The sequence below is a fragment of the Glycine max genome, chromosome 13 (genome assembly GCF_000004515.6).
Source record: "Glycine max cultivar Williams 82 chromosome 13, Glycine_max_v4.0, whole genome shotgun sequence".
Classification (NCBI taxonomy): domain Eukaryota; kingdom Viridiplantae; phylum Streptophyta; class Magnoliopsida; order Fabales; family Fabaceae; genus Glycine; species Glycine max.
The window spans coordinates 39,841,892-39,944,600 of record NC_038249.2 but is presented as its reverse complement, the minus strand read 5'-3'; the positions used below and the strand labels follow the sequence as shown (position 1 = coordinate 39,944,600).

Sequence of the window (102,709 nt, the reverse complement as noted above, 5' to 3'; positions counted from 1 at the left end):
TGGATGAATAAAAATAAGTTATTTGAAATAATTATTTATATAAAACTAGTTATAGTTTTATAATTATAATTATTTTTTAAAAAAATTAATTTTTTTAGTATCTCTATCAATGTAGTTTCAACAATGGCCAAAAGTTTTTTTTTAATGAAGTCAAGATAAATTTTTACTTTAAAAATGGATTGATTGCGTGAACTGTGCCCGATAGAGAAATTTGAGTAAGTTTGGATACAAAGCAGAATTATAAGAAGATGATTTTAAAAAGTATATCTTATTCTGTAATTCATTTATAACACTTTCATGATATTACTTGTACGGATTTCACATACAGTTTTTATTTGTATTTTTCTTTTTATGATAAAAAAAACTACACATATATATAATTTGTCTTAAAATGCATTTTAGCTAAATTAATAAGATAATCTTTTATCTTAAATAAGGAATAAACAGTGTTAGATGAGAAATATTCAATTTGTCGGCAAAAACTATTTCATTCCAGTACTATAATCAAAACAGAAAAAAGAGTCTTCCAAAAATTGTTTACGTTAACTTAACTCAAAAAATAAATGCTTAAATGAATTAAATTTAAAGACTAATAACGTTAGCTAGTTAATATAAATTTTTAAATATTAAATGCTACTTCCTTCAAAAACAAAAATATTGAGATGCTACTCATAAGAGACAGAAAGTGAGGAGACCCTCGTCTTGTATTGACTAGAAAGATAAAAGAACTGGATGTGAATTGAATCTGGTTTTTCTTCTAAAAACCTACAACTTTCCATGCAAAAATCATATTCACATGGAACATGATCACCTACTCCTTTTTTGTTTACCAATTTGCTGCCCACTGTATACACGCAACTTAATTTCTAAATTAGATTTTGCATCTCTTTAACTTTGGATTTGCTCTTGCACCATAGGGCCACCGTTTTATTTGAAGGAAAAATTATTACATGGTTGTAAACCCAAATTATGTGATTCATGTAATTAATATTGACATAACATTATATATATATATATATATATATATATATATATATGCGCGCGCGCACTAATTTATATTAAACTAAAGTCATTTTTCTCTCTTACCCGCCTATTTCTTCTTCTTTTCTTTCTCTATTCATAGTGACTAAGTAATTTTGTGTATGTACATTAGCTTGTTATAGACTATATTCTTAAGATGTTTTGAAAATTTAATATTAATAAATTTGAAATAAGTATTCATTATAGAATTTAAACGGAATAGATTTACTATGGGAAGGTTTTTTTTTATATTGCTATTCAATTTAAATTGTTATATAATTAAAAAAATATTAAATTTTGCAATAATTACTTTACGAATTATATTTATAGTACTTTTTAATTAGTTGACAGTATAAAATCTTTACATTAATAGTGATTTAAAATTAATTAAACTCTTTTTTATGTAAAAAAATAAATTTGTTTTCCCTTGTAAATAATCATACAGATAATCCAAATTAAAATTTTGAGATTTCATTTATTTAAACAATTAAATTAATTATCTAACACTTAGTGAAGTCACGCATAACCATATTATCATTCGAGTTTTCCCTCAAAAATCATTAGAGTTTAATTTTCAAACATAGTCAATAAAAATATTTTTACTACTAATCAATAAAAAAAAATCATCTTAAGTATGACTTTTAAAATTGGACTATAAAAGTCCACTTTACTATATAATTTAGAATTTGATGTGAGGGAAATTTTTATTATTATTATTGGTATATGAATTAGTTATTCTTCTACATTGCTGCATGTAATTATGTTCTGCTAGATGCCTAGATGTTCATTTTGATATTATTTATTTGAATATTTAATTTAATTTTACCTTAAAATACCAGTTAAATAGCTCATTGACATTTTATGAAGTTTAACTGATTTTAAAAATTATTTATAATTAAAATTTTATAAAATTCCCTAAAAAATGATACACGTGTCTAATAAATATCAAATAAAGTGGAGGTGAATTACTCATGGGGACACAAGGAGAATCAAGAAACGCTATGTATTGTGCCCTTGGGGACCTGCTCTTGAAGCTTCAAATAATGCGGCCCACGTTACTTTCTAATAAATCTTGTTCACATCATCTATCAATAGTTCAATATACACTATCGTTTATTTGTTTTTTCTTTGAACACTCAAGTTTTTTTTTTCTTTCTTTTTCTCTTTGTGATGAAGCAAATTAAGAAAGACACCACTAAGGACGGGTAACAAATAATTAAAGAGTTTGATACCTAATAAAAATAATTTTTAATTAGATTGTACTTATTTTTTTTTTTATCAAATTTCAAATTAAGCAAGATTCATTTTTTTTATGAACTAAAGAGTTAAAGAAAAAACATAAACTTCCACATAACAGTCAAGTTATAATATAATTTCCATATGTGTATATTTTGTTCTTCATTTATTCTTTAGGTGGATTTAAATAAATAATTTAATTAAGTATTTATTTAATAATTTCTTATCACATTATACTATAAATTTGATTCTAAAATATATTTATATTATTAATTGAAAATTTAATTTAATAGTGAATTTTATTAAAATATTCATCATAAAAAAATGAAAATTTATTTTTGTAAGTTCAAATAAACTATTTTTTTAACATCTCTTTAATTAGTTTGTCCCATATATAGATAATCATTTCATTTGCATGTTTACTCTTAAGCACTTTGCCACTTCCCATTATTGCACGCATTTACGCTCTTGGTATTAATTTATGCTACCTTTATGCTTCATCTATGAGTATTTCCTTTGACCATGAAATCATATACATGACAAAAAAGCAATGTTGATGGTGAAATAAATAAAACCTACTATTCCAAGTCAGAGACTCAGTCTTGGGCCAGCGTTGCACCTTGTAATTAGTTTTTTTATAGGCACCTTAAATTAGTACGTGAAAAAATTCTAGTCTGATCGATTTAATAAAGGAATATGACTTTTTTTAATTACAAAACTTATATCAAAATTTTCATTTATTATTGTTACTATTACAACTTGTTAAAGGGTTCAGTTGATACTAAAAGTATAAGGGAATATTATATATATATAGAGAGAGAGAGCATAATTATAATATATATATATATATATATATATATATATATATATATATATATATATATATATAATTAGATTTTGATATTCAATGATTAATATTGAAAGTAGAAGAAGATATAACACATGCATGTTGAAAGAGTGAAGTACATCATTATTTCATGAGAGAAAAATAATAAAATGAGAGTGGATGTGAGACAAAGTGAGAAGAGTGAAATAATAATAAAAAAAAAGATAAACTTATATGTTTATATTATATAAGGAGATTTCTCGATTCTTCTTTAACCGTTTTTAATTATTTGATGGAGTGTGTGTTTGAAGCGGTGGTGCATCAAACCATTAAGTTTTCATGTCAAATCTGAAATAACAATATATCATTGTCAATTTTTTTTTTCTTCATATTTTATGCGATTTTACCACCAAACCAAACATACTATTAATATGTTTGATCGATGCATCTAAGCTATGATTGTTTCAAGGATTGTTGTATAATATTTTGACTAGTGGTTATTGTTACAAAGCAATATTCACTGATATCTATTTATATATTTATCAAAATTCATAAAATAAAAATATAATTGATGTTAACGATTTCTTCAAAAGTTGTAAATATTTCCCGGTTGCAGCCTCGAAATTTATTTAAGGTGTTGGAAAAAGTTCAGTGCGATGTGGAAAAGAGAAAGCGAAAGAAAGGTCACAAGAGAAAAGATATATACAAAGGAAAATGGGTGTGTACGTGTAACTAAACAGTAAATACTACTTAGAAGATAATTACAACAACTTAACAAATTTGAATAAAGCAAGAAAGAGATCCACTTCACTAGGGTCGACTGGGTCAATAATAATATATTCCTCTTGATCCGATTCTCACTATGTACGTGTCTAAGAGGATCCCACCGATCAGTTCCAACAACTCAGTCAAAGCCATTGACCCATATCTCACTTTTGAACTAGCTAGGTTCAGGCTACAACCCAAAAAGGCCAATAAATTTTTGGATCTCATATATATATATAGAAATAATAGAATAGTTTATAATTGCTTCAGAGTATGAAAATTTCACAGTATACAAATTAAACTCTCTAATGTTGCTTTTGCTTCGATATCTTTCTTAATACCTTTTTTACATCTTCATAATTCTGATTATTCAATGCCAATCAGATTAGAATACATTTTTATATTTTCAACGCAAGACTTTTATATATTAATATTTGATTATATTATTAAATTCGTAAATGTTTTGAAACGATTGAATGTTTCGGAACCTTGATAAAAATTCTTCCAAGTTCCATTTGACAAAACTTAAAAGTGACGCACAAGTACGCGCTTTCTCAGCGGCGCACGAAAGACTTGTTACTCCCGTCTGATATGTTAAACAAAAAACTAAACTTTAATTTGCAATAACCATGTATGTGAAATTTAAGTTTATAAAGTTACGTGAATATAAATATAAATCATAATTTTTTCGGCAACTATCTTATTAAGATCTTTGGTTATCTGGTGAAATTCTAACATATATTTTCATAATTTTTAATGACTTTACATGTTATGAGACTAATTCGACAAGATTTAATCATATTTAAAATTTATTATCCTTGCTCAATGATATTTTTACAAGAGTGAATTCATGTTCTTTCTTACTAGCTCAGAATGTGTTATGAATTAAATTATAATCATCAAATAATTATAAATTATAAATAAAGCTCCACAAAATGTACTTTATATATGAAGTTCTTAAATGATGTATAAAAAAATACAAGCTTCTTAAATGATACAAAATAAAAGGAAGAAAAAACACCTGTTTTTGAGTTTTTTCCTACAATAATCTGCCAAAAATTGTGAGGAAGCCGTTATTTTTTATTTATTTTCAGAATCATTAGCGAGGTCGAGAGTAGTTTATACCCATATATTACGTGATCAACTCGTATCAATATGGGGTAATAGGTTTCTCACTTTATCACTTAAGATTTGTTTTCACAGCTCTGCTATATTTCTGGAATGTTTTCTACAAAATAACAGCTGCATTCTCTGATTTACCTTCTCTTATTTGTTAACAAAAAAGTATAACACACAGTCAGTCACCCACACAAAAAAGTATTTGACAAACATCTCGGACTCATTCGCAGTCAGTTTCGCATAAAGAAACTGTTTCATGAGAATCGGTATTTATTTTTTCTTTTAGAGTCCTTTTGTTGTATTTTTACTATTTTATTAAATAATATATTCACCAATGAAGAACGTTGCAAGCACAGCACGAGTCAGAGGCCAAACTTACTCTCATTAATAATCCCATCACCATTTTACTTTCAAATTTATATATAAAAAGTATTCATGGTTCTTATTAATTACACATAACAGGTGGTGACATTGTACAGTATTATTTATCTTTCTATATAAGACTGTGCATTAAAATCCAATGGAATGCTACAATAATATTCAAGAAAAAATATAAAGGACACTTGTATTGTATTTCACTTTTGGTCTTGTTGTGAAGGCTCAACTCCCCTCTTTTATTGCCGAGTCCAATTGCATCATTTACTATGACTTGTATCTCTCTCTCCCTCCCTAGTCTCCATATCTTTCTCTCTCTCTCATTCCATTGAAATTGATGGCAAGAGGGGGTGGACTCTCCATTGATTCAGATCCAATTGGGAGCTTCCTCCCCCACGAGCCAATAGTCTTAAACTCCTTCCCTGAAGACAACAAAGACAACAACAACAGTCGCCAACAACACAAGTGGAAACTTGGTACAAACATGGATGCCACTGTTAGCAGAAAGAGTTCTCCATCATCCACTTCTAACACTAACACCACCATCCCCTTCCAAGACCACCTTACCTCTGATGACAAGATGCCTCACCTCGACGAGATGAACTTCTTCCCCAACAAAAGCAACAAGGATGATGACGATGACAACAACCTTGCCTCTGCCTCCACCTCTGCACCTCCCTCCCTTGACCACCTTCATCACACACATGATCATTCCTCCGCTATCTTGGGATTGAAAGTAAACGTGAGTCACCCTTTATCCTAGAACAACAACACATATCTTTTGATGATCACCATTCATTGTTATGTATCTATCTATGTATTTAAATTATGATCTTGATCCTGTGCTGGTTAATGAATCTGTGAATATTCTCTTAATAGACTGGTTTGAATCTTCTTACTACCAATGCAAGCAGTGATCAATCTATGGTGGTGGACGATGACATATCCCCTAATTCAGGAGACAAACGAGCTAAGAGTGAGGTAAATAGATTTGTATGTAACACCATGAATTGGGAGTTAAATCATTTGTTGTGTGTTTGATATGTGACATGCAATTTTTTTTCAGATGGTTGTTCTTCAAGTTGAGCTTGAGAGAATGAAGGTGGAGAATCATAGGCTGAAGAACATGCTTGATCAGGTTAACAACAATTACAATGCCTTGCAGACGCATTTGGTGAGTTTGATGAAGGACCAGATGGACAAGGAGGATGATAAACAACAACCGCATCAAGTGTTTGATGGAAAACTAGAAGAGAAGCAAGCTGGGAATGGTGGTGGAGCCTTGGTGCCAAGACAGTTTATGGATCTTGGATTGGCCACTAATGCTGACACCAATGAAACTTCGCATTCCCATTCTTCGTCCGTGATAAGAAGTCAGGATTCACCACCAACAAATAATACAGAGGTGGCATCCAAGAAGAATGGGGGTGCTAGTGATGAAGGACTAGTGTTTGATCAAGACAAGAAGGAATTTGGTAGGGGAATTGAGAGAGAGGATAGTCCCTCGGATCAAGGGGTAGCTGCTAATAACAATGTTCCAAAGTTTAGTCCTCCAAGAAATGTTGATCAAGCTGAGGCCACCATGAGGAAGGCTAGAGTTTCTGTTAGAGCTCGATCAGAGGCACCTATGGTAAGTTTTTCAATTTGTTAAGTTCAATTTTTGTTTTGTTTTTTTTTCTTTCAACTAATACAAGATTGTTTATCGTCTTAGATAACTGATGGGTGTCAATGGCGAAAGTATGGGCAGAAGATGGCCAAAGGAAACCCATGTCCTCGTGCATATTATAGATGTACCATGGCAGCAGGTTGCCCAGTGAGAAAACAGGTATGTCATGTCGCTTCTCAACCTTAATTTCTTGCAAATTAATTAAGTTGAACATCTCAACAAATAGGATCTAGTGGAAGAGACTAGTTGTCGGAAAACTAGGTTCGAATGATCACCAAGAGAGCTAGTCACATTTAGTGTTAGGATTGTCTTGGGAGGAGGATACCCGTGTGTAACAAAAACAAAAAAGTTGCATGTCTCATGTTCTTCTACTAAAAAATATGTTGAGTTTGAGATTAATTTAACAAGAGTGATAACTAACAAGTATGAAATAAAATTGAATTATGGCTCATGGATAATTCTTCAACACTTCAACAATAGGACAAAGTTAGCAAGTTATTTGCATTGTTTGATATTTGTAACTAAAATATCTGCCATTATTTATGTGCAAACAGGTGCAAAGGTGTGCTGAAGACAGAACAATACTGATCACAACATATGAAGGGAATCACAACCACCCTTTGCCTCCAGCAGCTATGGCAATGGCACAAACCACTTCCTCGGCAGCAAGAATGCTGCTTTCAGGATCAATGTCAAGTGCTGATGGCCTAATGAATGCAAGCTTCCTCACAAGGACACTCCTCCCTTGCTCTTCTAGCATGGCAACTATCTCAGCCTCAGCTCCATTCCCAACTGTTACATTGGACTTGACTCAGTCTCCAAATCCATTGCAGTTCCCAAAGCAACCAAGCCAATTCCAAATCCCCTTCCCTGGTGTCCCTCAGAACTTTGCCAATTCACAAGCCTCATTGCTGCCTCAGATATTTGGTCAGGCACTTTATAACCAATCCAAGTTTTCTGGCCTTCAAATGTCTCAAGATTCAGACCCTTCCCAATTGAGTAATCAATCTCAAAGGCCACCACCACACCTTGCTGACACAGTTAGTGCTGCCATTGCAGCTGATCCAAACTTCACTGCAGCTTTGGCAGCAGCCATCACTTCCATTATTGGGGGTGCACAGCCAAACAACAATAGTACTACCAGTACTAATTATAATGGCACCACATCGACCAACACCAGCAATGGCAATATTACATCAAGCAACAACAAATAAAATCAACAATTATTCCAATTTCTCATGGAAATTGAACTAGTCATAGTTTTGTTTTATTGTTCACATGTTACTCTATTCCAATTTTTCTTCCCTTTAATCTTTTGCTAGATTAATTTGATTTTTCCCCCTGTCAATTGAGCTCAAAATTTAAGTTGAGCTGAATACTGTTTTTCTCTTTTACATTTGTTCGACTCAGGATATATTATTATAAGAAGGATAGTTGATATTCTTTTTTTTATATATATGTCTCTTTAATATGCTCAAAAATTGTATGTCATACATAAGGTTGAAAATAACGTTACATGTTTCATATAAGAGAAATTAGTAGATTAGTTTCCCATATTTTGTACGGATATGGAAATGAATCCAAAAGGGTTGGTTTCTCTTGAATGAATCTTTTAATGATGATGTTGATGCCCTTTTGTATTTTTGTTGGCTATGGAAGAGGCTAAATCCTAAAGAGAAAAGAACAAGGAATAGAAGATAAAAGAAGGGGAGGGCAGTAGGTGTTGTATGTATGTTTTGTGTACCAAATGGCAAGAACTAGTAGGGAAGGAAAAATGGGGGGTCAAGAAAACCGTCTGAGAGTGGTTGAAAGAGGATGTCATTCCTGGGACATGTGAAGAAGAAATTAAGATTGTATGGGAAAAGGATAAGAGACAAGGGGACATCTTCAATTTGTCTTTTGCCATCCATAGCCCACTTGGCATGCACCTTATATAAGACCAAATGGATCATCTCATTCATCTAATGATCTCCATTTCCATTTTACTTTATTCTATTCTATACAATAACATAGCATAACCTGATATTAAGTTTTTTCTTTTTATTTTATATAAGATTATAAATAAAATAGATTATTTTTCAATTTAAAGTATGAAATGAAATCATTTTTTTTTCATGAAATATTCAAATAATAAAATTAATTATTTTTTTCGAACTAAAATCCATTGTACTGTTAAACTTATCATTCAAGACGTGTTCAACTTCAAGGACAAAATTGTAAAGTCAATGTTAACCAAAACAGATAATATCTTATAGACCGTTAGCCTAACAATACAATGGACCTGAAGTCGGAACAATTTTATTACATTTCATTTTGTTTTATTTTATTTTTATTTCTATTATGATTTAGTTTGAGCAAACATTATTTAATTATGTTTCTTATTTTAACAAATAATTACAAATATGCGCCTTATTTTTATTTTACCTTCTCTATTCAAAAATTTGTATAAGAAAGTAAAAACAACAAAATCTTGATTTAACTATTTTATCAACTATTTTTTAAAATATAAAATAAAATAAAAATAAGATAATACTTTATAATCATTTGTAAAATAAAAGAAAGTAAACTATATTTATATTTCCTAGGATTATGTTTAAATTGGCAGAAGGGGATGAAACGAAAAGGGACAAAAGTCAATAAGTTTTATACTTTGAGATGCAAAATAAATATGGAATATATATAATAAAAGCTCATAAAGTCCATTCCGTCTAATCTCATCATTTTCAGAAATAGAATTGATCCAATTACCAAACTTCGCAGTTCTTTTTTATAATAAAACGGTTTAAAAAAATTATCAACAAAATAACAACAAAACCACATTTCAAATATGAATTGATCAATTTTTATTTTTTATTTTTGGGTAGTAGAGAAAGCGAAATGGTCAATTTTTATTTAACAATTTCAAAGTTGCAATCATATAAATTGAAATTGTTGAATAAAAATTTACCAATTCATGTTTTAAGTGTTTTTTTTTGTTGCTTTGTTATTGATAATATAATTTGAACCGTCCGATGTTAATATAAAGATTTCAATATTGGTGACTGCATGAATTAATACATGATTTTCTGAATCTAACAAATTAAAATTCATAATTTTTTGGGCACTTTTCTTCTTCCTCTGGGTCTCAAATTATTAATATGTGATGAATGATAATGTGAAGGATCGTGTATTTTACTTTTGTTTAATTTTAATATAAGCAATGACATTTATACAATAAAACTTTATAATTTATACACACACAAGAGAGATAAAGATAAGAAAAAGAAATGAAATAAAATAACGAAGAAAGAATTAAAAATTGTTGTGAAAATGTTACCACCTTAGTCGGTCTAGACAGGCTCCAGTTTTCTCTTGTGGTTGCGTCTTCTATGATTATACTTAAATTAAAATCTGCGTTGAAATTGGGAGCATGGATTAGAAAAAGAAACGTATGACAAAGGCCAAGTGAGGGTGGATAGGGGCTCAAAGCTCCATATGTGCTTCATGTTCATCCCTTCTTTATAACTAACTATATAAATATCTTCTAATAACTCTATACTATAATTCCTAACACAACCTTGTTATTTTAATCAAATAGGCTTTTATAAAAATTTGTTTCTTAGAGAATGTTTGGCCTAGTCTAAGCTTAATGTAGGTTAAATAATCATGATTCTACGAAATAACAAATAAGATGAAGGAACGTTGGTATGGTAATCTTTAATCCGTCCTGAGTCCTGACCTAGTGACCATGTTAAAAGTCTAAACAATGCGAACTTAATTAATTCTTATAATCAAACCTTCTGTAGTTCTGTTGGCGGCGAATGCATGCCAAGGAGAACTTTTCCGATTGTTCACGTTTAATCAATACTCTTCAAGTTTCATCACTGATAGCTAGCTAGTAGCTTTAAAATTTAATGAACTGTATCCACCTAAATAAAACACAACTCCTTGAAGGTTTTTTAGTTTTTTCTTGACCAGTAATCAACGTCTGGTGATTTGACATTTCTTTTTATCATAACGGCCTGTGCCGCCTCAATTATAATACTACATACCAAATAATAATTATAATTTATAAACATATATTCATCTCATTTTTTTTCAAGCACGTCGTTTATTAAATTTATATTATTTTTCTAACTATAAGGCTTTGGTAAAACTAATATTATTGAAGCATATTTTTGCATACTTGTGTTGATTGATAAGTACTTTTTCCTTTCCTTTGGTCACTCTTGAAACTCAATTTTAATGCCTTATTGTATCTTAAGGCCAACGCCTAACAGTAGCAACGTACTCCACCCACGGCAGTAAAGTAAAAAGGTAGCTGAAATGTGTAGCTTTTGAGTTGAGTTTGTAACTGATATGTTAGCACTTGTGTGGGGAAGTTCTGATGGTTTTGGCCGTAGCCTTGTGGGCTTCATCATTTATTTTCTGCATGCCTTCACTGCCAATTTAAAAGCTCAAGTAAGTAATATATTAGCTATGATTCATGAATACTCAGCCTAATTGACTATTCCCGTGCTTCTGACTCATATGTTACCCAGCAAAAAAAGCAGAATCATATTGCTCTACAAAATTTTCTGTAATCATCATGAGTGACCAAAGATTATAATTCTCTGCTGCACGAGCCCTCCATGATCGTTCAATTAAAGTTTTATTTTTCACGCTAACTGCATGAAACATTGTTGCTTTTGCTTCATCAAGTAAGGAATTCAATTAATTGTATAGGGTCTGTGAACTTCCAATTGGATTGTTAATTTGGATTATATTAACCTTCTAATCCGGTACGTTTTCGGAGTTGGAGAATGCATTTTATATATATTTTTTCGTTTTTATATCAGTTTCTTCATAAATAATGATTTTTGTTGAGGATCACACACTTTGGTAGTTAGATTTTTTATGAGATTTAGTCTGATTTTTAAAATAATTTATTACGATCTTACTTTGTTTCAGAAAGAAGAAACATTTCAAACTGTTGGCTACTCCGTTGATAAAATACAATCAACAACATTATGAAACCAGAAATATAAAAACAACCAAACTGAATCCATGGTTAGTACCAAAAACCATTATTATGCGTTTACATTTATTACTTTTTGTACATTGCTTACTTTTTATTTGGCCGCCAATTGGAATACTGATTACTGAATATCGGTGCATGCGTTTCAATTTTATTTCATTATGCAATATGAAAAACATGTTAGGTAACAAATATTTTTTTAAAAAATATTTAAAACATGACATTTAATATTAATATGTTGATAATTTTGAAAAACGTGACTTGTTATTACTCGCTAATTTATCATTTAATATACTATATAAATTGTTTTATAATATATTCGTGTTACTATCAAGTTTACTATAAAATTCAGGAAAAAAAAAATCAAGTTTACTATAACGCATGCATTCACCGTGGCTAATGGCTGTAATGTTACATGTACGATTGGTGGGGCCAGTTTTACTATTTTAGGCCGTTACTTTCTCCATTCCAAGTATGCTTCCTACACCAACCAAAATATAAAATTACATTTAGATTAGCCTTTTTAAGTGGAAGAAACAGAGCTATCAATTTGCCCCGACCCACAGTGCTTGGATTAGGTCCACTTGGGTCCAAGGCCCACAAAGCCTTGTGGGCTACATAAGCCTTAAGTTTTAATAGTTTCACATATTAGGCGGAGGTCGACATCGGATAAAAATAATCGCAATTAAGATAGCTAAAAAATAATCTTAACTAACATCAATTGAAAATAGTGCCAACTGAGGACTATTGAAAATAGACCCAAACAAAGTCAACTAAAAATAGTATTTGGTCAAGATTAGTTGAAAATAGCATTGGTTGAGATCAACTAAAAATAACTCCTACCAAGGTCAACTGGAGATTGTCTTGGTCTCGATTGACCAAAAATGTCACAACCCAAGTTGACTAAATGTTTGGGATAAGGTCAATCGACAATGTCCTCATTGATATTTGCAAAAAATAACCATTACTCAGACCACTAGAAAATTCCTTTGACTAAATCACTAATAAAATTTCATATCTATAAGCCCATTTGCTCAGAAATTTAGACAAAAATGGAATTGTGATCCTTAGGTCGTGGATAGAAACAGGTCATATTTTAGTGGGTAAATTAACACCTCAAATGGTAAAAGAATCCTCGTATTCCCCAGAAGATAGATTATTACGAGTTATACTTGGCATTCAGGTATTCACCTTAAAGGAAACTTGTCTACTACCTACAAGTGGTAGGGGTAGAGTTATTGAAGTGAGATGGATCCAAAAAAAGGGGGGTCCAGTTATGATCCAGAAACAATTCGTATATATATTTTACAAAAATGTGAAATTAAAGTAGGAGATAAAGTGGTTAGGAGACACCGAAATAGAGGTATCGTTTCAAAAATTTTGTCTAGACAAGATATGCCTTATTTGCAAGATGGAAGACCCATTGATATGGTCTTCAATCCACTAGGGGTACCTTCACGAATGAATGTAGGGCAAATATTTGAATGCTTGCTCGGATTAGCAGGAAGTATGCTAGAAAGACATTATCAAATAACACCTTTTAATGAGACATATGAACAAGAAGCTTCAAGAAAACTAGTGCTTTCTGAATTATATGAAGCCAGTAAACAAACACGTCAATCAAAAATGCTCTAACTAAAGCTGGCCAAAAATAGACCATGACCAAGTTAAAACTATATCTTTTTATAGTTGAAAAAAATATTTTTAAAATAACATGATCCATGGGTTAATCCTAGACCTGATCTCATATTAAGTGGGATTAAGTGAGACTATGTGGGTTGGGGACTTTTAGGCCCTTTCATTAGGTGGGCTAAAACTCGTTAGTACTAAGGATTTTCTTCTTGGATCAATCATTTTCCTTTTACACCCAACATATTTTTTATAGTTTCAACATTATCCTTACGTATAGCTTATACAGATTGTCAATTTGTATGGACTCATACGGATTGACAATCCGTTGGTCTATGCGAGTCTCAAACTTGTGACTTTCGTGTTATTAGCATGACATTCTAACCAACTGAGTTAATATGTCAATTATGTTAAAAAAAAATAATGTCGTTATATATAACAATAAAATTTGTAATGTATATTTAATACACATATAAGTTTACATAATAAATTTTATAAGGGTATTTGTAAATGCAGGGTAAGGATATTTTTGGTTTTTTCCTCTCATGGCTAGGTGTATTGGAAAAATGATGGATGCAGGAAGAAAATCCCCTAGGACCATTATGGCGGACCAAATGGACTGCCCTATGACTAAAGTGAGGAGGGCATTGCTACGTGCACCCAGCAATTTTACCATTTTCCCATTTTACCCTTTCGTAAAAAGGATACGGATCAACTAATCTGTAAGCCTCATGTGTAAGTTTTTTTAATTTTTCTTTCAAAAATATGTTTTACGAATTAATTTAAAATTAATGGTCCAAGCAGGAGTCGAACCTGTGACTTTCGAGTAGGGGTGGGTAAGCAGGCCGGTCCGCCCCGCATAAGGCCCACCCACATAAGCTCGCATTGGCAGCAGATCGGGCCAGCCCGCCTCGCATTCTTACACGGACCAAATAAATTGGTTCGCCCCCACCCCGCGGGTCAAACGGATCGATCCGCGAACCTAATTTTAAAAGAATTTCAATTTCAATAAAAATGCAACTCAATCAAATTAAGTTCAATATAAATGTAAATAAAATCTTAACAATTAGTCAATTACATCGATAAAATAAATAATGTCTTAACAAAAGAAAATCCAAGCAATAAATCTAAAATCTGAAACTTAAACATCTCTAACAACAAATGATTTCATATTTAAAGCAATAAAATCCTAATGCGGGCAACCCGCGGACCCCGTAGGCCAAATCTGCATAGTTCATGGGTTAAGCGGGACGAACCCAAAAATATGACATAACCATGGACCGTTTATAAAAATTGGTCCGTTACCCACGCGGACTGCGGTTCCCACGAGTCAGTCCGTGGACCTAGACTCGTTTACCCACCCCTACTTTCAAGCTATTAGCACAACACTCCAACAAACTGAGCTAATAGCTCAATTATGTTATAAAATAAACAATGTTGTTATATATAACACTAAAATTTTCTAATGTATATTTAAGGCGCATGTATATTTAAATAATAAATTTTGTGACAATTAATTTGGATATAACTCATACGAATTATTTAATTTGTATATCTTTTATAAATAAAAAATATTTTCTATTAAAAAAATTAATTTATTAAAAAATTAAAAAAACACTTACGGATCATGTTATCCATAACTCATATGGATTATGTGATTCGTATGAGTCATACGAATTACATAATCCGTATGACTTATACAGATTACGTAATCTGTATGACTCATACTGATTACGTAATCTGTATGAGTTAATTTGTATGACTCATGTAATTCGTATGAGTTATATGAATTATGTAATCTATAAAAATAAAAAACACTTAAGGGTATTTTTGGAATTTTGTTTTAATGCTGGGTGCACAAGCAATATGCAGGTGCACCTAGCAAAGCCCTCAGGTGATCAGTGACCTGACCAGGCCGCAACTTATAGAAGGCCTAGATTGATGGACCTAAAAAAGGCCTTGAGTTGAAAAGTAGAAAGAGTGTCCGAGGCATCCATGAGCATTCACACTGAAAGCAAGGCTAAATGGTAGTTGGGCCTGTAACTCCACATGTGAATTTGAATGGTAGTTGATGGTGGGAAGAAGGAAGATAGAATATGAACGTATTTTCTGGTTGTGTGAATGTATGTTACGTGCTATTCTTTCCACATTACTCTGTTTACTCTCGTCGCTGTGACACTGTTCAGCTCAGGTGGGTGACTCAACTTCTTCTTCCTTTCATTTTATTGTAATTATATATCACGAAACTAACTACATGTAATGAAATAATTACGTCCCGTTGCAGTGGCTTCACCTAAAAGTAGAGGAAGGAAGTTGAAATACATAAGTTGATGTAAGTGTTTAGATTGTTGTTTATTAAGTGAAGGCTTAAGTATAATGAGAATCTTTTCTCATCGGACAAAATTATCAGTCCAAAGGATTTTGGACTTGGGGATAAGATTAAGATTAAATTCTGAAATTTATTTGTCCAAATATTATCAACATATACTAAGTTTTTTAAAAGACTTGTTTAACTCTTCTAAAAAAAAAGACTTATTTAACTAAATATGTTGACCTTTTGAGAAATTTTTCAATTTTTATGTTATTTTAACAAATTTATTTAGTTACTAGGAATTGTGAAATACTCGAATTTTCTTACATGTCTTGTGGTTTCTATCTAATAGCCAAGAGTTTTGAATTCAGGGGAATGAGAATGGGATAGTTATTTATTTAACAATATTGTTTGGCCGCGCTTCTCCTGTTACTTCTCCTCCATGTGGTTCTCTCGGGGCCTAGTAATGGGATAATTAGAGTTGGGTTGGAAAAGAACAAATTTGATCAAAGAAAAACGCTCAAAAGAAATATTGATTCAGAAGAAGCAACATTGAGAGGCCAGGCCTTTTGGTGGCTATGAAAATTCTGATGACACAAGTATTATTCGGTTAAAGAACTACATGAATGCTCAGTATTTTGGGGGAGATTGGTATTGGTACTCCTCAGAAATTTACTGTAATATTTGACACTGGAAGTTCCAATCTTTGGGTGCCTTCCTCCAAGTGTTACTTTTCAGTAAGTCTTCAAAATTTTCTCCTTGTTTATATATATTTGCTGAAAGCTTTCCACAAAATTTGTTAGTTTTTCATTAAAATGGGTGAAAAGAATAAAAACTATGATTCCATGTTGTGTGCAGGTTGCTTGCTATTTGCACTCAAGATACAAGTCAAGCCAATCTAGCACTCAGAATAAAAATGGCACAATTCCTCATTCTTGGTAGTTGGTCCATGGAACTTACTTCTCCGAAATTTCCTCTTCAAAATTTACCCCATGCCTTTTTTCTTGCTTATCCTTTGTTCATTTTATTTAATTATTAAACAAAGACTAAAAGTTATCAAGAGGATTACTAATCATTAATTAATGGTCTTCTTAAATGCGGTCAAATTTAGACTTCATAATAAATGATCATATTTATCTAAGAAATAGAAAGAAAGAAAAGAAAATACAAACTTTAGACATCCATTCATTTTTGTACTACTAGGTTCATATACTCTTCTTTACCATAGAGGGCACATTTAGTGTCCAACCATATCTTTAGCAGGATTGTCTTCTAATACATCTGGGAAATTAAAAGAAAATCATACTCTTTTATTTTTCAGCATCAAGGTACATTATTAATTGCAATGAAAATTTGTGGAGAAATAACAATGTACATTTACAAATATAAAAAGTTACTAGCTACCTGTGAATTTCTTTTGCATGTAATGGCAAAAGATATTAGATAAAATATCAATTTTACTTTAACTAAGCAAAACCTGATGCTTACCATGGTTCAATCCGTATTTTCTTCCAAATAGATTTTGACATACTACTGCTCATCAAATTCTTAGATCGGTTATTGATCTGTTTACTTCGCATGTCCGCATGATGATGTTTTGAAACATTTCTTTTAATTTTTTTTTTTGCAGGGTCATCAGCTGAAATCCGTTATGGAACTGGGCAAATTTCAGGTTTCTTTAGCCAGGACTATGTCAAGGTTGGAGACTTGATTGTCTTGACCAGGTAAATTTTGCTAAATGAACACTTCTGTGTTATTCTTCAATTTAGTACTGTTTCATGAGTCTCTTTATTTTAATCTACTTGGCTGTAGGATTTTATTGAAGCAACTAGAGAGCATATCTGTTGGGAAGGTTTCTCCTATCTGGTAATTTCATGGATGCTTTCTGTTATGTGATGGAGAATTTAACTAAAATTTGAAGCATACATATGAAATTTTCAACTATCATATTCAACAACTCAATTGCAACACCTTATCATCTAAGTAGACTCATTATTATCTCTATTTCTAAATTGAAAAATTGCTTTGTTTTTTTTATTGATGGTTGTCATAGGTATAATATGCTCAATCAACATCTTCTTGCACAACCGGTTTCTAAATTGAAAAAATTGCTTTGTTTTTTTATTGCTGGTTGTCATAGGTATAATATGCTCAATCAACATCTTCTTGCACAACCGGTATTTTCATTCTGGTTAAACCGCAATACTGACGAGAAGCAAGGCGGACAAATTGTATTTGGCGGAGTTGATTCAGATCATTACTAGGGTGAGCACACATATGTTCCAGTTACTCATAAAGGCTATTGGCAGGTAATCCATAATGAAACTTCAATAATGTTTTGCAGTGACATATGTTACAGGTATTTTTTTTTTACTAACTATTTTCCCTTTCAAATTGCAGACTGAAATAGGAGATGTACTAATTGATCGCAAAACAACCGGTATCCATGACATATGAACATATATAGTTAATAATATTCTTGAAAGTGGGGACATTTCAATTTATACTAGTTTTTCATTTTTGAGAATGAAAACTATTCTTTGCTAATTACTGGTTTAGCCTTAATTATTGATAAATCATATAAGATGTATGCTTTCATTTTTCAGAATTTTGTGCTTCCAAGTGCTCCGCGATTGATGATTCTGGAACCTCTTTGTTAGCTGGCCCAACGGTATGAAAAGAAATTCCTTTTAATGCATTAATCAAAATCAAACGTAATTTTTTGGAATAAATAGTTATCTCATTGATATATATATATATATATATATATATCCAGCAACTGATGTAATGAGATGTGAAATTAATTCAACTTTAAACCGTTGCATATTTTAGGGTGCCATTGCTCAAATCAATCATGCAATTGGAGCTGTTGGTGTAGTGAACCAAGAATGCAAAGCAGTGGTTGCTCAATATGGAAAAACCATATTGGATAAGCTGATAAATGAGGTATTATTATTAAGTTTTATATCCATTCCATCCACATATTTTCTACTTTCAACAACTTCTAATTTTCCTACTATTTCACAGGCTTTGCCACAACAGGTCTGCTCTCAAATTATGTACTTTTGATGGTACAAAAGGTGTAAGGTATGATTTGATCAATCTGTTGTGTTCTGATAAATGTACTTGGATGATCAATTGTGTTGTGTTAAAATAAAATAGTCATAAACTCTCGTATAATTTTTAGTATGGGCATCCAGAGTGTGGTTGATAAAACCATAGAGAAGACATCTTATAGTTGGAATGATGCCGGATGCACAGCTTGTGAGATGGCTGTGGTATGGATAAAAAATCCTCTACGATTAAATGAGACAGAAGATCAAATCTTAGACTATGCCAATGCGGTAAATCATTCATCGTATTCATGTTTCTGGAAAATAATCAATGTCCTTTCAAGAATCTCATATTGTGTAATCTCTATTGCATTTACAGCTCTGTGATATGCTTCCCAGTCCAAATGGAGAATCAGTTGTTGAATGCAGTACTTTATCTGAAATGCCTAATGTTTCATTCACCATAGGGGGAAAAGTGTTTGAGCTTTCCCCAGAGCAGGAATAATCACTTCCAAGGTGTAGCATGTGGCATCTAATTGAAATTTTATTTCCTGGTTCGCCGTAGTGTCTCAATTAGTTTTTATCGAGAGATACTAGTAACTTGCTAACAAGGCATGTTGTATTTAATTTATCTTTCCCTAGCCTCCAAAAATCACACCCTCCATATTCAAGTCTTTTCTACTGTCCTATCTTAACTTCCTAGTGTTAAGCCTTACTTATGTAGCACAATTTTTTTTTAATGAATGCTTGTTACATGAACCAGTATATTCTTAAAGTGGGAAAAGGAGCCACAGCACAATGCATTAGGGGATTTATAGCTTTAGACATTGCTCCTCCTCGTGGACCTTTATGGTACGGTTTTCTGTTTTAGCTTTTACTTGTAATATCTTCTGGCTACTATCTGATTTAATGACTTATTGTAGTTTTACCCCTTAACTAGTCTGTCATCTTAATAACAATTTGAAGAATCTCGTCTTTATGACTGTTCTAGTCTCACAAGACATGCATGTTACATACACTGAAAAGGGCCAACTTTTTGGTAGTAGTTTTGAGATAGAAATATAGTTTTTATGGGATGCACCAATGTTCCTTCAAATTTTTTACATATTTATGCCTATATTAATCTGTCACCTTATGAATGTTGCTTCTAAAATACAGGATTTTGGGGGATATTTTCATGGGTCGCTATCATACAGTGTTCTTTTATGGCAATAAGAAAGTTGGATTTGCTGAATCAGCATAAGACTGTTATATGCATTTTAAATTAGTTGCTTGCTTGGGAAGAGACGGTTGGTGATTTATTTCCCTAAAATATGATAAATAGCAAAGTGGGGGTAATGTATTATTTACATTATAAAGTACAGTCTTGTCCAATACATTGGGGCATATTGTGCCTTAGCCAGACACTATAACAAACTTTAAACTTGTGATAAACGTTTGTAAATTCACTTGCTATTGTCGTATATATTATGTAATCAAGACATTATAAAATAAAAGCTTGTTGCTTCAATGGTATTTATTCTGTTCATGTGCTAGAGATCATGGTTGGTGACTTTAGCTAGAAAGGTTGTTTTAATCGGATTGAAATAATCTGATTTTGAGATTTTTTTTCATGTAGGGGAGTTAGGGTAAAAAGATAGCCTTATTCTTAGATAACCGAAGAAATTAAAAGAGAAAATGGGAGAGGGTGATAAGAACTCAATAGATGGTTATAAGTTGTAACTAAACTAAACTCCATTTTGTGGAAACTGTATCTCTAATAACTGCACAACAAATAACTTCCTAACATTTACACAAATTGCAACCTGAATATAATCAAGTTATCACTTAAGCTTGGACAATAGATAATGCTTATCATGCGTCATTGTTTTTTTTTTTTTCATGGAGGTTTTCCACTTTGTCACACTAGGTGACCGAATATTTTACGATCGCGAGGCTCAAGGACAACGCTCTTTCGTTGTGTAGACAAAAATCGTTCAACTTTCGAAAAGCAATGAGAACATGTAATTAGAGATCGAATATAATTGGCTAGTCACACTTGGACATCAAATAACTTAAGAGTGTCTACGATAATTTTCTATGTTGTTGGATCCCAGAAAGATGCTGAACTATTGGAAGGACAGAGAGAAGATGAAAGTAGAGATCTGAGTGAGGAAAAAGTTGAGGTGAAGGAAATAATACATTAAGACAACATTAGTTGTGTGGAATAACATAATTGGTTATAGACTTGCACACATATTGCTTTTATAATATAGTTTTTTTGTAATAAATATTGTTTTCATATAAGCTACCTGTTTATGCAAATCTGCTGGAGAACCAGTAAAGTTTAGGTGAGCCAATGTCTTTTAAAGATTTAAAGCACTTAAACTTTTTTTTTTCCTAAAAAAAGTATTGATTTTTTTCTAAAGTTAAATATGACTATTATTATAGTGATAATTTTTTCTCCAAATATTTAAAGAAATTATGTATCTAAAACTTAAATTCGAAATCATTTAAGCTAAAACAATCCTACATTAATTCATTCATGCGTTCCGTAGTAAGATGATTATTCAAATTTACAATTTTAAATATTTTTTATTAAAAAAATAGATAAAGCTAATATTGCTTGATTCTAGAATTTCCAATGTCCTCATGCTAATATATGAGAGAAGAGTGACGTGGTAACAAACTTGCAACAAGTGACGTTATGCTTCAGGTGCCGCATAGTTTGCAAAGGCCCATTTTCTCTTTAAAAGGAATAGAGAAAGCAATGAAGGCAGGGTGATATATTATTATTCATACTCATTTGAATCATTCCACTTTACTTTGTGAGAAAGAGAGAGACAGAATTACCACTTTGAAGCAATTTAAGGTCCATGGTCATCGAAGAAGGGACAAAAGGATAAACCTTTTTTCCTTTGGTTTCGATCGATCGATCTTGTTTAATAACAGCACTTGGCACCACCACACATATCATAACGGAACGTCAAAGCAAACATATATGAAACGTCATTCTATTCTTCTCCTACACATTTATTTATATTTTTGTTGGCTAACCAAGTCCATCATTGGATGAGAGCAAAGTGCCACACTTTTTCTTCTTCTTTTTGGCCTTTTTTGAGTCTCACAAACAAAGCAACAATGTTCAAACTTCAAATCAAAACAATGCCCCCATTATCTACATTTCTCTTCAGTTTTTGTATATTTGAATCACTCTTTTCTTTTTTCCAGTTAAAGTTATGTAATGGGATTTAAGTGAAAAGGAGTTTGGTTTTTTTTTTTTTTTATAAATGTTTTGGATTTGAAGAAGTTTTGTCTTTTTGGTGATATTTGGTACAAAAGTCTTTTATAAGAAAAGTGAATGGAAATAAAATTTTCTCATTCTTTAATAGAATTTTTTTTAAGTATAAAAGATTTGAAAAATGTTAGTTTATAAAGAAAAATGAATAATTTTTCTCATTATGTAAGAGTGAAACTTTTCCCTAATAATTAAATGTAAAATTATTAAACTATTTTATGTGATAATAATTGGTTGTAAAGATAATATTCTTATGAAAGTTGAATATCAATAAAAAAAATTAGAAATTCTTAAGATTTTATTCCTGAAAATATTGTTCCCGAAAAGTTATTTAATTCAAAATGAATGATTGTTTGTATCAAAAGCTATTTCAAATGAGTTTGCTCAAATCGACTTAAACTAAGGTCCATGGTGACTTTTGAAAGGCTAGAAGATGTTTCTTCCTTTTATTTTATTCTCCTTTTTTCTTATTAATGTGAAATATAAATTTAACTTCTTTTAAATTATTTTTTATTCAAGCTTCTTAATTATACAATTTCCGTTTTGAAATAATTATCATTTTAAATAGTGTTATTTTAGTCTAATATTTTGAAAACTCAGAAGATAATATTACTTTGAATTCAATTTTATTTTTGATATTTATATTTCCATATGAAATATAAATTACAAAGAAGAATTATTATGAAACTAAAAAGGAGTATATAGAGAGTAGATTATCGGCGTTGCAGCAAAGACATGGGACGTTGGTGTCCTCATATATAAAACGTGTTGTTCTAATTCACACGTGTTCAGAAATGGCCCTACGCCAAAACCCTTTTCATACAAACCAAAAAGAAAATAGGACCACGTGACTTGCGTGTGATCCAAGCATCTTTCCACACTAAAACCATTCTTCATTTCTTCTCAACCACGTCATTCGCATTTCATTCTTTCTTGTGTTTTTTTTAAGATGTCAAAATTATTAAAGTGAATTTTATTTCTCATAGTTTTTTTATAGAGCTGTGAAAAATGCACGAGCCAAAGCCTGGAAAGTGGTCCAGCTTCGGCAAATTTTGTTTGGACAAAATTAGCGCATCTTCTTTTTTTCATTATTTTAACTTATTTGAATTTTAAGACCAACATTGTACAAACTAGCCTAAATATTGACCTGGTTCTAATCGGTTCACTAATTTTAACAACTCTAATTTTTTTTATATAAATAACATATCCTTTTACGTGATAATATTATTTGAGTCAAGTAAATTATTTGATTAAAATAAATATGAGTAATAAAGTTTTACTTCTAAGTATTCAACTTAATTGTTTATCCAAGAGTTAAATTTGAAATTATTAGTTAAATTAAAACGATCCCACATCATTTAATTTATATGTTGGATGGTTATTTTTTCATAATTAAGAAGTAAAAACTTTTATTTTATTATTTAGTTTAAATCATTAGGCCAAATTGTTATAGTTGCAAAATATTTATCATTTTTGCTGATAAATTATCTTTAAAAAAAATTGGTCGAACACTTTAATTGGTGTTCTTCTTTTTAATTATTTTTTTAATATAAGAATCGAACTTAAAATTTTAATTAAGATATTTGAATATAATTTTACTTGGATGAATCTAATGCTGGTATTGAGACGCGTTTTAACATTAGTTTTTTTACTCCTATACTAGTTTAGGAATATTAATGATAAAAATGCATAAATAGAATTTCATATAATTTTTTGATTGAAGAACTGTTCACCTTATAAATAGTCCATTTAAGAAAGTTGCACGGTTCCAAGTAGCTGATGCTATTTGACAGAAAAATCCACTCTGTGGACAGTTATTGGGTAACTGTAGCGAATTTAATTGGCTTTATGCTTTTGCTTGCTGCGTAAATAAGTAACACAAAAATCCATACTTCTCACTCCTAACCCCTCTTCCAACCTCCTATCCCCACCTGCTTAGTTTCTCTGATTTGCACTTTCAACCTCTAAGCACTTTTTAAGTACTCTCTCCCCCTTTAGCTTCTATCTCACACCACCCCCCCAACTTTAATAATACTGCCTGCTTAATTAAACTCTCATATTAATATATCTAATAATAAAATAAATATCCTATTAACGTCGCTCGTAATCAATTTTGTGAAATTGAAACAAGTTTAATGAATGTCAATGCCACACCCACCTTGCAATGATTTTTTATTGCTTTTGAAATGACACTTTTTTACCATAATTGATTAGTAAAGCGAAATCAGATACATTCATCCAATTATCTCATGCCATATGATGATTCTTAGCTTCAAACTGAAAAACAAAAACAAAATTGATGGTATTTAGGGGTGGAACCTGAAAAGGAAAACTGATTGTACTTCATTTTATTACTATGTGTCACTCTGAAAATTATCATGATTGCTTTACTTGGGAGATAATAACCACCCATTACAAGGGTTGTTTCTGGATTAACCAATCCACATTGCTTCTAGAAGTAAGCGTGGAGTAAGGTGACAGTTGGTACTTTGGGGGATAAATATTTTGGGAACGGCCAATAAAGCTTGAAAATTCATAAAAGTTTTCAACAACTTATTAAAGTACGTTGCACTTTTTCATGAATAAATTATCATGACAAATGATTGAAATGCAAAAGGTGTTGTTCATAAAAAAGAAAAAAGAAAAAATGGAAATGTTGTTAATTTCACAATGTATTGGCCAATCCAAATTCTTCAAGTACTCAGCTTTCAATGAGTTTCGTATATGTTGAACCCTTTAGTTTTTAAAGCTGCCAAATATCCACCGGAAATATCATCCCCAATCCAACATCAATTCATAGGCACTTTTGCAGGACCATGTTGTGAAGTTTCTTAATTATAGATTTGCAATATAGGAATATAAAAATAAAACATTTATAGATAGAGATCAATTTATTCCTATGGTCAAATAATCACCTACTCTCTAACTGATTATTAACGGAAATCAACCACGACAGTATATGTATTTGTAACTCTAACTATGTCGGTATCAACAAAAGACTTATGGAAAAAAATAGCAATATAACTTAGGATAAGGCAAGCAAACCAATAACTTACTTGGCATCGAACAGGGCAAAACTATGAATCTTTATATCCGACTTTTGACTTCTAACGAAACCCCACACTTGTTGACCAATACTTTTTCCTCAGGCTATATAATTGTAATTTGTCAACCTTAAATGTTTATATTACCATTATAAAAACAAAACACCTTCCATAAAAAACTGATGAAAAAAAAAAACGAGAGATACTAAACTTGAACCACATTGGTGGTTGAACCCACCCCATTCACCTTGCCCCTAAAACCTCCCATGTTCACTTTTTCAAAGTCTAGCAAAGTATGATACAAAACAATGAATCCCTTCTTGAATGCCCCTCTTATCCACCTAACCCAAACTCTTAACCTCTCTCCTCCTTCCCTTACACCAAAATAATTCCAAATCCAAGTATTAATTCAGGCCAGCGCACTCAAAGACTTCATGCCAACATCTTGTCCTCACCAAGTCATCACCACTATAAAAGTCACAGCCACCCAAATTAGGCCACGTCTGTATACTCCCGTTGAAGGGATACTTACCTTTACAAGAGAGAGAAAAATAGCATTCAACCAATTAAGTAAACCTACCAATAAAATAATAATAAATCATATATGTAGTTATAATATAAATATTTAGTCATACGTCATGCGTCAGTGTTATAAATTTTTTAATATCATTTTTAATTTTTATCAAATTAACATAATATTCTTCTTTTAACTTAACTAAACTAGTAATATTAAACTCAAGATAATTGATATGTCATTATATTAAATATTAATGTTGTCACTTATAACACTTTTATTTTAGTTCAATATAATTTATCTTCCGTTAAATAGACCGAAGTCTTTTAAACAACATATAATAATTTTGTTTTGATACATATATAATAATTTGGCTGACTATAATTTCAGATTAATTGAATATGTAAAATTTTGACACACGTACCAAATAAAATGATAAAATAAACCCTTTAACAAAAACTCAGAAGTGTGTGTCCTTGTATTATATAAAGGCCGCGATTACAAACCGAAGATTCTGTACTCTGTGACAAAGCCATAACACAAAAAAATGGAGTGGACTAGAGGCTTCATTATAGGACGTGGCTCATCGGCCACCGTTTACACCGTCACCTCCTCTCACTCCTCCACCGTCGCGGCCGTCAAGTCGGCAGAGCTAACACTATCAAATTCAGAGCAGCTGCAGAGAGAACAGAGGATTCTGTCTTGTCTGTTTTCTCCTCACATAGTTACCTACAAAGGCTGTAACATTACAGAGGACAAGAACAACACCCTTTGGTTCAACCTCTTCATGGAGTACATGCCCTTTGGCACTCTCTCACAGGAAATTCACCGGCGCGGTGGTGGCCGCCTCAGCGAGCCAGCCACCGTGCACTACACGCGACAAGTCCTGCAGGGCTTAGAGTACTTGCACAATAATGGTGTTGTGCATTGCGATATTAAAGGTGGCAACATTTTGATTGGTGAAGATGGGGCCAAGATTGGGGACTTTGGATGTGCCAAGTTTGCGAATGATTCCTCGGCGGTGATCGGTGGCACGCCTATGTTCATGGCTCCGGAGGTGGCGCGTGGGGAGGAGCAGGGTTACCCTGCTGATGTGTGGGCACTTGGGTGCACTGTGCTTGAAATGGCCACTGGGTTTGCACCATGGCCTAATGTGGAAGACCCTGTGACAGTGTTGTACCATGTTGCATATTCCGATGATGTTCCTGAGATTCCTTGTTTTCTGTCTGAGGAAGCAAAGGATTTCTTGGGGAAGTGTTTTAGGAGGAATCCTAAGGAGAGGTGGAGTTGCAGTCAGCTTCTGAAGCATCCATTTCTTGGGGAATTCAGTTCCAATGATAAGGAAATTCAAGAATCTAATTCATGTTCTCCAACAAGTATTCTTGAGCAGCGCTTTTGGAATTCTGTGGAAGAGGCAGAGGCAGAGTGTGTCTCTGTCTCTGGCAATGTGGTTCAGATTAAAAGTTTTGAGGATTCTCCCATGGACAGGGTCAGAAGTCTTGCTTTGAGCTCAGGGGATCCATTTTGGGAACTGGATGATGAAAATTGGATCACAACAAGAGGCAGTGAAGCAGGGGCTTCGAGTTGTGATGGGTTGAATTTGGATGTTAATAGTAGAATTAGTGGTTATTTATGTGATGATTATTATAAATGTAGGGATGTTAGTGTTGTAGTTGATAATTTCAATTTTGAGAGAGGCAATTCTGAGATGCTTCTCCCTTTAAAATTGGAATTTTTTTTATAATTCAATTATTGGAGAACCTTCTTTTCTTCCCATCAGTGTGGAGAAACATTACATGTCAGTGTTGCAGTTAATGTCCAATGGCCTTTCTCGGCCACTGGCCTAACTCGATTTATTGTTTTGTGGGAACGTTTCACGTTTGGTTCAATTCCCAAAATCCTTTGCAAAATTGAACCCTTTTTTTTCATTTGGTGAAATAGGTGAATTCAAAAATAAATTAATAAATAAAGGCAGAGAAATAGAACATGCAAGGCATGGCAGGCCCCAGGTGGTGGTTCTGTGTTTTAAGTTTTAACTCTCAACCCCTGTATGTTCTTTATTTGTGTTGGTTGAATGAGTGAAATAAAAATGAAGCATGGGAACTAAAGTTAGTGACTGTCCTCTCTCTCTCTCTCTGTGTTGGTGGCTATGCCATCTATTTTGCCAACTATTTATCTGTCAATGGTATTTGGTAGGTCCAGAAATAAAATTCCAAAGCCTTCCAATTAGTTAGAAGGTTAAACTACTGATCAAATTCTACTCTACCGTACCGAACCTATATAATAAAACAGGTCGTAGTTTTAAAAGCAAAGCGAATATGCAACAAATATTACGTTAGGTGGGTGAGGGTTAATGTCAAAACCAGTACATCATGATAAATACTAATTCATCAAATACAAATAGTTATAGCACACACATGACAAGTTGAAATATATTTGGAGTCGCAAAATTTAGTCAATGCCCTCTAGGTTGATTTATCTTGTATGAATGAATATTCAGTGCCGATAGCCTAGTCACCCCAAATATTCAAACTTTAATCTTTTATTGTTAGAGAATATATACAGAAGTAGGGCCCTCCCTAAATTGTACTACTAAAGTAAATTTAGTCAATCAAGGGACTGGCTTCGTTCAAAATTCGAATTGATTAGTTTATTACCAAAAAAGTTGCACTGTTGTCAAAGCCCCATCCATCCACACTTTCCCCCCTATAGGATTCTAATGGCATCATTGTGAATTTGTGATGCCCTCCTTCTGAAGCATCTATGCTACTTAGGCCTCAAGAGTTGTTCAGAATTATGATTTGTCTTTGCCGTTTTCTCTTTTAAACCCATCCGCACAAATCATCTTGAGCTTAATTGTTTTGTAAATTGCTTTAGTATTGGTTCTAAAAAAAAAAATTCTCCATTATGGTTAATTTGATATGGATATGGGAATTATAGGCCTAGGTGCCTGATATGGCTAGGTTCTTGATTCTTGAAAGGTTACGCAATAGAAAATGTACAAGAAAAGAGAACAACTTTGAACCACTAGTAGAAAGAGATGGGGGAAGAACAGGTGGAATATGATTTAAGTATTGTCGAACATTGTGGGTTTTTCTAGCCATAAAAAAAATACTTACCGTGTATAACAGTAAATAGTTCATTAAAGAAAAAGTCTATGATGAAGTCTCATGTATTATATAGTTTACATGGTAAAAAAATCTAAAAATGTGGCAGTAATTCCATTGAATTGGGTTGGCTTTTGAAGGGTTAGTGTTGAGAAAAGTGAGAGACACCAAGACAATCTTCACATTTTCCTTTTTAAGTCTTTCTCTTTTAGTTATATTCATTGATTGATCTTAAATAAGGGAAATTAACAGGAACATGCAGAGGAAGAACAGCATCGGGGACGCGCTACAATACGAACTAGCTGAAATTTTATACACTATCTACGTCGTTGTTTGCTGTCAGGAGCTACTAAAAAACTAGAATGACCATATGAACAAACTTGTTTATGCAATCGCCATAAACAGAAGAAACTTCTGCCATTAATTAAATATAGTAACCCTTTTGGTATTTCACTCAATTGCATCCATTCATTTGATAGCACATCAAGCATGAATGTTAACCTTTGTGTCCCAAGTTCACTGATTAAGGCCTGTGCAATAATGCAACGATGAAATTAATCTTCAATCCATCTTAAGCTATATAAACCCATTCTGAGTGTGTTACTTGGCATAACTCCCGTTTGTCTGGTCCATGGCGCAATGCCCCCTGCCCTCCCCAAAACATAAAACAAAAGAACACCGATCAGAATTTAAGTTGACAGAAACTTTACAATGTGAGAGAATCAAGAGAGCAAAAACCATGGGAGATTTTTATTTGTATACTTTACTCAACTTTTTACATAAAGGGATAACTTCATAAAATTTATATTTGTATACACAAAAAGTCTATACGTTAATAACACCAAACATTTGATAGTATAATTTTTACACTATTAGCCCATTCTATTATCTTATCCTTATCATATATGCTGCAAACATGGCCTAATAACATTCATATATGTCTAAATCAGGGCTTTAAGAATAATCAACTCACTCAATCCGCATAACATCTCTCTCCTCTTTCTATTGTGACCTGGTTAACTTATTCAAACACACACCACCCAAGCAGAAACATCTGAATCAAAGGAGAAAATTGCTCTGCATATCTGAACCTTCACATGCTCTTTTTGTTAACAGAATGGGGAGAGCTGTGGTCAATAGCCTGCACCTGACTCCGAAGATTCTGATTGTCTGCCAAGAGGCGATCATATTCCATAAGAAACCCCTCAGATTGCTTTCTAAGAGCCTCCACCTCAGTTTCCAAAGCCTTAGCCTTGCTTGCTTCCATCTCACACTCAGATTCTAGTTTCTCAATTTTGGGCTTCAACATGGCGATTTCTTCCACCAATGCCTTGTGCTCCGCTGCACTGACACTTTTGCCACCCTCAAAACTTCGACTCTGTTTCTTAGCAGCCTCCATGGCCTTCCTCAGTAACCGAAGCTCTCTTATGTAATGGTGCAATCTATCTATCATCAGAGACAAGAACAGCACAAACCCTGCTCACATCTTCATATGTCAACAAATCAAATGCCACAACTATTATACAAGAAAGAAACCCTTCAAATCAAACAAATTGGTCCATATATTTAGCGTGCATTTCAGCATTTGGTTCAATTTTATCGTAGATAAAAATTATTTTCTCCTTAAAAATGAAGAATTTAATTAAAATGCATTGACAGAGTAACAGTTTTTACTTTTTACCCTGCCATCTAATCATATATTTGCTAAAGAAAAATTATTGGCTTTTATATTCCAAAAATAATTTTTTATATACATTGATAGTGTATGATAATTAAACTAAAAAAATGATATTATTTTGCAGATAAAAAAATGACAGTCAAACTAAAAAGTGAATATATGTTTAATGGTAGTTTGATTTGAGTAAAAAAATTATTCTTTGAATTTAATTTTCGTACACTGTAATAAATTTTACACAATCAAGCAGTCAGAAATCTATCTATTGGTATGAATTTCAAAATAGTTAGTTATGAGAAAAAGTCAAACAAACATTTGTAAATAATGGTTTATTACTGGATTTAGAAACTCTTTACACGCATACACTTATCTCTATTTTTCTTTTTCATGTTTAGTTGTTTACTAATAATATAAAAGACGACTATTTCAAAAATAAACTAAACTTATAGCTTAGACGATTTTTTATTATATAATTTTTTTAAGAGATTTTTTTTACTATTAATAAGTAGGTAATACACAAGTAAATAATAAATATCTGAAATATGATATCACAAAGCTCTAGCCCTAGGGTATCACAGTCACCATCAATTCATTCTTCAGATATACACTTGGAATTCGAAATCATTGCTTAGTGCATAGTTTGAGAGCATCGAATATCCCCCGAAGTAACAGATAAACGAGAGAGAAACTAGATTTACCCATAAGAGAAGCTTCGAGCATGTGCTTGTACACGAGGACTTGGTCGGTGGGGTTAGCGACGGGAGCATCGAGGTTCCGATGCCGGATTTTTGCGATGCTGTAGAGGGAGGAAGCGAGCACCACCAGCAGCGTGGCGGCGACGGTCTTGACGACAACGGGGCCGCGACCGCGCTTGAGCCGATCCAATGTGACGATCACCAGCTTCCTCGCCGGAGTTTTGAAGAGGAAGCTCACGATCACGAACATTTCCGCAAATATCACCGCGTACAGAAGCTGCAACATTTTGTTTTTCTATTTGTTCGTTAACAAAAACCCTAGAATGGAGTGAGGGGTATTAAGAGGGTGAGATTTGAGATTTGATTTGAGCGCGTGGCTTCAGTGTGAGAGTGCGTGTAGAGCACAACTCGGAGGAGTCGACATAATGCCGGTAGAAGAAGGATATAGCCGTCATTTCAATACTGCGTTTTCATTATTTCCCTCCCTTTGCCTAACGGTCAACACTCATCTTCCCACCTTCCTCCTTTCTTATTCTACATCCATAATCCATTTACTTGCTATGTATTATGCTTCATAAATCATGCATTTTTCTTTTCTCAATTTCACATTCTACTTTATTTTATTTTATTTTATTACGTGCATCAAATTGGAAGGATTATGAAATTAAACATGTAAATGGTAATGTTTACAAAGAAACAAAGTGGAGTGAATATTTTCCACTTAAATTAAACAAGTGTAACTTTAAAAAATGAAAATTAACAAGAGGCATGAAAATTAAATAGTAACTTTTAACAAAAAAATAAATAAAGAAAAGAATAGAAAATCGGTACAGTAATTTAACTATTTTTCTAATGCATTCTTTAAGTGGTTAAAATATTCATGTAAGAAATTAATAATTTAAAAATAAAATCTTCAAAAAGATATAATTGCTAGCATTTCCCATGAAACAACAAAATAAAAACCTGAAAATATTAACCTACATATGCATTTTAGAAATAAAAATACACCACTCTAAAATATATTTAATACAACTCTTGTTCCTCATTCAATAAAAATACACCACTATCATTTCCAACTATTTCAATGCAAAATTCACCAAAAACTAATGTTGCATAGAGTACTTTGTAAAAACTTCACTAAATAATCTTAATTATACATGTAAGGGTATAAGATGCAATTACATAGAAATTCTAAAGTAATTATAACCAAGTTCAGAATAATGATAAAATGCTAAACCAACTAAATGAAGGAGCGCTTAAATAAAAGGAATGAAGGAAATAAAAAAATTGCTGAAGGTTGTTGCAAATGAATACAAAGACCAAATTCGACCAACACCTTTCCTCTCCGTAACTACTAATGTAACATGTTCTGCATTCTCACTTATCAGCATGAATGAGTCATTTATTCGAACTTCAAAAAGTTTCTCCAATAAACCATAAAACGAAAAAAAAAAAAGTAAGCTACATCATCTGGCATCTTTATATCTCGCATGAAGTTTACTATAAATTTTCTAAAAATTCCACGATTGAAATAGAAAACCTGAAGCTGAAAATCCACTTTTCAACAGTACAGTGCTGTGTTTCTTGGGCTGTGGCAACTAGGGTGGGCCAATAATTTACAGCTAATGCAATTTTTCTATATAAATAAAAAATATTGTTCTGCAAAATGAATGACCAGAAGCATCGAGAAATTTCTGGTCGAGATAACAAGCCTGCTTAGGTAACAAATAAAAATCTCAAGTCTGCCTCTGTCAATTTCCCAAGAGCATCAGAAGAGCCACCTATAGTCCTGTTAAGGGAAAAGATTAAAAAAAAAAAAAGTCAACATAACACAAGATGCTCAGCATCTTTCAACCCTGTTCTACATCAGTGATCGCACTTACCCTTCAAACACTAGTTCCTTCTTCTCTTGCAGTTTCAGAATTCTCTCCTCGATTGTGTTTTCAATGACAAACCTCACAATTCTGTGCATAAGAGAAGGGTTAGATCATGAAGAAAGGACCAATCTGTATTTTTTACTCTACTTTTCCATTTCTTAATTGTTCAAATTTGAAAGTGCTAGAGAAAAAGAACTAAAACCTTATAGGCTTGTATTGCCCTATTCGGTGAATTCTGTCTTGAGCCTGGCGCTCCACAGCCGGGTTCCACCAAGGGTCCATAAGGAAGACCTGACCATGACCAAGAAACAAGGCCGCAATTAACCGACTAAAGCTTAACAATGTTGAGAGATGAGTAAAAATATGTTTGCCACAAAAACATTAAGAATATAATTAAGTCAAATACCTTAATTGCAAGCAAATTTAAGTACAACTATTTTCATTTTCAAATAAAAGTAGCTCCTATGAAGATTGGAGGTTAACCTCTTGAAAATTGAACAAAAGACGTAAATAACCAGCGTATTTGTCAATTTAAAATTCCAAACAGAAGAATACCAAAAGACTGACAAAATTAAAATAGGATTGCTTACATGTGAAGCTACTGTCAAATTGAGTGCAACACCCCCAGCCTTCAAGCTCATGAGAAAAATTTTGCAGTCTGGATCTTCAGTGAATCTCTTAATGGCAGCATCCCGAGCAGCCAATGACATGCTTCCATTCAACTGAACACAAGAAACTCCAGACTGCAACAAGCACAAAACATATCATCCCAATGCAATTTGGTGTATTAATCAAACAAGCTGACAATTAAATTACCTTGTGCAAAGAGTAGTTTATAAGATCCAGGAATGATGTGAATTGGCTAAAAACAATCCCTTTGGCAGAGCCGTCCCTTTCAACCATGAATCTTATTTCTTCCCTCTACAACCATTCAGGTAGAAGTCAAGCAAGATAGTAAAAGGTAAGCATAGAACAGAAGATATTGAAGTAAAGAACTAATTAATAGCATTATTTTTATTCACGGCTATAGCATTTTTTTCCAGCTTACTATTTAGCCTAATGCTAGTTTCTCACACCTTCCCTTTGCCTCCCAAGCAACAACAAAATTCTCATTGTTCACCTTCCTATCAATTGCTGGATCTTTCAGTAAATAAGCTAGTTATGGGAATTTTTAAGAAGCTAGAAATCATATTTACTAACTATTTTTATCCTCCTACCAAGCCATCTTCATTTGAAATTCCAAGAATGCATAATACATTTCAACCTTTACAGATTGTCAACCCCATTTATCAACATTTTTTAATATTTGTCCTCAAACAAATTTGGCATGCCTGTATAATTCTCAATTCGTCATCCATCACATTGTCCCCATTATCACTCCAAAACCAAAGCTTTAGAAAACTAAAGGAAAAGCATTGACTAAAGAAACCAAAAGCTAGCTGAAGTACTCATACTTTTAAACCCATGGAAAAAACAGAAAACATGTCACTAACTACTTTGTGATACATACCAGAGCCTCTATTTTAGTGCTTGTCTGAAAGTTCTCAAGGCGAATTCTATTCAAAATGCTTGAGGATCTAAAACCCTTAATTGTTGTTTTATTAGCCTGATCCCCAACATCCTTGTTGGATGTTAAATCAACAGTAAGTAACTTAGAGCATGTGGGGCATGAAACTCGTCCCAAGGAAGAAGAGAAGTCTATCAAGCATGCCTTGCAAAATGCATGTTCACAGGAGGTAACCTGAAACAATAATGACTTGATACTTAACACAATAAAATTAGGTAAAAAAAAAACAGTTTTGGGAAACATATAACTAGATAGAAATCAAAGAAAATAAAATGAAACAATTCAATCAGAAAAATTGTTTTAACAAAAAATAAAAAATAAAAAATAAAAACTTACCACAACATCTTCAACTGGCTCATGGCAAATGCCACAAACTTGTTCAACAGTAACATTATTAGACAGAACTCCACTTCTTGATGCTGCACTTTGAGAATATACCACAAGGTATGGATGATCAACTGCCTGTACATTTAGGCATGAGGAAAATACAAATCTGGAATGTTTTAGCAAATAAGGGAAACTTCCCAGTTCTTACATCAAAGGCAAGGGCTGCACTATACATAAAATATCTAATAAGAAGCTTCAAACAAATTATTTGGTTTTAAAAGAAAAGTATTCCACAACAACTTTTTAGCTGGTCATTATTATGTGCACAAAAATTTACTAATAGCAGTAATATATAAGTTTTTTTTCACAAGATTTGAAAGTTATGTTATTTGAGTTTGAGATGATTACAGATAAGGCCAATATTTTCAACATGTCCATGATCATAAAGAAGATCTTCATCAACATTTATCCAAACTTGAAAGAGAAAAGAAGATGGATTGCAGAAAAAATGTTTTATTTCCAATAGAACAATTACCTGACGCAGTCGTGTGAGGAGGTCAAATATATGAGCATAATTATTCATCAGAGTATTTGCTTCAATATATCTGTAAATAATAAAAGATATCAATGAAACTAAGCCAGGATAAATGTAATCATTAAATAATAAAAGTCTTAGCACACAACTTTTGAAATTGTACAAAGGCCAAATCAGAATAGATGGATGGCAATGTCAACAACTCTTCTACTGCCTCCTCCTTCGAAATGAAAAGTGGGGGAAAAATTCTGAAACAATTTTTCATACAATGAATAGTTCTGCAATGTCCACACAACCATATGAATGCACATCATTTTGGCAATGATCCATTGAGTCAAGGCAAGGTAAAACAAATACAACTAGCCACATGTTAGGCTAAAATTTTCAGATGGAACACTATGGTCTACAAAGTTTTGACTCATCAGATTACCTATGTTAACAAAAAGGAATGACTACGGATGATTAATTTTACTTTCATGATCTTTTCATGAATAACGTGATTAAGTCCTGGAATTCATACCTACCAATAGCTTTTTTCTATGAAGAATATGCTTGACAATATTTTCATTGTATGTAAGAAAAAGAATGTGACATACGTATTAAATTGTGCCTGACTTTCATTGTATAATGATTCATAATAATCTTGCTCTTTAATATCCAAGCAATCCCTTCTCAATGAAACCTGCAAGAATGTATACAAGATAAGCATGCATTCTTTCAATATTTGAAATTGAACACAACCAAAAAGAAAACAACTTACAATTCTAGGTGGAAGTGCAAGATCAGCAGCCCTGCCTATTTTAGTGCGCCTTAATACTATGTTCTTCAAAACTTTGTGTTTGAGCAATATCATGGCTCTTTTCCCAGCATCCCCATTTCCATAAGATTGAATTGGTGTGGCAACATACTAATCAAGATTAAAAAAATAGTAAAAAATGTAAACATATCAGCTGAAACACTTTCCACAAAGTTGCAGTATGCAGATTTGGTTCCTCTTTGTATATCCCCTTTAACATGATGAACACAAAAAAGCACTAACAAACTGCGGAACTTACTTTATTCCACCAACAGAAATGCCGCACAGAACTGTGGGTGCAAACTGAACATTCTTTAGTGCTGAACAAAGGAATCAACATAAGCAAATAATTAAAAATTCAAGAAGAACACAACCATTTTGGAAATGTATGACAACATGTGCGTGTATGCTCAAGTCCATGTATGTTATTACAATGATAACTCCTATACTATATAATATGTTACTAACCAGTAGCCACCTCATCCATATCTAGAATCTTCTTTTATTAACTTACCAAGAGAAATCAGAAAGAAATGGGCATACCAAAAACTACACCCTATTATACTATAACACACATGCAAACAACACACAGCATGATTATACAATATTGGAAATAAGCCAAAAGAAGAATCCAATGTTATGTAAACCACAAAAATGCTTATAGGTATAACAATATCTTCCAAAAAAAATAGCAAATGGTCTGTTCCAAATGAGTGGCAGTCACTAGAGAATAGGCTCTGCATGAAATCACTGAAACAGTTTTCTAATTGACATAAATAACATGAGGAAAGAATGAAATATTCCATGCATTCTAGATGGGTAAAAGATAATAAAAAAATTAATGATTGATTTATATATCAATCATCAAGTTCATATGCACAACTAGTGCCTACTAATCCACACAGCTTCATTGATATAATAAATTATCATACCTATGATCAAGAATCCTGCAGTCACAGTCCTTGCACAAGTAATAGGAATAAGGAGTTATTTGCAGGAACCGTATCTGCATACAAAGAATTGCAATTAAAATATTTTAAAATACAAACCTGATACATTACAAATTTTCAGCAAAAAGTGGGGTCGTGGGGGGGACTGCAAAATTACCAGAGAATACAGCTCTCCAACTCGGTTCTGAAGGGGGGTGCCACTTAGCGCCCATTTGTAGGTAGACTCTAAAGCAAGAACTGCTTTAGCAGTGTTACAATGTCTAGATTTTATATAGTGTGCCTGACAAAGAAAAACTGGTCAATAGAATAGAAGCATGAACAAATTTTAGTAAATTACAAATTTACAACCATTACTTCATAAACTCATATGGTCATACCCTCAATAAAGTAAACAATATCAGTCATAAGATAAGTACTAGCTATAGTCAAACAAGAAAGGAAACTTGTGTTTATAGAAATACAGAAAGTGATACTGATAAAAACAATGGAAAGATACAAAACATCTATTTATTACAACTGACCTCATCCAATATGATCCGCTGCCATTTCACAGCATGAAGAATTGACCTATCGCTACGCACAGGTGCATCTAAATCTTCTTCATCCATCCACATTTCCTCTTCCTTTTTCGTGTTAGAACTCTTTGATATCTTACTGTCAGATTTCTTGGTCTTCCCCTTGGTAACTTCTCTTTTCTTTTTCTTAGCTTGCTTTGATTGTTTTTCTGTTCTAACAGCATCAGGACCACAAAAATAAATCTGATGATACATCAACTTATTCGGCAAAAATAATTTTCCACAATATGGGCATCTCTCTTTTGGAGGCAACATATGCTTCCTGTACTCACTCTCAACAACAGAGTACGTAGTTATCACAAAATCATAATCTGCAAACCGATTCCCACTCCTCCCTCTATTTGCCCCATGATAAATCAGCACCTTGGTGCTTCCTTTTAAAGTAAAGCGATCAACCTCACTAACCCACTGAGTGACAGCAACCACAGGACATATGACAAGCGTTCCTTTGATCGCAGGCTTCAGGCTGGATGAACATGGTATGGATTGATCTGGTTCACAACCTAGTTCAAATTCACGTTTGGCGAGGACAAGAGCAATTGCTTGAACAGTCTTCCCCATTCCCATTTCATCTGCAAGTATTCCACCTTTACTTGCAGAACTTTCCTGTTTCAAAGCCCAGGCTAACCATTCCTTTTGATATCTAAGTAAAGGCATTGTCAGATCAGAGGGTATGTCAGCAGTTTCATTCATTACCTCACTATGATTATCCAAGTCAACATCTTCTAACATATGCCTATCAATCCATTTCTCTTGCTCCTCTTCCCACGCATTCCACAACAACACAGACTTTGAATCTCCTTTTCTTCCTTTTCTTGAATATTTCCTCCTCTTAGTACCCTTAGAAACAGACGGAACTGATAGTTCCTGAAAGATTGCAAATTGAGCATCATCATCTTTGTACTCCGCTACTCTAACCACGTCACTCGGTTCTCCATATTCAGTGTTGAAACTTTTTCTTTTCCCTCTGGACAGCAGCGCCTTTCCTCTTTTGTACAAAGACTTGCCACCATCAGATGAATCGGAAGCATAATCTTCTCCACTAGAAAAACTAATGCTTGAAGGATCTTGATTCAAGTCAGGTAAGGAGCCAACACCAAATTCTTCATCTGTAAGGAATTTTATTTAATTTTCAGACATACCACCAGGACAAAATCCGAAGTGAAAATTAGGTTTCTAAGTTCTTCCAAAGATGAAAGATAAAAAAAAGATCTCCAGGCTATTTTACTCTACAACTTTCTTCCAACCCCTATTCCAATAACAAAGGTTAAACTAAAATCATACATATCAACACACACTAGCTCTTAAAATTTCCTCAAGTCAGATACTCGAGCATTTCAAGAAACATCCTTTTGCTTCAAAATACAGGATGCAAGGAAGCATAAATCCAAAATCTTGCAACCAAGCCACATAGAATGCCATAAATCGAAAACATTCACCGAGTGTAAAACCATAGACTAGAAAATTTACCTTCGTAATCAGAATCTGAATCAGGACCAGAAACTATATCTGAATTTGATGATATAACAGCAACACCTTTATCTTTATTGTTACTGCCCTTGCCAGTAGTAGTTTCATCTTCCCCAACAGCATCATCCCCAGGTGGTTGCTCCTTCCCTGTTTTTCCAATTCACACTCACAATGTTTACACCTAGTTTGGTAAAATAAATATTTTTTTTTAAAAAAACGAAACGTAACCGATAAACCACGACATTCAGTGGCTTCATCAACACAATTAACCGTTAACATCGCACGCCACTCTTCTTGTTTTCAAATCTTCCACCGCTCAAACTATTCACACACATATTTCGCGTAAAAAAAAAAAGCGCAATAAAAAGACAAAATAGATTCAAGAATCTAACAAGAAAAAGACTTCAACGTGTCAGGACCCAAAAGATAGAGTAAAGAAGAACAAGAAAAAAATTATGAAACTGACAAAAAAAGAAAAGAAAAAGACAATCGGAAAGATTACGAGTACCGGAAACTGAAGGATTGGAGAGGCGTCGACGAGAACGAAGCTCCATTGACGGACGTAAGTGAAAGTTAGGGTTTCCGATCGAAGCACCGTTTGGAAGAATCGAGAGAGAGACGAAGATAATTGGTCAGTGAAAACAGTGTTTTCCCCTTTCTTTCTCTTTCTCTATTTATGAAGAGTGAAATGGATTTTGTGCCTGGGTTCGGTTTTGTGACTGAAACGGCGGGAAGTGAGTGCCCTTTTGTACACAGTGGAAGCGCCACGCACGAAGTTCAACGTCAGGGGCTTCTAATCCTCTACGGTGCTGATCATCATACACTAGAAAATAAAGTAATAAACCAACGGATAAAAGATGGCCAAATATTTTAATGACACGAGTATATACCATCAACGGTGTAAATATCTTGATGTCAACGATGGGTTGCTCTTTTAACTTTTCTCTCGCGACGCGTCGTTTTGGATACATAAGCAATTTTTTCTCAACACCAACTTTTCCTGATTGAAATTTGAATACCGGCATTCAAATAGCGTGACTACTTGTGTCCTGTATTCACAGTATTTTATGAATACAGTAGTAAAGATTGTTATGTAAGTTTCACTTTTTAAAATTTATAAATTCATTATCTTCCAAAAAAACTAAAACTTTTTTAAATTAATTTCACCTAGCAAAAACTTTGAAAGGATTTTCAGGAAATAAATAATTACTATTCTTAAAATGTAAACAGTTTTAGATTTTTTTTTCCTTTTTATGGAAAAATGTTTGTTATCAGTTATAGAAAATTGTTTATCGTAAGCCGTTGATGACCCTTTCTCTTTACAGATAAATAGTTAATTATTTAATTTGATATACATATTTATCATTCTCAATTTATCTTCAACTATTTTTTCATTATTACCTACCCGAAAAAATAAAGCAAAAATAAATATTATCACACTCTCAAAATGTGAACAACATATTTGACTATCTCATTATTATATGAATCTCAATTATTTTATAATTAGTGAGACACTAAATGCCTCGTTGGATCCTAGTATTAATAAGAATTTTGGTACGATTAGTTTTTGATTTTGAATCTCCCTTGCTTTGGATCATCATCCGAGGCTTGCTTCCCATTTTAGATCTCACTTCAGGATTAAATGGGATTTTTTAAAAGAAAAAATGGCAACCAAATCAAAATAACTCATTCACATTGGAGCTTGGGTTATCGATTCGCACAAAGCCACTTACATATGAGCTCAAAATCAAATAGTGATTTTTTTTATTAACAAATATTAATTTATTCAAATGTTAGTTTTATTAGTAAAACAATTAAATTTATGACTTTTTCTTTTCTTCTCTCTTAATTATTCAATCCACTATATATCTCCAAATTGAATAGTCAGGTTGTGAATTTGATTCATTTTTTGTCTATTAAAAAAATTAAGCAAGTTAAATATAAGAAGTTGACTCATTAGAATTGAAGTCACTCATTTTGGGATATAAATTTATTTTTTATCAACTAAATCAACCATTGATTCATTTTTTGTCATTAAAGTATACTTTTTGGGTTTATAACCCTCACAATAATATCTATTTTGAACGCTAAACATGAAATATTTCCAAATTAGAGAAAAGAAATATAAGACAATAAATTTTTTGAGAACTAAAATAGAATCAAATTTAGAATTTTTTACAAAAATAAGAAAAAACATATTTTACCTTTAATTATTTTTAAAGAATTGGTAGGTTTTGAATGGACAATACAACACATTATGTCATGGGAACTAATCATCTTTTTTTTTTTGAAAACTGCCTTTCCTCTATATAAGAAAATAAAACTATTTTATGTACATAATATATTTAATAATACTAGTTTTTTTTAAAAAATCAAAATAAAAGAGAAAATAAAGAATATACGCATAGGGAAAGATACTTTTACACTATTATACAATTATAAAATCACTATGTTAAGTTTTTTATTTTTATAGTTATCTTAAATAACATAATAAAATTAATTTACACTAACAATATATCATCGTTAAACTCAAAATATATAAACAAAAAAAAAAAGAGATATTGCCTTTATTATTGTTATAAGTTTAAATGATAATATATCATTGAGTGTGTGGGTTAAGAATCTGTTTGTATAATTTTAAAAAATTAGTCTTTTTACCTTTTAAAGTACTTTGAAAGTTATTTTATGAAATAAAAATAATCAAAATAAAGAACTAAAAAAATCAAAGATAATAGTAAAACAATAGTATAACAGTCAAAATCAAAGAATATATTAAAGCAATACTTTAACAGTTAAACTAATATAAAAAACATATTTAATATAATAGAAGTAGCAAAACTGGAATTTAAAATTTTTTTAAATCCATGATGCAACACAAAAATAAAAAATAGACAATATTTTAATCAATAAATAATTTAAAGGAGATAACAATTAAAATTGACAATATTTTTATGAAAACAGGAAATAGTAAATTGAAACTTTATAAATATTAAATTACTTTAATTTAATGGAATTAAAAAATTAAAATAAGTTCAGATAAAAAGGAAATTCAATCATTATATAATAATGATGTACAATTATTATAGATTAAATTATAGTAAATAGCTGCATAAATATTTTTTGCTACTTCTAAAATAGCTGCATAAATTATAATGGACACATCCTTATTATTCAGTAAAAAGTCATTAATATTACAACAAAAATTTTAGCCATGCTAAAAAAACCAAGTAATACTCCAACAGTGAAGTAAATAAACCCAACAACAATATTATTTTAATGTCGTTGTCCCATCTTGCTTGCCTGACAACAAATTCAAAGTCGTTGCTTTGAATAGTAAAACAAGAAAACAGACAACCTTTAGTTAAATTCTAATGCTCAAGAAGAGGAATTTTTTTATTGTTCATAGTAGTCATATTACTTTGTTCTAAACTTGAAAATCTAAGTAATAGACTGGTGCAAACGAAATTGGTTCGAGTGAAGCCTTTTGAGTGGAAATGAATGACTCTTGTTGAACAAAGATCTCAATTTTCGTGGCTTTATGAAGACCGAATTCAATGGCCTATAGCCCCGGCCACAAAACAAAGCATTACTTGGTTTTGGGTACTCATCTCTCCATGAATTGTTGCCCTAAATACTGACGAACCCAGTTCTCTGATCTCACAATCCACATTCCTAAATTGTCCAAAGCCATGTACACTGCAGTCCATCACTTGGGATACACCTCTGAATCAAAACACAAGACAAATGCATATTTTTTCACTCACAATTTCACCACATGACAAAAGTTTAATTAATTGTTTAGTCCTTATGTAAACTTTTTATTTTAGTTTTTTTATATAAAAATTCTACGTTTTAATCCTATACAAGTAATTTTTTAAGTTTTATTAGGTCCTATTAATAGTTTTATATTGGTATAAAACTGGCCACAAAATAGTGACAGAAGAACTACAACGTAATAAAAAAGAAATGTTCATACAGAAACTAAAACATAGAATATTTAGGAATAGGGACTAAAAAAAAGCACAATTATAGGAATCAAATGATTAACTAAACCACAGTATTTATTTATTTATTTATTTATCAATATGCATATACCTGAACAGTGCAACGAGAGATTGTGTCTTGCAAATTGTAATTTGACCTGCTTGCAGCTGACCATTGGCCTCCATCCATTCTGAAAATATAGATAGATATCATAAAAAAGTGACAGAACTCTTCATTAGCACCACACTACTACACATACAGGTGACACATTTTATTGTGAAGGGAAAATTAATGAATTCTATACTTTCCTGCGGAATTAGATGAACTTACCCAACAACATAGAAGTGGTGGCCATCAACTTGCCATGACTGGACAGTGTCTTGAGGATTCTCCGCCAAGACAGAAGTCTGGAGGTAACCGCCACTGCCAGTAGGGTTGTCGGGGATGCTTCCAAGGTTGAACTTAAGGGGTGTATCAGCGGGGATGAAGGAAACACCATTGACAGCATATTTCTGCTTGCCATTGATAATTGGTGCAGAATTTTGAAGCCTAACTGTACGAGCCATAGTGGTATGATCCTTGGGGATTAGGCCTTGGTCCACTGGCTGTCAGATTCCTCCTGATTTAATTTGTTACATGCTATAGTAAGTATGAGATATTTGAGGTTTTTTAAAATAATATGAACTTAACTTAAATAATTTTTACACTGTCATCCAATTATAGATTATGTATGATAAGATAGTTGATTTTTATAATAACCACTTTACAAGTTATATTTAAGATGATTTCTAATTGATTGAGGGTATACAAATCTTTACACCGGCAGCGTATAGATAAATTTTGCTTCACAACCACATAATCTTGTCATCTTATTATAGGTCTTTGCCATTGAATTAAACGATTAGATTTCAAATACAATATCTATATAATTTGGTTGTGAAGCTAGAGAGATATCTTGTCAAATGACTACCACATGAATATGAATCAAAGTAGTACTTGTTCGATAGACCAGAAACACTTGTAGCTGAGTTACTGTAATGAAGAATGGAGGTAGCAGTCAACACTTGGGTGGTGAGTCGTGGGGTGGTTGATCAGCAGTTACCAACACAGAGTAACTCTGCCCCAAATGAATCATAAGTGTTTTGGAGAGTATGGATTCCTTCCACCTCAACTAGCAGCATCTTTTAAATTTTACAAAACTCAACTATAATGAGTTATGAATAGTTTGTTTACTTAAATTGATGATGAGAGTTTTGCTGATATTTGTTATTCATATATGCATTGTGAAAGTATACAGAATTTTATTGAGAGTGTTAAAATTACTTTTGAATTTCATTTTTGTAGTAATAAAAAACTCATGATTTTTTTATTTAGTGAAAGCTTAAATATGATTTTAATTCTTATAAAATAAAATAATTTTTTATTTTGGCCTATAAAATTTATTTGTTTTTTTATTCTTTTAAATTTTAAATCATTATGTATAGTCCCTATAAAATCAATGAATTTTGATTTTGGTCCTACATTTTTTTTATCCGTCTAAAATAAAAAATACATATGTTTTGTCTATTCACCTCCCAAAAAAGAATTGGTCTCTACTATTCCTATTAAGGTAGATAAATACATTCAATTTAATTTAGGGATATCAATTTTTTTTTATAGGTGTCATATGTTGACATGGTAACAAAAATGTTAGTATATATCACCTAGAATGGTCACTTAACCTTTCATTTTCTTTTTGAGAGGTTGACCTTTCGTTAAAAAAAATAAATAGTTAACGAATGTAACATGCAAACAAAAAATAATGATTTTATATTTTTGAAGGATGAAAACCAAAGATGTTATATGGATCAAAATTAAAATTCTTTCATTGCAGAAAAATTAAATATATATTTAAGCTTTTATTTAACTGCGAAAATTTAATAATTTAGAATTTTTGAATTTTGTATACCACATATTGATAGGTAAGTCACATCATTAAGGAACTGACAGAACATTAACATATAACACTTTTGTTAAATTATATTTTTAAATTTTCATTTATTTAAAATAATTGATCACTTCATACTTCTTGTTTTTAAAAATATAATTAGACACAATTTTTTCAACTCAAATTTTTAGAAGTATCTTCAGGACGTGGTCCTCGTCATATGCACCCCTTATTGGTGAGTTGAACCCAATTTTCACTGGTGTCATTAGTGATTTAGTGGCCACTTTTTTTGTTTATAATTAGTGGCCACTTTGATTGACCTAATGACTCGTATTAAATTAAAAAGGTCAAGGAAAATGTAGGTTCTTGTCCATTCATTGCCGATAACAAATCCATATGACAATGACCGTACAGATTGGTACATTTATTATTCCTTGGATATATACTAGTTTTTTGTTTTCACCCGTGTAATGCACGGATTATATTTAAAAAGTAAATTTTATAATTATAATTAATTATTATAAAAGATGTATAAAAAAAAATTAGTGAAATGCATACTTAACAGTAAAGAATTATATGTGTTTTAAACAAAACATACAAGTAACCCGTGCAATGCATGGATTATATTTAAAACGTCAATTTTATAATTGTAATTAATTACTATAAAAGATGTATAAAAAATTAATGAAATGAATAATTAACAATAAAGAGTCATAAGTGTTATGAATGAAATGCAATCTTCTTAGATAGAAATGCATACCAACAAATGAAATGAAATTTCATGTAAACAATTAATCGCAATTACTTTTAAACAAAACATACCAGTAAATACAAACAAAAGTCAAATACAATTTTCTTAATAAAAATTAGCTATCATTATCATCTTTTAAATTCAAGTCTTTATCATTTTCATTATTATTACATATATAGATTTCACTTTTGGAAATTAAAATCCCAAAAATAACCCTCCTAAACCCATATATATACCTAATAATAATATCTTCCGCAAATGCTTTCTTTTATATCAACCCCCACTCCACCTGTACATTTGGTATTTTCATTGAGCATTCTGAAATATTTTATAATAATTAAATCATTAAATTTATTAAATATCAGTTTTTTTTTATCTCATCGGTGGCAAGTCAAAACTAATATTTTTCAAGACGTAAAAATCATTCAGATAAACCTTATCTTTTGTTAACAGTTTTTTTCATACAATATTTTTTTTTTATTAAAGTTCTAAACTTTATATCTTTCAAAATGTATAAATCATTTAAATAAACTTTATTTTTGTTAATAATTTTCTTAATAAACACTTATTGAATTAAGTATTGCTAGTTGATTAAGAGTATCCATAATGATGAGAGTTAGTTAATGGGTTGCTGGTAAAATATATTATTTTAATATGTTATATGCGATTTTAAATTGTTTAAAATTAAGAAAAAAAAGGCTCGCATAAGAAGTTATAACTCATGAATTTCTTAATTTTATATTAAAAATAGGAAAGAAAAAAAATATACTTGTGAGTTAAACAAATTATTATTAAAAAGAAAATTAATTATAAATTGAATTACTACTAATTAAATCAAGACTATTGGAGTGCTTAAGTGCCATTTATATTGTTACGTAAAACATCTTAATTACTTTAATATTGGAAATGGGGTTTCTCATTTCTGTGCCTCAAGCCCTCAACGCTGAGGATTCTCTCTGCTAAGCTAGCTGTTTATCTTGGTCTTGTAGATGTCTCACTTACTCTTATATATTCGTCACATCACCATCATCAGCTTCATTGGCATGACCTTTGGGTTTAGACTTTAGAATGGAGGCAGCCATTCAGAGGCCAAAAACAATTAATGGAGATGAATAGATCTTCCAGCACCTCCTCAAAGGAATCAATTATCTGCTATTCTATCTGAAAGAGGGTTATTGGAGGACAGTTTCCAGTATTAAATTCAATGTGAACCTTCTTTGAAATAAGTGTTTATGATAAAAACCTAGTAAGGGTGAAAATGAAACTAATAATGTCAATAAAGTTATAATATATATTTTTTTTATATACAATGCATATTGTCTTGCTTATGTCCATGAAAATAGTCCAATGGGCTATCCCTTATCTCAACAAATATTACATGTTTTGTACGTGAAAATTAAACTAGATAATCTTCCCCAAATATCTAGGAATAATTTTCACTATACAAATCCAATATCCCCCCACTTAAAGAGTTTGTAAGAAATGATAAATAGTTACTTCTCACTTTACAAGAGATTCTCCGCTACGCTCAAATAACCTCTCACACTTGTGTATTCCTCATTTCCTCACTATGCTTAAATGCACCAACTCTTCACGAGACCTCTTTTATATAATCATAAAATGAGGCTTTTTCTAAAAACAGATAGAGTAAGTGCATATTGGTGCATGGCTTCTCACCCTTGATTGTGAGCTCGTCCATAAGTCAAAAAGTAATCAATAGCCTAACAATTGCCCGTGCATTGAAAGTATGAACATGAATTATCCTTCTTTATTTTGAAAATTTAAATTGATCGTCCCTACAGATCTATTGATGTGTGCGAGTGAAAGAAAAACAGAAAGCAATAAAATAACATTGAATCATGTTTGAAGTGAACAATACAGAAATTACATGACTCATAATATTATATAACTAAAACACAAGCAAGAATTTCAACGTTCATCAAACTTTCTCACAACATCTTAATAATCTCTCACATTACAAGCACATAAACTTCAATTTATAACATTCTTCTGCAAAGCTAAAACTCATCGATCGGCATTAGTACATTGATGGAATGCAATAAAGAGACATAAGCTGTAATCAGTAAATTAAATGATTAAAATAGTGTCAAATTTTTGAAGTTGCCAAGGGGAACTCTCTTCAGCAGTACAAGAACTCAGATCTTATACGCTATAACAGGAAATGATCAAAATAGTGGTGAAATTTTGAAGTATCCAAGGGGAACTCTCTTCAGTAATACAATAACTCAGGATCTCATACTTATGCCATAACAGCATTTGCTTAAAATAGTGTAAATTTTGAAGTATCAAAGGGGAACTCTCTTCAGCAGTGTACAAGAACTCAGGACCTCACTGAAGTACATTTTTGTAGGAAGCAGCAACAAGTCACTTGATGGTTCAAGATCCTTGTCCCTGACAAAGAGGGTGCATTAATTTGATTATATATATGACCATCATCTTTGAGGAGCTTAAAGCCATGCATCAATGAGGTCTGTGCTGTGTCAAAGTAACATATCTGTGAAAATAACAGTTTTGTGCAACAAGGGTGCTCCCATTTTCTGGTGTTCAGCTCCTTATTCATTTCAACTGTGGCTTTCCCTGCCATGACCAAACTATCCATCAGCTTCACAACTTGTTCAGCATAAGACAGTGCCCTCAGCCTGTGTATAAAGCAAAATTGTAAAATAAAGTTAGGTTGTCCACAAAAGATGAATCACCAGAAAACTAAGAGCTCATATATATATAGTTGGTTTAAATATGTGTGTTCGTGTACATTTTATGATTTTAGTCCTTATAACTTCTTTTGTTGGCTTTGATCTCTATAAAATTCTACGTAAAAATTTAATATAGGCCATTAAAAGATGAATTTAATACTTCCTAATAATGTAAAATAATTTTATATTATTATTTAATCATAAATTATCATTTAAATTATTTAAAATAATTATTTTAAAAATTAATAAACTTATGGTACATGATAAATTATAATTAAATAATTGTGTAAAATTTTTATAATTTCAACATATAATCTTTTTTCTCTTAAATGATATTTATTTTAGTTCTATTATTTAAGAAACATAATACTTGTTATTCAATACAGGATTATCATGTCAACCAACAATAAGCTAAACTAAAACAATAAAATAAAGTTTTAAAGAAACAAAAATAGACAATTTTTTTTTTTATAAAGACTAACTAAAACCATAAAACATATACATTATAGGATAAAACCATATTTAAATCAAACATATTACACCGCAACAAAGTTATTTACCTGGAAGAAGCAATGCCAAGATGAATAAGAAGTGAAACACTAGTTGATAATTGCATTACATGCAGCTCCATAGTTTTGAGCATGAACAAGATGCATCTTCAATGCAGCTTAATATGGCCTTTGTGAGTGGCAGGTCCTCATCATTGAAATACTTGGTGCTTTGTGGATCTTTAAGTCGTCTGAAATGTCTAGTATTAGGACAGCATTCAATTGTAACATTTTTGCTACTCAAATTCTTGAGAAACGGCATTAATGCTGATTTCTATTTTTTTTTTCTGAAGCACTGCTAAATTATGCCAGTGCACAACACATTTTCTTCTTTAAGAAGCAAACATCCCTTTCATAGTTGAAAACAGTTCAAATTATAAACTATTATATTATTGCCACCGGTTAGGTATGTTTTGTTACTACTAGATTATATAAAAAGACCAATTATTAATTGGAGGTAACGTGTCACCGCCAATAAAGCTGCCACTGCCAGCATTAGAAATTTTGAAGATTCACGTATAACATATATTTACTAAAAAAAAACATATAACATATATTATATATACACTTGGCACTTGGAAAGGGGGGTTTTCAGTTTCCATCTATTGAAGTTGAGAGCTTCTAATTTCAACATGTTATATTCAACTATACATGTTCTGCTCAGTTTACATTGGCTAATTTATGATAATAAATCAGTCTTGGAGACTTTAAACCTGAAAAGCATTAGTCAATATAGTTTCCGTACGCAAAATCTACAACCCACCATGGTGATTGTTGATGGATCTTTTAATTAAAAACTACCATTTAAATTATGGGACCATCTCTTGGTTTATTTACTGCTTTATTTCATTATTTCCGACATAGATTATATATCTAGTGTAACTAGCCGCAGATCATAACAAATAAAGTAATGAAAGGTAATAATATTCTTTAAAAGGAATACCTGGTGTATGATTTTGAACCAAAAAAACAATATGAAAAACGTTTTTCATTGGCAAGCACACGCAGACGAAGGAACAGAAAAGACCTTCCTTGAGGTCCATTTAATATATACTAACACACCATCCAATTGCATGGATTTAGTATATGAAAAAGAATATTCATAGAATCATAGAAAAAGTATCATATAAAAGTACCTGGAAAGCAACGGATATTAGGTTGTCTACTTTGTAATGGATTGAGATCAAAATATAATGGACCAAAAAGAGAACCTATCCAACAAGCCGTACCAACAGATCAATCAAGATTATTTTTTCATCAAAACATGCACTTCCCAAGAACAATAACTAAATTACACCCATCAGCACCAACAGATAAAGTTTGAAACTTTGGAGTTCTAATACGTCTAATAAAGTGTGGTGAGGAAAAGATCTGTCATTTTTTCTCCAAGCTATGAAAAGAAAGCGGAAAACAGCTTAAAACATAGTATTTCAGTTAAACACAAACTTAATTAATTAGTACCTTGCACAAGATAGATAATAAGAACCAAAAAAGGAAAGTTCCTTTAAGTTTAAAGGATGAAGCTACCATATGTGCACATGAATGATCATAGATTATAGAATAGTGAAGAAGAAGAGAGAAGCATACCAATGAACTGGAATTGATGAGAATGAGGGAAGTGGGTGGAAGGAAAAGCCACAGCCAAAGTTTATGAGCAGGGAAATAAAGTGGTCGTTGGCACTTGTCAGTTGTCACATCGAGATCTATTGCATTGTTCCCCTCACTCTTATAAAAGAGACTTAGGACTTAAATAATCATAATGTCGGAAAATGAAATAAAGAAAAATAAAATATATAGGGAAAGGTGCTAGTGTATTACGCTCACTGAACCTGGACGAATAAACGGGAACATTACAAGCAGTAAAAAAGGTTCGGTATAGGCACGCCGCATCTATAGGAAAAGAACAAAGCAAAAAAAGTAGAGAGCATCACCATCATTCACAATGCATCTTTCTTCTGTAATGTTTCCTTTTTAATTTCCCCTTACCATAGTTCACGATGCATTTTTTTTTTTTTTAACTAGGAAGTATATATACACGACTTTTATTCTGTTCATTTTAGAGTAAAATAATATTTTTCAATTTTGACATTATTCTCAAACAGGAGATCCAACCCTAAATTTTGATCAAGAATTCAAGTGTCAACTACTTTTGGTAATGTTTACCCTTTAGTAAGGTTTGTTTTTTTTATTTATTATTTTCCTAGTAAAAGAATACTATAATATATAAACTTTACATTAGTCGATATTTCAATGGTTGCGCCTTTTCTGTTTTCCTATTCTTTGGATGACACCAAGGGTTCAAGTAATAAAGTATACTTGCATATGTATTTTTTGGGGGGCTCCATAAAGATATAGGAATATTTATAAAACATTATGGGAATATTTCAAGGGTGAAATGAAAGTTAATTGCAAATCAATTATTCTACCAAAATAATATGTTATTAGCTTTTCTCAGTATATTAACGAGCTATTATTAGTTGCTTTACATCAGTAAGGATAGTATTAAGTTATGTGTTGCTAGAGCGTCAGAGTCATGTACGGATTTCATAAAAATATCACGATTGATTCCCTCGTAGTACATACTGTAAGATGAATGAATAAATAAATAACGTATACAGTATTCATTTTATTTGTTGAAGAACCATAAAGTCTTACACTGACAAATATATAAAAATTAAAGCGTATAAAATATAGAAAGGTTAAGTGTAATTGGTTTGAATCTCCTTTGAATGAAACATTTCTTATACATACAATACACATTTAACCGAATCCACACTCCTATTGGACTTGTGTTAAAAACATGTACCGATAAAAAAGAAATGCCTCTTAAAACTAAAGAAGCACAAGCTTAGATGGCAATAAATAAATAAAATACAATCTTAGCCTTATGCACCTGAGAATAATTACTTGAGTAAAAACCCAAGAAGAAGTAGAAATAACTTGGACAAAGGGAAACAAAAACTTGTGACCCACTGGATCGATGATGGTACGCAAGTCACTACGAGACCAATCCGGTTGAACTTGAGAGTGTGTCAAAGATTTTTTTTTTTTTTAAAGAATGCGTTAAATAATGTGTTAAAGAATTATGAAATCTTAGATTGGGCAAATAAATAAGTTAAAATGTATATAAACATTGAAAAATACGAAGTTCAATTAGTTTGAATATTTTGGATGATAATGTACTTAAGTACACATTCAGCTCAATTCACAATCTCCTATTAAACTCGCGCTACATATTCTGATATTGTTTCCTTATTTTATTTTAGGTTAAATTAGTTTTTTTTTTCTTCTAATTAACGTAGGTTTGATTTGGTTTTTAATTTTTTTATATTTAATTTGGTTCTCTAATTTTTAAAATTAATTCAATTTTGTCCTTTAATTTTTGTTGTTCAATTTAATCCTTTAATTTTTTAGAGCCGATTCATTTATTTAAAAGATGTAAACATGATTTAAAATCACTTAGTGACGGTTTCAAATTGTCAGAGAATGTATTTTTTTTTTTTTACAATTTAGACTAAAAGATCAAATTGAGTCGATTTAAAAATTAAAGAATCAAATTGAATTAAAAAAATTAAAAAATTAAATTAAATCTAAAAAAATTAAAGGACTAAAAAATTAATTTAACCTTTATTTTATTTTGTAAATGTGAATTTATTTGAAATTGGGTAGAGTGGTGACTTGTGCTTGATTGTATGAAATAAGGCATAATTTTCGAATGCATATAATGTTGAAAATATCATATTAGTTATAAACGTTCAAATTTGTTCTGATTAGTGGATATTCCCTGATTTTAGCCATCATTGATGTCATTTTTGACACTTTCTGTGAAGTAAGCCACAGAATATTCTTTCATTCACCTACTTCTTTCTTTTTCCCTATAAAATCATGTACTTCACAACAAAATAATAGATAAATAAGAGGAATGATAAAGGTGATGAATAATTGAATGTTGATGCATCTAGACATATCTATAGTGCATGTACATCATCAATTAGTTATGATGAGTCTTATTCTCAAATCAGTGAAACTCATAAATTTTAATATATAAGAGAGAGTTTTAGAGAGTGTTAAAAATGTGTGTGACTAGTAAAACAAAAGAAAAAAAAGTTATGTTACTAATACTTATCTTTTATCTAACAGGGAAATTTGAGGTGACATTGTTGAGAAGAATGTTGTTCTTTTAACTAAAAATAAAATTTATAGTCGGCTTAAAGCGTCTGAAATCGTCGAACATGGATTTTGAAAATTTGTATTCAAGACGCACATAGTAAGATTCAAATGAAGTAAGACATTGCCGCACCCATCCAGCAAGCCATGTTTGAAATTCAAGTAAAAAGTTAGATTTGATAAAGAGCTGGTCAACACTAACCCCATATTTGAGCATATCTTTAATATATCAAATAAATGCTTTCATTAGATAGTACAATTTTTATATAAAACTTATTTGGAATTATACTAACAGAAAAAAGTTGAAGTTATGCAGTGACACCGGCAAGTGTATAATTTTTTTAACATAATTATCTGATCACACTTATGATAAGTTTGTTGACTTTTAAAATAATTGATTATTTTAAAATAATTTAATTAGAGATTTATGGTTGAATGATAATGCATAACTGTTTTATAGACCTTAAACTATGCTACTAATTTAATTCATTCCTAAATAAAACAACATTGAAATACAAGTCATCATTTTGTTTATTTATTATGAAATATTTTACACTAAATAATACAAATAATTTAATTCAAATCTAGTATATATTTGTGTTGGCTTACTTTTTGGATAACAATGTTATTAGTGTAAAAAATTTATTAGCTTTATTGATGACTCCAAAAAATCTGACTCTGAAGACAAAAAAAAGAAGTTAATTTTGCCTCCCATCTCTCACTAAGTTGAGCATAACCGAGTTTACAACTTCATGGGCTGGTTGGGGAAGCTTTGGTGGATTTATTCAATATCTTATGGGCGACTTGGTTTAGTCGCTGGTGGTCTTGAGCACGATAAGGTGGGTGACCGTCCAAAGTTTCATACTTAGAGGGCACCGATTTTTGTTATTTAGTTTATATAAGTATTATTTTTTTTTATAGTTTAAAAATTTGACAATGTTAAGGTGAGTCTGAATTTTTTTTTCCCAATCGGATTGCAAAATGTAAAAAGGATAAATTATGAACATAGAAGAAGAAACTAAAAATAAAAATTTCTCTAAAACATTATAATTATTATTATCTTGACGATAGAATTTTATTTAAAGAATTAAAAGTCATTAGATAGATTTCAACACTTGAATCAAAATCAAAATTTAATTATTTTTCTATTCATGTATAACTTACATAATAATATTAATTATTCATGTTATCACTCCATCTACTAAAAAAATTTATTAAAATTAAAAATATTAAGATTCTATTTGTGATATACTATGTTACAATACAAAGTAGATTAAATAATTTTATTTTATTTTAAATAATAATTGTGTATGAATTATTAACTATTCATATGGTTAGTAATAATTTATAGAATAATACTAATTATTTATGTTATCGTTGTTTTAAAGAATTTTCATTATGAACAAAATATTAATGTTTTTTGCAATAAAAAAATTATAAGACAAACAATATTTAATAAAAAGGTCCCAAAAATCTTAGAGCCGATACTAGATTCAGCAGAAACCGTATGCTTCATGAAGCCAAACAACTTTCCAGCATGTCTTAGCAAAGGCCTCCATTCAGAAATTGGAAAGGCAACAAGAAGAACATGTGCCAATGGAAACAATACCAAGAAACAGATTAGGAACAATACCAATGTTGTACATACGCTTCAGTTTATCAAAAGAGCATGCAATAGAGTGTGACTCATGAATCATGATTTGACTTATCTAGCTTTTGTAGTAGGAGAAAAATATTGGATGGATGAGGTCCCTTACCATTTGGACCTTCTAACTGCTTCTGATGTACACCAATCCTTTTCCAATATTGAATAAACAATTATCATTCTCCTAAAAAAAAAAAAAAGAAATCCACCCCCATCCCCAAACCAAAATCGTTAAGATAAACAAAAAAGAATGTATATTATGTCATAAGCTATATTACACATTCAAATAAACTTCCCATATACTCTAACACTCTAGTCTATATGTTAGTTTTAACAATGAGTATAATTGTTCTAAATCAGGCTTGAGACTCAATATGTGTAGTGAGTCACTTCGGTCTAAACGCTGAATCAACATAGATAAACACTAAGGCTTTTAAGATGAGATCATGAACAAAAGATCACATTTCAAGCTAGAATAAAGTCACCCTATTGCTACATCAAGACAATGAATTGAAATATTGCTCTTAGAGGCCCTAAGCCCTCATGCCAGATAGTCCAGCTCATCTCATACCAAATATCACTAGAATAGGTAGACATTTGACCACTCTAGTGGAGTATTTATTGACAAGTGATGAGCTAGCTTTTAATGTTACTTCTCCATTTTTCACATAGTTTCTCAGCCTTATTGAAGAGTTCACTGTGACTAGAAGACCTCATACCTCAGACACGTTGAAAGCACTTCGGTCAACATTATCCAAAGCTAAGTTCATATTAACATTTAACCACAAACATGTTAGGTTGGTCCACCTCAAACACTTCAACTTGGTCCATCTCAAATAGATCAACAATGTTAGCCTATGTTTCAAATCTTTAAAATTTAATAATTGCTTTTATTTATAAACCCATTTTGTACAATATTTGTTTGCAGGCCAATGCTAGGGTGGTCCAGTTTTTTTCGTGACTTTGGTGGACTAGTAAATATGACCCTGTAGTGTAGATATATATGAATTTTGATTAAATAATTTATTTAAATAAATTATGTTGTGATGACTTTTATGTCCTTATTATTGCATAAAGACAAATATGTCTCATCTAAGTGTTTTACTTTTGCGTCTCTTTTTTGGATCTCCGGGTGAAGGTTGTAACTGTTCGAAAATTATATATCAGAGGAATAAAATTAAAAATATATTGTCCTCGTTGAAGGTTTGTTTGGTACAATAAAGCATTTAGTTGTGACACAAGTTCTTGGTCGACGACTTGAAAACTGTCGTATCCAACAACACAAGACCTCAACAACATTTCGGTCAAATCACAACAACATATGTCGTCATTACAATACTTCAAAACAAGCACTGCAATTAACCTTGTGGTCAATAAGTATGGTGAAAGAATCAAACCATTTTGAGTTGAAAAATATTATGATAAAAAAAGCTACAATATCACAGCAGGGATCACAGCTACTATTCAAATTCTTTTATTGAATGGAAGAGAATGTAGAAAGAAATAGAAGAAAAGAACTGACTTCTAAACACAAAAATTCAGTTTAAATTTAAGATTTTTATTTGCTTGCATTTTCCCTTCAATCTAAACTTCTAATTTTTTTCTCCACAATAAGTTTCCATGAATCCTCCTCCCCTTGAGTTTCCATGAATTCAAAGAAGAGATTTGTTGAAGACATGTTCAATTGCCTACTTTGTCAGGTTTCTGCGGTATTCAATGATGACATGTCACAAGTTTTTAATATTTTATTCATTCGGTGCACATGAACAGAACACCCAATGGAACTAATAGTAATATTTTTTTGTACTTGTTATACTTTTACGTCACAAGTCACAACCCTTCCATTTAATCTTCGAAAAATTCGGGATTAGAATAATTTTAATTTCGTTATGTGAATCGAATATAGCAAGAACACGTGCCAACCTTGGGCCTTGGAACATGTCACAATAAGAATTTAAAGACATGACATTACATGAGATGATATACGAACCAATTATGTTCTCATTCGATATGGTGATTTCACAGTGCAACAATGCATCAGCAGCTTTTTCTTGTTTCTTCTGTTTGGTTTGACTTGTAATGGAATGAAAACTACAGATCTGGCTAAAAGGCACTTAGAATAAGAATATTTTCAATATGTGAACAGAACATAATTGCGTGACGGATTTAGAAATTTTTTTCAATAATGGGAAAAAAAATACTCTAATATTTTATCAAACAAAAAATTATATAAGTTTTATTCAAAATGATTATAAGAAATTCAAAATAATAAAATTTAAAAGGATAAAATGAATAAAATTAATATCAATTTATTCCCTTTTTTATCTTTTACAAGTATTTACATTCATCTTATTAAAAAAATATCCTGTGGGGATAAGATCTATTTTTTTATTGGAGAAAAAATATTCATTCAATATATTTAAATAAAAAATTTACTTTTGTGGAAACAATTACCCCTATTATTATCCTCCATATAGATCCACCACTGAATATAACTAATTAACTTGGTGGGTGGAAGATGATAAAAATCAAGACATGAGATGCGAACCAAACATGTTCTTAATGATTACGATACAGTGACAGAATACATTAGCCGATTCTTTTCGTTTTTTTGCCAGGTTTGACAATTTAATAGAAAGAAAGCTCAGAACTACATATTTGGCTAAAACCTCATACCTTGTTAATTGTTATCCTTCATGAATATCTTCTTCAATGGCCATCAAACTTCGTTTGATGAATTGAAGTTTAGATGAACTAATGGCACTGTCTAAAGGTCAAGATCAACTATTGTTAGCATAAATTCAAACTATTCAAGAAACGAAGAGAGGATAAAGTTCTGAATATTGATTGAATGAAAAATTACAATACAAGTCTCTATTTAAATTCTTATTAAGACAGGTAGTATAGCACACGTGTCAATCTATAAAACTGACTAACAAAATGAATAAAAGGCTAACTAACTATTGTGTAATGTAAATTACATTTTTTACCATACCCGAAGAAATGTGGCAAATTCCTGTAGGGACATAAAATGGTTTTTGGTATGTGGTTAGATACTCATGACATGAAAGTTGAAGGGTTAATTAATTATATTATTACAGCTGCCCAAAAAGGAAAAAGTTACTGCACCGCACAGAAAATTTGAGGAAGAAAGTTTCCTAGAGTTATATGCATTTTAGATTAGTATTTGTTGTAGTAATGAAAAATATTGAGTTAAATAGTGATTGGACCCTAATAGAACAGCACCATTGGAGACAAACCTCAGAAACTTTTGGAACAGCACCATTCATGGCTTGCAGGAAGTGCTTCTGCCAATTGTCATTGCTATTTTTGTATGCAAATTTGTCCCATTTTATCATATGCTATACCAACAATGATGTGGTTAAGGAGATGCAGAGGGGTTAAATTGAGCTGTGATAACATACTCAAGCATCCAAATCAAGGACATAAAACTCAAGAATGAAAACTCTTGAGCACAGTAGAAGTCCAAACCAAAGCTTGCTCTCCTTGATATTAATTGTTGGCAAATTTTTATTAAGTTAGCATGCTAGAATCTAAAAATATGAGAGGACTACTCTGCACAGGCTTGCTGGACTCCTAAAACAACTGAACAAAATTTTCTACTATTTTTCCATGGGTTATTGTAAAAGTTTAGGAGGAGATAAAATAAGAGAAGAATCAAAATACATAATTCAAATCATAAAATAAAAAAATTAAGAAGTCAAACCTGAAGATGTCCTAAGGCAGTTTGTGCTCGGGGTTCAGTCATAGACGCCTCAAAATCAATATAGAAAAGGTAATCGAAATACCTAAATCAAAAAATACTACAGGTTAATTTAATGTTTGTGTTGGGAAAAACCCAAGTCCCACATCAGCTAAAAATAAAGCCAAATTAGAATATATAAGTGAGGGGCAACCCTCACCTCTTGAGTTACCTTTTGGGATTGAGTTAAACCTACATTGGCTTGTAAGAATCTTGAGTTACCTTTTGGGATTGAATTAAACATGTCTGAACACTGCAGCAAGTAGCAATTAAAGACAAACTAGCATGAAAAAGACAAGGTATGAAGGACAATGGCCAATTGTGGTGCTCCGTTGGGAAAAGGCAAAAAGCTAACTCACTTGGCAGTTGGAGTGTTTGAGTCATCAACAACTCTTAATGGCCGATTTCTTTGTGGTCGGCTTTCAATCTGATTTCAAAATGCATATTGTTACTTTTCACCTAATCATCATATATAGGGCTAGACTAACAAGAAAAAAAAAGAAGTTTTTCCACAGATAACCTTGGTTAAATTTATGTCTCTCAATGCAAATGCATTGCAGTTGATTCATGTCACTTTTTAGTAAATATTTTCACCTTATTAATTTAAACCCATTTTTGAAAAAAAAAATCAACTTCAAGAGAAATTTATACACCATAAGAGTATATTGATGTAGCTCATCAGTAAAAAAATAAAAAAATCAAGGGTTTAAAGAGCATATTAGTGGGAACCATTGATTATAAATAAAAGGTTAGAAATGGGATCAGTTGGCAGATATTCAAAAGTGGATTTAAGCATCCCATCATCCACATTATTCCTGGACAGAAGGGAAGCAAATGAGAAAGAGAGAGAATAAGGAATGTTAGATAGCCTTAGAAAGAATGTTCTGAACGTCTAAAGAACAAGTGAGGTCTAAGCTAAATAGTAAATACCACAATCATGGAAATTTAAGATATTTCTGTCTTGCATCTATTACTGTTAGAGACAAAAGTCATTCTTGGGGTTCCTCCTAACAGCATAACATTTAGGGGAATTGTTCTTCTACATGTTGAAAAATTAGAGAAAATAAAGAGTCTGAATTATCTGTAGGAAAGGTAGAGAAGGAGACAATGTAGAAAAGCCATAGGTTGAAGCACATATTGCCTCTAGTCAACAACTATATTTACACTAGAAGAAAGAGTATATGCAATATCACTCTTGAATTCAGGGTCAACGCTTATTTCCTGATAGTTTCCCTAATACTTTGTGAGAAATTCGTAGCTTTGTCTTATAGAATGTTACTCAGCTATATGACCATCACTTCTCCTACTTTAACTACATTTTTAAGTTATAAATGAGGCAGTACAAGATGGTACATAGCAAGAGATTTTCATGCTCTGGGAGCTCCTAGAATTTCCCATATTTACTATATTTATACTGTTAAACATGATAACAACTGCTTTATAATTATCACCGATTGCACCAAAAAGCTAAAATTCTTATTTGCAAATCTCTGGTACCAGCCTAGTTTCTTTGCTTTCAAAGTAACATAACATGTACACACTAAGCTCTCAAATGCATACTTGTTGACAATCAAATCAAGGGTAGTGAGTAACAAGTTAATTGACAATTTCTTGCAAATAATGATTCGTAAGGGATTTTACTTGAATTCATTCTGCAAGTACATTAAGCCCGCAGATTTCCGCAGCTCGAATGCTGGCAATCGCACCGGCATCATACAGACCATTTGAAGCTATAATCTAATCTCAAAGACACATTAAGAAAAACAGAAAAAAATTATTCTCTACTTTAGAGAAAGTCTGAAGTCACATAGGAATGATAGGATGTATAGATAGATTACCTGAGCAGCACCAGCTGTGTCATCAACGTTTTCTCTGGCAACACCTAATTTAGTCAGGAAATCATCACTCAATTCAAATGCCTGCAAGCAAAAACCTTAAAATTTTTCATGGCTCTAATGTGACTAGTAGTCTAGTACACAATCAGGTATTCTACAACATTTGGTATATTATATACAATACAACTCATAGTTTCAGTTATATATAAGGAAGGTGCCCAGACTTAAACAAACAAAACCCAAATGCGTGTTGAAAACTAAATGATCTACACTCTGCAGTCTACTTGCTCCAAATTAGTCAATGAATCAATGCCAAACAAAGTAGGCAATGAGAAATACTTGTTATATGTCTCTCATTGTTTAACTAAAGGGCAGAGCAACTATTACACAGCTTTCACGAGAACAATTCAACCAAATTGAAACTTTAAAATTCAATATTACCTTTGAAAATTAATTGATTTAACCCAGTTCCATTCATGCATGGACCAATGGTATATAAATTTTAAAACAAGAATAAAGTAATTGATTTCTTTCTTTTGTTGCATAGGATTAGATGTCACACAACAATTGGTTGTCAAAAAAAAAAATCATGTCTACACTACCACGTCTAAAAAAGTGCCAGCAACATGAAGCTTTGCCTGAGAATGACTTAGAACCCGTTTTAGGTACTCAGTTCTGATGCCAGGCAGAGCTAGAAGGGAGAGGTTAGTAGCCAACTGCACCTCACCAACAATGTGAAGCCTATGGCAAAGAAGTAAATCATAGTTCCGTTGAATGCTTCCCCCAGATGTATTTTCTATTGGAAGGATAACTTTGTCAGCCCACCATATCTCAACTGCCTGTCAAACATTTTTTTTCAATATAAGGACTATTACAGTTTTATCCAAATACTAGCTTCAAGAATATTACAGATTATGTCAAATCAAACCTTAAAAGCTTCTTCAAAGTCATTGCATGAAACTGTTTCACAATTAGGGTAAGCTTTGAGTGCAGCATCCTCGCTGTATGATCCTGGTATCCCCTAATTCAGTAATCCAAGCAAATAATGACCCATTGATAGCAGATCACACAGAGGCAGACATCACATTCATCATGATCATACCTTATATGATATCTGTACTTTAGCACCATCATCCAAAGCAGCCACAATATCAGATATGGATAATGGCTCTACAATTAGTGACAAACAGAAGTTTCAAAATCTGGCATCTTCCAGTAAAACTCATAACAAAATACAAAAATGGGAATGCATAAATTCAAATGATAATGTTTATAACTAGTCTGAACATGACACTATAGTTCTTCAAATGAATAGGACCCTTAACTTTCTAAATGGTTACAACTAGTCTGAGCATGACACTATAGCTCTTCAAATGAGTACATAACTTTTCTCCAAGATGCATACTAAATTCTGAACAATACTTCCCACCATTCAAGAACATGAATATAGTGAGAAATATAAGAGTAAGTTAATGGAAGACCAAAAATCTAAACATCAGAATGGTTGTATCAAAAACTATTTTTAATAAGTATACAGATTCTTTATCTGTATTTGATAATAACATTTTCCCATCAAGAAGTTCCTTCCTCAAATTAGCAAAAAGTATAATAAAATAAAAGTTCCCTCATAATTTTCTAATTCTCCAGGGGAGATAATATCCAAAATTCCAAATCTTTCATGATACTGACCGTGGCTAGTTCTTTCACCCTGTAACTACATAAAATTGCCTGCATTTCATCATCTTATTTTTGGCTTGAACAACAAATGCTAAAAGAAACAAAAGGGGTTTTTTTCCTTCTTCTTTATCCACACTTTAGCTAAACAATGTAAGAAAGTTCCTAATTTGAAATCAGAAGTTCACTTGCATTAAGGTACACAACTCCAAATCAAATCAAGTGTACACTATACTCCTGGCTAAAGTGGCAATGCTTATATTTTCTCACCCTGGCCCAGTACCGATAACAAAATAGCATTATTAGCCACAATTACATCAAGTTCAAGAACTAGTATGTACCCAACCATGGCTCAAAAGTTGTCACAAAAAGTGCGCAAGCCCAATTAACCATTTGAGATAAAAAAAAAAAAACCAATAAAGAAAGCAACAATGGAATATATTAAATCCAACATGGATATTCAATTCCCACAAACTTATAATAAGGTTCCTTAAACACTACACTAGAATTAATCATCTTGAAGAAAGTGAAAGGTAGAAAAGCTAACACCCACTTGGAAGGGAGACCGAATCCTTATGCACTCCACGGGAGACATAATCATCCATTTGAGGATGATCAACCACACGCATCACTATCTTCACTGCCTTCCATGGATTCTCGTCCCCACCACATTTCTGTGCTCTCGTCAGCTGCTTTTTTTCCCCAACTCAGTGTAAGAGCACTGTGTCTGATTCTCAAATTGTGACACCAAAGTTGAGAACTTGCGAGTCCACCTACTGTCACAGCCATGGAGGTCAACGGTTCTCAATAGTTGAAGTGTGCTCTCTCACTCTCACACCCAAAACCATTACAAAAAAAAAAATGTGAAGTGCAAGAAAGACCAAAAGCAACCGCTTGGACCAAAAGTACAAAACTAACTATGCTGGTTTTGAGGGACACTTCACTTGTTCAGAATGCATGCTGCATTAAAATAAACAGATATTTACAGAGACAAAACCATGTCCATAATAATAATAATAATAATTTTGTCTTTGAAAATAAAAATAAAAATCAATCCTATTCATTTTGTCTTATAGTGCCATCCTTTCCTGCCTCCTTCCTTGTTTTATTTTATCTTTTTATTTTATCATTAAGAATTAACAATAATACAATTTTTTTTACAACATTCACCCTTGTTCAAAAGTCGGATCCCCTTTCATGCTTCCTTGTGGTTTTCAAACTTATTTTCCATATATATATATATATATATATATATATATATTTGATTTAATATATTATTTATTAAATACATGGATAGGTTTGAGATTATTTTATCTTAACTAATAATCTTATTATTAAATTTTGAATATACAACGTTAAATATTTAAAAAATAATTTTTTTACTGATAATAGTCTATCCAGATTGAAAATTATCTCCCCTGAAAGATTATGTTTTCTGTACCAAAAAATAGTTTTGTTATTTTCTGATGACTAATGGACACAGGGCCCAAAAAATAAATGAAAACTAACCACAGCTATTAAGAAAAGAGTACCACCAAGGAACAGAACACCATACTGAAGACATGGTCCCGTTTGGCGGGCTAAGCAGCACAAGCATTGACTTCTCCATAAAATATGATTATTTGAGGGCAACAAACTAGCCGCTGCAATATTTATTTGGAGTAATGATATTTATGAAAAATTTTATAATATTTTTTACACAAAGAAAATAAATAAAAGGAGAATGTGTGATAATACGAAGAGTATAATGGTCATATAAATGTAAAATATAGGTTTACACCGTCATTTAATAACAAATTATTATTGATATAACTTTTAAAATAATTATCATAAAAATCAATAATTTTATCATATATGATAGGTTATAATTAAATAATAGTGTAAAAAAATTTTACACTGTTATTCGTCAGTGTATAATCCTTTTTATCTGATAAAAAATAATGTAATATAGAAAAAAATCATTGTATTTTTTTTACAAATGATATTATTCAAATATTTAAAAACAATGCTAATAATATGCATTTTGTTTCGTCTTTTTGTATAACACCGTTTCAGCGGAAGGTATGACTGTCATACCGTGTGTTTTTTGCGTTTTTTAGTGTTCTTGGGGATTTTCCCCCGTTAAATTACTGTGGATTTTCCCTCGCTTATTAAAAAAAAAAACAAGAAGAAGCAATGCTAATAATATGCATTTTTATGAAAATACCAGCAGAATGGGATCCCATCTTTACTAAACAAGGCACATTAATTGTCTTTTCAAGTATGTAAAATGAAAATAGCCTAGTAGTACTTAGCAAATATAATATTTAAGCTAAGATGTCAAGTAAATTTAGCAAATATTTACTTCATAAAAAATATTAAAATAACTAACAGTTTTCTGTAAGAAAAACAAACAAACTAACAGTTATATAAAATGCTCATTTATGTCAATTGTACTACTTGACATTGTGTGACTCAATAATTCGAGGGAGAAATCATGAGGCAAATGATGAGGGTGAAATTTCATGTAAAGGTTAACATTTCATGTATGATCGATAGAGATAGCATCCAAACATTATATGACGATAGAGATTAAGTAGATAATAGTTTTTTTTTTTTTTTATCTGTCATACAAATTGAAGATGATATTAAAAAATTTATAATACACATATTTTATTCCATCAATTAAATTAGATTTTCTTGTTAAATATAGATTACAGTTACACTTATAAATATTTATTTAATATTATTTTAACTATAGGTAACAAATTAGTGATGCACTATACGTATAGAGAATAGAGAAAAAAATTATGAATATACTACATATATAATTATTGTATAGTATTCTATAGGGTTAGGTTAACACAGATAAAATGACTTCATGATGGGAGGGATTAAATGGATAACCATTTCATAGATAGAAATTGATTTAATAACTTTTTAAGTATAGAAATCAAATTAAGAATTCGTTATATTACAAGGACTAAATATGTGTGTTAAACCAAAACCTTATTTATTCATGCCCATGTTGCAATGTTGCTGCTCCAGAGTTTCGTTTCTTTCTCCAATGTATCTAAAAGACAAATAATAGGATTTTTTTTTCTTTAGGTTCATAATATGCAATTGACTTATAAATATTTGGATTCACGAATTGGCAGGAAAAAAGTAAAAAACAATGTGACATCCTCGTTCAGAAAATGAGCAAAGCTCTTCGACCAATAATTAAACGTTGAAGGGAATTAGAAAATCAATACCTGAAGAAAAGTAGAAACAGTAAAAGTCATCGTTCTTTTAATCAGTACACAACTACACATTATCAGGTATAGACAGATTTTTCATGAACCAGGTGATGCAATCACTAGTCCAAAGTTACGGGTGGAGAATGACAAGATATTATTAGGGCCCAATTAAGGGAATTAGAATCCTTAAGTGGGAAGAAACCATGAGTAATGAAAGTTACGAAGAAACAACCACAAAAATTAAACTTTGTCAAACATAAAAGAGATAGATAGATAGATAGATATTGACCTCTCGGGAGGTTCACTCATTCAAACAAACAAGCTATATGCATCCAACAACTGAAGACGTAAGTTAGGTTAGGTGGGTAGGTCTGGTGCCACCCCAAATATTTGTGACTGTTTAAAAGATTTCTCAGCAAATTGCGGGTCTCCACAATTTCGGCGACCATGTGATAAATATTATTACAGTAAGGATTTTCCCAACTTTGTTTTGAATGTTTCTTCTACTCCAAAATGAGAAATTCAACTAAACATTTTTTTTAAATAATCTTAAAAAATAAGCTAGTTTTTAGAAGAATTTTTTTTAAACAAATTTAACACACATGATAAGTTGTAATTAGATAACTGTATAATATTTGTTTTACATATTCATAATATAAGTTTTTTTTCTTTTATGTAAAAGTACTTAAAAAAATTTTCCCCCAGCTCTATCCCTGTGTTTCCTTCTCTCTCTCAACTCTCTTTCTCTAGTCTCTCCCTGCTCTCATTCTCTCTCCTTGCTCTCTTTATATCTTCTTTGGAGCCTTCTTAATTTCTTAAGCTAAAAATAAAAATAAAAAACCTTACATAATTTTTTCTCCAATTTAAGATAATTTTTAAACAAAAAAGTTAGGCGAAACATATAAACACGATTAAATGACACTAAATGTCCAATTTAATAACTTTTTCAAAAAGTAGATATGTAATTATGTATATAAATGGTATTATCGTGATAATTATATATGCATATAAAATTTGATATGATTTAGACATTGGTAGATATGTAATCAAATCACAATTATTTATTATGTTTTAAATAGTAGTATGAAAAAAACATTTGTTAGAACAAATCAATTCCTTTCATAAATTTTAATATTTTAAGGGAATAGTCTTGGTTTTCGGTCAAAGGATATATTGAGTTCACCAAAAATATTTTACGTTAAAAATAAAGCACGATGCTGTAGTATTATTTTTTTTAGGGGTGATTAATTTTTCAATTGTGTAAAATTTTGTAAAGGTAATCTATTTTAAGAGAACTTGAAATTTAGAAATTAATTTTAATACAATATCGGTGTAAAAAAAATTATATTTACAATTAATTAGAAATTATCTTAAAGATATTTCGCCTCCGTGATATAATGATTCAGAAATTTCTTCCCCAATAGAGTGGGCAACAATATAGGAGGGGTTGCCTATTTTCAAGAAGTGGTAACTTGAACTCGAGTGACCCAATTTCGAGGTTTAATTTGAATTAAATTGGGGATAGGGCATTAAAATGAATTAGTAGGGCCCAGCGTAGAAACCAGTAGGCATGTATGATATGAAAATAATAAATTCAGATACTCTAAGCAGCGTTAGTTTATTTTATTTTTTTAAAATTCTAGGTAAAAATAAGAAATTGTGTTGTTTTTCTTGTTTTGTTTAAGTTCTTAAAAATCGATAATAAATAAAAACAACGTGCTATTTTTTTTTTATAAAGTATAGAAATGAAAAATAAAACCAACGACATCTTAGGAGATAGGAATCCTACAATGATAATTATTTAAAAGAATACGATAGATAATGACTGCATAAAATAAATGTGTGTTGCATTACATAAAGTTATAAATAAATTTTAAAAATAAACTATCCTACAAATATTATTTTCATAACACGACCCCATTTTATAATTCTGCAACTGTTAGAAGGCATTGTCCCACCGTCAGTGGTCCAGAATGGTTGGTGTAATCCATAACAACTTAATAAATAGAGACGTTATGTATTAACATAATATATATATATATATATATATAATTTCTACAAATAAAAGAGAAATTAAGTAAAATAAAAAAAACAATGTTAAATAATATATGTAATAAAATTTTAAAAAAATGTGTAAAGTTAAAAACTGTATATAATTTGATTATAATTATTACGTATATATCATATATGTAGCGGGGAGCATGGAAATTGAGTCTCCGTCCAGAGTCATGACCTTGTATTTTGCCTCATTGAAGGCATCCATGCAGGTGAAATTCCAAAAATGCGCTCCATGTGTCTGAATTGATTCGAGGCAATATTTTGTTTTAGATAAACGAGTACGTGGACGCGAAGCCACTAGAGGTAGGTAGTATACACATGAAACACTTGGTGAGTCTTTTTTTTTTAAATTGAGGAGGAGGAAATAATAATCAATATTCGTAATCGTGGAAGATGGAAAAGTGGTCTTTAGTCAAACAAACAGTGGAGTCTCACAACGCAACACTACATTAGCACTAGCGTAGCCGGTTTGGTTTTGATGATGATAATGTTGTTGTTTTTCACTTTATTTTGCTTCCCCACTGGCCGCAAGATTATATGTGTCTTAATTTGCAAAATACAAGCTAGAGAGATCAGATCTTAGAAGGGAGAAAGAAAGAAAGCAAGCTGCAGCTATATAGCCACACTCAACACTCTCGTAAAGAGATGAAAAGGAATTGAAGAAGAAATAAAGATGGGTCAGCTGGGCATGGATGGAGATGATGGGGAAGTGCTATATTATACTAATTAGCACATGACAAATTAAGGTATTGCCGTGCCTCAATCTGAATACATGACTATTATAACAAAATCAGCCATGTACTTTGATTGAGCCGCGTCAATATCTTATTTTGCACTTCTTTTTCATTTCCTATGCACCCCCGCAATCTCAAAACCCAGGTGTGTATATATGTCTAGTTTCATTCCTTGCTTTTGTTCTCTAGTTGTTAATTTTCTCTTTGCTGTTTTTCTTCTTCTTTGTTCCTCTCATAGTCATATGGTTTAACCATCAAAATAAAGCAAATCAAAAAGCGTATACCTGTGTGGATTAACTAGGATTAGAAGGTATGGAGAATCAATTAAGCATAATTAATTTGCAGAAGCATGTTAAGAAGTTTCATGGTGGAATTAATATTCCATTTGACTGGGTAAACCAATTGTTGACAGTTTATAGGATCGATGTATAATTAAATATGATGTTATAGAATCCCTAGTCCGGTTGCTTGCTAGTATTAACCTTTCTTCCCTTTCCTAGAATCAAGTGTCTTCTTTTTTCTTTCTCTTTTTCCAAAGAAATATATAATCTTGAATAATAACATGGATAGGTTAGAATAGAAAGGGTAGTTCTGGGACCAGAATATCGCCATCACCATGAATACTAATCGGAATTTTCGCGCGCTTCTCTTCGAGAGATTAGATAGATATTTATATATATAGCATGCATATGGCTAGCTTAACATGATTATATGACAAATACATAATAATTACCTATTATGTATATAAACGTCAGCAGTAGGTAAAATTGGGGCATCAGATTAGAGCTTGTACCAAACCATAATTTTTTTTATATATTGTTATCTAATCATATATATAAAATGATATAGCCAAGGAAAGCATGAAGAGAAAATAAGGTCGCCCTTGTGCTTTTGTATGTATATGTACTAAGTTTTCAATTCCTTGAGTTATCGTTAGCTCATAGCTGCACAAAGATGCGAAGCTAAGGCATACTGTCCTCAAACGGTTGAAAATAATTGGCATGTGTCCGCATATTAAGTAATCTTAAATGCTGAATATCCCCGATATCTGTAGTTAGTGAGTCTAAATTAAAGAAAAAAAACAAAATAATAATGTATTGAAAAAACAGAATAAAAGGTTTTATTATAGAAATAGTAAGTAATTATCTAACGTGCATTCATGTTTTTCAATTATTTAAGAAAACAAAAAAAAGAAGTTTTAATTTGTATTTATTATATTAAAAATACAAAAAATAGTATTTATTCTTTTTAATAATTAGAAACATTTAATACAATGTATTTGATGCTCTTTAATCAGTTTTTATAAGCAAGCACACATTAAAAATCGGGTAAGCGAAAATCTTTCCAAGGAAGGATTTTCTTCCCGGCCACATACAAATTACAACTTTTGGATTAACTTAAATTTTATATTTATTATGTAGATCCCACAATCATTCAATTTAGTAGCAGATAGATGCTCCCAGGAAGGGGGAAAAATTTCTTGATCCATGTGAGGTTAGAATTTCCCTCGCAAATAGTACAAATATGTGCATATAGCTATAAATTCCGCACGGTTTTGGAGGTTGCGTAGTGATATAAATGATATTGAAATTGAATTTGTGTTAGAAGAATAATGAGAATGATAGAGACTGGTTGCAGGGAGGGGACACGGGAGAATTAATGAAGGGAATCCTTCGTTTTCGAGCTCTATAGAAGCTAGCTAAGTCACTGAAGATGCAAACTCTAGTGGGGTCTGTTGTTACCCTTTTCTTTTGGCTTCCTCATACATGTAGCTAGATAGCGCCATGGCCTGCCCTTGTTTTCTCCAATTGTCACGTCCTTTTAATAATTGTGATAACCATTATAAAAAGGTAAGGTTGAAATCACACTTGGGAAGTCTTAATTTAAAAAAACTGATATTATGAAAAACAATAGATAAACGTACGTGACAAATGCAACAGTAATTACATGAGGTCACAACGCGGTTGTGAAGGCTTAAAAAATTTTAATATTACCACCCCATTTGTAGATTTATTCTGCAATTTTAAAACCTTGATAAAAAAAATGATAAAATATGAATGTTTATAATTTGTTTTGGGAAGGTGTTAAGTGGAAAGTTTTTAGAATTTAAATTTGGGTCATCTCAAACCCAAAAATGCTCAAGTTTTTAGTTATATATATATATATATATATATATATATATATATATATATATATATATATATATATATATATATATATATATATATATATTATATTTTGGCAATCATATTCCTAGGTGATGTAAATGTTCAACACACTTTCTCATACACAAAAGTAAACATATTGAGCATTAAGTTCACAAGTATGGATACATGCCAATGCCACTGACATAATAATGAGTGACCTTGTAGGCTAAACAACAAACAATTGATATAATAGACTCTAATACATTAATTTTTTGCCATCATATCACTTATCAATTAGAAATCTCCAACAAGTTTATGATCAATTATTATAATTAATTTATACTTACAATAATACATAAATTAAATCCCCGATAAAGTGTAAACAACTAAGTATACTAGAAGTTCCGTTATCACTAGGAAATCTGTCTATTTTTTTTATAAAGATATAATTTTGGTTTACTCTTATATCTTTAGGGAGGGAATTCTTACTCGACCTTTAAATTAATTATGATGCTGATTTTAGGATTAGTTATTCTTTGTGGGATCATACCCAAGTTTGTTAAGGTGAATTCCTTTGAAATAGGACAATACTTCGATCTCAATTACAGATTTTGTTAGCTTCTTGATTAGGTTTCTAATCTTCCTAATTGTTCATCTATCCTCTTTTACTCTCTTTTAATGTTATTTGGTTGATCTTTTGATGGGTTTGTATGGATACCAACATAGTTGGGATGCATACACATCCTTCATAGATGCACTAACTTTTTGAAAAAAAACTTGTATACTTCATTGACATTTTGGCACATTTTCTTATATATATTTCTCTCTCTGGGTGTAGATGAGCATTGAGTGTTGAAGGATATTTTTGTTATATATATTTAACATACATACTCTCTTAATAACTAAGATAATAATCTTTTAAATTTGAATGTCAATAATGCATAGGCTTTGTTTGTTCTTCTTACTCTCATAGATTAACTTGATTAAACTTCACTTTCTTCTCCTTTGTCGCTTGGGAACGGTTCCCTCTCTTACTGCGAATCTGCTATATGTGCCTCTCCACGATTAGGATAGATAGGTATTTCTAACGCTCTAGTTATTAGAGTCACAAGGAAATTTATTAGCTAGAGTAACACACGCGCACACACATATATATGATAAGAGGAATTGAGGATTGCATACCTCAAACATGTGCGTTGTGTGTTCCTTTCCCTTTATCTTAGTTGAGCGTGCCTGTTCTCGTGGTACTGTTGTTATATAGTATCTGCTAACGGTTTTGCGCTATGCATGTACCATACTACCATTCATGATAACGTGGATCTTTGTAGAAATGGGATTGATATCCACGTTTATGAGTAAGTTCGATCATGTCAAAATTGTGATTTGTTAAATAACGCAGAAGCAAACCGAATCAAAGGTCTTTAACGCGCTCAACCAAAAACACACGTACGCTGAGGCTTGTGAGAATAAAGTTCTGACTAGACTCATTTACCTCATGCTAAAATTTAATTTTGAGGAAGATTAAATAGAGAAGTGTTAGGCAAAATGAGTAATGTAAAAAACAAAGATAGAAAAAAGAATTCGTGTGTTGTAAAAAGTTATTGCATAAATAATATTAATGTAACTATTTAATTTTTATTAATTCAAAGGGGTTAAGTTTAACTAAAGGGATATTATGGTTTGATTAATTTTCGTTAAAAGAAACACTCATATTTAATGTCCAATTGTATTTTGAGTGAAATTGTCCCTTATGCAAATTAATATTTATTTTGAAGAACAAAAATATTAAATATTGAAATCTAGAGTTATAATAAGAAAGTCTTAATATTATGTTATAAGTTAGCTATTTTAAAAGTTTGAATTGTTAAGCAAAAATGTATAAATAATTAGAATTTAATTGAACTGATAATATTAAATATTTTAATATGATTATTAAATCACAAATTATTATACATGTTAAATTTCTTAATTATACTTAATATCAAGAGTGTAAAGTGATATTTTATACAAATAATTATATATCTGACTCAGGAAATTTAGAGATGGTTTGAGAAGACTAGCTGTACCAAAAAAGAAGGAGATTATAGTCGTCGTAGACCTAATTAAACCCTGATGACTTTATTTAGTTGTTTTCGTGTGTTATTGACTTCTTTCAAAGGAAACCTTAATGATAAGATCACACTATACTGAGTCGATTCACATTAAACGTAAAAAAACTTCACCCTTTTGTATATATCAATCTATGCGGTGACGTGAGAGAAGCATCATAAATTCATCACACTGCAGGCTGGTTTTACATGTTTTTGAAGGAAACCATATTTGTTGGTTTCCCATATACACTTGCTATTCTTGCCACTAAATTAATTTCCATTTCATTTTTGTGGGTCAAGAATTGGAGCACCCATGTCAATTGGGTTTGATTTAAATGGTGCCACTAGTTGATGATTTGATCATAATCTTACTCTCTAACCTTTTGTCTTGACTCCAAACATAATCATAATCAATGACCCCACTAGACGGATACTATTGGATTTGGACAAAGAGATAGGCATCTACATTATCCAACTAGCTAGCTCTCTTTGCTTTCCCATTTAGAGGCCCTTTTGTTTCGTTTTATTCATCAAAAAATTTCCAAGTTCCAACTCACTGTTATCACTGCAAAAATTCTTTATGTTACAATAAAAAGATTATTAGAATCGTTAGGCTAACAGTTGAAATTATTAGAATGGTCTTCGGTAAATATTAAGTTTGGAGATATAACGACTTAACTTTTAAAAATATTAAAAATAAGTGATTTTTTTAAAGAAAATAAGTTGTATCAAACACTAAAACACATATATTTTGTATTTATAGAAACAATTTATCAATATAAATATTGTATCTTTCATGATCTCTTAAGTTGACCTTTATTTAAAGGTGGCAAAATAAATTGCCCGATCTATTACGGCCAACCCAATGCAAGATACAGCGGGCCTATGCGAGCTATAAATTTCTTGAGTTGATTACCTTTTTTTAGTCTCTTACTTTTTGGTTGATTTTTATTTCAAAACTCATCATTACTAACAATTACTATGGTAATTATTTTTATTGTCTTATTTTTATTTCAGGATAATAAAATAAATAAATAATTTTTATTCTATTATTACATTGAGAAAAAGGAAAGAAAAGATATATATGTGGATCGATTAATATTAGTCCTATCAAATATTTTTAAGGAGACTAATACAAGCCTAAAAAAACTAATACAAAATGAATAAAATATTACAAAGATTAAAAAATATATATATATTAATTTGAAGGATTAAAATAAAATAATAAGAATAAAAAATATTTTTTTTGTTTTAGTAAAAACTCGACTAAAAAAATATTAAATACTAAAAACAAAATTTACTAACTTATCAGAAAAATATATATTTAAGCCTTAAATTAAATACTCATTTGATAACATTTTAATTTGAATTGCAGTTATACGTATAAGAGACCTGATTATAAAATTTCATAACTAATAATAACATAATTCGATTATACTTCAAGCACTTAAATAGAGAGAGAGAGAGAGAGAGAGATTTTGTTAAATAATAATTCTAAAAACAAATCCTAATTTAATTAAAATATTAATTTAATATATTAGTAGTAAAAATATTTCGTACGTCAAATAATTAAAAATAATTTTAAATATGACTTTTAAATAACAATATAAAAGATATTTATACCATTATTCTAATCAAATTTAATTTAAAAACTCAGCATAGATGCAGGGAACTATAAGGTGCAGTCGAATAATTTTAACTCATTTTATATTCTCTCATTCTCTGTGTACCACACAAAACAAAAATATCTACCATATATACCCACTCTTAAAAAACAATCTATGAGCTTAAAAGTCCACAGCAGTATTTATGGGTAACTGAACGTTTCCTCCAAGGAGGCCAAGAACAGTAGTTTTCAAATCTGCGTGCTTAATATAGTTGATGCTACACGAAAGGATTTGCTTTTGTTCTAACTGTTCACTAAAGAAGCTGGTAGCACCAACCACCTTTTCCTAACAACCATGCGAGGGACATTCAACTTTCTGCAACTCGATCTTTTCCGCACCTTTAGCCATAGCTCAGCATCACAGTTTAATTTAGCACATATAATAATAGTCTTCATACACAAAAGAGAATGGTATAGGATGTTTGAAAACGTGGTGGATAACGTTAAAAAATTTTAGTAGTCTTAAGCTATTCTTTTTTATGTGGTCGAAAAACCTTCATGGAATCATGGTTTCAACGTCGTTCCAAGCATATTAGACTATTAGTAGAGGATTCTAAAAAGTTACTGTTAACTATTTGAGTCACAACAATGGAAAACTAGCTTGTATTAATTGAAAAAAAAAGGTTTAATTGTATTTTTTTGTCTCTTCATCATCACAATTCTTTGATTTTGTTTCCTCAAATGAAATTCTATTGGGAAAATTGAATTTTCTAAGTGAGATTGTTTTATTCTCTGAAGCATTATTTTCATAAATATTTAACAAATTTTGTTGATATGGCAATACAGGTTTATATGACTGCTCACATGTATTTAACGTATATGTTGATGTTTCCTAATTGCACAATTTGTCGTTTACGATTATGATATCAAAAGAATAAAAAAGATAATTAAATCACGTTAATGAATGTGTTAAACAACATATTAGCGATTACATTATCGACACGTCATCATCTATTGTTACATTAACAAAAATGATTAAATATTTAAGAAAAGAGTCATATAGGAACTAAAATTACACAATTTTAGAGAACCTAATATGTGCAATTAAAACTTAAGAGACCAAAATTAAGAAGAAGAAGAATGATATTTAAAAAAATATCACTAGAGAACCTTCCTGTTGCTTATCGCGAGACATTATGTTTTTCTTGTGCTTGAAAAAAAAAACTTTTGGTTCTACTAAAATTTCTCAAATCAGGTATTAGTCCTAAAAAATAATTGTCTTATTTGGTCTTTCTAATTTGACATTATCCTTGGTCCTCAAACTGTATTTTGTGACTATTTATTACCGTCATTAAAATTTTAAATGTTAATTATAATCACTTAAAGGATTAAAAGTGTGAAGTATTTTTAAATTAAAGGATAAAAATAAGATAATTTTTTGTTGGAGGACTAAAACCAAATTTACAAGATTTTAGAGGGAAAAAAACATACTTTACCAAAAAATTAAAAATCCTCAGATACATAAAAAAAAATTAAAATTTAAAGAAAAAATACATACATTTTCTCCTAAAAGAACTATGTGACTTTAATTTTCTATTTCATGGAAGGATACATATATGAGCGAATCAAAATATCAAACCAAAATTATTTTTATAATTTAGTTTTCATTCTAAATATATATTATTCATTCATTTTAGTTAATTTATTTAATTAGTTTATTTCGGATGGGTGAAATAATTATCAGAACCAAAGAGTATGAGGAGTATAGTTTGTATTACATATTCTTTTATGCCCTTCTTTAACTATTTTCAATCTAATGGTTGTAATTTTAGTCTGGGTCGAGTTTTCCAATTCTTTTCTCTGATCTCCAAATCGTTTTCGGCCTCTTTAGCTGCAAATCGAAAAACCAAACCAATTAAAATGTTTCTCACCTCCCATTATACTTTTCCCCTAAAGCAATTTTTGGATAAATCTTACCTTAATAGAATCCTATCTTTTAGTTTATTTTATTTTTGAACACCATTATTATTATTATCTCTCAAAACCACTCTGATATTTTCTTTCCCCTTATCATGCGCAACAAAACCCACCGCTTTAGACCCTGTTGGAAGTTGTCGAAAATGACGAGGATCCCTAACTCAATTTGATCTCACTTTCACTACTTACATTTCGTTTATCTATCATGTTCAATTTACTAATTTTTTAAATTTTGTTTTGGTTTTGAAATATATTTGATTTGTTGGTGCAACTACTGAACATGCTCTCCTAGGACAATCAATTAATGTTAAGCATGGTGAGTTCGAACACTTGAGTTGGAGGGATTGCAAAAGACGTAACTGACCAACCATGACAACTTCTGCTTCCAACAAGGTTATGACCACAGTCGATAAGTTGTTTGTTCATCTTTTCTCTCTCTCCCCCCATATATTATGCACATCATAACCTTTTTCACTATCTATTTAAATCAAATGCCACAATCTCATTTTCAAATGGTTGTGTCAATTTGGCTACAAGTGTTTTTTTTTTTGTCGTGTAGATTTTTCATGTTTATCATAAGTGAAATTAAAAAGAGTCTTCACCATGCTTGTGAGTCTTAATTTCTTAGGTTACATTATATAAAAAAGAGAATGAAATTTGTCTATTGCATCATTGGTCATGTGGGGTTTATGTTTATTTATATTCTATCATGTTTGTGGTTTTTTCTTTAGTTGAAAAAAATTATTTATTATCTTTTGATTTTTTTCTTCATTGTGCTACAGCACTGTTATAGAATACCCCAGTGGTATATCTGAACAACATTCTGAATGGGTGTGTAGCCTATATTGTTGCTATAAGCATGATTGAAGATGCTGAGGATAAGGCCTTGTTACACTTGGAAAGATTGGCTATGTTAAGGTTACATATTTGAAGATTCTTCATGTGGCCTCGAGCCTATAGTTATACATTCATGCACTTATACATGGAATTTAGTTGGAGAATTTTTTTTTTCTTAAAAAAATCCATCACTAAATGTCCTTCAACTTTAGCCTGTAATAATATTTGAAGTTTTGAACAATAACGTTTTTCAAATTCTTTCAATCCATACTACAAACTATCCATCATAGTGATTATTATTGAGTTTTTCCAATGTTATTGCGTATAATATTTGAAGTGGGCCTTTTCAGTCCTCAAGCACTAATTATGTTAGCATTCATAATAGCATTAGGGGGTTATAATCTTCAAGTGGCTTTGTTGTCACATGTGAGTCTTGAGAGAAAAATTACTACAAGCCTTTGGAGTTGAGGTTTATTTGACGTTGAGGTATATTTGACAGACCTTGCCAAAAGAGTCAATAGGGTTCTTCATCAGGTAGAAGAACTCCTATATATCCAAGACATTGTAGTTATATGCTCAAATAAATTTTAAAATATTGTCCATTCAAATGTATTCCTATCATTCACAACACATTCCGAATTTGGTTGTCATGTTTGGGAAAAATGTTGCTGAATAATTTGTTAACTACATATGTTGTGTGATGATAGAGAACAACAATTTATAACATACAACAAAGGTACGAATTTCTCTTTTCTATTTTATTATTCTCTATTTTATTTGGGGTATTATCTTGTGTCTTTTGATTCCTTTTTTCCTATTGTTCGTGATGAAAGTTTGTTGATTATGTTATATGTGCATTCTTATTGTTTTTCATTTAGGGAAAATTTTTAAATTAAAGTTCTAATTGGTGCTAATTGTGCTAGTGAGTAACTTCTGAGTTCTTCTTTGTCAAAGGTTTGTATAAGTCTGTTTTTTTTTTTAATTTAACTCATGTTAGTATGTTGCTTTGGTTTCTGTTTATGTATTGGTGCTTACTCAGTATTTAATTGTGCAATGACACAATGAATAAAAGGTAACCATTCCGTGGGGAAACAACTGCATGTGCAGGGGTTTTCTGATATACGTCTTGTACATGAGTTAGGTATCCCTTATACTCAATTTTAGTATATACTTTCTTTTGGCTGATAAAAAAAGTCTGACTTGAGTTCAGTTTTTGCAAACTCTTCATATAATAGTTAAAAATTATTTGTACGATAATTAAACAAAATAAAAACCTGCAAATATATAATGTTGATTGAAATTATAAGGATATGGTGTACATTTTGAGTTGCAGGAGCTTCAAGGAAACTTCAAATATTCCTTATTGGTATTTTGTTGTTTTAGTGAGGTTTGCAATGAAGGTTTGAGATTTTTTTTTTCTCTTAATTTTTGTGGTGTAGTTTAGACATAATTGATTCTGGTGTTGATGTATTGTGTTTGGATTTTTAGATTTAATTTTCTCATAATTAATTAAAATTTCAAGTTGAAAGCCAAAGTAATAAATAGTTACTTCCACTTTTTTCAAATTTTCACTATGATTTTAGGATCATAATTGATTTTGATAACTATCTAAACACACTGTATTTACTAATTAGCACAGTTTCCTCTAATTATACATCTTGGTGTTTGATTTTATTTTTTTAATCTTTAAGACATTTTTTAAAAGGACTGACACATAAATAAAACAACCTCAAGTCTAATGTATTATTAGGCTCACCGCATATTGAAGGTATTGTCGGCTTTAATATTGTGTGGATCTCATAATTATATCCTTAAAATGTATATTGATAGGTTAAAGAATGATGATATTTATAAAGTACGTATAGCCTTTATTCCTAAGTAATGTGAAACATTTTTGTGTACAAGAACTTGATTCGTATAGGTTTATATTTACCTAAAGCAACTATTGTCCAAAAATATGTATTTAGTTTTTAATGATGATAGTATTTAGCATATTTATAATTTTAGTTGATGATGTTTTCTTTTTAAAATTTCACAATGTAACTCACATAGAAAAAAAAGAAAAGATAAAAAGATTTTCTTTTCAAAAAAGTTGAAGAAATAAAGTTGGATGTTTTCACAATAAAAAAATTTAAAGAGGGAAAAAATGAAAAGATATTGAAAAGAGAGAGTGCACAACTTTTTTTTTCTATAGGCAAAGAAGAGATTTATTATAACATAGACCTGCAAGGTCATAAGAAATGGCCCAATCAGAAAAACAGATACAAGATAATTTCTAAAACAAACATATACCAGTAAAGAGTTCCTCATCCGCACAACATTTTTCTAACCATTCAATTCATACCGAGTACAATGTTGTTAATTATCATCTAGCATTTCACCCACCAAATGTTTTAAACAAATCAGTTGCTATCTCCCTTACTCACATTGCACCATCATCATGTAATTATCATCTTAGATATGCTCTTTGTATCAGACCCCCGAAAAACCACAACAGCACAGTGCATAAAGTCAGAGAGAGTGCTCAGTGTGTGTGAGTAAGTGAAAATGCAGGCTTGTTAATAAGAAAAAATGGTTAGGTGATGCTCATTAATGTATCTAAGAGAATATCAAGTATCATCAACATCGATAGCAAGAATCATGGTCTCGTTCAGTTTACTTATTATACTATCCCTTTTCGTCTTGGAGCATAGAAATTACAAGTAATGAAGCCATGGCAATGGTACAAGAAACATGGGGCACACCTCTAATTTTCAGATAAATATCCGTTATCTATTTTCTAATACGAGTTGGTCGTTAAATCACCATTGATCATACAAATAAAAGACAATGCAACAATTATTTTCATGTATCACTCATGTTCTTCAAACTCCAAAGCCATAGCGAAGGAAAATCCAAATTGATACCATATATTTGAGATGAATAGATACACTTAAGTTAAATAATAAATTTATAATATCATTGAAAAGGAGATATTGTCAATGCTTGAAGTATATATATATATATATATATATATATATATATATATATATATATATATATATATATATATATATATTAATTTAAAGAAGAACACCAACAATTATCAACATGTGAAGTCTTCGAGGGAGAGCACCAATAGTTAATTAGCCTCACTAAAAAAGGAAAATTTAGAACGAGATAAAATGCATGCAAAAAAGCACATGAAATTTGAAAATGACTCCAAACGCTAAACTAGAATTTTGAAAAAAAACACAAGAACAATTGAACAATTGAACAATAATAATATTAAACCGCAATTACTAGCTAGAGTTGAGTCTGAGGATGAAGGATAATATTCAAGGTGACCAAATAGTGCTTTGTGACAAGGGAGATGAGTGTTGTTAGGGATGGGTAAGCGGGCCGGTCCGTCTCGTGTAAGGTCCGCATTGACAGTGGATCGGGCCAGTCCGTCCCGTTTCTTACACGGACCAAATAAATTGGTCCGTCTCCGTCCCACGGACCCCGCGGATCAATCGAGCTGGTCCACAGGCCTAGTTTTAAAAGAATTTCAATTTTAATAAAAATACAACACAATCAAATTAAGCTCAATACAAATGTAAATAAAATCTCAATAATTAATCAATTACATTAATAAAATAAATAATGTCTTAACAAAAGAAAATCCAAACAATAAATCTAAAATATGAAATTTAAACATCTCAAACAACAAATGATTTCATAGCCTTCTCCATCTCCACATTTAAGAGTACAACAACAATGAAACAGCCCCAACCAAAATAGGATAAAAACAAATTCTAGAGAGAAGAGGTGTACTTTGCGTGGTGGCGCGGTGGTGGGCCAAGGCTGTGCTGCTGCGGTGTCTCGTTTGACTACGTGAGTGTGAGTCGCGTTTTATTTTCCTTGTAAGGGAAATAGTCGTAAGATTTGCACGCGTGTGTGACTGCGTGATGGAAAAAAATGGAGAAAAAGTGTTCTTAGTCTGCTACAATGATAACTACTAAATATGATATGAGCTATCTTTTATCATAAAAATATCTTTAAAAATATTCATTTAAAAATTATTTTTAGCTTAAATGATAAGAATTGATATTTTTATTATTTATGACTTGCATATATGAAAGGGATAGATTGAAAGAAAAAAAGACCAAAAAATATCAAAAAGGAAGATTTTTAGCATGTTATCACTTATCTTTTTTATCTTAATCTTTTATTTTTGTTATATTTTATTTTTCTTATCTTATCCTTTTTTATCTTTATCATTTTTTAATTTAAATATTTTATTTTTATTTTTAAATTTTTATCTTATCTAATATATTTCTTTATCTGTTATTTTAAAAGAAAAGTTTAAAGTGAAAAAGAGAAAATCAAACCTAATATAATTGGGCCAGAGTCACACAAATCAAACCTAATGCGGACTGCGGGCAATCTGCGGACCCCGCGGGCCAAACCCGCATAATCTGAGATTAAACGGGACGAACCCAAAAATATGACATAACCATGGACCGTAACCCGCGCAGACCGCGGGCCAGTACATGGACCTGACCCGTTTACCCACCCCTAAGTGTTGTCCTATATTAAGTAAGGGTTACCTATATTAATGTAATTTTTTAAAAATTAACTATGGCATACCGTTTTGTCTAAAAACTATTATAAGGTATCACGTAATGATTCAACTTGGATAACACTTTTCTAAAGATGTGTTATCCAACAACTCTGTTTTTTTTTTCTTCTCAATATGCTTTTATCTAATATTTAAAGTGTATTGTTTGAATGCATATGTAATGTAGTGGATTTTTACCCTTCTAATAACAAGCTCCTTCAGATGAGGTAATTGTCCAAATGGAAGTAACAAACAATAATACTAAAAATTACTCAACCAATAATTATATGGTTGGACTTGGTGGTTAAAGAAAGAAAAAGACAAGAAGAAATTATGGGTACAAATTCATCTCAAACTCTTCTCATTAAAATTTTAACAAAATTAATAATTAACATTTCAATAAAAAAAAAAACTTATTCAACCAATTTGGAAATCAAGCTTGTACCAGTAACTACTATAGAATTTGATGTGAAGTTTCTTTAAATTTGTTGAAGATTGCATGTTGTTAAGTACATTTTTTTACAATTTGGAATATTGGGGTCACTGTCCCACTCCAACATAAGTTTAATCATCTCATTTAAAAAAATTACATTGTCAATCACTAATTAATTACCTTATCATTGGAGTTTTTAAATTTTTCTAATAATTATTTTAAATTCATATTAAAGATGTTATTTATTTGGTTGAAAATATATCAAAATTAATTAAAAATTGAAATACTAAGTATGAAAAGTATTTAATGACAATATTGACTAATTATATTTTTTAGTAAATTTAATTTAATACATATTATATTTCAAGAATAAAATTATAAGATGATTTTTTTTAACAAAAAATTATAAGTTTACTTTTTTTTTAACAAAAAATTATAAGTTGACTATAGTTTTGTGTAACCACAAATGTCCAATTGATGTGCATGGGTATTTTTTTTCTATACCACATTTATCTTTCAAGAAAGATAATCCTATTTGAACCGCCAAATATAATTACTATGTCCAATAAAACTCATGTGTATAAATATTGAATCAATATCAAAATATTCAATGGTTGAATTAATAAAATTTCATTTATACCAAAAAATACTTCTTTTTTTTGTGTGGAGTACCAAAAAATACTGTTGGAATAACTTATCACTCCTTAAATTAATATGTGTATAAATATGTTTCAAAGTTGTTGTGAATGTATATTTAACACTAAAGTGTTTAATTTAAAATATAAATGAATATTTATTAAAATAAAATCAAGTTTGACTATTTAAAAATAATCTTAAACTGATAAAAGATAAAAGGCACATTGAGTGAAAATTATAACATTATAAAATAATATATATATTCTACCAACTCATTTAATTATGAAACTTTGAATGAATTTATTTATTATATTTTTTGCATTATAGGAAGTTTTAATCATTTAATGTGCATTTAAAACTTTTTATTTAAATATTTTCTATTCAAATCAATAATAATAATTTGTGGAAGTCAATGGTAAAATATATTCATTTATAAATAAAACTAACTTAACAAGCATTGATGACATTATTGATTACTAATCAATATTTAAAAATAATTTTTAAAAACTTTAATGGCATTATATATATATATATATATATATATATATATATATATATATCATTTAATATTATTTTCAAATGAAATACTTTTTTACAGATTGGTAGAGACAAGAGAGACTGCATTAATTTTAGATGATTGTCATGATTTTAAAAATAAAAATATAACTAAAATTAAACTAAAACTGAAAATAAGACAACATAGAGTAAAATTTATATAAATTTTTCACATGTACATGTTGTCAATAACAAAAGTGCAGTCATTTTTTTCTTTTACATTATTCTGTTACACAATTTACATATATGCATAAAAAAAATATTCCAGTAAAGAAAAAAAAACCAACTTACGCAAACAATTTACATGTGTATTAATTTATTTGTTATTCTCTCCATCCCAAAATAAGTATCATTTAAAAAATAAATTATCCCAAAATAAATATCATGCTAACTTTTCATTGTAATGTTAATTATTTTTCAACAATAATCCTACTTTAATATTTTAGTGTAATAGTAATACTAAAGTTAATTTTGTAATTTTTTTCTCATCTATTTATTAATTTTTCTTAATTTGTATAAAATTGTCAATAAGACTGATAGATAAATTATTTGTTATTATTTGTGTAGATTTATTGACCCTTTAAATCACCATATCTTGTATAATTATATAGTTGTAATTGTGTAAATATATCTTTAATTGCTTAGTCATAGTATTTTAGCAAACTTTAATACTAGGAATTGTACCATATTATTTAAATGAAAATTCTTCATAGAAAAGAATAAATTTTTTTTTTCATCCTAGTTTTTCTAAGTTTAACATGGTAAGGACACACTTTTCATCTTAATTTCTCTGAGTTTAACAAAATTAACATTTGACAACACATATTTTGGGATTGAGAGTAGTAGTATTTAACAATTTTTTTTACTAAAAATATTTTACAAACATGTATTTTAATAAAATAATTTAATTCAAATTCTTATATAAACTAAAAATGTGTTTACTAAATTGATATTATGAATGAAATTTAACAAACCAACCAGAATCAAGACAATTGTTAGTTTGTATTGATTCAATTGAAGATAAGTATTAAAAAATATATAAACTTGTATCAAATCAATCCAGTCTTAATTGATTTTTTTTATATTCACCTAAAAAGAGGACAACTAATGTATTTTTAATTACACGTGTATTGAGATTTCAAGATAATATTCACTAAAAAATCATCTACTGTATATTAATCAAGCGAAAATGGGGACTATGTTCCATAAATAGCTAAAGACTTTTACTTGCATGAATACAAGAAAAAAAGAAAAGGACTTTTTGTACGGAAAATGGCTAAAATTTATAGAAATTTAAATAATTTTTTGGGACATATAAAAATATTTTTAAAAGTCTATTATAAGAGAAAAGACCAAATAGGGAAAATGTCAAGCCGTCCCCTTTTTTCTCCCGGCTTTCTCTTAACACTATCTGTTTCTCAACTTTCCTCCTTTTTTTCAAGTGAATTCTTTTTTTGACTGTTATCATTACATTTTAATGATCGAAATCAGTAATTACTACACAACACATTATTCTACCCAATATTTTTTAATACAAAAATATATATACTTACATTTTTTCATTTTTTTTATTAAATTATTCGTCATATGTTTCCTTGACTTAAGTGAGTTCATATATATATATATATATATATATATATATATATATATTACAGTTTTGTGTTCAAGTAAATAGAAAAAACATAATTAAAAAAGTAAACTCCCCGAAAGATAATTAATCATTCAATTACAAATTTTTATATATGTAATAAGTTTATTAGTTTTTATGATAAATATCTTAAAATTATTAATTATGTGATCTATAATTAAATAATAATATAAAATTATTTTACAATTTCAGCACATAATTATTAATTCTTTAATATCTTAAACTTACTACTAGAATGAAAGTTCTTTTCACATATGCAAAATTTTATATTTTTTCAAAATTATTGACTACCCCGTTCATATAAATTAAAATCAATGTAATATATATATATATATATATATATATATATATATATATATATATATATATATATATATTTTTCAAAATATACTACAATATAGACAATTTGATTATTATTATTTTGTTGTTCAATTTTGACAAAATATATATTTTTCAAAATATATATTTTTTAGTTTTCTTTTGCTAATCATGATATTGGATCAAAATATTCACTGTCACAAATAGTGATTAATTTTTGTTGATTATCATAAGTTTACACTAAAGGTTTACATTTCTTTCCCAAGATTTATTTCATATTCAAGTATTCAAACCATGCATATTAAGAAACACAAACAATGTCATTTATGTCAACCAATGTTTTTTTTTTTTTTTGGACCATGATATTGATACAAAATTATCTATACAAGTGATAACTAATCTTCGTTTAGGACCGAGAGCGCACACAAATTAAATATTTTTTTTGCAACACAATTTTTTTATACCTAAAGATCAATCATCATTCTAATCTCTTAAACCACTTGATTAACAGACATTAGTTGTTGTCGTTTATGTCAACTAATGTTAGTTCATCTTTCTTCGAAATTAAAAGAGATTTTTTTTTTATAAATATGTGTATCATGATGTATGTAGAGAGTAAAAAAAAAAAGAAGGTGAAAGAAGACAAAAACCCGAAAATGAACGTAACACAGAGCATGCAACTCGGAGCGAAATGATAGCTCACACCTCTAGTTACATATTTCACCCTCTCTCCATCCAATTGTTACTTTTTTTGTCTTTGTTAATTTCAAACTCAAAATTAACCTTTGCAACGCTTAGACCTGGGCCCCACACCCCCTTTCTTTCTCTCTCTCTGTATCTCATAGTTTCTTATTCTCCCCTTGAAAATCCACTGTCTCTGTCTCAACCCCAAAACAAAAACAGAGAAGACAAAGGGCAGAAGGGCTTGTTCCCTTTCAACTCTCTCTGTCTCTTCTTCACCACCATCTCTCTCTCTCTCTCTCTCTCTCCTGAGAGGAGAGAGAACAACAAAAACTCTCAAAACACACACACACACACATTCTCTCGTATAATGGCGAGAACAGTCTCCAACAACGACGATGAAACAGCAGCGAAAGAAGAGGGTGAGGTGAAAGATGGCGTAAGGAAGGGGCCATGGACCCCAGAAGAAGACGCGATCCTGATGGAGTACGTGAAGAAGCACGGCGAAGGGAATTGGAACTCTGTGCAGAAGAATTCTGGTTTGTTAAGGTGCGGCAAAAGTTGCAGACTCAGATGGGCCAATCATCTCAGGCCTAATCTCAAGAAAGGTGCATTCTCTCCAGAAGAAGAACAAGTCATAATCGACCTTCATTCCAAGCTTGGAAACAAATGGGCGCGAATGGCAGCACAGGTATATATATTTAACCATGCTTACATGTTCATGCCATTGTTTCTCTTCTGTGTTTGTGGTTATTAGTGCATGCAATCATTTTTTTATTTTTTTGGGGTTTTGGGAGTGAACTTCCATTGGCTTCTTCCATCTGTGATGTAACCGTGTTGTCCTGGGCCTGGATAATTTTATTTTATTTTTACCATCCTGGCTATTGAGACGATGCAGTGTGTTGGAAACGCGGTGAATCACATTGAAAAAATCATGGTAGCCTTAAAGTTATTTTTGGTGCGATGGAAAATCATGGTGGATCACCATGGTTTTTTGGTCCTCGCTGACAATCCAAACACACTTATTAAAAAAAAAAACTTGTTTTTTGATATAGCGTGTGTTGGAAACGCGATGCATCACGTTGAAAAAACCATGGTAACCTTGATGCTATTTTCTGGTGCGATGGAAAATCATGACAGGTCACCGTGGTTTTTGGTTCCTCGTTGCCAATCCAAACACATTTATTGAAAATTAAAACATGTTTTATGCTGTAGCGTGTTGGAAATACGGTGTATGACGTTGAAAAATCATGATAGCCTAAAAGTTATTTTTTAGTATGATGGAAAATCGTGATGAATTATCATCATTTTTGAGTCCTTACCATCCATCCAAACACATTTATCCATGTTTTAGTTTTCTAGCTTCTTTTTCTATTTTTCAATTTCCTGATTTGGATCTGGATTTAGATCTGCTAATTTAATTGGATTTGATAGCAATCCAGGAAACAGGGAAGGGGAAGAAGGGAATTCCTATCCCTTAGTCTGTTCTGTGTTTATCTATTTTTGCTGTGCAACATTTTTTTACATGGTTTAGTTTCCTCCAATTTTTTTATTGACAAAAACATTAAATGTTGAAGCTTTTTGTCATCAATAAAGAGAATCTCGCTTTCATGCCTTTTGCACTTCAATGGAGTTTCTTTCAGCCCCCATTTCCCTTTTGGTTTTAATTAATTACAGTTTTGTGCATATCGTCAGATTTTGGATTTTCTATGAGCTGACCTAAGTCTTTTTGTCTGAATATATCAATTTGGCACACTCCATGAGGACCCACCCTCCTTAATGTTTTCTTTTTTCGAGAGCAAAGATATTCTCAACTTTATGCCTTTACGTGATTTGGTTCCTATGACTTGTTTCTCTCACCATCCTTAAAATGTTTTTTTTTTTTTTTTTTTCTGTTTTCAGTTACCTGGTAGGACCGACAATGAAATAAAGAACTTTTGGAACACCAGAATGAAAAGGCGTCAGAGAGCAGGGTTACCCATTTATCCTCCTGAAGTTCATGCAGAAGCCAATGCTTACCATCTACAACACCACCGCTACTTGGAACAACAACAACCACCACCTTATTCATCTTCATCATTTTCTCTTCTCCTATCTTCATGTTACCCCAAGAAGCTCAATGATCCAAACCAAATCCATCACCATTCCAGTGCAAATCCAATGCAAAACCAACCTGATCATTCTGCCGACCGTTCCATCAATCCAAGCCAGCAATTCAAGTTTTCCAATGAAAACAGTACTGGAAACAATGGAAACTTTGCTTTTCCAATGTCTCCTCTTTCTCCATATGGATCATCCTCCTCCACCCTTCTTAACCACAGTTTTGGTGGTGATCATGGTGGCTTCATTGCAGGATCTCCCTATGAACAACCCTTTCCTTTGGTGCAAGGCTCCACCACTGACATCTCTTCCAACCAAACTCCAACCCCTGCTTCATCCTATGCTAGTGGGGTTGATGGCTTGATGGGAGCTTCAAGCATGGTTAATAATAACAATAATAACAATGATTACTATGAAGTTGCACCATTATCTCCTCATCAAGGAAACAGTGGCCTGTTGGATGCTCTAGTAATGGAGGCTCAGGGACTTTATCACAATGAGAAGTCAAGGAGTGAGGAGGACTTAAACTTAGCTGGGAAGTTGTCTTGTAAGAGAAAGAACATGGAATACGCAGAGGAGGGAGGCACTGTGCCAGCTGGGGTGTCAGCCATGAAGAAGAACAGTGGCAACAGTAGTAATGAAAGCCAGAGGGATGATGATATTAGCTCCTCTCAATTGTCAAAAGGTGAATCCTTTTCACTCTTTTGTTTGATAAATATGATTTCTTTCTTTTAGTCCTTGCAATTATGTATATTTGGTTGGAAAATGCTAGTAACATATTATTTGTTATTTGGGCAATTTTATTAGAAATCATCAAGTTTTGTTTCTTATTCAACTGGTCTTACTCATAATTTTGTATTTTTCAATGAAACCTATATAACATGGTGTGTTAAGAAGAGTGTTTTAGAAAATATATATTAACATTTTTGGTTTAAATATGTTAAGTAACTTTTGTTTGTATTTCTGTAAAAAAAAAACATGGCTTTTGGTTTTGTAGGATTTATTGTCACTTGTTTTGGTTTCTACCATGAATTCATTGTTAGTAACATTTTTTACATCCTTCTAAATGTAACAATTTTGTTTTTTGTATTCAATTCCTTTAAAAACAATAAATTTTATTTTAATCCTTACAAAAATATAGTGTTTTTTATTTTAACTTATGTCATTACATCTCTATAAAATATAGTAAATTTTGTTTTTAGTCTCTCTTGTAAGTTTTTTTTTATTTAATGATATTTATTTATAATTTTTAATAAATTTTATTCAATAATAAATAATTAATGCGCTAAATACAATGTGTTATTGAAGTGTAAAAAGCATATATATGTTCCCTTAATTTGCATCAAAATTTTGCATGCTTGGATATATGATGATTCCCTAAATTCATGTGAAAATTTTGATGCATAACACAGGGAAGAAACAAATTGGCGAGGACCCGTTGGAAGAGATGAATGGGATGGACGATGACTTGGTTAGCCTGCTCAACCAATTTCCCTTAGAAATGCCAATGCCTGAGTGGTACCGTAGAGGAGAAAATCAGTCATTGGGACTTGAAAATCAGCCCAAAGCTTCATCACCAGACCCCGCTGATCATGAACATGCTTGGACTCTCGGAACTTGCTGGAACAACATGCCTCGCATATGCTAAATATAGCTTCTAGACAACAACAACAACAATCACGTGTTCTGTAATGATGATTACAGAACGAAAAGTTCATCGTAGTGATCGAAGTAGATGGAAATTAAACTCATGTGGTATGTGTTAGAATTTAGAGATGTTGAGTTAGCTATAGCTAGGGTGATCAAATTCAAAGCAATGCACACCAGCCATATTTCATATATTCCTCCCCTACCCCCCTTATAACAAATGGCTTGGTGTAGAAGTTAGACTTTTCGGATTCAAGTGTTTTTCATTCGTAGTTAAATTTAGTGGTTTTGTGCTATTAGAAAGATAGTGCAAATTTGAAGCTTGCTTTCATTGCAGCTTGTTTAGCATCCTTGGAATGCTTTGTGTACATAATATGATATCATGAATTGCCCGATGCTTATTAGAATTCAGACTTTCGAAATCCAAATTTGCTAAAACTATATATAACAGATTCACAGTAGTGTATTCTGTTTCCGCGAGCCAACTTTGCACTTAATTTTTAGTTAATTAGGGATCGGAATATGTTTATTTTACGCCTAATATTTTATGCTACCCATGCACCCGTTAATAATGGATAAAATATTTGTTAATTAGTAACCGTCGTATTCCTAGCTTTAATGTAATAGTAACCTATTCCTAGGTTGATAATTAACTGATTTTTAACTAATAATTTACACATCATTAGCAGGTATGCGAGAAGTTGAAAATCTCACGCGTAGGAAAAATAGAATTGTTTCCTTTTATTTGCTAGATTGGATAGGACTTCTAAAGAGCATCTTAAATTAAATGGAAGAATTCAATTTGTGTGTTTTAATCCTTTTTAGTAGTAGTATCGCAAAAGAAAAGAAAAGAAAAACTCTTTTTTAGTAGGTCGCTTTTTACTGTATAAGATTTTAAAAATATTTACTACATTTTTTTACTCTTTTATAGTTCTTAATATGTTTTTAAATAGTGGATCTCATTATATTTCTTCCCACACACAAAAATGCTGTTTTAACTTGAAAAAATATTTATTGCTTAAAATTTAACCAACATAATCTAATGAGGTCAAATTAACAATTTTCATTATTCTTATTCAGGGCTGAAATGAAATTAATTTGATTTTTGAATAATAAAATAATATATTATTATTGTTATTATTATTAAATAAAGGAGATTCTCAATCTTAATTAATATCTAAATTTATTTTTTCAAAATTTTATAACTAATTTCTCATTTATTGACTAAAACATAAATACCTAAGGACAGAAATATTTAATTTATACTAAATGACTTTTGCATTTTGCACAGACTTTTAAAATATTAAAATATTAGGCAAATTAAACAATATTAATTGTAAAAAAATATATTATATATTTAATGAGAATATAACAATATAGTTTGAAAAATATTTAAAATTATTAATAAAATAAATAGAGTTAATGAAAAATTTGTTGATTGAAAATTTAAAAGAAGAAATGTATAAATGACACACTTATGAATTCTCATGTGTGTGAAATCTAATTAAATGTATTGAAAAAATTATTCAGTTCAGAATTTTATTTTGTAAAAAGAAAAACGAGAATAGTTTATTTAATACAATGATAAGAATAAAAAAGAAAGCGGTACGTCTTGAAAACGAATACAATCCGCGTTGGATTCTCGTGATATTTCATTATGAGAGTAGATATCGTGACGTTTAGCGATACAGAATAATAATACATGCAGTAAAGTTGGATCTAAGAAGTGCAGAAATTTATGAAAAATCATCATGATTAATCCACTTTTAGATATTGTCTGTTTGTACTTTCGGTGCCCTTATTCCTTCAGGCCAAATTCAGGGATGAAGGTATTGCAAATGACAACTACTTCATCCCCGTAGAGTGCTAAATAAAGTGGTTTATCTTATATATGCCAAAATTGGAGTTCCTAGGATATTAGTAATTTCTTCATATCGAGTTTTTGCTTCAATTATACTAACTGTACTATACGTATTTGGTTAAAAAATAAATCATCCAAACCACTAAATGCATGTGGAAAATTAAGTTTTATAAGAACATAGTATATATTTGAAAGAACTTACGAAAAAAAAATCATTTAAATTTATGAAAATAATTTATACTTTGATAAGTAAATATATATTGAATTAAATTATTCACTCAAATACATTTTAAATAGATTTTTTTATAGTTAAGGAATTCCCTCCACGATGCTTCCAAGTAGATACAGGATAATTTATTGTTGTGGGGTGTGGGGGGACTTTTTTCTGCTTGATATATGGGTGTGGGGGACTTTGAAACATGACCCATGCTACTCTTTCATTTTATTTTATGTACATAATATGGATATGGACCGGATCTTTAAATTAAACTAGCTAGGTCAGCATAAAATTGTAAAATACTAATTGCACTTTAAAATCACGTAGATTGCATGAGTGAAACAGTGCTTTCCATATATACTTTGTCCATAACATGTGCAAAAACCTAAGGAAATTACTTAAATTCCGCTCACGCATCCACTTTTTAAGCTAATGATGCTCTCCACATGTAACCCTCGTGTTCCAAAGAATACGATATTCTTTTTCTTTTCGTAAATTCTCATGTGTTTTACCCTTTTTCTTTCAAAATTCACATTATTGCTAGATGTGTTACGATTAAAGCTTCCTTCCCCTCCTCTCTGTATATATAAAATTTTAATTAAAATTTAATGATAATATAATATTGTATAGAATACTATTCAATCATATATTTTCATAGATCATAAGATTATTAACTTTATAATGCACTTACTTTAAAAGTTATATTTAATATGAAAAAATCTTTTAATAATTTGACTGGTAAATTATAAGTTCTTAACTAATATCAGTGAATAAATTCAGCAGTTTGATCCTAAAAAAAAACTATAGCTATGTTTTTTTTATAAAATTTAAAAATTATTTGATATTTTATTAAATAAATTCATATAACATACTTTTTAAAATACAAATAAATAATGTCAACATAAAGATTTACATCACTACAAATATCGAAACTTCATGTGCATGATTATTGAAATAATATATTCTATGCGATTAAATTATTAAGGTTTAATATATATATATATATATATAAAGTTATTGAATTGAGTAACTCTTTGAATAACTAAGTTGACACTATATGTGTATTGTGTGGGGGTTGTGGATGTGTGTTTAAAAAGTTCATTTCATATAAATTATATGTATATAATAATAACTTAACTCACACTATATATGTGCACACGTGTTATTAGAAAACATCTCATATATAAACCATATATATAAAATTTAACATTATAATGGTTGGTTTCTGTCCTATATATATCACACATTTGTATTTCTTTTTCTCAAATTGTTTTTACTATTTTTTAATTTATAAAAACATAAATTTATACAGAAATAGAAAAGGGAGAAAAGTGTACTCCTAAATTGGTTCGGTTATTGTCACATCAATATGTTAGATTTATTTTGAGTGAATATTTAATTTTTTCTATGTTTTATTTTTTTTATTTAGTTGAATTAAACTCTAGATCTATCATATTCATTTAAGATGTCATTAAGAAATGATTTAACTAATTAAATTATAAGAAATAAAATAAATATTACATATATAAAAAATTAAGAATTAAATCAAAATTATAATTTTCTAAATAGAGAAATCAAATATCTTATTTAAAATAAAGATATCACAACGAAGGATTTAATAAAATAGGAGTATAAATATTATATTTATGTCAAAAAAATATTATCACTTAGATATCAATCAAATGTACATGATAGTGACTTAAATAAATATTATTAAAATTTAATAAAATATTTATTAAATAAATTAATAATTTTCAATAAAATATTAATTAATATGTATAAATAATTTTAATAAATTATTAATTAAAATGAATAAATAAATACTTTATTAAGTAAATAAATAATGAATTTTAAAAATAAAATAAATAAATAAATACTGATTATAAAATTAATTAATTAATTAAAAATACATAAATATTTATTATATAAGTATAATTAAAAATAATAATATAATATGTTAATCTTAACGTGAATAAATAATTAAAATTAAATAAAAATGATTAAAGTAAATAATATGATAAATTAATAAATAAATAAATACTATCATAAATAAATTATAACATATACTTGAAAGTAATGAAGAATTTTTATCATAAGTTGCAAATGAAAAAGATACAAAAAGGGAGATACATAGTCTATGATGAGTACTTACGTAAAAAAAAAAAAAAAGCTAAAATATGTTTTCTTTTTTATAAATATAAAAATATTCAAAATTTGTTCTTTTAAAATTTTTAATACATTTTTTTTCACAAAATGAAAATATGTTTTATTTAGATTAATTTAGGTTTGAATTTTTATCTGAACCTAGGATGATGACTATTTAATTACATCAGTCATGTATATATAATTGATGTAAAAGAGTAATACATATAAATTTGGATGTTTAAACTTTATTTCAAAAGAAAAAAAAATGGCAAATTATATTTTTGTGAGACAAAAAATATATTATATATTTTACAAAGATAAATTTTGAAAAATTTTATATTTATGAGAATGAAAAATTTATTTTAGAAAAAAAATTCATGTTATAAAAAATTGCTCTAGTATATGAAATATATATATATATATATATATATATATATATATATATATATTCTTTGTAAATTAATATTTATAGAATAAAAATTATATAATTAATATTTTGTTTATTTTGGATGCAGATTAATAAATTTATTTGTTTATGATTTTGTGTTTTATGATGTATATATTTATTATATATATATATATATATATGAAGATTTATTTATTATATAATATGTACATATATTATATTGTATTATTTATCAAAGAAGCTAGTCAACAATCAAAATAATAGCTAGTTTGACAATTGAGTTAGCTCAATCAACGGTCAAAATAGTCTCGTCCTAATATGTTTAAAAAAAGCCATTTTAATTTTCAGTTTTGAAAGTGTTTGGATCAGTTCAATCAATCCGTCAACATTTTTTTTAGTATGTCTAGTCTGACACAAAATAATTTTAACTCTTAAGCTGTTCCATTTTATTCTTTTTACTTTGGCCGGGGATGAGATATTTTGTATTAGGTTTAATTTAACTATAAAGGTTAATTCTTTAGTCAATGTGTTACTTTCTAGTTTTTACCAATACTCAAAATAACTGGATTGAGATTCAAACAATTTTGGTGGTTAGTTCGACAATTATTTACTACACCAACTTGTACAGAGAATTTACTTGCACTAGTTATAACCGTAAAATATGAGTTAATTTTGGTTAATAATAGGTGCAATTTCTTCATTGTACTATTGTTTTTAATGAAATAATGAAGAAATTAAATTCTTTGCTATTTTTTATTAGCAAAATTCAAGAGAAGAAGAATTTAAGTGCTTTGAAGGGAAATTGATGCAAAAATTTGAAGAAAAAGCCTTGAAGACAAATGAAATAAGTGGACAACTCGCTTAACACGTCACCCAGGCTTAGAACGCGTCCGCGCTTAGCGCATAGCTCGGATTTAGCGCATGGAAAAGTTCACAATGAAGCCCAAAGACGTGCTTAGCGCGAAAGCTCGCGCTAAGCGCAAAGTCAACGTGAAAATTAAGAACCTATATATATAAGAAGAAGGAAGCAGAAGGAAAAGACACATCGAGTCTCAGAACTCTCCACTGAAGATATTCAAAGTTTGAGTCTCTCCCTTAGGGATAACTTTCTTTCTTATTCATTCCTTATTTTTTTGCTATTAGTCATCCAGTCTCTTCTTCTATTAGCTTCTGATGTGTAAAGCCTGACTATGAGAGGTTAAACCTCCTCTGTTTGGAGTCTAACCGCCAATGTCCTTATAATGTAATTGTTCTTTTTATCTATTAAATGCAATTTTAATTTCTATTGTCTTTATTCCGCTCTTCATCACTATTTTGTGGTTTGGTCATCCATGCATTTGTTTTTAAAGGTTATATATTGGAAAATAGTAATTTCTAAAGAATTGGAAAAGAGCATCTCAACAATTAATTGTTAGGGATAAAGTGACTTTGTTGTGTCTTTACATACATTTTTATACTTAATGTAATTTATTATTCAATCTTGGAATTTGGGAGAGAGAATAGATAAATTAGGTTCTTCATCGTTAGAATAAGGGTTGAATATCTTAGTAGATGTGGGTGAAAACTAAAAAAACAGTTAATAGAAAAAAACATTAATATAGGTATACTAGATCCCAACATAATTGCATTCTTAAGTCATCTTTTGCATAAATCTTGTTTATTTTATTACTCTTGTCTTTTGAAATTCAAAATCACTTTTTCTTTTTATCTCTATTGTCATTCTTTATCTCATACTTACAAATTGTGTAATTAGCAATTCAAGTACAAACAAAGACTTTGTATACACAACACTAGATCTTTCGTTTTAAACTTTACTATTTATGACAAAATTAGTACACCTATCAACCAGTTAACAACTAATTAATGGAAGAAATTGAAATTCTCCTTCACACAAATCAAATAATTATTACATAAATTATCTCTTCATGAGTTGAATATATAAAATAAATGACAGAAATATGGAGAGGGGATGAAACATATTGAGCAAACACTGCAACTTGATCAAGCATATATACATATACTTAATCCTTATTAACTTGAACAACTACTTTTCCAATATTAGTGCTAGAAAATAAGGAGTTCAGACTATCCAAAAAGCTCTCAATTCCAATGTTTATTTTAGTCTTGGGCTTAAGCCTCCCTTCTTTTATGTGGCCCTCCATCTCTTTTGCAAACTCTCCAAAACGATCGAAATGTGTATTCAGCAAAAAACCTTCCATCCTTACTTCCTTGCCCACCATATTCAGAAGATTCCTGACTCCTTCTCTTTCTGTCCAAGCCTGCACCACGAGGTTGCTTATTGTAAAATCAAAACATATGTATATATGTATAGAAGGTAAATTCTTAGAGTGAACCATATGCAATACACTCGAAGCTTTAACATGCTATTGGGCCTAATATATATTTGCCTGTAAAAATTAAATATGTTTTGGACTAATATTTTGTTACCTTAGCCTAACGCAATGCAAGTCATAAGGATCTAGGTATAATATGGACTTTAGTAACTACATGAGGCATTAGTCCAATATTTTCATCCCTTGAGTTATCATGCCCTATGGTTAGGATAAAATTCAAGTATAAAATATGTAGGTAAAAAGCACAATATATATATATATATATATATATATATATATAATGTGGACAAACCCACCCACACAACACATATATGTGTAATGACTCTACCAATTGACTCAGTTCATCACCTGGTTATATTGAGATATCATCCCGCAAAGTGGTATCCTGGCATACCTGTTGACATGATTCAGTACAGATTCAAGCATCTTCCCGCCAACATTGTCAAAGTAAACATCAATACCATTAGGAAAGAACCTGAAAAATTGAAAGTTAATTGTGAACTGCATATATTTGCTTAACTCCATATAATTGAAATATATAATGATTTCCTAATTAATTGGTACAAATTAGGGGAAGGGATATATGTCCATTACTTGCTTAGAACTGCATCAAGGTCCTCTTCGTTTTTGTAGTTGAATCCATCATCATACCCAAATTCCTCTTTGATTAGCCTCACCTGAGAAATCCACTCATCATATTTCAAAAATACAAATAAGTTTAGCCAGGGAATAATAATAAGAAAGGTATAAATTGACAGCAATAAGAATATTTAAGTTGAATATGTCAGTAATTAATTATATAAAACAAATTAGCGACTAACATTTTTCAATAAATAAAAAAAATATCAGTAAATTTCATTAGTACTTTCTTTCAATTTTTTTTATTAGGATCAGTATTGTAAAATTTCACCCACTCAAGGATATAAATTAAAATTTTTAAAGATATTACTTTTTCATCAGATCCAGTGCTTCCGATGACCCTACAATCTCTGATCTTAGCCAATTGACCAGCAATCATTCCTACACCACCGGAAGCTGCAGATATAAACACATTTGAGCCAGGTTTGGGGTCTGCCAGAACCTCTATCCCCAACCATGCTGCAAACCCAGGCACTCCTGCAAAGCAGCAACTTATTATATATACACCACAATAGATATATTTGTATAGGCAAATGGTCACATGCATTAATTTGATTATGCATGCCTTGGATATTTCTCATACCCAAATAAAATGTTAGATCATAGAAAATCCATTAAGTAGCTTAATTACCTAGAGTGCTTAGATAATCCGGCAATGAAATCCCACAGGCAGCATCAATTTTTCTAACGATCTCACAGGAAGGCATCACACAATACTCAGCAGCAGGAAAATTTGCGCTCAAAACGATATCTCCCTCTTTGTATTCACTGTCATTTGATCGCTTTACTCTTCCAATCCCATATATTGTGATCACCTGTAACATATGATTCCCATTACCAAAAGTCAAAAACAGTTATATATATATATATACACATACATATATACCACTACCTTCGTCGTTATGAATTACAGTAGTAACAAATATAATTATAATATTTTCATTTTCAATAAAATTCATGATGAAATTAGGTCTTCTACCTGATTGAGTTCAAACTGCGGAAAATAAAGGCCATCTAAGGTTCCATTTAATCTTCCGCGAAGATATGGATCTATAGAGAAAAGCAGCATCTCAATGGCAACATGGCCATCAGGGATTGATTCAGGTGCAATCGATAGACGAACTTTGCGGAGTTTCAGATGATCGGTGGTTGGAACACCGTGTGGAGCATAAGATACCAAGTACCATTCTTTGCTTTCCACCACCCTCATTTCCTCTTCCACAACCAAGCTTCTCACCTCTTCATGATCACCCATTCTTCTGAATCTGATGCACTCTCTCTTTCTCTCTCTCTTTTTTCTATCTCTGATTATGCCAATCTGGTATGAGCACAAGCTCCTTTTATAATGAAATATGATTCTCACGTAACGCTCATACAAGATTGGTCCCTCTCCCCCACGTACAAAATATGAAATACTTTCTGGGAAAAGGGAGGTAAAAGTCTACGTATCCATTATTTTATTTCCATTATAAAATATAATTAATAGGTGCTCATCTTAATATAATTATTTTATTTGTCTCTTGCAAATTTCAAAATCACATTAGTTATTCTTTTAACAGTAAGTATATCCTTACTGGTCACCTGATATGTAATTTATTTACACATGCAGTAGAATAAGAAAAGGTAAAATAGAAAAATAAACAACTATTTTATTAGAATCAAAAAATTTATTGGATCTTAAAAGACAAATAAAAAGAAATGAAGAGCTTAATTAATAAATATTTAATAAAAAAAATTGTTATAATGCACATCTATTATCAAGTATTAGGGGAAGGATAATGGATTTTGATAGTGTATTTAATAAGTATTTGAATTCATGTATTCATTGATTTTTATGCATTCATTTAAAAATGATAATACTAATTTTAAAAAAGTATCTTGATAATGGGAATTTATATTATTATCATATATTGATATGTTTCTTGATAATAACCAAAAAAATTTGTGTTTTTGCAACTGATTTTATTAAGCAATAGTTACATATTAATATCTTACAATATATATTATTATCATGTATATCATATATTGATATGTTTCTTGATAATAACTAAAAAAGTATCTTCTTGTAATTAATGATATTTTTATACTTAATAAGTTGGTTATTTGTTTAAGATTTATTTTGATCCCTTATTTTTTTAAAAATATTTTAGTTTATAAATATGTTAAAAATTATGTTAAAAGTAGGTCTATTATTACCAATTATCAGTGTAATTTTTCTTTTTCTATAGGAAGTTTATAACAACTCATACCATATAGCCCCAATTCACCTTATTATACTGAGATATCATCCCGCAAAGTGGTATCCTTGCATGCATGCTTGTTGACATGGTTAAGTACAGATTCAAGCATTTTACTGCCAACATTATCAAGGTAGACAAAAATGCCATCAGGAAAGCATCTGCACAATTACAGATGAAATCTTAGAAAACTTCATTCAAACAACTAAATTATATATTATAAATAATATATCCTTCAGAGTTTAGAGAATGCAAAATTTTGTCAAACTTTTAAGTGCAAATTTATACTTAATAAACGGTCATCTTACGTAACCAGGATGCCTTATGGTGCAGTCTGAGTGGGAAGAATGGAGAAACCATCAATTAGTTTCTTTGAAGTATATGCGTTAGTCCTTCAAACTTCGTCACCAAATTACTCTCTTAAAGAATCAAAATGTCACAAAATTAATCATTTGAAGATTAAGTACAAATTAAAGATTTCATATTACTTAGTTTTTTAAAAAAATTAACATGACATCATATCATATTACTGCTTAAAGAATATTACAAAAATGGAAAAAAGGAAAATCTTTAAGATATAATTTGGTGACAAATTAAATTTTCAAAATAATAATTTTATGAAAAGTACATTTAAAAGACTGAAATGCTGAACAAAAAGAACATTCAAAAGATTAATTTAATGACAATTAAAAAAACCTAACATACAACAAGTAGTTTTGAAGAACCAAATTGAGAATACTTGATTACGTGCTTAAAGCAGCATCAAAATCTGATTCCTTGTTGTAGTTGAATCCATCATCATACCCAAATTTCTCTTTAATGAGCTTCACCTGAGAAACCAATCATTGGGCTATAAGTTGTAAGTAAAATCAAAGCCTAGCTAGAAGGTTTAGGAAAGGGGATAAAAATGTTTCAATTTATATTTAATGGTATTACCATTAAATATATATTGTTTCTCTACATGCTGCTGCCCTTATGGCTGCTAGGCTATATTTAACTCAATTAAAATTTGACTTTATATATAATTTGATTTGATTTTGATAAATTATTTTAATATTTTTGTGAAATTAATTTTATCTCGATATAGCCTAAATAGGTTTAATTCTAAGTGAGTGTGGCTACCTAACTAATCCAATTTGATGCTAGCACAGGACCAGCAAATAGGCCTGGGCAGGAAATTAAGCTTGACTTTGTATAAAAAATTCAAAAGATGATGATTGATGAGGAAGAATCTTTAAAAAGAAAATAAATGGCTGTATGAGAAACAATTAATGATAATCATAAGAAAAAGGAGAGAAAAATGTACTACAAGATCACAACCTTTTATCTGAGTTTTTTTAAACATGAAAATTGGCCGGATCACGTGAAAAAAAAAAATTCAAACGGTCAAACAAAATAACAAGAAAAAGGTGGGGGAGGGATTTATTTTCAGTAATCCATTTTTTAGAAACTTAATTGAAAATTGAATCAATAAAAACGTAGACTAATAGTTCAATTATTTTATTTAAGTACTTGTTCAAAAAAAAAAATATTTAATCCCAAGATGTGTGTGTTTCTTTTAACCATGCAGTTGTTGTTTGCAGAATATATAAAACAAACAGATCTGAACTTGTTTCCGCACTCCAGGATCTATTGGAACGTCCATATTTTGCTTGCTTACCAAAGTATATCAAACTATTTTTCGCAAGTAAAACATTCATTCATAATAGAATATAGAGATATTTTAATTCCTAGACAAACAAGAAAAAACTAATAATATTGTTTAATAGTACACATTTTACAATACAAAGGCACCAAACTGAAAACCAATTTAATGAGAAGAGAACCAATTTAATTACCATGACCTAACTTTAATGAGTAGGTTGTTGTTGCCTTCGTGCTCATGCTTCTGTTTGTTACAATAACAATACTTTCGTCTTTGCCTCACACAATCTCAATAGCTAAATCATTTTTCCTTTCTTTCTCCATAAGTGAGTCAGAGAGGCTATGTTTATGTACCCCTCAAAGGGAATTAAATATATATCACAAGTGTTAGAATCATAAAGCGTGGTAACTTTATGGTTTAAGTATTTGATGGTTTAATTAAAGTTTTTTTATGCAATGGTTTAGTTAAAGTTAAATGTGGTAACTTGATCCCTTGAACTGACTAATTTCATCTAATTTTAAAACATTACTCATAAAATATTATTTAAATACACATTTCAGAATTTAATAATTCCTCTAAAGTCAGAAAATTTTAAAAGTGAGATCTATTGAATGAGAGGATAGTGAGAGAGTGACGGTGCGGAGTTTGGAATATGCAGCTAAGTACCATTTCCATGCTTACTTACTCGACCCTTCTGCTCCTTTTAATTTATAGATGACGAAAAAGGAAAAAACGCTAGAAGGAGGGCTTGAACCTCCGACCTTGTGGTTAACAGCCACACGCTCTAACCAACTGAGCTATTCCAGCACATTGGAAATGTTATTTGTTTTATGTTTTAAAAATAATATACATGTAAACCTGCACGCCTAGAATTCTTTTTCTTCTTTCTTTTCTATAATCTAGGCAGAGAACTCCAATTTAATTGAGATAATTTTGATTTTTTTTATCTAAACGTAAAGAAATGTGTATTATTTATGAACGATTATATATGATTTATTTAAAAAATGACCATGAATTGAATTATTGAATTAATTATTGCTTCCAATTATAATTTGTGTTGGGACCGTTGTGGTATTTCGATTCTCCTCCAAGTTCTAACAACAACCTTCCTTCAAGGGAATTACTATTCCCACTACTAAAGTGTTATTGGCATACCAATCCTTGAAAAATTCTTCTTTTGCCAATTCACCAAATTCTTACACTCTTTCCCTCAGACTTCTCAATAACCCACCACGGCAGTGCAACTCCATCCTTGTCCACCACCGCAGCTTGAAGGTCGCAAATGTAGCTCCCTTTGCGATTTCGTCTACTCATTCTGCATCTCGTTGCCCTTCACATGTTGGCCAAATTTGCACCTCATCGCCATTGTTTGTGTTTGTTTTTGTTTCTTTGAATTTCCACCAAGGTTGATGCATGTTCTTCTGCATTGGTTTTTTATTTTATTTTTTTTGTGTGTGTGAAAATATGGGACAAGGGAGAGGAAGCATATGGGACAAGGTGAGGAGGAACAAGGAGAAGGTGAATT

General features: G+C 30.6%; 8 protein-coding genes, 2 long non-coding RNA genes, 2 other non-coding genes and 2 pseudogenes across 32 annotated transcripts; 7 read left to right on the top strand and 7 right to left on the bottom strand.

The window, feature by feature from the left end:
- The first annotated feature begins 5,500 nt into the window (after positions 1-5,500).
- Positions 5,501-8,459, top strand: WRKY36 (WRKY transcription factor 36). The gene is made up of 5 exons (XM_003541905.5): positions 5,501-6,083; positions 6,221-6,322; positions 6,408-6,971; positions 7,053-7,166; positions 7,562-8,459. The coding sequence occupies exons 1-5, from the start codon at positions 5,679-5,681 to the stop codon at positions 8,219-8,221; spliced, it is 1,845 nt and encodes a 614-aa protein (XP_003541953.1). The 5' UTR covers positions 5,501-5,678; the 3' UTR covers positions 8,222-8,459.
- Positions 8,460-15,719: 7,260 nt separating this feature from the next.
- LOC121172697 (uncharacterized) lies at positions 15,720-17,553 on the top strand. The gene is made up of 4 exons (XR_005888012.1): positions 15,720-15,823; positions 15,917-15,964; positions 16,315-16,680; positions 16,802-17,553. It is a non-coding gene; the product is annotated as an uncharacterized lncRNA (long non-coding RNA).
- A 16-nt stretch (positions 17,554-17,569) lies between these two features.
- LOC100787439 (aspartic proteinase A1-like) lies at positions 17,570-20,345 on the top strand (annotated as a pseudogene).
- Positions 20,346-26,353: 6,008 nt separating this feature from the next.
- On the top strand, positions 26,354-27,596 carry LOC100786897 (mitogen-activated protein kinase kinase kinase 18). The gene has a single exon (XM_003541903.5). It carries the CDS (start codon positions 26,379-26,381, stop codon positions 27,573-27,575), a length of 1,197 nt encoding a protein of 398 aa, XP_003541951.1. The 5' UTR covers positions 26,354-26,378; the 3' UTR covers positions 27,576-27,596.
- A 1,771-nt stretch (positions 27,597-29,367) lies between these two features.
- On the bottom strand, positions 29,368-31,839 carry LOC100812220 (B-cell receptor-associated protein 31). Of its 2 annotated transcripts, none has more exons than XM_003543344.5 (2): positions 31,312-31,839; positions 29,368-30,414 (listed from the first exon to the last, which is right to left on the bottom strand). In XM_003543344.5, exons 1-2 carry the CDS (start codon positions 31,592-31,594, stop codon positions 30,032-30,034), a joined length of 666 nt encoding a protein of 221 aa, XP_003543392.1. In that variant the 5' UTR covers positions 31,595-31,839; the 3' UTR covers positions 29,368-30,031. The 2 variants fall into 2 exon arrangements, with proteins under 2 accessions (XP_003543392.1, XP_014621482.1); XM_014765996.3 differs by having other exon boundaries at positions 29,368-30,384; positions 31,312-31,809.
- Positions 31,840-32,692: 853 nt separating this feature from the next.
- LOC100786366 (DNA repair protein RAD16) lies at positions 32,693-40,264 on the bottom strand. 3 transcript variants are annotated; one of them, XM_014765993.3, is made up of 17 exons: positions 39,914-40,264; positions 39,406-39,552; positions 37,882-39,044; positions 37,518-37,640; positions 37,343-37,416; positions 36,670-36,730; positions 36,375-36,521; positions 36,211-36,296; positions 35,764-35,892; positions 35,615-35,684; positions 35,089-35,214; positions 34,696-34,926; positions 34,002-34,106; positions 33,776-33,928; positions 33,388-33,476; positions 33,192-33,272; positions 32,693-33,097 (listed from the first exon to the last, which is right to left on the bottom strand). In XM_014765993.3, exons 1-17 carry the CDS (start codon positions 39,957-39,959, stop codon positions 33,025-33,027), a joined length of 2,904 nt encoding a protein of 967 aa, XP_014621479.1. In that variant the 5' UTR covers positions 39,960-40,264; the 3' UTR covers positions 32,693-33,024. The 3 variants fall into 3 exon arrangements, with proteins under 3 accessions (XP_014621479.1, XP_014621481.1, XP_003541950.1); XM_014765995.3 differs by having other exon boundaries at positions 35,764-35,862; positions 39,914-40,139; XM_003541902.5 differs by lacking the exon at positions 35,764-35,892 and having other exon boundaries at positions 39,914-40,139.
- Positions 40,265-42,563: 2,299 nt separating this feature from the next.
- Positions 42,564-44,570, bottom strand: LOC106795700 (L-ascorbate oxidase homolog; annotated as a pseudogene).
- A 3,344-nt stretch (positions 44,571-47,914) lies between these two features.
- LOC100527444 (uncharacterized) lies at positions 47,915-51,051 on the bottom strand. Of its 3 annotated transcripts, none has more exons than NM_001249248.2 (4): positions 50,917-51,051; positions 50,466-50,540; positions 49,342-49,520; positions 47,915-48,727 (listed from the first exon to the last, which is right to left on the bottom strand). In NM_001249248.2, exons 3-4 carry the CDS (start codon positions 49,422-49,424, stop codon positions 48,409-48,411), a joined length of 402 nt encoding a protein of 133 aa, NP_001236177.2. In that variant the 5' UTR covers positions 49,425-49,520; positions 50,466-50,540; positions 50,917-51,051; the 3' UTR covers positions 47,915-48,408. The 3 variants fall into 3 exon arrangements, with proteins under 3 accessions (NP_001236177.2, XP_025980590.1, NP_001349579.1); XM_026124805.2 differs by lacking the exon at positions 50,917-51,051 and adding an exon at positions 50,791-50,899; NM_001362650.1 differs by lacking the exon at positions 50,466-50,540.
- Positions 51,052-56,240: 5,189 nt separating this feature from the next.
- On the bottom strand, positions 56,241-63,377 carry LOC100785311 (arogenate dehydratase 1). Of its 16 annotated transcripts, none has more exons than XR_005888007.1 (11): positions 62,967-63,375; positions 61,842-61,909; positions 61,668-61,760; positions 61,342-61,578; positions 60,743-60,823; positions 60,546-60,641; positions 59,264-59,331; positions 59,065-59,157; positions 58,869-58,950; positions 57,818-57,904; positions 56,241-57,240 (listed from the first exon to the last, which is right to left on the bottom strand). XR_005888007.1 is itself a non-coding variant. In XM_014765991.3 (7 exons), exons 1-6 carry the CDS (start codon positions 63,040-63,042, stop codon positions 60,552-60,554), a joined length of 645 nt encoding a protein of 214 aa, XP_014621477.1. In that variant the 5' UTR covers positions 63,043-63,375; the 3' UTR covers positions 57,967-59,331; positions 60,546-60,551. The 16 variants fall into 16 exon arrangements, 1 of the variants encoding a protein (XP_014621477.1); XR_005888004.1 differs by having other exon boundaries at positions 56,241-57,244; positions 57,818-57,908; positions 59,077-59,157; XR_003263963.2 differs by having other exon boundaries at positions 57,818-57,908; positions 59,077-59,157.
- Positions 63,378-67,831: 4,454 nt separating this feature from the next.
- On the top strand, positions 67,832-78,965 carry LOC121173348 (uncharacterized). Its single transcript, XR_005888002.1, has 3 exons — positions 67,832-68,568; positions 76,536-76,636; positions 77,026-78,965. It is a non-coding gene; the product is annotated as an uncharacterized lncRNA (long non-coding RNA).
- Positions 68,396-68,527, top strand: MIR171P (microRNA MIR171p). Its single transcript, NR_126661.1, has one exon. It is a non-coding gene; the product is annotated as a microRNA MIR171p (primary transcript).
- A 7,187-nt stretch (positions 78,966-86,152) lies between the features above and the next one.
- LOC100784779 (transcription factor MYB101) lies at positions 86,153-90,029 on the top strand. The gene is made up of 3 exons (XM_041007947.1): positions 86,153-86,624; positions 87,818-88,718; positions 89,446-90,029. Exons 1-3 carry the CDS (start codon positions 86,304-86,306, stop codon positions 89,679-89,681), a joined length of 1,458 nt encoding a protein of 485 aa, XP_040863881.1. The 5' UTR covers positions 86,153-86,303; the 3' UTR covers positions 89,682-90,029.
- A 6,301-nt stretch (positions 90,030-96,330) lies between these two features.
- Positions 96,331-98,557, bottom strand: LOC100811155 (2-alkenal reductase (NADP(+)-dependent)). The gene is made up of 6 exons (XM_003543342.5): positions 98,282-98,557; positions 97,934-98,117; positions 97,613-97,779; positions 97,258-97,340; positions 97,012-97,138; positions 96,331-96,588 (listed from the first exon to the last, which is right to left on the bottom strand). The coding sequence occupies exons 1-6, from the start codon at positions 98,555-98,557 to the stop codon at positions 96,331-96,333; spliced, it is 1,095 nt and encodes a 364-aa protein (XP_003543390.1).
- Positions 98,558-101,917: 3,360 nt separating this feature from the next.
- TRNAN-GUU (transfer RNA asparagine (anticodon GUU)) lies at positions 101,918-101,991 on the bottom strand. Its single transcript has one exon. It is a non-coding gene; the product is annotated as a tRNA-Asn (tRNA).
- Positions 101,992-102,709: the final 718 nt, after the last annotated feature.

Excerpts from the sequence above, each read along its gene's own strand:
- WRKY36 (XM_003541905.5), top strand. The coding sequence starts at position 5,679 with ATGGCAAGAGGGGGTGGACTCTCCATTGATTCAGATCCAATTGGGAGC. Across the intron at positions 6,323-6,407 it reads ACAAACGAGCTAAGAGTGAG|ATGGTTGTTCTTCAAGTTGA; the intron begins GTAAATAGATTT and ends ATTTTTTTTCAG. Across the intron at positions 6,972-7,052 it reads CTCGATCAGAGGCACCTATG|ATAACTGATGGGTGTCAATG; the intron begins GTAAGTTTTTCA and ends TTATCGTCTTAG.
- LOC100786897 (XM_003541903.5), top strand. The coding sequence starts at position 26,379 with ATGGAGTGGACTAGAGGCTTCATTATAGGACGTGGCTCATCGGCCACC.
- LOC100812220 (XM_003543344.5), bottom strand. The coding sequence starts at position 31,594 with ATGTTGCAGCTTCTGTACGCGGTGATATTTGCGGAAATGTTCGTGATC. Across the intron at positions 30,415-31,311 it reads GCTCGAAGCTTCTCTTATGG|GGTTTGTGCTGTTCTTGTCT; the intron begins GTAAATCTAGTT and ends AGATGTGAGCAG.
- LOC100786366 (XM_014765993.3), bottom strand. The coding sequence starts at position 39,959 with ATGGAGCTTCGTTCTCGTCGACGCCTCTCCAATCCTTCAGTTTCCG. Across the intron at positions 37,641-37,881 it reads AGCGGATCATATTGGATGAG|GCACACTATATAAAATCTAG; the intron begins GTCAGTTGTAAT and ends TTTCTTTGTCAG. Across the intron at positions 35,893-36,210 it reads AGTCAGGCACAATTTAATAC|AACTATTCATTGTATGAAAA; the intron begins GTATGTCACATT and ends TGGACATTGCAG.
- LOC100527444 (NM_001249248.2), bottom strand. The coding sequence starts at position 49,424 with ATGCTCAAAACTATGGAGCTGCATGTAATGCAATTATCAACTAGTGTT. Across the intron at positions 48,728-49,341 it reads CTTGGCATTGCTTCTTCCAG|GCTGAGGGCACTGTCTTATG; the intron begins GTAAATAACTTT and ends CTTTATACACAG.
- LOC100785311 (XM_014765991.3), bottom strand. The coding sequence starts at position 63,042 with ATGCGTGTGGTTGATCATCCTCAAATGGATGATTATGTCTCCCGTGGA. Across the intron at positions 61,910-62,966 it reads GGATTCGGTCTCCCTTCCAA|AGCCATTATCCATATCTGAT; the intron begins GTGGGTGTTAGC and ends CACTAATTGTAG. Across the intron at positions 60,824-61,341 it reads CTGGCACTTTTTTAGACGTG|GCATTTGAATTGAGTGATGA; the intron begins GTAGTGTAGACA and ends TTTTGCTTGCAG.
- LOC100784779 (XM_041007947.1), top strand. The coding sequence starts at position 86,304 with ATGGCGAGAACAGTCTCCAACAACGACGATGAAACAGCAGCGAAAGAA. Across the intron at positions 86,625-87,817 it reads GGGCGCGAATGGCAGCACAG|TTTTTTTTCTGTTTTCAGTT; the intron begins GTATATATATTT and ends GTTTTTTTTTTT. Across the intron at positions 88,719-89,445 it reads CTCCTCTCAATTGTCAAAAG|GGAAGAAACAAATTGGCGAG; the intron begins GTGAATCCTTTT and ends TGCATAACACAG.
- LOC100811155 (XM_003543342.5), bottom strand. The coding sequence starts at position 98,557 with ATGGGTGATCATGAAGAGGTGAGAAGCTTGGTTGTGGAAGAGGAAATG. Across the intron at positions 98,118-98,281 it reads CGCAGTTTGAACTCAATCAG|GTGATCACAATATATGGGAT; the intron begins GTAGAAGACCTA and ends CATATGTTACAG. Across the intron at positions 97,341-97,612 it reads GCACTGGATCTGATGAAAAA|GTGAGGCTAATCAAAGAGGA; the intron begins GTAATATCTTTA and ends TGGATTTCTCAG.